A 114,560-nucleotide genomic window follows, 5' to 3' on the forward strand; every position below is an offset into this window, starting at 1 on the left:
TTTGATTAAAATTTAGCTAGGTCTGCGAAACCTTGTTAAAAGTAGACTAGTAAACCACGTCGTTGTATTTCACAGCAGCTCTTGCTTGCAATGGGCTACGTTCGCTGAATACAACTGTCTTTCCCGAGTTCCAAACCACTCTCCCACGGCAATTTCTATTTTTATGAGAACTCTTTATAAGCACTATTCCCGCGTCCCTGTGTCCAAGGAAAGACAGACACTTGCTAGTCTATGTTAAAAGTAAAATATTTCATTACAGTAGTTTACAATTTTCTATAAGAAATTTCATGTCAAAACTTTCAATCATAGGAATTCAGCAATAATTTCAGTAGAAAGTAATGGCGGCATCTAGGACACTCAAAGAACATTTATTCATAAGAAACAAAAATTTTGAATCAAATAACATTTATGGTTAATAAATCCTAATTCTATCGCATTCTAACTCATCTCCAAGTACTCTGAAGGTTCGCAACAACGGCAGAAGGTTCCTTACATGCTCCACTAGTGAAATGTCTGTAAAAAAAGATATTTCAAGCTTGGCAAGCATCTGAAAACTCCGATGAATACAGAGAAAAATTCTTATATCAAATATCAAGAAATTTTGTTATGAATATGAAACGTCAGAAAGTTGTTCAAAGTCAGGTGATAAAAACCAGGTCTTCTATTACTTCATTTTCTCACGAAAAGCTCACTGGATTTAAAAACCATCCGAAACAATATGGTTATTTGTCTCGGATTTAATTGTTTAGAAAACATCACGTGATGCGGAAAAAAAAGGAGAGGGAAAATTTTCGTGTTTTTCGTAAAAACATCTATTAATTTTACTTGGTTGTGCTTAGTAAAAAGTTGTTCAACGTTAAAAGTTTCTTCCGAAATCTTTTCATCGTGCAAGGTATACCCATGCGCGAATTTTGCGAGAACTGAGGTTTCCTATCTATAGTTACTTAGCTTAAAGTTTACTGGCTTATGGTCGAGGCCCATAAGCCAGTAAACTAAACAATACCTGTGACTGAGTCAAGATTAGGTCTTTTCTTTCAGGTCACTGTTGAATTCGGAGTTTTCTCGTATAAAAGCTTCAGGATTTTCAACACGGAATCTCATGAGAATCGGGGAAAATTACAGAAAAACGGGATGCTAGAATCGGAACCTTTATTGTACAAGGGTGCTTTAATAAGATGGAAACGCTTGGTAGTAAATTAGTAGAGCTCCTAACGAGTTACACGTTTTTTATAAGAACAAACTATATAAGAACATAAGGCTTCGATGGCCAAAATGTTAAGAAGAGGTTAAGAACATTTTAAGGCGTCGTGGACTCGAAATCAGCCAAATTCTTAGGAAAATGGGTAAAAATGGTCACAAAATGGTGAAATTAAAAACAATCTAAGAACATTTTTAGGCTTTAAACTAAAAAATTAAGAACATCCGAAGGCTTCAAAAATTTTGCATGTTCTTATAAAAAACGTATATTACGTAGAAAAAAGGAATTCTATTCCACAACATTTACTTCAAGTTTCATGCGAGAGTGAGAGAAAGAGATCTCATAGTGAACCCCATATAAACCAAATCAAAAAGACTGAGGCTTCAAAAAGAACATTTCAACATCTATATAATACTTTGTGTAGTTCTCTTAACCAAGACATTGGGTACTAGCTGTGCTTTTTCCCTTCACCCATCATTTGAAAACAATACTCTACAACTGCATAAGCTATATTAATCACATCAAAGATAAGCCGACGTGTATTTTACAGACCATCTCATTTTTTTGATAGAGAAAATTATAGAGAAACAATAATAAATGTTACATAGAAGAAATAAAACAATTAAGCCAAGCTCGTGGCGTATATAGGAAATAAGACGCCCATACGCCCCTGATATCCGACTTAAAAAAAAAAAAAAAAAATAGAAAAGAGGACCCCGAAAAAATACCGTCTCCGTGTTTTGCTTCCCGTAGTTTGCATGTAACGTCGAAACGACGTACATCTAAAGTCCGTAACGTTCATTTATAGAAGAGAAGATGAACTTTATGAAATACAATTTTTTTACAAGAACAAACTAAGAACAAAGGCTTTGATGGCTAAAATACTAAAAAACAATGTTCTTATAAAATAAATGTGTAAAGTTTTGTGCCAACTGTTGTCCTTTACAAAATAGCTAATGTTGATACGCTGAGCAGATAGATAACAGCCATAGGTTTGACATCTACCCGATTGAAGCACTTCTATGGAGGCTATAATGAGATGCTTTGGGGAAGGGTTGGCGATTCCACTCTAGCCCTTTTAGACAAACCTAAATGTTTATCCACAAATCAGAATCTCTATAAAAAATCACCAATGCAAACTCAATAATCAAGTTTTCAAATCGAGATAAATTTGTAGTCCGTCTACCAGAGAAGAAATTTTGGCGAATGAACCCATTCGCCATCAATCGCCAATCTTGGTGCAATTTGGCGGAATTTATTTTGGCGTTCTAATAAAATTTCTAAATCTGGCGAGAATTAATTTGGCGAACGACCCATATTTGTTCAATCAACGATGTAAAAAGAGGAAAAAAGGGGTTTTTAGGACAAATAGAGACTAAATCGAAAGAAAAGTAAATTTTGGCGAGAATTTATTTTGGCGAATGACCTATAAATTTAAATTTGGCGGAAAGAAAATTTGGGCAAATATGGAGAAATTTTTAGGCAATTTGCCAAAATTTCTTACATTAAGGTAGTTTTATTCCAGGATCATTGTTAATTACTTTTAAGAACATGCCTCAACCTCATTTCCCGCCTATCATTAGCTTCTGGTGACGCTTACTGATAACGCCAATATTCCATGGTGTGCATCAATAACGTAAATAAAGAGTTGTCAAGGTCATAATATTTGAGAAAAAAGGAAAATTCACCGGGAAGTTTTGAAACCACAATCGATTTATAAGCGCTCTAAATTAGGTTCGAAAGGTAGAGTTTTAACGCAAGACTTAACACTTAGGACCTTACGATCTGAGGATCAAAAAGTTCAAAAATAGTCCAACAAGGCTCGCAGAATATAGCCTGGAAGTCTGCCAACACCTCCTAAATATTCGATTAAATTAAAGAGATAGCCCAAAATCGATTTCTCGCCGGGACTTTGAATCTTGAAAAACGTTAAAAAATAAATGAAATTCTCAATATATTTCAACTATGATTGTACCCTAAATAAAGCCTACAATACACGGGTACAAGGTTGAACAAACTCTTCTTTTCATTAAGCAATGCAAATAAAATGATTGTAAAACGGCATCACCCTAATGAAACTGGAAGGACCAACAAACCTCCTTAGAATCTTAGAATCCGCTTCAACCACCGCCACTACTGGATAGATGTCAACTTGAAAATGTCAAGAATTACTTAAAAAGATTATCTGTATATGCCCAATACAGAACAATGGAATTCGACTATCCCCCGTATTTACAAGAAAATGCGATGAAAAGAGAATATTTAAGCGAATAGGTTTCTTCAATGTTGAAATTTGCCCCCACACAGAGTTTATCTTTTATAAGATTTTTTAACTTTTTCCGGTAGAAAATTTCTTCGCTGGTTTCTTATAATAAAAGTTCGGTGCTAGATTGTTCCATATGATTGTTCTGATGTCAGAATCGGATTCAAAGAAATTGTTAAAAGACATTTTTTAGTCCAAGAATACTCAATATTCTTTTGTTTAACGTTTAATGGCAATTGCCGAGTGGCCAAAGGCGTTATCGCCACACTCTTAGGGGCTCCCGGGTTGAATTCCCGCTCTATCCAATGCTCCGTCCAGTTCATAGATAACAGAGCCGGCTGACCTTTGACTCCATGAAAACAATTGAGTGACTCTCTTTAAAGTCTAAGATTACTGGTCTATCCATGTAAAATATCAGCTCTTGAAATTCGATTGGAATGAAATTGTGAGCCAATATTTACTCACCAGGCACAAAAAATCCAAGCAACGCTTATGTAATGTCTCTATAATGTCCAAAAAATGTTAGACAATGGATGGTGAAAAGCTTAGCGAGGTAATGACCAAAATTTTCAATCACTGAATTACATAGCTATCTTATTTAGTTTTTTTGAAAAAGCAACCTTATGTCAAATCGATTCTTACAAAAGAAATGCGGCAATCTTTGATAGCTCAAAAGCGATTAGACTGAAATTACAATCTTGAATGTTACTGCTAGACTAGATTTAATTTGGCTTGCTTGTAACTTTAGTTAGAGTATTTGTATATTAGGCGTCCTCTCCTACCTTCGGGTAGACAGCTAGGGAACCTTCAAGTCACCCTCGACTGCAGCTGCAAACTTACTTACTTAGCTTAGATGAGAAGATATTCGAGAAACATAACTGTACCCCGCTGTGTATAGCAAATAATTCTGCATAAAAAGAAACTCCGTGACACGTTTGCATTGGCTGTGGCCCCAGTGAGGGGAAAGTCTCAGTAAGTTTGACCACAATACCTCGACTGCTCTGCAAAATTTACAGTAGGTGGGCTAATGAAGTAGAATCTCATTGGTTGATTACCTTCAGCAGATTCAGAATAGAAAAAAAACTTTTTTGTCGGTATATGGAGAAATTTGAATTATCGGATTTCATTTATGTAAAAAAATTGAATTCTGAAAAAAATCATATTCGGCAAAAAACTCAAGAGAATTAGTCTGAAGAATTTCGTATGCTAAGTAGTAGATAGGACGCATAGTAAAACTTTAAAGGGAGCTAAGAAGGACTATGTTTCTGTGTGAATACTCTATGTGCCCCAGTAGAGAATAAAGCGCGCGAAAAAGGGAAATTTAGAAATGATGAATTTTTCACAAGAATAAAACCTAGATTAAAAATTTCGCAATAATCAAAGAAACTTAGAAATTTCATTTCTTGACTGTGGAAAGCTCAGACCAGCTTCAGGGTTCTTGCAAAAGTGTGTAAACAAATAGACTTGAATATGACAAGCTAGGGCTGAAAATATTCCGAGGCTCGGATACGTTAAAAGAAAATACGTGATGTTTGAGAGATTGAAATAAGAAAGTTCAAAAGAAGACCGGCGGACCATTATAAGAACATCAGTTTATAAGAATATTGAAGGGACATCTAAAGCATTGAAAGTGTAGATTGAAAGTAATAGCTCGCATTTTAACTTTTTTTCATGTCGTTTGCTATTCTTATTACAGTTCTTAGAAAGAAGATTTGAAATTACAAACTACTGACAAAGAAAAATTGATACCTTCAACTCTTAAAAAAGAACTATTGAACTTTATGCAGATCAAAATAAACTACTGCAGTCCCAGCTGCCACACAACGTTGTTTCAACGTTCATCTAACGTTATATGGACGTTGTGAACGTTAAATAAACGTTGAAACAACGTTGTGTGCCAGCTGGGGTTCTACCTTTATCAAAGCAGACTGACAATATGACCAACCAATCACCTATGAACGCAAAATTGTTTTATTATTCTGTACTGACTTGTCATTTTTGCACTAACTGACGAGGGGTTAAGATAGCCTAGTTAACTAAGCCCGTATTCACAAGGCTAGGACACACGGCTAAAGACAATATAGCGTTTTCGACGCCTTAAAGATTTTGGAATACTGTTATAGCTATTCAGTCACAAATTACCATCAGATTTATCCTAGTGACTGAATCAAACTAGCTTAGATTTCTAGGCTAGGGTCAAGAGGGTTAAGGGGCCATAGACGTAGTAGTTAAGATTGATAGACCTCCTCTGGTCATGAAGCCTATTACAATCTTTACTCGGAAGGGAAGGGGGTGTATAGAAGACCAAACACTCGGGTAAATTAATGCGTGTCCAAATTTTCGTTAATTATTCGGACACATCATCACCCCTCCTTGGACCAAAGTTGCATATCAGTAATAAAAACATTTTTGCATAATCATTTTTTCCAAATTTTGCTGACGTCAGCAGAAATCAGCAAAATACGAAAATTTGCAATAAAGTGCAGACATCGGCAAAATTTGGAAACATTTTTTTTTCAAAATGATCCTTTTAATAATGTGCAACTTTCGTCCAAATTTCATGTTCATATCATTAGCCAAACTGGAGTTATTTAAAAAACAAGTTTTGCTGACGTCAGCATTTTTTGGTTTTTGCGGTTTTTCGCAAAATTGGCAAAACCTAAATTTAAGTAACACTGATTTTCATGTTCTACATCGTAATGCGCTTCTTTAAAGGTATAATTTATTATGCTAGGAGGGGTGATGATGGGTCCGAAGAATTAACGAAAATTTGGACACACATTAATTTACCCGAGCACCCTTTATATCCGACACTGGCTAATCTGATTAAATCAATAAAGGAGACATCTTCAAAATCTGAAAGACATTTTATCAAAATCAAAAACAGTCGGTTTAATAATCAAATTTAGAGTTTCTAAAACAGTATCTTTTTAAAAGTATAATTTTTTCGGATAGATTTTCTATATAAAAATACATCAACAACATTATTACTGTCAAAGGGGGTATGGATCAAGTATTGAGAGGGTTCTGGGTAATTAGCCTTGATTGAAAACGAAGCTGGGATAATAGAAATCATATCAAAATCAAGATTCCAAAAAATAAATCTTCTTGCTTTAAAAATAAAATCTAACTGAACGAAAAATAGCAAATAGAATTGTGCAAACTTGATATTTTAATTTGGTTCGAAATAAAATCCACATCTTGGCTCATGCTGGCTCATGCAACAATAGACCTATTTGAGAACGTTAGTCAAGGTTTAATATAAATATATCTTTGTCTACTTTTAATAATACTCAAGTATAAATTATTTCATTTCATTTCAATCAATTTTTTGTTGTTTGGGTGTAAGATGGGGTAGAATCAAATTACTGAAACCTTCCTGCCAAGTGGTATAGTAGTGAAAACTCTAGGCTTCTGCTCATCCTCAAGCGAAAAAAGTTTCTTAAAAGTTTTTTTCTATATAAGAAGTATATCTATAGAGATCTACGATTAAAACTATGAAAACTCAGCTCGGAAAACTTCTCAAAGCCAATCCCAGGCTTAATAATTTTGGTAAACATTATATAGTTGATTTGACATTAATTTAGGGGGCACTAGTTATGGAGTCTTTTTACCAATTTTTACCACAAAATCGAATTTTCACTAAAATACCACTCGATGGATTTCTACTGTGCGTCTTACACACATCCTACATTCCACATAACCAATCAAATTCGTGCAAAGTCAAGTGACCAGTCCATTTCATCCAATCAGATCAGCATATACCATCTACCATCATTGAGAAAGGTGGACTCAATAAAGGTCAGTTACTTTGTTTTCGAAAAAAGTTCACAATATCTTTCTCTCGCATTCCAAACAATCAAACAAAACTTAGCCAATCAGTGATGAGTATTTGGAGCAGTTAACCAATCAGATGAGAGGACTTCATCGTACACGCATGCGCATTATAACAACATGGTGATAGGGTTTTCCAGGAATGAGCGGAACACTGTGAGCCATTGCGCACCAACAGCGCCATCCACAACTCGATGGTCACAACTCAATGTTACACTCATCACTTTGGCTGCAGCAAATCTAAACGAGAGTTAAAAAGCTCTTTGTCAAATGTGAAGTCTCGAACTTGAAACCAGTCCCATTGTGTGCTTTTTATAATTCTGATAGCACTCACGTAAAGATGCTCACGATTGTATCACGTCCATCAGTAAAATCAAAAAGAGGTGAAAGTGGCTCTGGGTACGAGTTAGGCGAAGTCTTTACTAACTGACATCCTCCCGTCTCTGCTTCGAATTTTCTTATGAAAATTCTCTTTCAAAAAGTAGAAAAGAAACATATCAAAGCTCTTTAAACTACACAATATCAGCTCTTTGTAGCTTGACAGTACTCTCAATATGCGACTCCTGGATAGTTAGACATTCGAAAAAGCTTTCAAATGACTCACCAACAAATAATGGATTCTGAAAATCATTGACTCGCAAACTTCTACTTTTAAACAAGTTTTTAATTTTATATAAAGATTCGACAACTAACTAGGCAAAGACTCTTTATCTCTAATGATAACCCTATCGGTGATGTTGAAATTTATAGAGGAACCCTTTTGCTATTTACCAATTATAAACATATCGTATTAAGTGTTGGGGACTAAGGCGCTTAAAGAAGTTACTTAAAATGAATATCTTAAAAAACTGGTATATAAAACAACTAATAATAATATGGACATTCTTCCCGGTAGCTCAACTAAGTGGACCAAACGTCGGTATGATAAGCTACTTTATCATAAATCCTTGTTTTTACTATCTCGTTCTCCCTTTCTCCTTTTCCCTTTTTCTCCAGTGGCCCCTGGTGGAAACAATCTCAATACTGCCCAACTAAGTGGACCAACGTCCGTATGGTTCCTTGTTTAGTTTATTTTACCCTTCTCTTTTCTCCAGTGACCCTGGCGGAAACAATCTCAATACTGCCTAAAATTGATGAAGTATCCTGGGCCGGTCACTCAAAACATAACACATTCTTTTTTATCACTATTAGCCCCTTATATTTAAGGGGAAAGAGAAAATGATTCGGAAATTGTCTTACCCGGCCTCATTATTAGCAGGAATGATACGGTCCTCGGTTCCTCCAACGGCCAAAATACAACTCTGAGAAAAATAAAGAAGTTAAAAAATTAATTCATTGGAGCATTACTACATCACTGGTGACAAGTGGAATGTAGATTGAGGGGACGAGATGGAGTTTTTACAAGCTCTTATTTAATTTGGTTGGTCATTAAACCAGAAATAAAACCATTTTATTACTTTTTCTAAAGAACGCGTCATTTCTATTACTTCAAATGACCAATTATTAAAGTATCTTATAAAAATTCCATCTCTGGGTGAAGTGTGACAAAAAGCTATGGGTGCGCTATGTAACTTTAGCATTAATTCTTTTAATGCAGAAAAACATTCGATTCATTTTTGAGATATATAACTCGCTATACTTTGGGTTGGGTTGGGAAAGAATTTGCAGGGTCAATTTGCAGGGACTTGCATGGTTAACCTTTTCTTTATAACGGGGTGGAGAAATACACAGGTTTGTATCAAAACATCTCCCGAACTAAATTGTTTTAACTTCCGGAGCGACTGTGGTCGGAAAGAACACGAAATCTTGATTTAGCTCAAGCCTCGTTTGAATGCCACCCCATCAACCCTATGCGTACGTGAGAGAAACAAGTGCACTTTCGGTAAGGTAGAGCTTCCACATAGTTACACCGTCAAAAGATGAAAAAGGAAGCGACAATCCAGAGAAGGCTATTAATACGTCTTCGTTGTAATGTCAAGAAAAGATCGATCAGAGAAATTTCAATCGATATAAAGTATTGATTAAAGAAAAATCGAATCTCGAAAAAAATGAAATATTCTCTCTGTGAAGTAAAGAAGAAAGAAAGACCTACAAAGTAATCTTCATTTTGATCACAAACAAAACATAGAAACATTTCGGTATCAAAGGGAAGTTCAGGGCGTATTACTAAAAGATGATATGATGAAAGTTTTGACAAAGAGGGGGTCCTGTCTGCACAAGTGGGCTAAGTATCCGTTTGCTTGTTTATAAAGTTGGGGCATATGGGAAAAAGTTTTCATATATAAAAATATTAAAGGAAAAAGGAAAATGGAAATTAGCATTACGTTACAAGTCGATCTTAATAACCCTTACCGGATGATAACCCTTACGCCACAGCCTAATTTTGGGCTTACGCCAATTAGCCATTTGTAAAAATGGCTACTTATGCTTCAAATTAGTAAATACTGACTAAAATTTACATTAAAATGTCATTTTTCAGTAGTCAACTGTTGAAAATTCCATCGAAAATCACTGATTTTTGCGAAGTTTTAGATATGGAATAAAACAATGGAAAATTTTTGTCTTCGAATCATACCTAAAATCCTTTAAATTGAGAAATAGTGATAAAAAATTAACGCCACTTTTAGGTTAAAATTGCAGAATCTTGGCCCTTTTTACGCCAGCCCTTATAACGCCACGAGCCCAAAAATAACGCCAATAAGGGCCGGTGTAAAAAGGGCCGATAAGGTAGCATGTTTCGTAAATTGCAAAGTCCTTCTGCAGCCTAGCCCAATAAGATATAGCCCAAGGGCAGAGTTAATCTCCTTGGAAGAATTTAGAGCCACTTATTTCTTACATAAGTTGTGCGGCCGACAAAGTTTCGATCAGACAGAATCAGAACATTATCGCCAGAAATCGTAAAATGTAAAAGGCAAAAAAAAGAGAAAAGATTATGATGCTAAAAGCTACAATCAGTGCCATAACATATTAGCACTTTTCGCTAATTTACCATTTTTCGAAAATTGAAGTTCGAGCGAGAATGTCAATTTCAGGCCTTCAACTTGATTTCATCGATTATTTCGATCTGGGAGGGATTTATTGGTTTCTAGGCTATATTTCAAGCCCTACAAGTCTAGCGTTAAAACTCAGAGTTAAAACTCTACCCTTCGAACCTACTTTAGAGCACTTGCAAATCGATTGTGGTTTCAAAACACCCCGGTGAATTTCCCTTTTGTGCCAAGTTTTTCGTCACTGATTGTAGATTCAATCCGTCATCTGGAACACAGCGCACATTTCAAGGCACCATTTTTGCTTGACTAGGAAAAGTTGATGATTCCTCTTAAGCCTTAGGGTATATATCATTGGCTTAGACTAGAATTTACTTCAAACAAATGGTATTTTGAAACTAAGACGTCAAAAAAGTATTTCAAGCTGCTCTAATCAGGAAACAGGAAAAGGAGCTTTTATCTTGAACGCATGGGTATGGAAGTATGATTATTGCACAAGTTTCAATATTGAAAAAAAAGGAAAGAAAATATCGTCTTAAAAAAAGAACCAACTGTGAGACCTTTGAGCTTTTGTACTAAAAAAGAAAGCTAAACTTCTTACGAGACAATATGTAAATTGCATAAAGCAGGATTCAAACAGAATATTGAAATATAGCTTTAAGACATTCTCCTCTCAAATGAGTAGTGGTAGGTTTGAAAATTTGAGATAAAATGTTAAAATAAATACACCAAAAATACACTAAAAATACGCCTTTTCGACCGTAGTCGCGCCCGGTCAGGTGCGTGCCACTTTAGTATTCAAGTATCCCTCTAAACTCGATCCAATCCTTTTTTTACACTTTTTTCTACCTTTTTCTATTGTCTATAAGTGCGAAAAAAGACTGGGAAGGTTTTAGGGAGGTAAAACAGATAAAAAACTACCCGCGCGGTAATTGGCGGCTACGGTCGAAAAGGTGTATTCCCCTAGAAATTAAAATTTTATTTAGAATCATTTGATAGATCTTCCACTTAGTTAAAAAAAAGTCCGACCTCTGGATATCTTGATTATAATGTAACGACAAAACTAAAAGGGGTTAGGTTATCTGTACTTAACAGGCTCGTGATATTGCATTGAGTCACTTTATGATACACGTTTTTTTTTATTAGAACAAATTTTTGAAGCTTTCGGATGTTCTTAACTTTTTGAGTTTCAAGCCTAGAAATGTTCTTAGCATGTTCTTATTTTCCCCTTTTTTATGTATTTTTGTCCAATTTCCTAAGAAATTGGCTGTTCTAGAGTCTGCGAAGCCTTAAAATATTTTTACCATTTTTGCCATCGAAGCCTTATGTTCTTATATAGTTTGTTCTTATAAAAACGTGTACCTTTCAAAATTAGAACCTAATTACTTGATTAACACAAACCATCCAAAAAGGAAGAAATGACGTCAAAATAAAACCGCTAGAATTTATACCGTGCCTAAACCTCAACATTGAGGGCTGGTATTTCCTTGAGAAACCAATTAACATTCAACATATAAACGTAATGCACTCATTGTTGGAGGTAAAATTTTAATGATGGGGGAGGTCCATGGCAAACCTACCAAGACGTCATAAAGTGAGATATAAGGACGGAAAATGATATTATGATATTGGAATACTCTACCGTTATACACTATTACTGGACGGAACGAGTCTAGTTTTGCAACCACAGTCTGAGGCGATTGAAAGGCTTTCTTTTTAATAGCTACACACATGAGGGAAGAAGAGCGGGCGACACTGTTCTTTCTTGATTTCTCTAAAGTATCAAAGTGAAGACCTGGCTGAGAATTCAACTAATCAGCAAATCCTCTAAATTAAAAAATATATATTATTCCTCCTCGAAATGCACTTGTTTATAGTGCAATAAGAAATCGAATCCAGTCATTTTGTTCGTTTTTTATGCTTTTGATAAGACTCACGAAAGGATCATACCACGTCCATCAGTAAAATCAAAAAGTTGCTCTAGGCCAATGAAAAAGTCAATTTAAAATACCGGGCGGGCGAATGGATAAGCATCACAGCAACTTTTCATAACATGATTATTAAAAGTGCTAGAACGAGTCTGGGGAGTAGACTTTTGACAGAAAAGAAACAAAATGCATGCCTAAAACATGTCCAAGTTTCGGTAAAAGATAAAAGATTCATTGACGTAAGAAAGTGGAGGAAAGAAAATAACTTTCTCATGAATCATCCTGTACAGTAATCCGATTTGAAAAATGGGATTTTACCACCCGATCGGGTTTCAATAACAAAATTCATTTTTCTTCAACATCTATCTCGGGTTAAAGTGAACTTTTCCTGAGGGTTGGAAGAACACTTGTGTTGAACATAATCTTAGCAGACAGATTTCTCCCCAAAGTTAGTCGTTAGTACCAAACATCTCTCGCTGAATCTATTAAGCTAAGGATGTCTTAAAGTATTGAGCGTGAAAAGAAAGATAAGAAGCTAGAAAATTTTTTTTAACCCCTGTTATTACCAGAGCATGATCTTGTACAAAGGCTTTAGGAGCAAATTCCTCATACAATAGAAAAGGTATCTAGGCTTAGAATGATCCAAAAAACGAACAACTTAGGAGAACGGCGTGAGCGAGATTCGATACTTAGTTGGAATGTTAGAACAAAATGCTAGGCTACTGTTGAGAAACTAGAGATTCTTAAAAGCATGGTAAACTTCTTCTAAATAAGGTAAAATATGTCGGTAAATAGGATATACACATAAAGAAATTTTTTTTTCGATATATAAAGGGGTACTCAGAGAGAAAGCCGAAATGTGTCAAAAAACGGTGCGCTAAAAAGAAAAAGTAAAAGAAAACTGAACCGACATTGAGATGTGAGTTAGAAAAAGGTCGGCGTTTAGAAGATTTTGTTTTTTTCAACAAAAAACCTTTCGTTATTCGACTCTCAAATGGACGTCAATCAAGCTTTCCTTTTGAAAAGTGAAAAGAAACGAGCGATAAATCTCATATACCGCCTTTGTTTCACTTGTTTATATCTTCTTCATATCATTTTAAAGATGTTTTTTAAAATTTGTGAAATATTCTTTTATAGGTTTTAAATTTTATGGACCTTTTTTTTTACACAAAAGCATTTAAAACACCAGAAACAGAACAAACATGAATCTTTTGCCAGCCGATATTTTACAAGCAAACAAAGACCACGTTACTTAAAAGAACGTTTGAAAAGGGACTCTTTTGAAGTCTGGCGACATGGATGGTTTGAAGTTATCTATCCTACAAAACACACGTTTTTACATAAGAACATACTATATAAGAACATAAGGCTTCGATAACTAAAATATCAAGAACAAGTTAAGAACATTTTATGGCTTTAAAGACTCTGAAACACACAAGTTCTTGGGAAATTACCCAAAAATACTTATAAAATGTTGAAATTTTGACATTAAAAACGTTTTTATTAGCGTTCTTAGAATCAATTCACTTAAAAATACAGAATTCCATTTGGCTATAAATATTGGCCCTTTTAAGTCTTATCTAAGGTTAGGAAATAAATCACTATACTGCAATTGCGAAACTTTCTTTCGAATTCAGATAATTTTGAGCAAATTCGTTTAATCTCTTCACTTCTCAGGCTGGCCATGTTCTTACGATGTTCTTATCCCCCCAAAAATTTATGCTTAAATGTTCTTATAAACTGGGTTCTAATAAAAAAAGGTACATCGAGACTAGAATTAATATCATGCCGCTGGTATCATAGGAGATCGCTCAATTTTTTCAGTCCTGTACCGGTAGGTCCGCCAAGAAGCGTCGCAACCTATGGTCGCCATGTTTAGATTGGCGTGTATGCATATTTGAAATTAAAAAATATTTGAAAATTTTGAAGAGTAGCTAACTTTTAGTTTAGCTCTTAAAATATCGGGGCCAAAGAAACAAACCAATCAAAAATCCCCATAAATGAATTAACTATTTCAAAATATACCATTTCACCAAGCCAAAATATCCGACAGCTATCAGAATTTTGACATGTACATATTTCCCCCAGCAATCATAAGACTTAATCAGATTTCCGAAACACATACAGCTGGTTGTGGCATTTCATTAAAAAATTAAAGGAATTAATAAAAGAGGAATTTTTTACTACAAAATCGATTGCAAAGTGTCACATAGCCTTATGTCAGGTATTATTTTCATATAAGTATTTAGCGAATGATTTAAGGCCGAGATGCACCCCTTTATAGGATTTCGATGGCTAGACCTTGAGATACTAGAGTTTAAAATTTTGCTGTTTTTGTCCCTTTTCTGCTGAGTCAGCAGAATTTCAAACTCAAATATCTCAAGATCTACGTAGCCAACATGGAAACTTAATAAACTAAACATCTAACCGAGGTCGAGAAGCATCTGCTGAAAGTAATTTTCTTCATCAAAAGCTTTGTCAAAAATGCTGATGCCAGCATAAAAATTTGCATTTTTGAAAACGTATCCTCCAATTCTGGGAAACTTGTTCGACCAAATGAGACAAAATAAAGATGACGCAGGATTGCGGTTGTTTCTCTCTAATTCGATCTTCGAGGGACCAAGAGTTTATTTCGGATTAGAGAAAGATTCGAATTACAGAAAGTATTTTAAACGGCTTTTTGGCTGGGGGGACTAATATTTTAGTTCGAATTAAAGAGAGATTCGAATAGTAGAGGTTCGAATTAGAGGGAGTCGACTGTATGCTATTGCGGGAATGCGAGACTGTATCTTTCTCATACGGAATTTTGGGGTTGGGTGGTTTCTTGGGTGGTATACATGTTTCTTATAATCAACAAGATAGGAAATCAAATTCATTGTTAAAGAACAATATCATATTACGAAATTGAGCAAGCTAATCCCATATTCTTAGCGATTATTCTTATCAATTTTTCGTCCTTTTATTCCGAGCATGCTTTTTTTATAGAAAGGTCAAAGCATGTAAGAATTTAAGGCATCAGGCTGAAAATTAGGAGAACCTTATAAGACTTCGGCTAGGTTTTGCTTTCTTACAGGGGTTTAATTTAGACCCGGCGAACGGCGAATTTCGCCGGTTCAAAGTACGAAAGAAATTACAATTCGCTGGTCTAAAAATTCATTTCGCCGGTCTGAAAATTATTTCGCCGCATTACTAACATTACAAAGATTTTCGACAGTGGATATGTTCTTATAGAAAACTTCACAAGCTTGAAGCATACAAATAAAGATCTTAATCATGTTAATTGAATAATTGGGAAATGGACGATTGCTTAATCAAATGAAGATGATGAATAATGAAGTTGGACGAGAGAGATGTCATTTATAATTATATATCCGAAAGGAAAAGACAATTACTATTTTAAGAACACAGTGAAGTGAAGTCATTCGTATGAAAATCGCTTTTAATTATATAAGAACACGAGGCTGTATCTTGGTCAAAATCTGAGAACAAATTAATTACAAACAATATTTCATGATCAATTTTAGCCCTCTTTTCGAGTAAGAAGAAAGAAACAAAGTGTACAGTATTTACAGAATATCACGAGAACAAGCCAAAATGTTAAGATCATTTTAAGAGACTGGACCCAAAGTTATGACATATTAGTACTTTTATAAAAAGAGTTAACTATGATTGGTTCTATATACACGTGCTCTGTTATGGAGGTCTTTATCGCTGAATGCCAAAAGTGCAAACAAAGAGGTGGTCTCAAAAATACATACGGCTTTTTAGCCTCTTTTGACCAACCAGCCTAAGTCTTCCATCAGAATTCATGATATGCACCACTGCAATGACTTCACGAAATTATGCAACTTTTCTGTTTTTGTTCCACCCAATACGTCACTTTTTCTATTGTTTAAGTGACGTATTGGGTGGAAAATTTTAAAAATTCTCAGAAGACTCTCCAGTGGTGCATATCAAGAATAAATCGAATTGATTCCGGCCGAGGGTCGGAAAAATTAACAAAAAAGTGAGGCATTTTTGGTGTTATAATCAGTTATAATGCTTGTTGGTCGAAATGTCTTCAGAGATAAAGCCGAGCAAGAAAAAAAGTTGACCACTTTTTCCAACGGTACAAGGAATGATTAGTATTTAAGAAAAAGGTTTGATTTTTGGCCCCTGTGAATCGATTGAAATAGGTCGATGGTGTTAATTTAGGCTATTTCATACACAATCATTGTACAACTACTTAACAGAAGGTAAAATTCTGAGCCCCTCAAAGATAAAAAATGTTTTTCGCTCTTAGCCATTTTAAGAAGGCACTGACTAAATGGGTCACGCGGTGGAAGCCTAACCGCTTCGGTATCCTGTTAATCTTCAGGTCCCCCAAAACGCCCCGTTGACCTTCTTCTTCCGCCTTTTCTTTAATGAATCCGCCCTTTTGAAGAATCGTCAAGAGTAATCAATTCACTGCATCCTCTATTATAACTTGACAATTAAATAATGATTCCCTTCAGCGAACATACAAATAAAGAAACATTTATCATATATTTGAAATTATACCTAATTTTTGCACTTTCTCCCCTCTCCCCACACTTAACATAAAATTTATTTAAATCTCCCAATTGCTTAGTCCCCCATCAAGATAAAAATATTCGATTCCCCCTCCTAGGTAAAGGATTCTCCTAACAAATTCTCTCCAACAAAAGTTGACCCCCATCCTTCTTCAGCCCTCTCCTTCCCCGGCGAGGACCCCATGATCACCTGAACGTAGCATCCATGGCGTAGACAAGATAGATACCTGAGGTGGGTTGATGACGGCAGAGAAGTTGGTAACACCAAACATACCAAGGTTGGAGATAGTGAACGTACCACCCTAAAGAAGAAGAAGGGATAAAATGTTAATGAACGGTTGAAGCAGGTAAGACGTTAAAGCGGATATTTTTTTTCAACGTCTTCAGAAGAGAAAGTCCAAATGTCCATGACATCCTCATACTCTCCTATTATCTCTCCCGTTTGTCAATTGAATTATTTCATCCCTTGTAGTCCAGAGTGAGGAAAACCAGTGTTGGCCAACAAAACCGATGTTTTGGAAAGTTAAGAGCAAACAATGCCAAAAACTCTACAATGCAATGTCTTCAAAAGCATTTCAGAACGGACTGTTCCTACTAAGACGTAACAGGACCTATTGTGATCGTATTAATGATCATCATGGGCCCCGGTAAGTCGTTGTAAGTGTGGTTGGCCAAAATATTGGACCTTTTTGCACCTTTTATTTCATTGCCCCCAACCCCTGGCATCCCGTTAAAGGAACCTATCATCATATTAGGGCCAGAGATGATTAAAACCTATGGAATTCTAAATACGTGACTTTAATTGAATTTTAACTTTAATCTTTGTTTGGCAAGCCTTGGAAAAAATCAAGTGCTTATTTTTGCAAAGTGTTCCTGTCAATAAGTAGTCTGAAATGCTTAATTAAAAACAACTTTCTGACATCTACAGTAGGTAAACATCCGGGCGGCGTGCTTTTTATTGTGGTTTCTTTTCAAGAAAAGATAACATGAAATTCTTTTTTGGAGATTTTGTTACCAACCTAACGTAAACAAACAATGAAATAAACTGTCAAGTATTTTAAAAAGAATTTGAGATTAGTCTTTAATTGGAAATAACAAACATAAATTGGTCCCAGGAGGAGCATTTCTAAAAACAAAAACAATAAAAACACCTTATTTACAGTCAATTTTTTAAGTCAAACTCTCTAGAATTGCGTTACCTTTTTTGGAGGATTTAACTAATTCTAAATCTTAACCATTATTAACATAATAATTTATTAAAGTTTTTCATGTCATTGCTGATTTATGTGCTGACTTCCGCCATTATGGAAGCAAACGTTCGATTTGAGTAAGGAGTCGTCTGCTTCTACAGATTCGAATGTTTGCTTCAAAAACGGCGGAAATTACCTAAAACCTTCATTTAGGGGTTTTATTTGTGGAAAATCCAAAACCAATGTAAGAACAAACTAACCTGAAATTCGTGAGGCTGCAATTTATTTTCTCGTGCTTTACCAGCCAATGAGACGACATCATTGTTGATATTTTGCAGACCCTTCTTGTCAGCATCGAAAACGATGGGTGTGATCAAGCCTCCTTCAGTACTCACTGCTACGCTGATGTCAACTGTGTGGAACCTAAAGACGAAGCACAGGAATATTCATAATAAGGTAAGTAACGCCTAAATATTTGTTCCACTTTGCCAGAGTATACTTGAAACACGTTCGACGAACAGTTACGAGAGGAGTTGAGATCAAAACAGAAACTGTAAAGAAAAGAAAACAGAAAAGTCTGTTGTTTGTAAAACTTCACTTTGGATGATTCTGGAGACTACAATCAAGGTCATAATATTTAAGAAAAAATGGAAATTTCCCACGAAATCTTATAACCACAAAGCACTCTAAATTAGTTTGGAAGGGTAGAGTTTTAACTCTCAATTTTAACGCTAGATAGATCTGAGGATCCAAAAGTTCATGAATGGTCCAATAGGACGATGGAAGTCTATAAACCCCTCCCGAATTGAAATACTCGAATAAACTTATCAATTGGCCCAAAAGCGACTTTCTCGCCCGAACTTTAAATTGCTAAAAGAGGAATTAACCAAAATTCGTAATTTGGTATATTTTGACCGAGGTTGTAAAGACCACAGATATAAAAAACAACAACATTTAAAATTAGCAAAAGCTTTTCGGTCTTTCCAACATCTTTTAGCTTTTGCTAATTTTAAATGTTGTTGTTTTTTATTTTTTATCAATATTGCAAACATTGATCATAAACCACAGATATGATATTCTTTTACACACTAGATAGGCTAACTGCTCACATATTTTCCGTGGAAGTGTGTCCGGTTTTGGAGTCGACTAGTCCGCCATCTTGTTTTCCAATTCACCTTATATTTTCGAACGTTCGAATTTCAAAACATTCGAATCGCACTGTTGATGACCAGAATTGAAAACAAGATGGCCGACTAGTCAGCTCTAAATCTGGACACACTTCCTATATACGGGTAACCCGATCCAGTCAGGTAGGTAGAGATCAGAGGAAAAGCACAAAGCACATGAATATTCAGTAGATAAGTTACGCTTATCGATCGTAACACTTGTTGTCTATACTATCTTTTTGTAAGCACGCATTGACGCAATGTTTGACATGAACATTCCGGTCCCAGCTCCATCTCTTGGCGTTTTTATTGCCACTAACTTCGAACCCAAAACCGTTTCGAGATTTTTACGTCACTAAAGCCCTTGCAAGGAGGTTTCTTATACAATAATAAAAAAATTATAGAGACCAATTCTGTCATAAAAGTGCTGGGAATCTACAAATCTCATAGGCCAAATCAAGTATCGAGATATACCTTCTTTATATAAGAAAATATCAATTAAAAGCCTCATATTCTTATAAAATAATTTCCCATTAAAACTTGTCTATTGAAAATTTCTCTTAAAGGAGGGGCGTTTATTCCAGATGGCGTTTAATTAAAAGGAGGTGTTTTTTCGAAATAAATCAGTATTGTTTTTCATTTATTTAACTTACTCTCTGATGAAATCAGTCATCCATTGTGAATTGCATTCTGGGACCTTCTTCAGTGCCAAGGCTGATGCTTTCAAAATGAAATCGTTAACAGATAACTTGTATTCACCGTTGCTTTCACTGTTCAGTTGCTGTCTCAGTCTAAAGAATGAAAAATGATTGTGAAATAGGCATAAAAAGCAACGTTTTTGTGGATATAACCAAAGGTCTGGACCACAACTAGAACAAGCCCTTCAAAGGACGTGCTAACTGTTCAGCCTAAGGAATGAACAAATGTTGAATGCTGGACCAAATATTTTGATGTCATAAGTAAGAGGCGACCAGTTCAAAGTTTTTCGGAGGTTTTGATACTTATTGATAAGTGAATAAAACAAACGAAGATAAATCGAACTTGGATACACAATGAATGAAGTAATATGGGAATAAAACCTGACCCAAATCCCCTGATCCAAAAAGAGAATGCAAATCGAACTTTAGCAACTTATAGCAAACCTACTTAAGTTTTAAAACCCAATGAACAGTCTTTGAAATCTATGGAACATTATGTGAGATAAAGTGTTAGAGGGAAAAGAACATTTGATGATAATACAAGTGTAAAAATTCAACTTACTCTAACACTTTGTCCATGTTGACATCGACTGATAGATAGTAGTGTGGAACGGTTTGTTTCGATTCAGTCAAACGTTTAGCAATAATTTTCCTCATGTTGGATAACTGGAGGTCCGTGAATGAAGCCGTAGCGGGTGGTGGTGGTGGTGGCGTGGGTGTGGCCATCACTGGTGGGGCGGCAGCTACTGGAGTAGGCTGGGCGCTGACAGCAGCTGGTTGTTTGTGGGCTTCAACATCCTCGACAGTGATTCGGCCTCTGGGACCAGTCCCATTGACTTGCTGTAATGTGAAAGAAGAAGAAATGTGAGCATATGTGTTTATTGCTGAGGATGCAGAAAAGGATGATATGGATTTGATAATGTTGACGAACTATCAAGAAACCAATAGAAAATTCGAGATAGCAGATTTTCAAAGTGAGATAAGGAGAGTGTGTCATCTAGAATCAATGCTGGAGACTATTATTTAGAATAGCTTCCTTCGGTGTTAGAACTTGTGAAAAAAATTGAAATCAAACGAAGATTATTTAGGAATGTTCTAGGTAAATTTAGTCTGGTAGTCACCAGGACCAAGAAAAGTTCCAAAAAGTAAAAATTTATGATTATTCAAGACAGCAGGCATCGGATGTAATAATATCAATAATGTTTTAGAATACGTTTGCATATGAACTTTGATTTAGTAAGACTAAATTTGTTGAAAAGCTTACATTAATGTCAACTCCTCGTTCCAAGGCAACGCGTTTGGCAAGTGGACTTGCAAATACCCGAGCTGTAGGAGATGCATGTGGAACTGGTGGAGGTGGTGGTGGGGGAGCGGCTGCAGCAGGCGTTGGAGCAGCGGGTGGTGGTGGTGGTGTTGATTCCACTGGCGCTGCAGGTTCTGCTGCCTCCTTTGGGTTAAAAGAAAAGTCAAGGAAATATTTATCTTTCATAAAGATTAAAGAAACGGTATATTTCTTCTCCATTCTCCATCAATTGATTAGAATTAGAATTTCTTTCAAGATTCGTGTAAAACCCTCGACTGGAGATCCAGATTCAGATAACACAGATAACAGATACCAAAATTTGTTAAAATTTACAGACTTATATCATACGTTGGTATATCAACTTAAAAAAAATATCTAAAATATTCTATTATCAATTATTTTTAATAAGAAACTTACAGCTGGCGCTCCAGACGCAGCTTCATCAGGATTGTAATTTGCAAATGCTGCAATATCTTCTTCCTCACTTACAATGATGGCGATGGGCTGAGAACAAAAAATATACATATTAAAATATGAACATTCATTAAAAGTCATCCGCTTAGGAGCAAGGGTATACAATTGTTTCTTGGTGAGTTGTAAAACTTTGACAATTTCCGCAAAAATACAGCCTTTTTAAATCATTTTACCACACATATATAAAGTATTTCCAGAAAATTGAGCCCCCAAAAATTGAGTTCGCTGCATGCTTGCCTGTAGATTTAGAATGCCATGTTTTAACATCATTTCTATCTTTTACTACTGTTGAGCTCAGAACATAGGCTAGCACCCTAGTAGTTTGGTACAATTTCAAAGGGCTCAATAGTCAATACTTTCAAAATAGTCACTAATAAGTAGAATAAGTAGACCTCACTGTGCTGAAATAAGTCAGTCTAATATTGGCTATTATCTATATCTATGAGCCTAATAATAAATTATCATTATATTAGCCTGTAACAATACCTGATTGACAGGTACATCTTTTGAACCAGCTGGCAGGAATATTTTCGCAACATATCCTTCTTCTGGTGTTTCCATTTCCATGGTGGATTTATCAGTTTCGATAATTGCCAGAACTTCTCCTTCCTCAATACGTTCTCCTTCTTGTTTTTCCCATGCTACGATGGTTCCTGCTTCCATAGTGGGTGACAGATTTGGTAATTTGACCATTTCATGTGTAGGATAAGCTGAAGAATTGAATCATGGTTAAAATAATTGGCAAATCGTTGGTAAATATTGTGGTCAAATTTTGAGAAAGACGTAAACAAAATACTAGAGCATTGGAAGATTCAGCGTTAAATGTGTTAAGCATTTTAAAGTGTGGTTAGAAGAAAATTATCCATTTTTACAGCCAGTTACAGCCCTAAATTTAAAACATAAAAATACATCATTCCTCAATACAATTGAGAGCAATTTGCAAGCTAACTCATGACATGTGATGCAGAATTTAGTTTGTATTGAGATGGTTTTGACTGCCCTAATAGACCTTATCGGAGTTTTCAATTTTTCTAAAAAAGTGATGCATTGTGGGATTGTTTTGAGTGTATTACAATAGAAATCTCTTAGGAATTCCTCGAGGGAATTCTATTGTAATACACTCGAAACAATCCCACAATGCATCGCTTTTTTAGAAAAATTAAAAACTTTGATAAGGTCTATTGGAATAAGTTTAAAACTGGAGAGTGACAGAAAACGTAAAGTGCAACAGTCCATCGTAAAAGGGTAGATAAGGTTTCATAATAAAACCATCAAATACTTACAAGAGTACATTCTTCTTTGTAACCTTTGACTCTTTCCATTTCGACTTGTTCGTTTGACAGATCTAAAATTGAAGAAGAAAAGATGTAAAGCAAATTTGTATCAAATTATTCATTCAGGTTGAATTTATAGCTTGAATTTCGCCAAGAAAATCCCCCTGAGCTCAAGAAGTGCTTTGAAGGCCTAATATATTAAGTTGATGTTACTCTTGCCAACATGATATACCTAACCAAGATTGAAACAGAGATCGTGTCCTCTATCAAACCACCATTCTACAAACGCTATGTTGATGATATTATTACAAGAAGAAAAATCAGAGAACCAGATCATCTTTTCCATGCCATGAACAATTACCACCAAAATATTTATTTCACAATTGAAATACAACCTTCAAAATTCTTAGACAGTAACATCACTCTAATTGATTGGAATTCAGTGACGTCTGTACATAGAAAACCAAATAAATTTCACAAACACCAAACTATTAGTGAAAATAAGCGTTCGTCCAGAAGAAAACGATACCTCATTCGAAAAGCAGGATCCACCTCGTAATTCGTCTTACAATATTTTAAATTTTCATCCAATGTGCCCAACAGATATAAGCATAATGCGATAAATGGAGATTTGAACTGATCCTATTGTATTGGGGACAACTTTACAAATGAGAAGAAATTCAGGTCTTTCACTGCGTTTGTTTCACTGAAAGTGTGATTAAGAACTTTGAGACTAACTTGAACGATCGTTTGATACCTAAATTTATGTTCAAAGATAAAAAGAAGTTTGTCCTCATTAAATTTCCTTTCTGTAAAATGAAAGGCTATCAATTTAATTTATACATAAACTAATATACTATTGTCGAATGAAGTTAATGAGTTTTATTTCAAAACTAATAGTTTCACGCCGTGGAGACGATCATCAGTTGAAAATAAAATTTAAAAAAACTAAAGTTCGTTTTGCCAAACCACTCATCCAACAAAAAAATTTTCGACTTAGCCAAGAAACCTTACGAGAAAGCACTAAAGAACAGCGGTTACACCGTCACGCTTACTTACAATCCAACCAACATGAATGCAAAAACCGCCCCAAAAAACGAAAGCGAAAGATCACTTGGTTCAATCCATACAATCAAAATGTCGAAACCAAAATCGCCGGTAAATTCCTGCAGCTCATCGACAAGCATTTTCCTAAACACCATAAATTTAACAAGATCTTTAATCGCAACACCGTCAAAGTGAGTTACAGCTGTACCAGAAACATCAAATCAATAATCCAAAGTCACAACAAAAACATTCTCAAACGCGACAACGGTGAAGATGACGCACGGACATGTAACTGTAGGGATAAGCATTCATGTCCCCTCAATGGCTCCTGCTTGGTCGAGCGATCAGTGTATCAAGCGACAGTGACCTGTGACGATGAACCGGAATATGGTGAAAGATTTTATATTGAACTGGCTGAACCCAAATTTAAGAAACGCTTCGCAAACCACAAGTCTTCATTCGCAAATGAGAAGTACGAAAAGGAGACAGAACTTTCTAAGGAAATTTGGAGGTTGAAACGTAAAAACCGACACCCAAAGATTACTTGGAAAACAATCCGTCGTTGTCCGCCCTCCAACCGTGCCTCGGTAAAATGTTCACTTTGTCTCAGTGAAAAGTTTGAAATTGCAACATTCAACCAGCCCGACAAGCTGTTGAAATTTTATTTTCAACTGATGATCGTCTCCACGGCGTGAAACTATTAGTTTTGAAATAAAACTCATTAACTTCATTCGACAATAGTATATATATGCTTCCGATTCCGATCGGTCAAGCACTCTTTTGATGAATGAGAGTTCAACACTCAACAAGAAGTTACATAAGCTAATACATAAATTAAAATCTTTTACTGATGATAAGATTTATTTCACAGTTAAATAGTCAACAAAGAAAGTGAAGCAATTATTTAGTCCCAAGGACAAACATCCACACCCAGCATACAAAATATATGAAGGTGTTTGTTCGTGTGGTATGAACTACATTGGCAAAACAAACCAGAATGCAGAAATCAGATGGTCAGAGCATAACAATGTCGAACACAACCATGCTTCATTACCATCGTCTCTATATTGTCAGATGAATAGAAAGTTTAGCTCTAAAGCTCTAAAAGATCATCTAGTAACATGAAAACCAGAATAGCAATCTTCAACAGGAATCAAAACTATAAAGTGCACTCACAAACATCGATTTGTTGGATAGAACAAAATCAACAATGACACTGTCATCATTCGCAAAGCAAAAAAAAAAAAAGATTTTCTGTCAAGAATCTTGTAAGCAATCAAACTCCAATCTAAGCTATCTGCCATAACTAAGTGCCAAGTCTATTGATTAAGTCACTAGGATAAATCTAATGATAATAAATCTAAGTTGTGACCGAATAACTAGCTTAAGGAAAGTAAACTCCATAGCTTAAATCAACTGACAACAACGACAGATCAAATTTTATTACGCCATAAACTCACATAATTAGGATAATTATCTGCCCTTTGAATTGACTGCTGTCTTGCTACAACCCTCCATGTTGAAGAAGTAAGATCTTATTAAGTTTTATTGTTTGAATTATATGTTGAGACTCATTCCATTTCATAACTGCCTTGCCCAGATTTTGTAATTTAATTGTTTCTTTGGGGTTTTAATTGATTATGTTTTCCCTGTTCAAGAAGAACAGCTCCTTCCCCTTCACAGACCCATTGGGACCCTTTTCCACTGGAAAAATTGGCCAAAATATCGTTCCCAGTGGAAATTATACTCTAATTTTTGTCCCAACTGAAAATAACGAGATACGCAAATATCTTCCTGCAAAATATTGTGCCTTTCCCCTGTTTTCCCTCTTATCATACTTGATCTCTTTTGGATAAAGAAAAAGTCAAATATCTAAATACATCCCCTCCCCACCAAAGCAATTTGCGAGTCAGGAGGTCATAGGAGATACAGAGTACATTGAATGTTTTTGTGAAAATAAACAAAATAACAAAATCCCTCTGAAAATATTTTAATAATTTGAAAATAACGTTTGCTTATCCCTTTGTGACCTTCCAGCACAACCACTGGATTGAAATCAAATGGTTTAGCCAAGATCTTAGAGTCCCAATTTGGATTTACCAAAAGCTGTCAACTCTCCCGCATTGAGCAGGAGACTCCTGCCTGCTAAAAGAGACTCCCCCTGCCAACAATTTCTCCCGCTTGAAAAAAATTCAGCCAAATCTCATTTGCAGGATTTTCTCCCGGGTCTTCCCTTTTTGCAAAACATTTTCAATTTCTTGAAAAACTGGATTATTGGGCATTTAGTCACACTAGGAAAAAACCTTTCAGAAAAAACAGCATCAGTTATCTACAGGATGTATTTGCAACAACCCCCCCTCTTTTTTGCTTTCCCCCAGCTATTTGTTGATTTTGAGCTTCATAAAAAAACATAAAAATACCTTAAATCAAGTTTTTAACTTAAGTTTTGGAGGATTTTGGTTTTCCCTTTTTTATTTTTCCCCCATACCTCAAAAAATGGGGTAAAATCAGAATCCCCACTAAGGGGGCAGGACAGCTATGCATTCAATTCCCGAGACAGTGCTTCATTTGCTAGGCCTTAACTACGCGCCAAAGAAAAAATTTGATTCTGTACATGTAAATAAATGGGTCAGTGTTTGCTGTCTGGAAAAATTTCTGGGAAATAGTGATCTAAGTCGGTTCAGTCTCCCCCATAGATCTTTTTCTTGGGAAGTTTTTCTTCAAATTAGTTTTCAAGGTTGGCTTGGTTCAAATTTTTTCATCTATGTCTCAAAATTTTGTTAATTCTTCATACTATAGTTTTTGAAAATGAATTTCATTAAAAAGCGCCAAATTATTTTTTCATGAATTGCTTTAGAAGTTTTGCGGCGCATTTTTTTACTTGCGAGTCAAGCAAACGATATAGCGCTTTAGCAGCAATAACCTTTGATACCCATTTAAGTAGGATGCTAGTGTGACTAACTGTCGGCCAGTTTGCAGAGTATGGCAAGGCTGCACTCAAGGAAAAATTCGGAAATACCTAATTCCGCACTTATCAGAAGCGCATCTGATAAATTTTGGTCCGGACAAGGTGCACCTATACCTTGGAAATTGGCCCAAAAAGGCAAACAATTGCTAAAATTAATTAGCTGCACTTGAGGAGAAAATAGCGGAACTCTACACTTGGGATTTAAAAACCGTCTATGTGACACTCTTTAAACTAGTCTGTAGAGGAAAATTTTCTAACTTGGAGCTCTCCCACATTTTGGTGAGGCAAAGTTGACAACTCTATGGTTTGCCTGGCCACAAATTTTGTCACTGGGTTCACCCGGTTGACCTGGATTCAGAGCTGGGTTCACACGGTTCATCTTGGTTCACCCTGGTCCACCTATTGGTTCTTCCGGTTCAAGTTTTTCTAATTACGTGCCATGGATGGATTTGGATAAAAATCTGACAATTTTGCAATTTTCCAACTCAAAAGGTCATGGCTTCTTCATAAAGACGAACGACAGATCTGGACTTATTTCGTACTTTCCAGTCTCTTGTTCATAGTTTTTCTGACCTTCTGGTTCTTTGTGAGTTATTTTCTACGTTTTCTAACTTACTGAATGACTTACTGACAGACCGCCACCGGTGGGATTCAAACCCACTAAATGCAAACTTCCGATGTCTTGAAACCCAATGCCTTATCCACTGCGCCACGGATTCATGCTAGAAAAGTGTTTCTGACAGCTATTAATATTGTACAAATTGCAGACCAGACTGTATTAAAAGAAAATCACAAAAGAGTGCTTGTTTCGAGCTCCAACCCTAACCCTAACTGATAATAACCCAATTCCTAGCCAATCTGATATGTAACCACACCCAAACCACACCCATACCCAACCCTACCAGGTCGTCTGCAGGTCCTGACACTATTCCTGCAGGTCCTGACACTATTCCCACATGCGGATCCGAAAAATAGATACATGTCTTTCGTCTTTATGAAGAAGCCTTCACCAACTCAAAAGACTCAGAAAAGTAAGAACAAATATCAGTTGGTCGAACGACGCGAACACAAGATACTACTTTTGATCCTAGCCTCATTCTTAATCTCTGAAGAAGGGTGTTGAAATTAGAAGAGGGATAAATGAGGACCCAGAGTGAGGACCCAGAGTAAACCCCCAGAACATACCCCACAGCCACACAAACATTTTTGGGTTATGTTTATTTTTTGGCTAAAATAGAACATTTTGACCTGCCGACATTTAATGACATTTTGACATTGATTGATGTTTGGGCCACAAGATTTTGGCCTTTGAAAACCTGGCCCTAACAATCCCCCAACATTCACGACCCTGGACACCGCCGTACATTGTACGGTGTTGTACGGTGGGGCTTGATTTAAATGTCCGGTGGGAATTAAAGGTTAACTATGAAAACACCGTACATTTTCCCACCGTACATTAAATTTCCCACCGTACAATAGTACGGTGGGAATAAGATCGCGAAAGACAAGTTCCGTGGTCAAACTTAATGTACCAAAGAAAGTTTTTCCGACTTAAAGTTTTTCAGTAAGTCCGACCACGGTTGAATATCTAAAACTTTGCATGCTTTCTGAAACTGAAATCAATTTGGTACGGTGGTGAAATAGGTTAACTCAAAATCCACCGTACACCCCACCGTACCCACCGTACATCCACCGTACAACACCGTACAATGTACGGCGGTGTCCAGGGTCGTCAACATTCTCTTACCAGTTCAGGATAATGTTTGAGATGTTTTCAATTTTAAAGTCGAAAAAAATGAGAATTAGACCAACAAAGTGGAAAAACATTAATAAAATAAAAAATAATAAATACTTACTCTGTACCAATTATAGATGTTGCTGATAGCTGGGTAAATTTCCTATTTTGAGGTCTACTGAGAGGAGAAAAAGCAATTTTATTTGCTGATGTGATTGTTTTTAATCCAGTTTCTTTGACTTGAACATTGATGCAGGAGCGAGCTTGGAGCACTGCAGAACGAGACAGCTTTGATAATCTTGCACATGAGGACATTTTGATGGAATCCAACAAGTAAAAAAGATTGTATTTTCAGAAGATTTCTACAAGAAAAAAAGTTTTTGGAGTACCTTTCGCTGCAAAGCGTTCGTTCGTCGCTGCCGCTGCGCTGCGCTGTTTTACGAGATGTACAAATTTGATGGGGTGCTGAACCTCACAAATTCTAGTGCCGATTCAATATTTATTTTAATAATAATGAGGTGTAGCCTAGGCTTTAAATGAAAACAACATCATGTGCACAAGGCTTAAGCGAATTGTTTTTATCGTGTAAGATCCTACTCGGAAGAGAATAGACGATATAGATTGTACTCAGAAGGTTAGGTAGATTGGACTCGTCAATTGCGCGGGAAAGTGTGATCAAAACAGAACATCGACATCGAGCTTCGAGGTTGTCAGTTGGGTGTTTAAGATAAAAACTGCAATTATTGCTCTTTTCGGAAATTATTGCCGAAAACGGCAATTTTTTTAACAATGAAATGCTGAATCAGCAGAAAAATAAAAAAGTAAATAAATGAAAATTGCCGTTTTCGGCAATTATTGCCGTTTTTGCAAATAAAAGTTGATTTTATTATTGAACACGTGGTATTTGACACCCTCGCGATAAGTAGGCCCACTGTGCCTCGTTTAGTTTTGTTTTCAACTGGTTTTTGTTGGAAATGCAGATAGCAAAATCGAGTCATATGTAAACAAATTTACAACGGGGGTTTTGTTATCTCTTTCTGGCTGTGTTTCGGCATCGATGCAGGATCTTTTAACTTATTATTTTAGAACTTTTCATGTTATTGAGCAACGAAAAATTGAAAAAATCACTTTTAAAAATCCGAAAAACCTTTTTCTCGATGTAATTTTACTATTTTCAAACACCTCTGACATCTTTGCCCTTAAAAGGACAACACATTTTGCTGATTCAGCATTTCATCGTTAAAAAAATTGCCGTTTTCGGCAATAATTTCCGAAAAGAGCAATAATTGCAGTTTTTATCTTAAACACCCGACTGGTTGTTGAGCTAGTTAAAAAAGCTTGTGCGAATTTCTCACTTATTCTTACACTTTTTCTTGTAATTTGTGTCTTTTAACGTCAAAAATGGACACCACAACACAAGACGATCAACAACTCAGAGATATTCAGAGACAGTATCTTGACTTTCTCGATGATGATGTAAGTTATCATGTTTTTTTAGAGCATTTTATAAAGTTTTATAAAGGGACACTGTAAGAAGCCTCTTTACTAATTAAAGTAAATGAGACAAGATAAGATAGAACCTTAAAACACGCGTGTTCCAAAAGGCAAAACAATGGAAATGCGTCAATCCGTTCAGCTAATCAAAATGACACAGAAATGACAAAATGTCTTGACATTTTAATATCTTTTTGTTTGGTAGGGTGCGCACTCGTCGGGATTTTTTGCGCGGAACGAGGAAGAATTTACAAAAATGAACTTCAAGGCATTAGTACTTACCTTTAAATCATCCAAATGTGTTCATTCTTTTTTTTAAATCAATCAGGAATTATCAGGGAAACAAGTAAAAAAAACTGCATCAAGGTATCTATTTTCTTTCCAAAGATATTCATGTTTTTCGACGTCAAGGTGAAAACGCGATTTAGCGCTGACCACGGCACCGGAAAATTCTCGACCCACATTGAAACAAATGGCTGTCGCTATTGAGCTGGTTCATCTTTTCAATCGCGGTTTTTTTAGTAAACCCAGGGTAAGATTAGGCTACAATCTATCACAACCTGCTTTATTTGAAAATCTACAGGCCGTCTGGAATTTCGAAAAATAAGAAGAAATAGCGATTTTTTAACAAGATTGCGGATTTTTTCATTTAAGCACCATACACCATCTGAAAGCTGAGGATTTCAGCTTTCTAGTGGTGAAATTTGTTTTTAGCTATCATTTCCAGCTCATTAGCGATAAGCTGAAGTTTAACAGTCATCGGGCCGATTTTCAGACCGCACCGGCAAAACTCCCCACACCCCGCCACACGGAAGACTAGATTTCATCCGCCATTTTTGGCGCGATTTTGGTGCTTCCGAAAATTATTTCTTGCTGGCGTGGTGTAAGGAGGCGATTCTTTGAAAAGGTGATTTTTTTGTGTTTTGAAAATGGAATAACTTTGGGAATACTTAACCAATTTTAATAAATGACCCCTCATTTTTCTCACAAAGGTAAGGACTTTCAAATAAAATTAGTTTGGTTTTTTAAAATTGAGGGGAAAATTTTGTCCTGTCCACCCTATGTTTGGTGAAGCAATCAATCTCAAATAAAAGGTATCTTGACAAGGAATAAATAAGCTTTTCATATAGCCAAACAGAATTACCAGAGCTTTTACCAAAAAAATTATATCAAAGGTCCAATTTCAGCCATTTTCAGCCAAATCCAACTTTTGTTCTTTTGTTTTGCAACATTTTGAAAATTGTTTGCCGACGGGAGAAAAAAAATGTGCAACTATCGATGAACAAATGTTTCTGGAAACGGAGGAAAATGTATTTGAAGGCTGAAACTTTGTATGTTTATCAGAAAAAGGGTGAGGAATTCAAAAATCACATTCGCTAATTTTAGTTCTTTCATTTTCATGTAGTTTTTTTCACTGTTTTGCTTCTTTTGCATGGGAAAGTCCCAAAAAAAAGTTTTTATTTCTGCCGATATGGATTTTCTTTTCATTTGGGGTTTCTCCTTTCAGAAAAACTTATTCTTTATTCATAAGTTTTTGTTCCTCCATTTCCAGAGGCCCCTTGAAAATGGGTCCTACCACCTTTTTTTGACTCATTTCAACCTTTTCCAAGCTAATTTTCTTTAAAAAAAAACAAAAATAAAACAATGCAATGTCTTCTTTTTTCAAAAAAAGATATATATCTTTCATTATTTTGATAAATATACTAACTATTTTACAAATACTTTTATATAATAATATTCTAACACCATCAAAGAATTCTCCCTCCGAATTTCAGGTCTCTAGCTACACTAGAAAAAGAGATATGCAAAATTGAAGAAGCATGACTGGAAAATTTCTTTTTTTTCTTTTTTTTCTTTTTTTACACATTTTTTGAATTTTTCCAAGCTATTTTCCTAACCTTTTTTTTGACATTTTTAGTCAAATTTTTGACACTTAAATTTGAATATCTTTACAACCACTTATCCTCTGGAGGCCTATGACCCCTCATTTTCTTTCTTTTTCAAAGCTCTACAAGATGATAGGTTTTGGAAAAAAATTAAAATTTGAAAAATCTTCTGGAGTTGCTAGCGTAGGGTAAAATGGCGAAATGCGAAAATTGATTTTGGCAAATTTTTTTTGAAAAATGACTCTACAAGATTTGACTATATCTTTTTATTCCATGAAGAGATTACTGTCAAATAAAAAATATATTGACAATGAATGGGTAAGCTTTCTAGAAATCCAAACATAAATTGCATAGCTTCTACCAAAAAATAGCACTTTAGGATCAGAAACAGTCAAAAACCAGCTTTTTCCAATTTTCTTCGAGTTACAGGTGTTTGTTTTGATCTGAAATTTCCAGTAGGGGTGGCCAACATGGTTCCCTTGCTCATACCAGGGGGGGCCGAGACGGGGATAAGTGAATTAAAGTTTCTAAGTAAAATCTTAATTATCACCCAAAAAAAGTGCCTTTTTTTTGTCCATATCTTTTAAATAGATAGTCCCAGCCTTATCCCTCCTTCAGTAAAGCTTCCTATACCTTTTGCCCTTCAAGAAAATCAAAAATATTGGCCTTAATTGCTTGCTTTCAATTTCTGTAGCCAGTAGTGTGACCCCCTGTATTTCTATTTTAATTCGCGCGGGTTTTTAATAGAGATGTCACATGACTCAAATCTCGCAGTCTTATTGGACTAGAGAAAGTGAAAGTGAAATCGTGCGATCTGATTGGATGAAAAAAAGACCGCGGGAGCTGGAAACGAATGGAATTCTCTAGAATTCTCATTCAAAAACAAGATGGCGGCGAGAAAAGCACGTCTTTTGCTTTGGACAAAATGTTGTAAATTCTGGTTGATTTTAAGGTTTTATCTTATCTTATCTCATTTACTTTAATTAGTAGAGGCTTCTTCAATGTTTGGGGAAGGTAAGTCTGTAAAAGTTATTTGTTTTTCGGTGGATAAAGTGTTTAAAAAAGCATTTTTTGTGCTCAAGGTTTATTTTTCTTCGCAAAATAAGATCGAGTGACGCTACGAAAATCTATCGATTTTTGAGGCCCAAGAGATGTTAAACTTACCAGAAAACTATAATAGACCTTTTCGCCTTTCTATCCGCCATATTGAATTGTATGCAAAAATTATGGTGTCCGAACTGCCGTGGTGAAATTCCCTTAGAAAGTATGCAAAACATATGCAAAAAGAAAGTATTGATATAAAACTTACATGCATAATTGGCATTATATTAAAGTGTAATCTTGTAGAAGAAAGATTAAATTTGCTTCTTTTGAAAACTAGAAATAATCAAATTCGCTCATCTCTTAGAACAAGCACTTCAAAAAACCATAACATTAGACATAAACTCAAGCTGAAAAATTAAGGCCTATATCTAAAGAATTAGTAAACCTTTTTAAGATCTGTAAAAAGCTCTCTACTCCCAAATAGTTCTAGAGTAAACCCTAAAAAACCCAAGATAATTGATCAAATATCCAATTTTAAATTAAAGATTGAAGATGAAAATTTACGAAGAAAAAACAAACCTTAAGCAAAGAAATTGCCTTTATAGCTCATTTTTCCATGAAAAATAGAATTTTTTTTTGATATTTGAATTCCCCAACATTTTAAAATCTTTTAGTACACAAGAAATAATTAAAACCTTTAAACCGACTGAATTCTTTCCATAATCCATATACATCGAAAAAATGTCCTTTTGCCATTTTATTTATTTTTAATGTGAAGTCGGAACTTCTTGTCACGTGACAAATAAATTTTCAACATCCAATGAAAATGCACTATTTGTATCACGCGGTAGAAAAAAGTCATGTGACAGCAATTTCTGTAGAATGGCCATTCCGTTGGATTTACAGGATAAGAATACAAATATTATTAGCTTGGGATGGCACCCCTTACTTAGTAGCTATGTGATTTAAATCAAAATCAGATTTTATTTCACGCCCGTATGGTTTAGAAATGCAAACTACTGATGTCTAAACTTTTCAATATATCTCCAGAAGTAACAGTCTTTTTGAAATTCTGTAAAAAAGTTCAAACTCTCAAAAAGTTTTAATATGTTCTGTGAAAAATCATGGCCATTTATGAAATACTCTTTCATCTAGTTGGTTGTCTTTGTGTCATTTTTGCCCCTACAGATTAACAGTTGGTCGGTAGGTTGATTAGCACTGTCACCATGGTGTCAAAAAACTAATATAGATTTATTTTTAAAAGTTTTTAGTAATACTGTTTCTATTGTTTCTTCACTAATACTAGTTTAACTGAAAAAGCTATACTTATTTTTATAGGCTGATCAAGGTTTTTATCATGCTAAAGTCCGAGACATGATTGAGCGAAATGAATACAGACTTGTTATTAACATCAACGATCTTCGAAAGAAAAACCCTGAAAGAGCAATGAAGTAAGGTGTTTTTTTATTCCTAAATCAAGATGAATAGCATAAACAATTTATTCATTTGCAAGCTCTAAAGAGGGTTTATGTTATGGGTCCAAATTAGAGTTTTTAGTCATCTGGTAGGTACAATCTACTCTCAGTTCCTATAAAGCACTGCCGAGAAGTTCTAAGACTCAATTTAATCATTTATCTTTAAACCTTAGGCTTCTGAATGATTCTCAAGAGGAAATGATTGGTGCTCAAAATGCTTTGAAAGAATTTGTAGGATATGCTGACACTACTTATGCCAAAAAGGTTGAAGAATTCTACATTGGCTTTGAAGGAAGGTAAGCTTTCAAATGAAATCTAGTTTTTCAAAATAAGTCTGAAAAAATCACTTTCTAAAATTTGAACAAATTTTGCTTGAATTTGTAAAGAATTGATACAAGAGTATTTTAGCCTTTAATATCAACTAGATTGAGCCAATGTTTTTGTATAATTTTTTTTAAAGTGTATATTTCCTCCTTTTAGTTTTGGATCAAAGCATGTATCCCCTCGTTCCTTGTCTGCTAGAAATCTTGGAAATTTGGTTTGTTGTGAAGGAATCGTCACAAAATGTAGGTATCAATTTTACAACATGCTGGAAAGTAATGTGTAATTGTCATTTAAAACATGAAGCTCGTTGCATACTTTCAATATGACCATAATGATTTAAATCATAATTTATACTGCAGTTAGTTCAACATCATAAATAAACAAACAAAAAAACAAGCTGGATATATTCTTTCTTTTTTCTCCTTTTAGGCTCTTTGGTATCACCTAAAGTAGTCAAGAGTGTACATTATTGTCCAAAGACTGCAAAAACAATGGAACGACGCTACACTGACTTGACATCTTTGAACCCTTTCCCATCATCTACGGCTTATCCAACAAAAGATGAAGATGGGAACTTGCTGGAAACAGAGTATGGTCTTTCCGTTTATAAAGATCATCAAACTTTCACAATCCAGGTATGTGAATCTATTGTAAATATTGTAAATATTATTTTATTGATTTATCGAACTTGTATCCTATCAAGGATACATTTTGAGTTTCTGTGCATGAGAATTCTTTTCTTATCTAAGAAAACAATAAAAATTTTCTGTGGTTAGCTCTCATAATACTAAAACTTATGTCATTTTTTTTAGGAAATGCCAGAAAAAGCACCAGCTGGTCAACTTCCGCGATCTGTTGACATTGTTTCAGATAATGATTTAGCTGATAAATGCAAGGTATAAGAAATATTGGTTCTTTTGTCATCTAAACATTAATTCTAATCATCTAACCTTGACCAATCTGTAACTGTTAGAGTGTGTGACAACTTAAACCTAGACATGTTTAACTGAAATATTCTGAATGATTTGTCCTGATTTGTCAGTAATGTTTATCAACTTTTATTGGAAAACTTACAATTTTTCCTTTTTCTTTCAAGCCTGGAGACAGAATTCAAGTCATAGGAATTTACCGTTGTTTACCTTCCAAGAGACAGGGTTTCACTCCTGGAACTTTCCGAACCATTCTGATTGCCAATAATATCAAAGTAATGAGCAAAGAAGTCCAACCTAACTTTTCACCAGAAGATTTAACAAAAATCAAAAAGTTCTCAAGAAGTAAAAGTGTAAGTTGTTTTTACTTTTGTGGTCCTTCAGGTATAAATAAAACGTTTTAATCATTTTTAGTCTCTTATAAAAAGATGTTGATGCTATAAACGAATATATCAAAATTAATAATACTTACGCCAATCTGCTATTTGTTAGTTGAAGGCTATTGTTAAATGATTTACAGGCCAAGTTTTCCTTTAATGTAAAAACACTGAGCAAAAAAATTAACATATATTAATGATGTACATTAATCATTCTTAGGAGGATGTCTTTGAGCTTTTGGCCAAATCTCTAGCACCATCCATCCATGGACACAATTACATCAAGAAAGCTATTCTTTGTTTACTTCTTGGCGGAACTGAAAAAGTTTTGGATAACGGAACAAGACTCAGAGGGTAAGAATTAACATCCACGTTCATTTTATATAAAAATGAGAAAAATATAAAATGAAAATTTAAAGGGAACGACACATGGTATATTTATGAAATGCTGATCTAGCATTGGCACAAACATCCATACGGAGGAGTATTTAGGATTGCTGGATCATATCAAAAACCAAAAGTGACTTTATTCCAAAAAATATATTCAAAAAAGTGAATATAATTTACTAAATGTTCAACAACAACACAAAAAGACTTACATAAAACTGAAAGAAAAAAAGAATGTCCGAGTGTTTCTATTTTTAAATGAAGACATTCTATTGAATTTATTGGAAAACTTCTTTGCAATCTTTTTGTTTACATTTTGTCTTCATTCACTTTCGTTTACTGTTGAAAACATAACAAAGTTTTAGCTATATTATTAAACCGCGTATAACTGTCGGTTAAGCCAATCAGCTTTCGGGCTGACATCAGCATGTATTTCAGAGTATACCATGGAAGTGCCACCAAATCCGACCCCTACTATAAGTATAGCGCTATAGCCTTTAATAGCAAAATAACATTTGACCTTTAATGTTTTTATATTATTTCTGATCGTTGTTTCAACGTATTGAAACAATTATAATTACCACTCATTTTCTTCCTTCAGTGATATCAACATCATGATGGTTGGTGATCCTTCCACTGCCAAATCACAACTTCTGAGGTTAGTTTTTTAATCTACATGGTTATTACAACATTTAAACTTTGATTATATATTTTCTTTCACTGAAGATTGCTGCCTGAGCACCATGAGTATTGAGTTTGAAACATGGATATTGTTTCAACTCTTTATCATAAACTTTGATTATCTAATTATTTGACTTCTTCGATTTATTCATGCCTATAATTTATATCCGTGGTACTAATTAATGTGGGTATTAAGTGGAGAATTTTCCAAATGCACTAGTCTAGGATTACGTCATTTGTTGTATCCAAAATACCCAAAAATCTTGGAATTTGACCCCTGTTTGGCTATTATAAACAAACAGGGGTCAATATTGTGACTGCTTTAGATTTTTTAATATTGAAAATGACGTACTCTAACCTACGCGTATTCATGATATGCATCATTGCAATGTCTTCCACGGACCCAACAGCTGATTGGTTGAAAGTGATGTATTGACTGATTTTACGTCACTTGTAACCAATCAGCTATTGGTTCCACGATACAATGTCAGAAGACATTACAGTGGTGCATATCATGAACAAAAAATAAGGTTTGCTTCCAAGGTTTGATCTGGAAGGCAGATTTTCATTATCTCAAAATATGAGAATTGAAGACATAACCAAATCTAGCTAAGCTCTTTATGGTATTTCTTGGTTTTGTGATAGCTACTTTTTGTAAACCAATTTTGTTACTGAAAAATCATGACATTGATTTTATAGATATGTGTTACATACAGCACCACGAGCCATCCCAACAACAGGTCGAGGATCCTCAGGTGTTGGTTTGACAGCTGCTGTCACCACAGATCAAGAAACTGGTAAAGCAATGAAACTAATCTTGTCCCCATGGAAAGTGTAGTAAAGAAGAAGGGGAGAACTAAAATTGACGCCGAAATATTTGGCACAAAAGGGAAATTCCCTCAAAACTTTAAAACTGCAAGTGATTTTTAGGTGCTTTAAAGTACGGTTGGAAAGTAGAATTTTAACTCACTTAGGACCTTAAGATTTCAGGATCTAAAAGCTCAAAAATGTCCCAATAAGGCTGAGAATATAGCCTGGAAGCCACCTAACCCCTTCTCAAATCGGAAAATCCCAATGAAACAAAGTGGAAGTACTGAATCTGCAATTCTCGCCCGAGATTTAAATTCTGAAAAAAAAACCGAAAATACCCGAAATTGCCCTTATTTCGGCGCTGATTGTAGTTTTTCGATCAGATCAGATTTTGATAATGATTCTATGATGTAAAGTGAAACATCCAAATCTCTCTCTCTAAGCTATTTTTCTGAAGTTGAGATGTGAGAGTTGCTAATTTAAAAAATGACATTCATTCTTTGTTAGGTGAAAGACGCCTAGAAGCTGGTGCTATGGTGTTAGCTGACCGTGGTGTTGTCTGCATTGATGAATTTGATAAGATGTCTGATATTGATAGAACAGCTATTCATGAAGTCATGGAACAGGGTCGTGTTACCATTGCTAAAGCAGGTTTGTACTAGAAAGCCGACATTATCTTCTATTCATGATATGCAACACTGAAGAGTCTTCCAAGAATTTTCAAAAAGTTCAACCCAATACGTCACTTTTTCTATTGTTTAGGTGACGTATTGGGTTGAACTTTTTGAAAATTCTCAGAAGACTCTCCAGTGGTGCATATCATGTATTTAGCGAGATTATGTATCGGAGATATTCTACGGCTACGGTTGCGGGGCTGCCCGTACGGGATGTCACCAAAGGCGACATGTCGTTGTCTACTTTGCTTTGTACGGGGAAAACACCAAAACACCGTAGAAGTAAAGTCGACATAATGCCGTCCGTCAAATATCGAACTTGCTTTCACCCGCCATTACTTGCCTTACTCGCCATTACCCTCGCCACTTCAACCGTAGCTGTAGAGAATTCCAAATACATAATCTCGCTTTTGTGTCAAACGTGGGCCGAAGACTAACTGACGTCATTTCTTTGACTCTGCAATATTATCTTTTCGTAAAAGCAATGGGATTTTAGTCAAACATTTTTTTAATTGTAACTGGTAATCGTCTTAAGAATATAATTAAAGTAGGTCTATGGTCGTAGTTAGAGGCAACCCGAAGCTCCTCTTTTCTAACCAAAGGAGTAGACCGTGAAACTACCAGTATTATTTTTATCCAAATAGGTATCCATGCCAAGCTGAACGCCAGATGCAGCGTCTTGGCAGCTGCAAACCCTGTCTACGGACGTTATGATCCATTCAAAACACCTATGGATAATATTGGTATGCAGGATTCTTTGTTGTCCAGATTTGATCTACTTTTCATCGTTTTGGACAAGGTAAAGTTTAGTAGAATAGTTTCTTTATTTCTGACCATTCTTTTACCTATAGTAATACTATTACGCTTTTGTGGCAATGCTTGTGATCTTCGTATTGTTTATCTTGTAAGTATCGCAGAATCCTTTATGCAATAATAGTCTGCGCTGAAAACACACCACGAGATCATTTTTATCTAAAGTACACTGATTTTTAATACCACCATTAGAAATTCAGCCAGTTTAGTAATTCGTGCTCTTTATAGAGTCTTCGCAGGAAATTTTGAATACAAAACGCCTTTTTCTCTCTTATTTAACAGATGGATCCAGACAGTGACAAGAAGATCAGTGAACACGTACTACGCATGCACAGATATCGTAACCCTGGGGAACAAGATGGCGATCGTAAGATTTATTTTTTTAAACTCGTCTTTAGGAGAAAAAAAATTCAAAATAATTTTGAAGAGGATGAGATAACTTTTTGAAAAACTTATGATTTATGATTTATGTGTTATCATATCAAGGACTTGTGCTGTGCCTAACAATACTCAGTAATTGAAGAGAAGGGTCTGAACCAATGAAAAAGTTCAAGGAAAGGAGTGGCCCCTTCTTCTATCTTAAGATATTTAGCAATTGGGAAAATGAATATTCGACTTGTGGATGCAGACTTTCCTTTTTATTCACTTCAATGCTCTTTGAACGTGTATTTATTTTATCATTTTCCAGCATTACCGTTTGGAGGTACCAACGATCTTTTGGCAACTTATGCCAATGAAGAAACTGAAGAAGAGGATGGAGGGACTCGTGTTTATGCCAAAAAGGATTCACAACTTTATGGAGATAATAGACAAGAGAAATTTGTGTCTGCTCAATTTATGAAGAAATACATCCACGTCGCCAGAAATATTAAGGTAGGTGGTTCATTCACTCCATTTTCTTTCTTTTTAATGTACACGCTGTTAAGGCCGGTCTCCACTTGCGCGCGCTGCGATGGCACTTTTTGGCTTCAATCCTTCTTGCTTGGAAATTAGATTACGTCATAAAAGTGTAGCGTGCGTTCAAAAAAAAAGTTAAACATATTTCAACTTTTTTCAACCGTTACGTCAGATCGCGCCAATGGAGTTGCTTCATTTTTCTTTTGACCAATAGCGTGGAAGCTTTGCTCGAAAAAGTGCCATTTAAGTGCGCGCAAGTGGAGACCGGCCTTTATGGACACTGATTATTTTGTGTTTGTTTGATCCACTAAGAAACGTGTATCCATATTATCAGAAATCTGAAGATTGTGTGAGTTCAAAATATAACGAGATCTCCAACTTATCTTTTCTAGCCGATGTTATCACAAAAAGCAGCAGACTTGATTTCAGAACGTTATGCAGATCTTCGAGATCAAGACCAACAAGACTCAGGTGTATCAAAGGTAGAAAAATTAAGATTGTCTTTATAAATGTTTTTCCTTGTATTACCCCATTTTGTTTCCTTGACTTGATTAGCGGGTGCTAATTTGAACGGACGAAAGATCTGGTCTGACTCGTACCATCTCAATTTGAGAATTTTTTATGATTGTTCGTTTTATTTAACCTCTAGCTAAAACAATTTAACGGTTGTTACAACGTAAATAAAATCGTTTTGTAAATTTATAGTTGTTTTCTTCCTTCTTAGACAGCACCGATCACAGCGCGTACACTTGAGACTATGATCCGCCTCTCTACCGCTCACGCCAAAGCGCGAATGAGTAAAACCATTGATAAGGTAACAATTATTATCTTGAGGCTGGTTAGCACCAAATAGTTTAAAGTCCTACATATTTCCCATCCAAAACTACTATTTAAAAGTGAAGTCTGTCGCCAGATTTCGAAAAAATGTACACCTCCAAAACAAAGAAATCACTAGATTCAAATCTTAAAGGGCTTTCGGACTGTAAACTCGATGTTCGATACTCACTCACCTGTTAAGCCAAAAATGATATGGAAATTCCAATAGCAATTTTCACCTATTTCTGTCTCAAATTTGGTTCTGAGATTTAGAAATGATACATTCAAAAAATTGTTTTCGTTTAAAAGTTCAATGTAAAAGTACGATGTTATTTAAAATTGATAAGCTGTAATCCGACGCCTTTTCTTATTCGAAAAAAACTCCTGGTGCTAGAATGTAACATTTTTGCACCACAACTTTATTTTTCAGGTTGATGCGGAGTCAGCAATAAATATGGTTGAATTTGCATACTTCCATAAGGTTTGTTCTCATTCTATGTCACAAAAATATTAATTAGCTTAAAAAAACGATGATCATTTCACTTTGTAAGGAACAACAGCAATGTCTTTTATTTGAAAGCTGAAAGTCTTTTTTTTAAACACCGCCAGATCTGCACAAAAAGGCGTATGGAGTGGACGATTGTTATTGTTACCGGATATAGCTTGAGAGGCTTTTCTTAAAAAAATTTTCACACACACATTTTCACAGGTTGAACAAAAGAACAAGAAAACTGCTGACGAGGAAGAAGAAGCAGAAGAATCTGAAGAAGAAAACGAGGCCCAGAACGAAAACGAGGCTGAACAATCAAGTCAACAAACATCTAGTCAAAAACGCAAGAAGAAATCTTCAACTTCGACAGATGATGCTAGTAAAACACTGAAGATGAAAAAACGTAAATTGGGACCTGAGGATGAAGGATACGATCCTTATGATTTTGATCAAAATGAAGCTGCTGAGAAAGACCAAGGTTTGTTTCCCCGAATTGATCCGATATTTTCCCCGATGTTTCCCCGATTCAATCCGATATTTTTCCCGATTTAAACTCGTTCGTTTCTTTTTAGTACATAAGAAAGTGTTGTGGTATGATTTAAGATTCTGTCCAAAATAGATTTGCTAAATTGTGATATCCACTGTCGATATCATCACAAATTATGATTGGATTCATAGCCCGTATTATCGTTTATCTTTAAATACCTAAGGAAATCACTGAGCCTTGACACTTAAATCAATTTACTTGAAACACTAAATTATTTTTGTTAGATGAATCACGACGTCGCTCTAAAAAGAAGAAGTCAGTGTCTGATGATACGGCAGCCGAAAGTATGGAAGTTGAACAACAGAAACCGACAATCACTGATGCCAGGTAAGTTTTGTTCCTTTAAACGAATCCTGTAATCAAGGTTCTCTAATATTTTCAATTTGCATCATGGCATTATGAATCTATAAGCCGAAGAAGACTTTTCGGTCCTAGAACGCATTTGCAAGGTAGAAATTTAGCTAAAAATTTAAATTCCTTTAGCTTTCTTGGTACTTGGGGTTGAAACGATTTCTTCAATCATCGTATTTAGGTAATTCTATTTCAAAACAATCATAACCTTCTTTTGTTCACGTTTAGATTCCAAAGCTTTAGGTCATCACTCCAATCCTCATTCAGTAGTGCGCATGTTCAAACGTTACCATTGACAACGATCGTTGAAAACCTAAACAAGAGTTATGCGGACGCTAAATTCAGCCAATCAGAGATCGATGCAGCTGTTGAAAGGATGACTGAGGATAACCATATCATGGTATCCGATGGAAATGTCTTCCTCGTGTAAAGAAGGCCTAAAGATAAGTTTTTAGTGTAAACTAAGCTTTTAAACTGGCTCCAACAAGAAATGCCATTTTCATATGGTATTTGTGGCCAAAAGAAGATTCGGTGCTTCGTTTAATAAAAGGGACACTTATTAAGAAATCCAAGAGACTCCGCAAAGCCGATGGGTACGAGAGTGACCTGATATATCGGATAGATGATGGTAATTAACCCGAACAGGGTTCCAAGAGAATATTTATACATTTTTAACAAAAACTGGGGGAATCTCAAACCTCCAAAAAAGGTAATTTTTCACATTTATAGCTTTCATAAAACACAATTTTCAATGTTTGTAAAAAAAATTCAATATTATATCTAATACTAGTAACTATTTAAACAGAAAAACTTAAAAAATTGAAACTTAAGTTTGGTGCGCTGAGTCTGCATTTCGTACTGGGGCTATTTTTTCCCAATTGTCGGTTGTCATGGCAGCAAACGAAATTTGTCAACGTAGTCTCTTATTTGCAATGCTGATTTTCAACATAAAAGATCTTAAGTATTTTACTCTAGTATGCAAAGCTTAAGTTAAAAGGCTAGATTGGATTAATAATGGAAAGTGTAAAGGCCATCTGTTAAAATCACAGTGGTCGTATTCAAAATAATATCTTGTTTCAGGTCGTAAAAGTTTAATTGAAATTTTGAATTCAAACAATACATAAAATCAATGGTTCTATACAGTATTCCATATTAGTCATTCATAAATCAAAAATGTAAAAAGACAACTTTCTTTAATTTTTAAAAGCTGATTTTTCAATTCAATAGTTAAAGTTAAAATATATTCTCCCTTGACGACCAAAAGTGACAACAAAAATGGTATCCTCTTGTTACTATGTATGAATGTTTACTTGGGGTTGGTTTCGAAACATTTTTAAATAAATAGTTTGAAAAGGAAAAACTCTCATTTTGACTTTCAAACATTTGGTGTAAGCGGTCCTTGAAAATTTTACAATCAGCATTTTTTGAAGAAGTGTGAATGTTAATTTTGTATCAGTGATATTTGGAAGAATTTACAAATTAGGTAAATACGATATCTCTCAAAACATATTTTGAAGATTCTTGAAAATTCAAGCCATTTAAGATACTCAAACAAAAAACTCACGATGAATCATCGAAGATTGCGTCAAATCTTGGATCAAAACATTATTAGCCTGGTGCATCATGATCAAAATGTATCAGTTAGCCTGGAAGAACTAGTCATCGATATTATGGATGATTCAGCCGCAATGATGAAACAGGTTGTCCCTCATCGATATTGTGCTGATATGGTGTACGCTTTATTCAATATCATGAACGAAAATACTCCAAGATTTCCAAGGTTTGTAGATACACAATTTTATAAGCAAAACAAATTTTTCAAGCTGGAGTTTTTACAAGCTCTTATTTGATTTGGTTTGTAAATCTGTAATAAAACAATTCAATTACTTTTTCTAAAGAACGCGTCATCTCTATTACTTTAGATGGTCAATCAGTGAAGTGTGTTAAAAAAACTCCAACTCATCCCAAATTTTCGGGTCAGGGCTGGGTCGCTTAGTATTCTATATGCATAAGCATTTGTATGACCAACCTTGGTATTATACCATATTTATGCTTATTGATTGGGCCAAGCTTTACCAACCTGATTGCTTATAGAGAAGAAAACGCGTAATGGCTTTGAATTCCCATCCCAACATGTAGGTCCATAAAGATATGTGTCCAGTTGAACCCTATGTATAAGTAGGATAACTATAGTAGAATATGAGACCTAAAATTTAGCCAGAACCAAGAACTAATTTTTTAAGAAAAAATTGAAAATCAGAGTTCAGAAACTTTTTAGAAAGAAAAAATTTTTTAAGTTGTCAAATTTATCAAGCATAAAGATTTGAGAACAACCCACCGAGCATCAACCAAAATTTGCTGGTTCTTATTCATGATATACACCATTGCAATGTCTTCCACGGACCCAACAGTTGATTGGTTGAAATTAACGTATTGACTGATTTTACGTCACTTACAACCAATCAGCTGTTGGGTCTGTGATGTAATGTCAGAAGACATTGCAATGGTGCATATCATGAATATGCCTACATCGTTGGATGATTGATTGAGTGTTTTTCACTTGCCAATTTTTTCTTTCTTTTCCAGAGTTGCTGGCAATGCAGCATTCATCCTTGGCTCCCTCCTTGAGGACGAGAACGGTCGTCGGAAGGTTCAACAACTTCTTCTTGAAGAGAAACACCAAGACGATACAAGCTACCTCTTACCAAGCCTCACTGCTCTCATCCAAACACAAGATCAAGAAGCAATGACCAACGCCTCAGGAACACTCTCGCTACTGGTAAGTGGGGTTCCCAGAAATTTTAATATATTTCAAATTCTTGAAGGTTTTGTTTTTAAATAAGAGTGATATTGTTTGCTTACTCATCAATTTTAATTATAAGCTTCTTTACATGGAATTGACACGGATGTGGAGCAATTTGCTTGTTTATATCAACACAATATAACAATAGGGAGACACTGTCCTGGTATGAAATATGTGTCTGATATGAAACGGAAACACTTATGTAAAAACAAAACCTTTAACCCATTAATTAAAAAGTTTCTTTCTTTGGGTCAAAAACAAGAAATAAAACATTAATCGCCTCGTTCATCTTTTTGATTCCAGTTACGGACAATATCAACAGAGTCAAAAAAATCTTCTTTGGAATAAGTGTACCGCTTCATAATGTTCAGAACATTTTCAAATCTCCAATCTTGCTGATGAAGTGACAATGGAATCACTTCTTTTGCAAATTATACTCTTTTATTTTAGCTTGAGAGTACATAAGGGCCTGAGTGGGCGTGGTTTATGATATCATTTATTTTACTAACTCCTCTTTTCTTTCAGCTCGAGAGTGAAGAGGGGCCCGAGTGGGCGTTTATGATATCCTTTATTTTACGAATTGCTCTTTTCTTTTAGCTTGAGAGTGCAGAAGGGCGTGGGTGGGCGTTCATAATATCACTTCTTTTACAAATTTCTCTTTTCTTTCAGCTTGAGAGTGCAGAAGGGCGTGAGTGGGTGTTTATGATATCCTTTATTTTGCGAATTGCTCTTTTCTTTTAGCTTGAGAGTGCAAAAGGGCGTGAGTGAGTGTTCATAATATAACTTCTTTTACAAAATTGCTCTTTTCTTTCAGCTTGAGAGTGCAGAAGGCGTAGGTGGGCGTTCATAATATAACTTATTTTTACAAATTGCTCTTTTCTTTTAGCTCGAGAGTGCAGAAGGGCGGGAGTGGGCGTTGAATCAACCGTCAATGGAATGGATGGTCTTCATTCTCTCTGAATGCTTATTACAAGACTATCGTGATTTATGTGTAGCCAGTAATTGTGCGTTAAGTTTAGCAAGGTAAATTTTCACATTCTGCACCCGAATTCTTAATATTAATGACGTAATCTTTTATACGGAAACACCCGAAAAACATCGGGCGTTTGCAACCAGTTTTGAATTTAAACAATCAAAATGGTGGCAAACGCTTGCTGTTTTTCGTGTACTTCCCTATAAAAGATTACGTCGTGAAAATCCAAAATTCTTATTTTCTTTGGTACAGTTGTTGACTCTCTCTCTAATTCGATCTTCGAGGAACCAGGGATTTTCTTTGAATTAAAGATTCAAATTACATAAAGTATTTTAAACTACTTTTCAGCTGAGAATATTCTAGTTCAAATTATAGAAAGATTAGAATAGTAGAGGTTCGAATTAGAGAGAGTTCACTTTACTTTAATATGCAGTTGATGTTCTCTAATTCGATGTTCTACTATTCGATACGGTCCCTTATTCGATAATATTGAAAATCACCGTCAACAAGAAACTCTCGTAAACGACGCTCTTCTATTCGAAATCCCATTCCCCTTAAAAATCGAACAAGAGAGCGTTAACTTCAATGGTTATCTGGGTTAATTATAGTGAATTTCAAATTTTTGGGGTTTACTGGCTCGAGATTTTCATCAAAATACAGTTTATTTTGGCCAATAAACAATATCTAGTTACTTAGCGATCATTTTCTATTATGTTAACTTTTACCTTGGTTGGAAAAACTAATTTCCCTTAAAACAGAAACACAAGGGAACCGTCCCCATGGGGCCCAGACTGAAAACAAATCAGTTGTCCACATGGAAAGTAGTTTCAATGTGTCAAGGCTTAGGGTATTAGTCGAGACATGATCATTAACTATATCTAGTTATTTAGCGATCATTTTCTATCATGTTAGCTTTTATCTGTTTTAGGGTATGTATGTCCCCGAAAGGACAGGAATTGGTTTTACAACATAAAGATAGCGAACATATTTTGAAACGATTGATGGAATCCTGTACTATTGATCGTGAAGGTATCCATAAATAACGTATTTGAGATTTAGGGGCTGTTCATTTGAAGGCGGGCTGGCCCGTATCTCCTTCGGTTATAGTTTACCCGCAATCTTCAATTGAAGTTTTTAGAAATTTGACACTCTTATTAGCCAGTACCTCACCCAAACCCGGGATTTTTCATTCCCTTTCTTGGTGAGTTCCACTTTGGTGATTTTCTGAAAAAGAAGCCTTTCAAGTGTTCTGGACGCGAATTAGATTTTTTGCTACTGCAGGAGAGTCAGAAAATCGAACGTTTGGAGCTCGAAAACCTGGGCTCCAAGAATTCGAAAAAGTCGCAAAGTGGAATAAACGTTGCTGCATAGAAAAAGCGGTGACGTCTAGTATAGGCTGCACCCTTATGCATTATTTTATATTTTCTTTCTCACAGGACGTGGGATGAACGCAGCTTTTGCATTAGCATATCTCTGCGAATCAGAAGAAGGAACCAAAACCATTACTGACTTCAAAGAATGTATTGATCTGGTATGATTCCTATTTTTACGTCCACAGTTCTTGATATTATATTGTCTCCTCTCTGAAACACCAAAAAAGCCGGAAAACTGACGTATCAACCTTTACGCTTATCACTCCCTCAAACCCGGTGTTACGGCGGAGACGGCGGACCAAATGAGATTTGTGAACTAATTACTAAAATTTTCTTCTTGTGATTCTTGCTCAAATACCTTATTATTTTCGGAAAAGCTCGCAAAATATAATCATTGCATAAATTAATCCACTTAGGTAAGTATTCATCTGTTCGCCTTAAACCTAATATTCCTGATGGTAATTTCATATTTCTCCCTCTAGCAATTAGCCATGATTAACATGCTCCGAAGTGTGGACGACGGGTGCCGAAAGAACGCCGTCTTCTGTCTCAAGAACATCTCTAACTGGAAGAATGGACAAGATAGTTTGAATCAAGATCTGGATATTGAACAAATGTTATCTGCTTTGTGTAACTTGTTATCTTGTGGTGACGAGAGTCTTGGTAGAATGGCAGCTGTGTAAGTTTTCTATAGCAAAACCTTCAAATTTGTTTTGGATGAGCGAGACAAACTTTTTAAATTGTCATCAGTAAGTTTTCTATAGAAAAACTTTTAAATTTGTTTTGGATGAGTGAGACAAGCTTTTTAGATTTTTCTTCGAAATTTATCAATCAGTTAGTTTTCTATAGAAAAACTTTCAAATTTGTTTTGGATGAGTGAAACAAGCTTTTTAGATTTTTCTTCGAAATTTATCAATCAGTTAGTTTTCTATAGAAAAACCTTCAAATTTGTTTTGGATGAGCGAGACAAACTTTTTAAATTGTCATCAGTAAGTTTTCTATTGAAAAACTTTCAAATTTGTTTTGAATGAGCGATACAAACTTTTTAAATTTTGCTTCGAAATCCATCAATATTGGTTGAGTAATCGAGACTAGTATTACGTACTCCTTATTTTACGGTGATGTAATAATCATTTGGAAAATGAAACGTCTGCTGTAGAAATACCTTGAAATTCATCGATTCGAATTTCTTTATTTTGTCTGTACAACGGATCGGGTCAATAGTTGTTACTATCCATATTACATTGCTCTTCTTTATCCTGGACTAGGTCTTAGAGCTAATCTATTGGTTCTGTCTACCTCTACTCATGACAGAGTTACCAATACATCTATCAACCCTTAACGATGCAGTCGGCCTTTGAGGGGACTGATAATCAATTTACAAGGAAATGGCGTCAAAAGAGAATGCCAAGTTTAGACATTTTGACGTCATTTCCCCTGGTTAATCTCGAATTCTGTCTCCTCGCACTTTAAAGTATGATAAGTGTTTTCAATAGGCCATTTCACACTCGAAATGAATCATTGGGTAATCAGGACTAGTTGCGTTCTAGTAACGACTTCCGGTTGGCTATACGCAAAAATCTTCGAAATTTTTCAAAACTTTGGACCAATAGTAAATCGTTATTAGCGCGCAGTTGTCCTGATACCCATTACGCTTTGCGACTGTGAAATAGCCTTTATATTCAATTATACTACTTTTTTGATTTTTAGGACTTTGACAAATCTAGCCTCTCGGCGTGAAGGATACATGTTGCAAAAAGATCGTTCAAAGGCTAAAGTTGTCCTTCAGGTACGTAATAAATTCTTGACTAATTTGGTAAAGGATTTCAGCTTATCCCTCCTCTTAATAGACCTTATCGAAGTTTTTGATTTTCCTAAAAAAGCGATGCATTGTGGAATTGTTTCGGGGGTATTACAATAGAAATTTCTTAGGAATTCCTCGATTGTAAAAACTCCGATAAGGTCTATAGTGCCAATCTTAAAATGTATGTATGTATGTATGTAATAGTTTATTTCAAGTTGACGAACAGGTAGCAACAAAGGCTAATAAAAGGCTAATAAAAAGCTCGGTACTTTTTGTATTGACCTCCGAAACAGTTAATATTGTGTAAGTATAAACTACAATCTGTTCCTTCCATTATTTTTTGCAAATTTTCTATCTAATTTGTCTGAATTAGTCGTATAGCATGCTTGACTATTTCAGAAGGAACCAGTTACTCAAAGAACTTGCCAAATTGTCATACTTGTTTCTCTTTTATGTAGCATGTGCTATCACAGATGGTGATTTCAGACGCATACAGACAAGACGCCTTTACAGCAATGAAAGCTTTGATGATCCCTAAACCAGACGCACCTACACTCAAAGGTACATGTTATTTTTTCTTTAAGCATAACGTTTATAAGCATATGCAGGCTCAGTTTTTGGTACCTATAAACAATGGCTCTATTGTTTGAGAACAATAGAATACTAAGCATAATGCGAGCCTAATATAGGGGCAGACACCTGCTTTTCCCCTTTTCAACCATGCGACCAGGGGACAAGGGAATCATTACTCCCGCACTTTTTTGCAAAGAAAAAGTGATCACGAAGTCTTTTCTATGTCCGGCCACTAACCTTTATATATCCCGGAGCCGGCCTTTTTTGGAAAATTTAGAGGTCGGTCTTGATAGGCTTACTCGACATTTTTCTTACACGATGTTTTGTATTTTGAGAAAAACAAATGGAAAAGATACAAAGTATTTTGGCTTTTAAATGATAAATATATTCTTCAAAACAATTTAATAGAAAGACATATAAACGTAGAAAAAGAGGATAATTTACTGAAAAACAAATACAAACATTTTTATCATACCAAAGGGAGGAGATCTACCAAGAGGGGCCCTCCCACTTGGAGATTCTTTCTTGTTCTTGTGGAGAAGAACACGTATGAAGTTCATCTTCTTCTTCTTCTTCGAAATGAACGTGATGGTGAGGTCTACTGAAACCCACATTGGCATTCAAAAAACTTTCTGGTACTGAAACAGAAAAATAATGACACAGTTGACTGACTCTAATTCAATCATCAAGGGACTAAGAATTTTCTTCGAATTAGAGAGCTGAGGACCAATGTTTAAAGTACGAATTAAATAACAATACAGTTGACTCTCTCTAATTCGATCTTCAAGGGACCAAAAATTTTCTTCGAATTAGAGAATAATTTGAATTACAGAAAGTATTTAATACTAATTTCTTGCTGAGGGGAATAATATTTTGATTCGAATTATAAAAAGCTTAGTAGAGGCTCGAAATAGAGAGCGTTGACTGTAGTTTGATCAAGATGTTCTCGTGAATTCAGATATGCTCAACTTTTTGGACTCTTTTTTTGAGAATTACATAAAAATTGATATTTTCTTTGTGTAATTTCCTAAATCATGTACCTTAGGCGTACAAACTTTTGCGAGCAGAAACTTTCGCGATTTTCGCGAATTTTGGCCTTTTTCGCAAAAGTAAATGTCTTTGAAAATTCTTAACAAGCCAATTCGCGAAAGTTTATGCTCGCGACAAAATTCTCAAAAAAAGTGGAAATCTATAAAACCTCGAAATCTTAATAAATATCAAAAGAGAAACCGTCTTTATCAGATTTTAAGGAATATTTTTCATTTTTATAAGGCAATCTTCATTCGAAAATTCTCATTTTTATCCAACGATTCGCGAAAGTAAATGTTGGGAATTTCGCGATTTTTCGTCCTCGCGAAAGTTTGTACGCCTCAAGTATTTAAAATTGACGGCTCACTATATTGAGGAAGAGATTCGTATTCAAAAGTTTTACTGTCTATCAGCGAAACTATGTAGTGAAAAAGATATTTAAATACTTTCTTCAAGAATAAGAACTCCCTAAAAGATGTCATTCTTTAACTCTGCTGATGGAACTTTCAAATTTTATAAAAAAAGCCTCTCCTTATATTTTGCCAATAGGCGATTTCACAGTCGAAATGGATCATGGCTAATCAGGACTGATTGCGCCCCGATAACGGTTTCCCGGTGATTAGACGCAGAAATCGTCAAAATTTCTCAAAACATTGGACCAATAGTTAGTCGTTGTTAGCGCACAATGGTCCTGATTACCCATTACGCTTTGCGACAATGAAATGGCCAATTTCACTTACCTACACCGACCGCGATTGAATTTCTACCATGATTGCACCCATATCGAGTTGTGGAGCTATTCAACCGTTTACTCTTTGAATCTACAGGTTGGTAATCCACTCGTTTGGTTGTATTCACTGTGTATGGGGTTTCTTTTGGTTTCGGAATAAAATTTCGGATATTAGCTGCATTAGCTGATTTATCGGATTTTTCGGAATTATGATGATAATCCATCTTTAAAAAATAAGAGAATGAACATTAAGCCTTATGGTTTTATAAAATTGTTCTTAAATAAAGAAGCGCTTAATCTTGATTTTCGTCATTTGTTTTTCTACTTGGCAGAAATTTAGTTGTATATATCCAGAGATATGACTTCTTTTGAACCATGCTTTAAAATCTTAAAATATACATATGTTAGATTTATGTTAAATTTAAATTTCGAAAATTCTAAATTATTCACTAAAAATAGTTGTAGAAATTGAATAAGAACAAGAAATATTTGTTCATAAAATCATTATTTTCTTACCTGATAGGTAGACCGGACTTTATCTCTGCATAATTTTTCTAACAAGCTTAATTTCACACTCTCATCCTGTTCAGTGAAAGGCCTGTTAGCAAATTTCCACTCTAAAAACTCCACGCTTGGGTGAGGATTGCTAAAATAAAAAAACAATAAAATATACCTGCCAAAGCTCTAGTCTGAATCGCAGACCTCTGTAGATCCGAAAACTCTTTTCGCTAGAGGATGAGCAGAAGCCTACCAAAGCTTTAGGATGTAATTCACTCGAAATTTGTGAAAAATGGTGAAATAAACATAAAGGCCAAAAAAGTAAACTGGGACTAGCCTTGAAATCTAAGCTAATTTGATTCTTCACTCGGATAAATCTGATGGCTAGCTGTGACTGAATAATTAGTGTTATAACAGTATTTAAAAATTCGTAAATATAACAAAATTTTTAAAGCACTGGAAACACTATATTGTCGTAAGCCATGTGTCTAAGGCCTGTGAGTACGTGCTTATTGACGAGGCTAAACTGGAATGGCGCAACATTTGCGTAGAGCTAGAAGATGCTACTAGACTACTATTTAAACATGTAGTATTCTTGATATGCGTAAGTCAAGATGACGTCATATTTTTAACGGAAGCACTCGAAAAAAGCCGGATTTTGACCTAGTAACAGAGTAACAGAGAGGGTCAAATCCCGGATTTTTTCGGGTGTTTCTGTTAGAAAAATGACTTACGCATATCAAGAATCTGACTTACTTTTTACGTTGTCCGGATGCAGTTCCGTTTCTTTTCTGTTTTGGTCGATCTTCGGGGCTCAATTCTTTCCAACAATAATCTGTGGAGTATCCGGCTTTCTCCGTTGGTGTTTCTATGGTAACAAGACACATGGAAGATAAGTTATGACTCTATAGCTTTAAACGTTCAGATAGATAGAGTCGATATTTTACGTGGATAGCCCAGTAATCTAGGACTTTTAGACAGTCTTTCGATTATTTTCACGGGGTCCACGGCCAGCCGGCTCGACTATCTATGAACTGAACGGAACATTGGAAGGAGCAGGGATTCGAACCACGAATCCCTGGTTTGAAACGATGACGCCTTTGACCACTTGGCCATCGCTCCTTAAATCATTCAGATTTAATAAAATGTGCACATAACGCAACTAAATTTTTGTGGTGCTTTAGACGGAAATCAAAACAAGGGAATACATAAGAATGCATATAATACATGCAAAAGCGACACACAATACACGTTATTTTATAAAAACATCCTAAATTTTTGAAGACTTCGGATGTTCTTAACTAAAAATGTTCTTAATATGTTCTTATTTTCGGCATTTTTTGAGAATTTTTGTCCATATTCCTTTGAAATCGGTTGTTTCACAGTCCACAAAGCCTTAAACTGTTCTTAACTTGTTCTTAACATTTTGGTCATCGAAGCCTTATGTTCTTATAAAAAACGTGTATAAAACATCAGGTTACGCATTTCCCAACAATATTTCTTTACGTGCACTTTATTGAACTTATTTTTTTCAACCAAGCCTTACTAACTACAAGAACCTCCGCAACCCCGACCGAAAGTGACTGTACAACAGATTCATTCCTCTTTGTCTATCACGGGAATTAACTACATGTGGTTTAAAAGGACGATAAATTACGCATGCGTGTTACAATGCAGGATTCTTTAAAGGAACAGACTGTATTATGTATACACTTACTCAAATAGAAATTGGAAGTATTTGGTCGTGCACTGGGTGCAGGTTTTCCAGGTGTTCCTTGATAATCACGTTGATTGGTCGTCTCATAACAAGTATTTAGTTCATTCTGTTTATCCATTTGGTCTTCAGATATTAAAAGGTTGTCTGGTGTATCGTACACTGACATATTGTGAAACAAAGAAAAGAGAATTGAAATGACACAGAAAACTGTTGTACCTGTCTTGAGGTAGAAGAATGTTTTAATGCCTTTTTATTGGTGTTGTTTTGGCTTGTTTTTATTTTTATTTTATTTTTTGACGTCAAATATACCTGTGTTGTTTAATTGACGTCAATTTATGGATAATTTGCAGAATAATAGCTGAATTTTGCCGAACTCGATAAGAATTAGGACTCATTAGGCTAAAAAGAGTCAAATTAGGATGCCATTTGATGAATTTTTTTTTTATGGTGAGATGTATTCTGACCGACTTGCCAAGCGATTTATAAAATATCTTATTCCACAAGTTAACTATGTAGTTAATCTATAAAATAGAGAAACTCTATAAACGTCATGTTTAGATTTTTGCGTAAATTTCAAAAAAGCCTTATCCCCTATATCCAAAAAGGGGTAAACATATAAATACATTCTCCCGAAAATTTCCCTGTTAAAACCAAACACCATTACATACACCATTTTCTATTGTCAAGGGTTACAAAATGTAACAAATTGTTATTTCATATACAGTATTTCATGACACGTTAGGGTGTCCAGTTTACAACACGATATAATATCATTTTTCATACATCGAAACATATCACAGTTTGTCTGACCAATGTTTGCTTACCCTCTCTAAAGGATTTTCTCTTTTATCTTCTTCCAAAAAATTATTCGAGAATAGTTTCCCAGTTGCGTTTTTATCCTGTTTTCTTTATTCACTCTGAGAACTTCGTGTTCTTGGTCACCGCCAACTCAGCGAATGAGTAGCTAAGATTGGGTAATCTGATCTGGACGTAAGTAACTGGAAGTTGAGAGTAGGTGTGGCGCATGTCTCCAGGTCTAGCGCCCACTCACTCACTCACTCCCATTTCCGCCGACATCCACCAGATACTTAGCTCTAGTTTAGACGGCCCTCTTTTCGGCCTGTCTACTTAATAGTATATTAAAATGGGCTTAAAGTGGGCTGTCTAAAGTCAATGCATTACCGCCCTCTTTTGACGTCAATGCAATGTCTTTTTTCAATCTTTTTCAAGCGAAGATTTTAACTGCCAACTTTGTGCCCACTTTCTGCCTACTCTAACAATTAGAATAGGCAGGGCAAAAAGTCGGCCGTCTAAACTAGAGCTTACTTGATTAGATTTTGAATTGACCGCTCTACTACCCATAACCGGGAGTTAATTGTCCTCCGTAGTCCATACTCATAAAATGATGTCGTTCAATTCGTACAATTATCTTTTTGGCTTGAATAGGGTAAATTAAACTAAAAAAATTTTCTTTCTTCATTCTTAGTACTGGACGCACACTGTGTATCAGCGGAATGGGAACCAGTTGACGCTAAAAGTGAATGTCAAGTGTTCTATGAACTTTATTGTGGTAAGTGTGTCCACGAATCTTTAATCTTTTGGTGTTCTGTAATAGATTCATGAAATCTTTTAAGACATAATCAAAAATTTGTACTTCCTTACCCTGGAAATTATAACAGGGGTATATTCGAGAGTGTATGTCTATCCCTGTAAGGAATTTCTTCGGAATTTTAAGAATATTGGAAATTGGTAATGCTTTGTGAGTGATTTATTCAACAATCTACATCGTGGAAGTAATAGACCTTTTCATAAATTACGTCACGAACATCACTTGCCTCGTTTTCAAACAATTTCACTTGACACATTGAATGATTTTTTTAATGAATAGAAAGTAGTTTCAATTAAATCCACTGGGAGTTAATCACCATGGCAATAATTTCTAAATGAGGCGAGTGATGTTCGTAACGTAATTTATGAAAAGGTCTATAGCAAAAGACATGAGTAAAAAATCTTTTGAAAATGAAGCTTAAGACGTATTATTTATTATCATATTTTTTCAATACAGACGACAAAGTGGTATACACAGGCAACGAATGCGCTTTTACGACGCGCCATCTGAAGGAAAAGACTGAATACGAGTTTCGTTTACGCGCCTTCACTGAGGATGATGAAGAAAGTTTCGTCAGTGAATCGGTTACCGTACAAACGTTCAGAGCAAGTTAGTACCCAATTCCCTTTACATTACTTAGGCTCTTAAAATAAGTTAGTACCCAACGTCTCACTGAAGATGATGAAGAAAATTTCGTCAGTGAATCGGTTACCGTAGAAACGTTCAGAGCAAGTTAGTAGTCCCCCTTAGTACCCAACTGCTTTTACTAAGCTTAGATCGTGAGTTATTACTCCAACTTTTGCATCTTACTAAGACACTTTGAGTATTACCAATCATAACCAGGTGTCAAACAAGTGCCCAATCTCTTTACCGCATTAAGAGATTATTCAGAACCAGTTAGTTAAGATCCTCTAAACCTTGAGACTCCTAAAGCAAACCTCTGACAGAATTTATATTTCTAGTCTCGACAAGTCTCGATCCGAAATCTGAATAAGTACCTTAGATCTTTTCTCATGTAGTTCCTGGTTGTTACTTAGTAACTTTTTTTTTAGTTTCCAGCCCTCCAAGGAACGTTCGAGCGGTGTCAGTGACTGCCAATAAAGTGAAGATTGTTTGGGAAAAACCAAATAAGATTTGTGGAAATTTGAAAGGCTACTATATCCAAGAAGTTCGTAAGTAAAATGAAAATCTCTCTTTCAAAGCAGTTCATATTAGCGAGCATAAGTCTCGGTGTTTTTCTGCGACGGAGACGTTTAGCTTCTGATTTGTCTAGATCCTGATTTACTGAGGACGACGGTAAATCAACACTATTGCCGTCCTCAATTTTGTGGGTCAAACTGCGGTCTATCACTTCAGTCACTTTACCATTCTCAAAAGTGCAAATAAATTCGAAATTGTCTTTAAGAAATGGGGAAATGAAAAAAACTTTCACGGAAAATGATTTTTTTTCAGTTTTCCGCAGAATCTTGCTTCCACAACTGAGATTCCATTTATTTCTAGAACACAACATCAATTACAAACCAACCGATATGTTTTTCATCGCATCTAACCTGGAAGCAGACAAAGAATACCATTTCGAAGTGTGCGCTGTCACGCAACGCGGCCGTGGAGAGGTCGCTGACCTGCACGTACGCACTTTACGTCAAGGTATACTTCTGTTATTTCTTAACTTCTGTTGATTGATTCCTAGATTCCGTGCCAATTTGTTATTCTTAAATAAAATCTTTAAATCAGCGTTCAAAGCTCTTGGTCTCAAAATTCTGCAAATTTGAAAAATGTCGTGAAATCAAGATAAAACTTAATCAGAAAATTGATTTTGTCATGATATGGTCGAAGTTTCTTGTAAAATCTCCATCTTAAATGATAACTCGGAGACGATGTCATTTTTTTACAGATTTCTTTGCTCCTTCCAAACCGAAGATTAAGATGTTGAGTAATCGGGAAATCGTGGTCTCTTGGAAACCACCGAGTGCACCGGCTGGTCGAATCAATGGTTATGAACTTCTACAAAATGGAAAGGTGGGTCAGTGACCCAGTGGGGGCACTTTTCACCCTTTTGCTTTTTCTTCAAACTCTATTACATGCCCAAAACATGGAGGGTTTGTCAATACTAAAATCTTCTTCTTTCTGTCAGTTTTTAGAAGTTTTCTTATCCACTAGTTTAACATATTCGTTTTTGGGGTCGGTGTTTGTTAATGGGAAATTTTATAATATTCTTATGACTTTTTTCTTTCAGTCGGTTTATTTTGGAATGAAGCGTTATCACATCTGTAACGTCCAACCGGATTCCAAGTACAAATTCTCCGTAAGTTTCTTACAATAAATCTTATTGGAGTTTTTTATTTTTCTAAAAAAGCGATGCATTGTGGGATTGTTTTGGGAGTATTACAATAGAAATCTCTTAAGAATTCCTCGAGGGAATTCTATTTTAATACTCCCGAAACAATCCCACAATGCATCACTTTCTTAGAAAAATAAAAAACTCCGATAAGGTCTATTTGTTTGTTAGTTAATATAGCCCTTAGCCTGAATAACTTAGTTTCCGGAAATGGACCGTGTAATGTCCACAGATATCTTATATAAAACACTAGATAGAGCTACTCTGTATTTCCCAAGCAACGGGCAAGTGAAGCAAAATAATCCGCCATCTTTGATGAAAGTACACCACAGTAGAAACTTATGGTTTTCACTGTTGAAGTTTTTTCACACTGCATCTTTACGGGTACCACTTTCAAAGAAACTCTGATCAAAAATAGCAGATTCAGTATTGTGTAGGTCAGTGAACTCGTCAAGAAATGAAAAAATTTGTCAGTTTTGGTGAGGTACTCGCTAAGGATAGACCGACAATATTGTCGTGTTAAGAACAAGTCTTAACTTCATGGAACTAGTCTACACCATAGACAGCTCCATGCTTTTAGACCTTACCTTACCTTAGAGTAGGACTTTTTCGATCGAAACGAGGGAAAATATGACTTAGTCTATATGGATCACAATCCTAAGTCTGCGACCGCAGTCGGAAGCGACCCGAAGCCTCCTCTTTTGATAGCTATCTACTCGAAGGTAGGGGAGGGCGCCCCTCTTTCTCCCTGGATGGATTGCTCCACAATCACGTTCACAATCACAATCCTAACTTATTGAGACAAGCTGGAGTTTTTACAAGCTCTTATTTGATTTGGTTGATCGTTAACCAGTAATAAAACAATTTTGTTACTTTTTCTAAAGAACGCGTCATCTCTATCACTTCAAATGACCAATTAGTGAAGTATCTTATAAAAACTCCAGCTCATCCCAACTTATTCAACTTAATCAATTTATTTTTCTGTTTCAGGTGGTTGTGTGGACGAACGAAGGACGCAACGAAAGTGTACCATGCCAAAAGAAGATTCCCAAAAGACAGTTGAAAGAGACAAAGAAACAACAGAAATTTGACAAAGAAGAAGATTTCGTCAACTGGATCGAAGCTGATGGAGACGATGCAGATGAAGGAGGTATGGAAACTAGTTTCAAGGCTTTTTGTGATCAAGCCTATTTCACTAATTTTACCTGTCTATTTACCTTTGCTACTCTTTTTTCAGCGAATTTAATTCGAACAAATAAGATTCCCTGTTCGAGTTCGAATTAGCGAGAGTCAATTATAATTCCAAAAATTTAGCTTAAATTAACTCAGCTGAAAAACTATTTATTTATGTTACTGTTTATGTAAACATTCCCTTGCATCGGGAATTGATTTTTTTCATCTCCAACTAGCGGTTTGTTTGATTACTTTTCTGCCATATGTAGTTTCTCAAGAATTCACAAGATCTTGATATTCTTTCAGATGAGCCCGTTTCAAGTCGTTCAATCGAGAACGGTGACCACGGCAACAAAGACGATGCATTAGAAGCAGGGGAACCTGATGATGAACCGTTAGAACCCGAATCGGGAAATCTGGGAAACGATGAGCAACAACAAAAGAATGATTATTTTTTTGCATCACAAGGCAGTCGTGATCACACTCACGGGGACGAAGTTGAGGAGGAAGAAGAGGAAGAAGAAGAAGAGTGAATTTGACCACGGATATTTATTTGATTGACAGATTTGAAAACACTATTTTATACACATGATAAACAAAGGACTACTCTGTTGCTTGGAATAAGTCAATTTTTGCCGGTTTTGCAGATTTTTTTAGCTTATCATGTAAGAATAAATCTTCCGTGCACGAACAGAGTTGGTTCTGGAGCTGTTTTGCCGTTCTACGATTCGAATTTGCCGAAAATCTGCAAGGTTTTCCATAATATTTGATCATCTTTCCAATCATTCTTATACAACTTCCAGCATTCAAGGCGATTGGACCAATCAGGGTATAACAGACTTGCCAAAACTTTGTCACCCTTATGAAACTTTTCTAGACGTATTTCAATTGTAAATATCTTTGCTTTTGTGTAAATAGTTAATAAAAAACGTAATGTGCATTTTGTTGTTTTTGAACGCGGAAAACACGAAAAAGTTTTGCGTTTTGCGTTTTTTCAACTTCTTTGTGCCCACGCCTGAGGTTTTTCTTGACATTTACAGGGATTGTGAATATGTTGAAATCTTGAAGAAAACTGAATTTGGAAAAAAGTTCAACAAATTTTCAAGCACATAATAAAGGTCGAGAGAGATCTGCTGTATGTACTGAGTATAGAAAAATGGCTTGTAAATAAATATTATGGTAATTAATTTAAAAGTCATTTCATTTCTGATGAAAGAAGCAAATGTATTGAAACGATTTGAACCCGACAGGTTGAGTCGTTAAGGCTGAGCCTGATGTTCATGGCATCAAAAATCTAAGGAAAGTTTCGCTTTATTTTACAAAGAAACTTTAATGACACTATCAGGATCATAAAAAAGCAAACTAAACTAGGCTCCAGTTCAGGTTCAGTTCAGTACCTCTAAGCCTGCCCGGTACTTGGGCAAAATGGGTTTCGGGGATATGTGCGAAACTTAAGGGTCCCTTTTTAAACCCTCGAAAGTCTCTGAAAGGGGCACAAAAAACGATTAATTAGCAACTGAGTCTCTAAAAGGGTCCCAAAAATATGAGATATCAAAAATCAACTTCCTTAAAGCAGTGAGCTGTTATCAGATAGAATGATATCTCACTTTGGCTACTTCATCATCTATTCAGATTCCCTTTGTGATTATTGGTCGTAAAAACAGTTTCTCAAAATCTGATGCGTGGATAGGAATCTCTTTATAAGGGTATTTTTGCACGGTATTTTTTCTCAGTTACGAAATTTATAGTTTTGGAAAACGATTGATATTAACAAATCTATTTTAGCTTACAACCTGGAATTTTAGGAGCTAAAATTTAGTGATTCCATCGATTATAACTCCTAAAATTAAAAAATCAATTTTAGTCTATACGGAAAGAATAACTAATTTAGGTCAAAACTTGACACCCAAATTTCTTTTCTTAGAAGTGGCGTTTTCAAATAGTTTTCAACACTGGTGAATCTATAAAATGAGCTGATTTCAAATATGTAATTCTTATTTGCATTGAGGAGGCCCCCCCAGCGGACCCAAATTTCACGCATTCACGCAAAAAATTTTCGCAATTCACGCATTCACGCAAGTTTTTCTCGAAATTCACGCAAACCCAATTTTTTGGGAAATCGGGGAAATTTTCAGAACAAATCGGGGAAAATGTCAAAAATAGAGGTCTTGCACATTTCGCTAAGTTACGTAATTTCCTCCATTATAGAGTAAAACGTTCGATTTGCATAAAAAAGTATGACAAGGCTGTACTCGAGATATTATTCGACCGGATCTGGTCATGCACTTGAGAAAAACAGTCTAAACTCAGTAGTGATTTTTTCCTGTAGACCTGACTATAAAACACCGTGTTTGGTAGCGTCATAAGAAGCCCCCAAATAGAAAGCGTTACATAATTTTTCAACTATAATCGCATGCCATCACGCAAAATATTTGATTCTTCTAACTTGTCACGATCGTTTGGAAAAGGTGAAGCTTCTGCAGTTAACGTATCGCGATAGTAATAATAATAATAATAATGGTATATTTCAATCTCCAAAATTTACATTTGGCTCTTCGGCTGAAAATATTATATAGCATATGTGTGCAAAGTCTAGAAAAAAATATTTATATTTATAAAATTATTATGTATACTAATGAGATGCTCTGACCGGCTACGCTAGCAAAGTAGAGTGTTAGTAATTGTATGCAGAAGATTAACTCAGAATTGGGACGATATCTAGTCCCGCGACCAGAAGTAAAATTCGAATGCAGCCAAACGAAGATAAAACCGGTATAGCAAGGCCTGTTTGTCATTTTCAATATTTTAAGGTGAACATAAAATAAATAACTAACTTTACCTAAAAAAACAAAAAAAACATAATACTGGTAGACCACCAATGAAATAGATGATGAAATATGAAATTGAGTTAGACTATACAAAATTGGATGGGAGATAGGAATTGTAAATACTAATTGAGCTAATTGAGACTATGTAGAAAAGTGAGCGAAGAACTGAATAGACATATGGAATAGATACTAAATACGAGTGCGAAGGGGTCTGTACCAGTGCCTATGAACATAATCATACTGTGTATAAAAATAAATTTCAAGTAACATATTTGGTTTAAAATTTTAATGAAATTAAGAAACATGATTGCTTACTGACGTAATAATATGGCTTGTGCTAGAGAAGAGATTATGGTTCACCGAGATTATAATGGTATCTAGAATTGTGACTTGTTTTTTTGAATTGTGAAAAGATATGCGCCTCAGGCGAATTTTTGTACAAAACATAGGTTAAGGTGGTAGTCTACCCAAAAATAAAAAATCATCGAAAAAATTGTCGAATTTTGGTTTTTGGAAGTTTCGAGATCCTTAGGCCTTTCTGAACATCTCCTGAAAATTTCAGAGCGATATCTTTATCATTCAGGCCGCAGTGAGCATTTTTATCCTGCTGGGTGCTTGAAAAATCGCCCTAGCAACAGAAAAAATCCCGTTGCTAAGGACTTATTTCTTCAATCTTGGCCGGAACATAGCAATGTGATACGCCAAAAGAAAGCTCTTTTTACGCCCTTTTCGAGCGTCAAAATATTATTTTCCGTGGCATTACGTAATCCTTAAAATTAAAAATGGTAGCTGCAGTAGTGTAACACATCAAAACCAGCTGAAGAGCAAGCTGTAAGCATGATTCTGCAGATTTCTTGGCAAGTTTTAGATCAAAACTTAATCTCTTTGATTGAAATGATTTATTTAAATGAAGAATGGACTCTACAGAATCTATAAAGTTGCTCTACATTGGTTGTGTTGCTGGATTTCTGCAAAAAACATTTAAGTTGTCGGCATTTTGTTTTGAGCAAGTTTGAGCATAGACAGTGTGCTTTTGGTGGCTCACATAATGTTTTGTAGTGGATTTAAATGTAACTGAGATATTTCCAAGCACAACATGATGTAACAGAGATAGAAATGTGCATTATAATGAACTGGACCTAACTTCTGGAGACACACATTCTCATCTGACACCAGCCATTCATAACCGCCTAGGCGGTAACCGAAGCGAAGGCGCCGCCTTCGATCAAGCCAGCTCATTGTCAATTCAAGTCTATGTGAATAAAAATGTGCACTAGAAAAGTTTCCATGTCTACAGAGAGTCATGCTGGAATTTCAATGAACATTTTGTCACACTTATGTGGCTGTTTTCACCCAAATTGATGTTATCGCAAGATTACCTACCGCAAAGTTTGCTATATTGGCGTACTTTAGCGCAACATGTTTTTGGTTGATTTTTGGATAATTTATCAATTTTTGTGAAATGTTTTACTTTAACTTATGAAACCTGACTGGTTTGATGAGTATTCAGTGAAGAAATTTTTTGAAAAGAGCTTTCCAGCTTAAAATGATACCCATTTTGTCTTTTTCTTTGATTTTCTCAAAAACGCGTTTCCGGGGGTTCGCAAACACCTTGTCAGAAATATCTTAGGATTGAGAGTAGCTACAGACTTGAAATTTTCAGGGAAGTTTCCTTACATGATTGTGCATGAATGAATGGATTAAAAAGTTTTAAAATTGGTTTCCTGATTTTTAATCTCAAAAAAAGCGTTTTTTTCAGTTCTTTCTTACCCTGGCAAAAAATTTAATTTTTTTTTTTCACTCATTCCAGACCTTTTCTAAATATTAGTCATTAAAAAAAACAACCAACTTCATAGGTCAAGCCGACTATTCAGAAAACCTGACACAAGCAAAATAAAGTATTTTACCCCCTGGCTGATTTTACCCCCGTCTTTGGTTATTTTTAGAATTTTTTTTTATTTTTAGAAATGTTAATAGTTGATATACATTTCCTGAAAATTTCATTACGAAATGTAAAGAAGTTCTTGAGTTATTGCAAAAAATGTGATTTTTTGACTTTTGAAATCTGGCGGTAGACTACCACCTTAAACATCATCAAAAATAGGTCAACAAACTCGAGTATGACACCATGATGCTTAGCTCAGGGGTAAGGAGGCGTAACCATGGTTTACGCAGAGAGGAAATTTTTGCATTTCTGTCACTCGCGTTCGGCTAAAAATGCTCTCTTTAACACCATTGAAAAAGAATGTAGTCTAAATTCGTTAGAGGCAAGGTACGATCGCTTGATAGCTTGTAAAATGAGGTAAAAGAATGAACATTTGTTGCGAGCAAAGTGATCAAAGAAAAATTAAAAAGAAAGCTTTTAATCAGGGCTCGCGAATTAATTTCCTAACGTGGAGGGGCCGAAAACATCGTGACTAAGGAGGCGCTACCATGTTTTGCGCCGACAGGAGAAAATTTCTATTCTAACCCTCTGATGTGCTTAAATACGACTTCATTTCAGATTAATTTTGCCAAGAAATCAGGTTATCGAAAGTCTACATCATGGGTAAAAATCTCTTTGAAATAAGTTTCTTGTTATTTGCAAAAACGTGGTGAAGTCATAGCCGCCTCCTGCCCCCAGTGACTTTGGCCCTGGCCCTGGTCCTGGATCACTCATCAGGCATAACCATGGTTTTATCTGAAAAACACGGGGGAAATTAGAGTTATTTAAGATTCGAGGGCCAATACCAATGTTTGGCCCGAGCGAAAAAATATGGAAATTTAAGGTGTCTAGATTGCTAGAAGCGCATCTAAATCATGAATCGTTTTTAGAAAATAGAGAATTTGAAAGTTGCTGATTTTTTGTGTACCCTCCCTGGCATCCCTTGAATTTGGAATAGGTGCGCACCTTGGGTTTTCTACAAACTGTGAAAAGGAAAAAATTCACGGTTCACGCAAAAAACAGGGCAGATTCACGCATTCACGCAATATGGATTTTTCCACGTTCACGCAAGTTTTTTCATTCACGCATTCACGCAATTTTTTTTTCGATTTTAACGCATTCACGCAACCAAAAAAGCTATTCACGCATTCACGCAAACCGCGGGGGGCCATTGAGGGACCAAGTGCCCGAATTTCCAGTTGAAAATAATCAAATTAGTGCATAATTTTGAGATTCAAAAGAATCCAATCAAGCATGAGAAAATATGCAATTAAATACGATAAGAACAAAGAAATGACATCGTTGCACACGTGCAATTGAAATTCCATTGCAACTAAGGGACCCCTTACAGACACGCTTCATTTTAAGGAAAAAAGCACGAATTCATTCTATCTGATACAGGCACGACGCAACGGGTACGCAGGTACGCGGCCGCCGTACCAGATTTTCACAAAATACCCGAAGTTTTCCTCTTCGTCGGTCAAATTGCTATAAATCGCTTAAATTTCCTCATTCCGCCGTACCAGATATAAAAAGCTTCCGTCGTGCCTGTGATAATAGTTCTATGCTTAAAGTGTCATAAAATCTGGCAATTTTTGCTGAGCTAAAATTGATACCAGTATCGTTGATACATTTGTCGTAACTACTACTAACTCTGTGTCTCCTGTGACTGTAAGTCAGTTTGCAGAGTATGGCAATAAGGCTACACTAGGAAAAAAAGTTCCGCACTGGGGGAAAACGCACCTGATAAATTCTGGTCCGGAAAAGGTGCACTTGTACCCGTCGGAATTAGCAAAAAAGGCAAAAAATGCTAAAATTACCTGCACTTGAGCAAAAAATAGCTGAACTCTGCACTTGAGAGGTCAAAAAACCGTCTTAACTTGCCTAAAAGTTCGATGGCAACGTAAATTTAAAGGGGGCACAAAATTCTGAGCTGAATATGAATGACGTGCGTCATAGAAAAGGAAAAAAATACGTCAATCTTTTAAAACATGACATCATCATAACTCGGTTTGTAACTCTGTAAAAAAACTCGGGATCCGGGGCGGGCCTCTTAAAAATTTGGAGAATCGATCGGGAAATCGGGGAAATAGAGGCAAGATGGTAGACAAAGAAGCGAGTGCAGTGACTAAACAATTTTGTACGAGAAGAATTTAGTGAAGAATTCCATGTACTTTGAGGGAATCTAGTGCTAAATACGTTGGTAAATTTCCTTCTGTTAAACCTTTTACGGTAATGTTTCCATTTTTGTAGTTCTACTTGATTGGGCCATTGCAGAAAATTTTTGTTACCCCCCGTCGGATGACGTGCATTTTTAAATTTTCTAGCCTTGGAAATAACTTTTCTTTCCAGTGGTGGTCGGAAATTCCGATAAAAATCCATGTACTTTTGCAAAATGCATCGGAAATTCCACTCTTTTTTGCCTTTTCTAATTCAATTGCCTTAGAAATTCATACATTTTCTTCTGACTTCTCTCGCCTCGGAAATTTCGAATTTTGATGAAAACAGGGACCCTGCCCTGGTAGCCATTCCAGGGTCAAATTGAAACTATTCTGGTGGCAATCAAACCTAGTTCATCTTGTAGAGCTTCCAAAAAGAAAAAAAATGAGGGGTCATACACCTCCTAATGATAAGCGGTTCCGGAGATATTGAGATTTTGGTTCCGCTAAAATAGCACCTTTTTAGACATTTGAGGTTGACAATTTAGCCCAGAAATGACATAACCTGCGGCACCAAAATATGCTGCAAAAATTGAAAATTCAAGTTTTGTATTGAGTCAAGATATTCCAGATATCTTCATTTTGACTGCAGACTTTTATCAAATTCTTTTTGTAATGGCTTGCTAACACACTTCAAGGAAGAAATGAAAAGACATTTTTTTGAAAAAGAAGACATTGCATTGCAAAAAACAATAAAAACGTTATAAAGCGGAAGTTAAAATTGCTGAACCTACCTATGTTTGTAATCAAAGCGCTGTGGAGAAAAAATTCCCCATGGTATATAAATAACTGTTTTAGGCTAAAAAAGGGTCAAATTTTTCAGTGATACCAGTCTCTATAATTCTAGTCCTCATTTTTAGGCTGAAAATGATTGCCAAAGTATGAAAAGTCAAAAATAATAACTTTAATGAAAGAATTAATTTCAGAGAGTAGCATTATTGGCTTTCTCAGGTATTTTCTGATAAATATGGAAAGTTTCACTGTCTGAACATTTTCCTCCGCAGCGCTTTGAAATCAAAGATGAGTTATGAAATTTTTTGTGTCCCGCAGATCTAATTTTTCTAAAAATGGCCTTAGTTGGAACGCATTTTTAGATAAAAGTGTAGAGTATTACACCTGCATATTATATATGGTTGGAAAGCTAAAAAAAAGCTCTAAATTACTCAAAAAGAATTAATTTTATAGCTCAACTACACAAAGAATAATTGCTTGTCAAAATTGGACCTAAAATTGAAGATTTTCATAAGCGTCAAATAAAAAACAAGCATACCCGGAATGGCTAGCCCTGGCCTGCCGATGGTGATGCACCGGATTGTCCAGTGTATTTGTCCGGTGGCAAAAAGTATCCTTTCGCTACACCCGACGCAATAAGTCCGGTGTCAGTCCGGTGTTGCATACAGGGAATTTTGGACACCGGACATTTATGTTAAACAAAAAATTAAAAATTAATAAACACCGGACGCACTGAACTGGTCATGTCCAGTGTTTTGATTGTCTGGTGGGAAAAATATCCTTCTCCGACACCGGACATCCGACTTCCTTAAGTCCGGCGTAGAAATTGTCCGGTGGTAAAAAAAATTCTCATTTTACACCGGACTTTCACGTGTCCGGTGGTGTTCGTTAAGTCTAGTGCGTCAGCAGGGTCTGTGAAAACCTTTGCCCTCGAAAATCCTGTGTCGTCCGCCCCCTGTTATAGACAAATTGTGGAATGGTCCATTCCGTTTGGCTCTGCCTCTTCATATCACTGCTGTTTTATTTAGGACTTACGTGTAAGGCGGCAATCACAAATATCTTCGTTTCGCGTCGCCCGACCGACTCTCGAAAATTGAGTAGAATTGAGTCGGTGAGTCGGTAAATTTGTCGGACTTTTTCTGTCAATGACCTTTCCTTCGTTCAAAAATTTTATTATTTATTGCCGATATTTTGCAAGCGATTTCTAGCGCATTCGCAGCATTTTGACTTTCTTTATCATTACATGCGCCATTTTGGGGTCGGAGGTCACAGTGTTCAAAGGTCATAATTTCAAACCACCCATTACATGCGTTTTTTTGGCTGCTGGCTGGCTGGCAGTTTCCTCCAAGAATGCACTCCAAAAATGGATGGAAAATGGAAACCCCGAAAATTTTTATGACCGACCGACCGACCGACTCACTTTTTAGACCCAACGAGGACGCGAAATGAAGATATTTGTGATTGCCGCCTAAGGATATAGATATAATTGCAGGTTTTTATTAAAGTTTAGTTTTTAGGCTTTTAGCCTTAGACCTCTAATAATCTAAGCTGACCCAGGAAATTGTATGCTCCACTGTTGTGTATAGAATTGTAAGAGGGAGGTAAAAATGTGATTTTGTCTGGCCAGGCCAGGGACGGTTTAGAGGGTTTAATTAAAAGGGTCAGTATTATTATTGTGCGCACAGGGCTCACACAGCCAGACAGACGACAGGCTAGCTCTAAAAATAAACAGCAACAGCAGCAAGTAATAGAGCTGTCAGTCAAAATTTCAAACTTGTTTTTCAAATTCACTATGGTATTTGAAAGCTGTACTTTAATGTAGGGCGGTCGGAAGTCGACAAAGGACGCGGCAAGGGAAAATGTATAAAAATAAAATTCAGAATTTAATATCTGAATGTTAAAGTAACATATCTACATGTTTTTTTTCTTCTAAGTAGAAAAGAATTTATTTATATACCTTTGTTGCATTGCAAAAAACTATAAGTCTTTCATGTTCTTCGTTCATTTGCAATCTTTGATTTTCAGAGCTAGGGTAGCCCTGATTGTTGTGAACAAGATCCAAATTTAGGAAAACCATGGTTACTTTTGTTAAGATTACAATGGAGCAAATCGATCCCATAACAAACGGTTTTTTGAGCTTGAAAGATGGTAGATCAAGCTTCTCCTTGAAATCTTGCAATCAGGGGGGTTCCCACGTTGTCGTTGAGCAAATTTGAATCAAAGAAGTAAATGCAAAAAATATATAATCCGTTGACTTTTTATGTGGAGCAAGGTAACAGCAAAGAGCTTAGACCGTCCTCTTTCCTGCAGGTTTGTAGAAAAAAATTGTACATCTATTCTAATTGGTTGCTGGGATTTCAAACTTCATGAAGAAACTTTTTGTTAATTTAATCCATCTCCCGGATGTCCCAAACCTCCCGAAGCTAAAAAGTCATTAGAGAAGTGTACAGAGAAGTTTTGATCTTTGCACACTTCTCTATTGACTTTTTACCTATGGGAGGTTTGGGAGGTCCGGGAGATGGATTCCTTTGATCTCTGTACACTTCTCTAATGACTTTTTAGCTTTGGGAGGCTTATGAGGTTCGGGAGATGGATTCCTAATATCTCTGTACACTTCTCCAGTGGCTTTTTAGCTGAGGGGGTTTTTGGGAGGTTCGGGAGATGGCTTCTTTTGATTTCTGTACACTTCTCCAATGACTTTTAGCTGTGGGAGGTCCGGGAGATGGATTCCTTTGATCTCTGTACACTTCTCTAATGACTTTTTTAGCTGTGGGAAGTTTGGGAGGTTCGGGAGATGGATTCCTTTGATCTCTGTACACTTGTCTAATGACTTTTAGCTGTGGGAGGTTTAGGAGGTTCGGGAGATGGATTCCTTTGATCTCTGTACACTTCTCTAATGACTTTTAGCTGTGGGAGGTTAGGGAGGTTAAGCTGTGAATTTTAGAAACCATGAGTGCGAAAGGAGTACATTGCATCGAATCATCAATACATTTTTCAATTGTCGACGTTACCGCATCAGTGAGCATTGTGTACATACATGTACTATCTATGATACAAACTTGTTTATCATGCTTGTTTGTCTTGTGACAAATGACACCACATCTCTACAATGTTCTTCTACCAGACCCCATTCATGCTGTGCAATTATCTTTGGTGTATCTATATCTGCTCCATTGTCAGGGAAGTGAACCCCGTCTCTATGGCTGGCACTACGGAAAAACACTCTTGCCCCAAACTTCCTGCGCAGATTTTTTTGTAAAACACTTTCGATTTCGCAGGGACTTAATTTTGCAGGTGGCACTATTGGGTGGCAGAATTTTCACAATTTTGTATCTTTATACTATCAAATCATGTATATTGGTTGTTGAAATACACATTATTTGCGCTTTTATGATGCAAGTAACCATTCAAAAACTGCTCTACTTGGGACGATTGGTCGAAACATGGGACTGGTTGTTATGTTATCTGGTCTGTATTTTCAGTTACTGTTCAATCTCTTTGACAAAAAATTTGTTTCAATAACTCCAGCAAGTTTATCAATCATACTTTGGTTATCAAAGTTGTCAAAGTTATCGAAAGAAATCAAAGTACTCGAACAGTTATCAAGTCTTCAAAGGGTTGTTAAGAAAGTGATCGAATTTTTTTGAAATTTTGGTACTCAACATTCGATTGTAGCAAGTTTGGATTTTGCTCATCCAAATCTCTGCAATGTAGCTTTTGGCTTTCAAAAACATCCCTGAACATCCACGCGTTTAGTTAATAACCTTTAAAGTTTTAAAGAAAATCTGAAAATAAAACTAAAATGTCTCTTTTGACCCGAATCCAGAAGAAAGCCCAAGAAAAGTATTGATTGGGAAAAAGCAGGAATCACATGGCGAAAGCATGGTGAAAAAATCATGCCGGTGATAGATATCATTCGTAATTGTTATTTATGTAAAGGTACCTAGAAAATTTTTCGGTGCCGTTTTTGCAGAGACTGAATAGTAGACCGTGCAGTGGGTTTTCCTTAATATTTTAGAAACAAAGAAAGATATGAGAATCCGGATTTTTTTGGAAGAACACAATCAACACAACCAAACCTTCTGTCTTGCGTTTACTCTTTCCTTCCCAACAACTTTCTTTTCATTTGGTACGCTTTTTATCCACGTGGTGAACCGGTTTCCCCGATTTCTCGATAGTAAAAAATTGGAACTTTTCCGTGGGCTCGATTGGGCGTACTGCCATCAGGAAATATTTTTTGTGAAAATTTACTATGTTCTAACGCTAATATAATCTAGATAGGAAACAAATATTAAATTTGACTCTTTTTTGCTCGTATTTCTAAATTTCACGATAAAAAGAACTGTTTACAAATTATTTTCGATATTGACATATTTAATGATGTCATAATCAATGCCGTGCATATTTTGTCAGCGCCGTGCATATTTTGTCAACATCCTTTTCATTGGATAAATACTACTAAAATATACAAGATAAGTAAACATAAATTTATTGCCCGCGAGCACAACTTAGCTAAGTGCACCTCTCTCATTCATTATCTAAGAATTGAACCGGGCAAAGATTACCGAGTGGGCTGATAGTGGACAAAGGTTATTTGAAGATATTTTCAGTTATAATCCAAGGTAGAACAAACTAAACATGGAAAGGGGGTATTGTTTAGTGCTTTATACGATGATCGGTATTTTTTTGAATTCTATGTTTAGATCTTTCTACCCAGCCCAGTTGCTATGTATGCACGTCCTGTTGCTAAGACCTTTGCTTGAAATTGAAAGTGAAACCAAAATAATTTAGTGCACACTGCAGTTCGCGTAATATAATATCGATAAAGTGAAAGGAAGTCCTGAAAATTTCACAAAAATTCATCAGGAAAAAAAGTTATGATAAAATCTCACCCCTCATATATTTGTTTCAATCCTTGATCCTAAGGCTTAGGTTTTTTCTCATCTTCAAATTTCTGAAGAAAGCGGGAATTTGATGCGAGAGTTAGATTGTCAACAAAGTGCCATAAAAAATTATTGAATAAAAGAAGAAAGAACTTTAAATCTTTAATATTTTTTTTTCATTTTGAAGAATTGGTGCAAAAAAGTGAAACATCGAGAAGTTTCATTTTTTATTGGTTCAATCGATAAAGGGGATTTGGAACAGGGGGGGGCACGCAGTTACTACAAGACAGTATGACACTTACTACCGTGGTGGTACTGTATTCAGAAGTTATGAAAACAGTTACTACACAGTGTAGTAACTGCTGTTTGGGGGTGGTGCCAAACACTAAAGCTAGCACTTTTGGTGTAGTAAGTGCTTATATTTTAATTCTTTTTAAAGAACTTTCAAAATTTTTCACAAAAAATGAATTTTTTTGTGAAAAAATTCTTTGTCAAAAAAAAATTTTTTGTTATAAATGGACGAAAAAAATTTGAAATTTTTCTCAGACCCAACTTGGAAATTATGCTTTCCCTAATTATCATTAAAATGTTCTCAACAGCTGTTAACCAAGTAAATTAAAAGAAAATCTAGCACAAAAATGGCTTTAGGTTGAAAAATAATCGCAATTTAGGGTAATTTCGAGGATGTTTTTGATGATATCACTCAAAAACAGGGGTGGTACCTGGAAATCTTTTCTGAAAACAGTTACTACCAAGGTGTAGTAACTGCAAAGGGTGGTGGTCCTGAAAAAAAGTGTTGAAAAAGCACTTACTACACATTGCATGTCTTGTAGTAACTGCGTGCCCCCCCCCCCTGTTTGGAAAACTTTCTATGTTTGTTTTTTTGCATAAAAAACCTGCCCGTCAACTCAGAATTTAGGCGCAATTCTCCTTTGCTAATCAAGATAAGCAAAGAAAACGTGAAATGAGTGAATCCAAATCTGAATGTTACCACCAAGCTTTTAAAACCTTTAGTTTTGCATATTTTCTAGATAAATTTGCAAGGCCTGAAAATGTTTGGCCAGACTTGGTTTGGTTGGTTTGGTTATGGATTTTAATATTTTTTATTTTAAAATTTCAGTTAAAAATACAATAATTAATATATCATGGATCGAATTCTTAGATTAGGTGGTGTTGGTGGTGTAGGCCAGGTGAGTAAGCCTTATTTTTCTTACCAGTCTCCAGTATTTCTTAGATCATTAATCAGTTTCCCATAGGAACCAATTTTTAAGGGGTACCATCCTAATTTTACTCAATTTCTAATCTTGGTGGAGAATTTTGGTGTAAATCTATGAAAATCTATATCTTCATTGAAATAATTGCTTTTCCTAAATTTTGAGTATTTTTTTTCCAATCTGTCTGAATTTTATATAATTTTTGCCGAAAAAATGACCCGGACCCCATAACTCTGATCTTGGATGATGCTGTCCTTTTATTTAGCGTAGCTGCTTAGCAAAAAAGCAAATTAACTTGGTTAGCTTTACTGTTTCATATTTTATTTCAGGGTGCCGCAAATCCAGATGCAGCAATGGTTGATACTGCCGAACAAGTTTATATTTCTTCACTTGCCCTTCTCAAGGTTGGTTATCAAACTTTTACTTTATATTTTTGAACAGTTTTGAAGGGTATTCATTTTACTGATGATTGTACCCTTAATAATATCCATATCTATATCTATTTACTTAAGTCATAGACAAGCTTCTTTATGAAATCTCTTTTTCATAGTAGACATAATAATTTCGATTTTTGATAAGACCCCTTGCTCGACCCACTACCATTAGAAGCTATGAAATTTGAAAGTTATTATGTTAGTTAAACAGTTTGAAAGTTTTTATTTTGTTTTTATTTTTCTAGATGCTGAAACATGGTAAGAAATTTTCAATTGTTCGTTGAGAATATCCTTTATCTCCTCATTTTATTGGTTTTACCACTTATTTTCTTCTAAGAAGAACGGTGAATATCAACTGGAACTAAGAACCACTTGAAATTTGTGGAAATTCTAAAAGTAGTATTTCAGGACTTGTAAGTCTCATGTGTCTTCACACATGGTGAAACATGTTTAGTCCCCTGAAAAAAAATTTTAGTCCACATTCACCAGCATTCGCATTGTTGCGGGATGATTTTGAAAAGTAAAATGTAAACAGGGTCTTAAATATTTAGACATTTTCTTATTTTTATTTATACAGGAAGAGCTGGAGTACCTATGGAGGTTATGGGTTTGATGTTGGGAGAATTTGTTGATGATTATACCGTCAGAGTCATTGATGTGTTTGCTATGCCCCAATCTGGAACTGTAAGTTTTTAAAGGAAGAGGAAGTAATTCTTAGTTTAGTCAAAATAAGAGTGCATTTTTTATACCCTGTTATATTAACCATAACCGTAAAGCATAAGAAGAACAGGATATAGTTGAACGGGAAGAATTACCCTCAAATATCTGAATTATTTTTGATTTGACACGTTTTCTCACATATGTCATTCGTAAAAAGAAAAGAATTGCGTCGTTTATTTTAGATGGTACTGTTGTACTTATGCTAGAGTAGTAGAAACTGTAGTTTACCTGATTCTAAATTTTGTGATATTCGCTTAAATATTCTTAAATTTATTTGTGTTTAGGGTGTTAGTGTAGAAGCAGTTGATCCTGTCTTTCAAGCGAAAATGTTGGACATGTTAAAACAGACTGGCAGGTAAGATACTTAATAATGATAAAATGTTGCTCAAAATAAGAAAAAAAAACTTTGGAAGGTTTATAACGTTTTGAGGCCGAACAAAATGTCTGAAAGTGTTTTTGGCAGTTCTAATATATGGAAAATAGATTACATCCCAGATTTTTTGTAGGTCATCCTGTACGGTACCATCATGCAATTCTTTTTGCTTGGGGTAATTTTCAAAGTTTTGTCTGGGCCTGAATGGAATTGAGAAGGTTTCATTTTTTGAAATCAATATTGAGAATCAAGAAATAGGTAAAGTTTCATAATACATTTTTCTTCCTATAATTTTTACACCATGTATTTGTTTTCTTTACGATTTAGACCAGAAATGGTAGTTGGATGGTATCATTCCCATCCGGGATTCGGATGTTGGTTATCAGGTGTTGATATCAATACACAGCAGAGCTTTGAAGCCCTCTCTGAACGCGCTGTAGCTGTCGTTGTAGATCCTATCCAATCAGTCAAAGGAAAAGTAAGTAAACATTGGTTCTTTTTTCTGTTTTCTTAGTTTGAGCTTCCAGAGTTTTTGCCATTGCAATAGGTAACAACAGCTTTGAATCCATTTTAACATCAAACGCCATTTTTAACTCAGTTAAGCCAGTCTGACCAATACTTTCTTTCTGTATGTCACAGATAAAGATAGTATGGCTAAGTTCTTCCGTTTCAGCGAAGTATATAAAGAGCTTTTTCCGTCTCAAAATTCTGTATAGTTTATCAAAATTTTAACAATAAGTGTTATAATTTGCTGTGTAAAATCTTAGACGAAAAATCTTGCTTTTTAAAGCCTGCTGTTAGAAATATTATTGTATTTTCTAATAGGTTGTTATCGATGCTTTCCGTCTCATCAACCCTAATTCAATGGTATTGAGTCCTGAACCAAGACAAACCACTTCAAATCTCGGACACTTACAAAAGCCCTCTATACAGGTAAGAATGAACAACTACAATGAAGTTTATAATATTTGATAAAATGGGGAATTCCTTGCAAAAACACCACAAATGTTTTGAAGTGCTCTAATTTATCTAGTCTTATCTCAGATCTTTTCAAAATCGAAATATCCAATGAAATGAAGTGGAACTGTTGAAATCGCGATTCTCACCTGAACTTTTGAATTCTGAAAAACGTTAAAATATCCATAATAATTATCAATATATTTCGAACTTCACTATAGCGACATTGACTTATTGCTATACAACTTTCATCATCAGGTTGTCCATTCAGCATCTAGCTCGTTTTCTTTACTTTTAAATTTTGAAGTTCCTGAAGAACAACCCATATAGGGATATTTTAGATCTAAGTGGTGAGAAATTGCTGAAAAAATAATAGACAATTTTTTTGGTGTCAATTAAGAAGCATATGTGGGATTCTTTTTTAGTCATGATTTTTACCACTATTTCACTACTATTTGAACCCAACCCAATTTGTTTCATTTTCTTTTATTTCAGGCACTTATTCACGGCTTAAACAGACACTATTACTCAATCTCAATAAACTACAGGAAAAACGAACTCGAACAAAAGGTATTATAGCCTTAATCTTAACTTAAAGTCTATTTCAAATTAGCTGGCAGTGTTTTTTCAAACCTCAATAAATTTTGATAGAATTTGAATTAGTTAGCGGTTTTGTGCTCGTTAAAAAGCCGGAGTGGAATATTATCAAAAAAGAAAAAAATTCAAAAAATGGAAAAACGAAGATGAAAAATGAAGAAGAAGAAAATCAACTTGTTGTAGAATAATGCTATGATCTTCATTTTTGAATCAGAAACTCTTCAATCTTAGAACGTCATAAATGTAAAAAAATATTTAAAAAATATTTATTCAATCAAAAAATACAGCTTAAAGCTTTGCCCTGGTTGACTTAAAAAAGGACTCTTTTTTGATGATTTTTGAAGTCAATCATTGTTAAACTTTGGACTATATCTTTCGATGGAATAAACTTTTTTGAAATTTTTTTTCACATTAATGATGTTCTAAGATCAAAGAATCACTCGTATGATAATCTATACTTGTAGCACAATTATTGAAGAAGTTGATTTTCTTCTTCTTCATTTTCAATCTTCATTTTCCGATCTTTTGTTATTTTTTTCTTTATGACAATACCCCACTCCTGTTTGTCTTTTCAACGAGCACAAAATCGCTACTTAATTTAAATTCTATCAAAAGTTATTGAGGTTTGAAAAAACACTACTAGCTAATTTGAATTTGCTGGAATTTGAAATACTTTAATTCTATGGTCCTTCTGGAAAACATTCACATTGCTAAAGACAAATTCTTGTTTTTGGAACACCTCATAATACGCTTTTAAATGTTTTTTGTTAGATGTTGTTAAACTTACACAAGAAATCATGGATGGAAGGATTGAACCTAAAAGATTATAATGAACATTGTCAAGGCAACGAAGAAACAGTTAAAACTATGTTAGATTTGGTCAAGAATTATCACAAGGTAATAGCCATTATCACTCTCTATTACTTTTTCCCCAAATTTCTCATGCAAAATAAGTTTATAATAATGTATCAATTTTAAGTTTTCTTTCTTATGAAAGTAATTTTACATTCATTGAATAAAATGTATTTGCTTAAGAGATAGATGAAATAGTTGAAGTCTAAAATATTCCTCCAATGCAATGTGAAATAGTAAATCGTTGCTCTGACCATATTTCCATATTCCCTATTTCCATAATTTTCAATTTTTAATTCTTGTACTTTTTCATCTTTAGGCGCTCGAAGACGAAGATTCGATGACGCCGGAACAACTCGCCATCAAAAACGTCGGGAAACAGGTAAGGAAATTTCACTTTCATAAGGTATTGCATCACTGAGCTCTAAAGTAAGTATTGGAATAGACCTCATATTTAACAAGAAAGCCTAAGCGGCGTAAAGGTCCAGCAGTGTTGGCATTGTCAGCATATTTTTCCGCTGCAGAATCGCCATAAAACAGGAGCGAATTTTTTCAATGTATAGACTCGAGTCGGGCGAGAAATAAAGATTTAATTACTTTAAGATTTGACCATATAAGTTGGAGGTATTAATTATATGTGTTTTTTTCTTACGCACGCTCACAATAGAAAGTCAGGTAGTTCGATTTCAGCCTGGAATCGTCGATTGATAATTGCGCGCATAGGGCCCGACAAAGTCAAATTTTTTCGACCGGTTGTGTTTTAAAGGCCCATTGCGCTGCGCGCTGGGCCAATAATAGCAGCCTGCTTCAAAAATTATATGCGGATGTTCATTCCAGTTTCCCTTTTAGATATTTTTTCTCCTCCAAAACTTTCGTTCGATGGTTTCGTTCTATGAGAGCCTTAAATTGGTGATGGTGTTTTAGAATATTTAAACTTTCCGAATATTAGAAGAATTCTTTTTTTGAAGTAGCTTGCTTGGTTTGCTGTTAAAGTTTGATGTTAAGACGCGAGTCTAATGCTTTAAGATTGGGGTTAGTTACCATGGTCACTGCCTGACAGTGTTGATTTACAATCAAATGCATTTGGTGAAAATTCTAAATTATTTCCTTTTTGTTTCCTTTCAGGATCCAAAGAGACATTTAGAAGAGAAAGTTGATGACGTCATGAATACAAATATCGTTCAATGCTTAGGTGCCATGTTGGATTCCATATCGTTCTAAACGAATATGTGCCAGAACTTTTTATCATAACTAGGGAATGTTAAATAAATACGTATTTTTACGAATTTCATCTAATGGCTCTGTGTTAGAGAGATAAAGATACTGTGTGGCAGTTGAGTCGACATCATATTCCACTGAGTTTCATGGCGGTGTGATAAAGCTAAGTAAACCGTTACGATTTTTCAACCAACTTAGATCACATCTAGAATATTTATGATTTGGGCTAGTAGAATCCTGAATTAGCACAGGCTTTTAGTGATAAGTGATGTTGGCAAGAAGTTAAAATACGAAATTAAACTTGTCGTACTTTAATTAATAGTCTTTGGGTTTGCGATCTTCATAGATGCGTGCGTTTTATATCTGTTCTTAAGCGATAGATGGTTGAACTTATTCTAAATTCTGCTTTATGACTTTATGATATTTATTACGTTAGATTGTTGGAATTTAAGATTTTTTTCATTCAATAGTTTTTTATCGTTTGAGATTAGAAGATAACTCAAGAAACATTTTATATTTTGGTTTACTTAGTGTTTATGTCTACTTTCTCTAAGTTTTCGGATTGGTCGCGATACACGTTTTTTTAAGAACAAATTATATGAGAACATCAGGCATCGATGGCCGAAATATTAGGAACATTTTAAGGCTTCTTGGGCTATAAAAAAGGGCCTAAAACACTCAATTTCTTCGGTAAATGGACAGAAATTCCCCAAAAATGGTGCAAATAAGAATATGTTAAGAACATTTTTAGGTTTTAAACTCAAAAAGTTAAGAACGTCTGAACTATTCAAAACTTTTTGGATGTTCTTATAAAAAAACATGTAATACAATGGAGTCTTCATTATTCAAAAAATATTATTTCACTAATAGGCTTGTTTGTGCTATTTCGAGTAGTAGAGATTAGAGTTTTCGAGATTGATGGTATTTTGAGATTCAGAGTCGATTTTGATTTTCATGGGTCAATCAACATTACAATCAAACTTGATCAAATAATGACGAATGTGATTATAATAGAGTAAACTTGAGTTTGAGCTAAAAAAACTCCTTGATACGTAAAAAATTACCAAGAATTATATTCCATGGGTGACCTTGAAGCACCACCTTTGGGGTGTTTCGAAATACCTTTTTATGTTTTCATGTTGTTAAATGTTTTTAAACAGTGTTTGAAAAAGTTTAACATTGCGAAATTTATTTATGTTGCAGGGTTAGCTGTTTGAGGTGCTTTGTGCACGGTTTCTAAATCTTGTTTTGCGTTTTGCGTGTTTACAAAACATTTGAAATGTTTTTAAATTGCAGTTTTTCTTTGACTTTGAATAAAGATTAATCGCCATTTCACTTTTGATTAGATTTCTTGAACTAACGCCTTTTTATAATCGAATTTGATCATGTGACATTTTTCACACCTTCAAAATCACACGGAAAAAGTTTATTCCTTATTTTGTTTGATCCTTTTATTGATGAAAATGAGGGCAGGAACTTGTGAAATTAAAGAGGCAAACATTTTTGATAGGTTTTGTTTAGGAATGCACAATGCTTTTCTGTTCATGATGCGTATAGATTTAAGTATTGTTTCGTTTATCTTTTCTGTATGGATACCTGTGCTCACTTGCCTCAATCCTTCTCGCAGCTATCTCACCGAGCTGTGCAGCAGCCCGGCTTTAAAGCCTTAGTGCGCATGCGTTCAAAATAAAAACATTTCTATGGTCGCACGCAAAATGCGAGAAAATATAGAAATTTTTCACATAAAGATCGACCGTAAATTGGCCAGTGAAAGGCTCTTTCTAAAATTCTATTTAGGAACATGGCTGCCTAAGAGGTCAGAAAAAAAGGCGAATGAAGATCTGATTTTTACTTTTTCAAAATAATGGGTAATTAGTGCAATTTGTTTTTAGTTAATTATGTAATCTGATTTTACAACACACTGGTTATTTGGACGTTATTTCTACCCCATGAAAAGGCTCTGAGTGGCCTCTCCAAGTCCGAAAAGGACAATTTGGGGAAATCCTGAAAAAAATAATTATAAATATCAAATTGACAACAATAACTGACAACACACACACCCAGCACAATGTATTATTCAGTGCAGATTGGAGATACAATCTTCACTGTTCTGAATCGATACCAAAATCTTCATCCCATTGGTTCTGGTGCTCAAGGAATGGTCTGGTAAGATATGATTTTTTGTTTATTTTTTGACAGCTCAATCCAATCACAACAGTATAAAACCCACACATCCCTTTGAAAAGAATGACAAATATCAATTCTGTTTAAAAAATGACATTAAATCATTGAGATTTGGTGCAAAGTGTGCTGCTTCTCGCGTTACAACATAATAGACCTTTTTGCCGCCTTTCAGAGATATATGTCGCCTTTCCATCCATCCGCCATATTGAATTGTATGCAAAAATTATGGTGGCCGAATTGCCGTGGTGAAATTCCCTTGGAAAGTATGCAAAACATATGCAAAAAGAAAGTATTAATATAAAACTTATATACATGCATCATAATTGGCATTATATTAAAGTGTGATCTTGTAGAAGAAAGATTAAATTTGCTTCTCTTGAAAACTAAAAATAATTATATTCGCTCATCTCTTAGGACAAGCACTTCAAAAATCAATAACATTAGACTTAAATTCGAGCTGAAAAATCATCAGCAAAGGTAGAAAATAATCCTTATTCGGCTGACGGTAAATTATTCTCCTGGGAATAGAGCCGCCAAATGATCAAATCAAAACATTGATAATGTGTAACGTCATAATTACTGCTTTTCAGTTTGCGTGTTTTGAAAGTTTGATGTGTGTACTCCGTCTTCGTGGAATTTCTTAATGGCATGAAAACAGAATATGCTATGTCTTTAAGAACAAATTTCTAAAAGGCTTTTGTTGTTCTGTGAATATTTCTTTTTGGATTGAGAAATTCCATCTTTTATTGTTCTAATGATTATAATATTTATTTATGAGATGCTTTGTTGTCTTTTTAATTTTTGTGTAAACTTGCATATGTTTTGCATACTTTCCAACTAAATCCAACCACGGCTTTTTCGTTCCTCTATTTTTGCATACAATTCAAGATGGCGGATGGAAAGGCGAAAAGGTCTATCGAAGCAATACACACCTTTCATGTAATTCGCAAAACAAGATGTGTGTGCATTATTTTGATGCTCTCCGCCGTTTGGTCACTTTAACTTTTCTTAAGTTCAATCGATCAAATTCCCCTCAAATTTTATTATGTTCTTTCTATAGCTACATGATATATTCTAACACCCTGAAATTTTTTTGCCAAAAAAAATATCCCTATCAAAAGTAAGAAGCTGAAAACCCACTTTTCCTAACCCTTGCAGGCAAAAACGTGATACACAATGGTGGAGCGCACATTTTTTTCTGGGAAGTTTGAATTATGGGAAAGATGTAATTGAACAACAAATCCTGGGTAATATTCGATAACAATTCGATTGCATTCGGCAATGGAATAACAATTATTTCGATTGACACTATCTGGATACAGGGCGAATGTCTGGGGGAACAAAACAAATATTTCCCGGACAAGCAAACCGCGTGGCCGAATAAGTGAACCCATGGTCACGAGTTAACGGGCAAATGATGCATGGTCGACTAAGTTTGTGTGAAAGCGGGTGGAGTAGGGATGGCCAAATTGACGCAAATGGGAGCACCTGATCTTTCAGGGTGTTAGTCTCAAAAAGATATGTTTAAATCCTGGATATGCAACTGGCAACCAAGAAAATCCCAGGTGTCCGAGGGCATCATCAGGGTTGTATTGAAATGGTCAGGATAAAAGAGGTTTTTGGGTTGGTTGGCAAACTATATCATCCACCAGGATGCATCCTCTCTTATTTTCCCCCTATTTTCTGATCTTCTATCCTGATTTTCTGACTTTCTCAAGTGTTTCTGACTGTTTTCTAAGTATTTTTCTGAAATTTGCCCGTATCGGTGAAATGGGTCTCCGACCCCGGCTCGAACCACCAAATGCAAGCAACCTTGGTTTTCAAACCCAATGCCTAACCGCTTGCGTCAACAAGACACGGCAGAAAGCTGTCATTTACAAATACTTATACTATAGCGTGTAATTTACAGACCTTTATTAAGCTCCCAACCCTACTGGTGCCCCTACAAGGATCCCTACGGGATCCTAAGTTAGGTCTCAGGGTACGAATGCCCCTAAGAAGGCCTTCTGCCTTATATTGTGACTCTCGAGCTCCAACCCTAACCCTAACTGATAAGAACCGAACCTGACCAAACCCCTGTCTTGGTCCACAGATTGAAAAATTTCACTTGCATCCTGGTGGATGATATCGTCTGCCAACCTTTTGGGTTAAGAGTGATTTATTTTCACTCTAAATTTTTAGCTTTGAAAACAAAGCTAGCAGGGAAAATTATATAGGTTATTCAAACTGATTGAACAGCAGTGGTACTGTAGTGGTCTGAAGGGGCTCTTCCAGAGATGGGTCTCCAATTGACAATCTTGATATTGAAAAAGTCACAGACAACTGCCCCGCCCATGTTTAGGGCTTGTATGGGCCAAGTTTTTAGAGGCGAAAAACCAAAGTTTTGTGGCCTGAACATTAAATGTTTGAGCTAAATAATGATTTGCTATTTTGGCCCAAACATGACCTGAAAAAGTTCAAAGTATGTTCTATCCATACCGTGCGTGGATATTTATTCTGCCACAGCAAACATCATTCCACATTTGACGTTAGGGATTTTGCCACTTGACATTCAAACCAAAAACACCCGAGAGATTTGACTGAAATGAATATCAAAAAAGAATTCTTTAGAAATACCAACAGTCTGGTACATCCTTAGAAATTGCACAAGGTTTTCCTTACCCTGTATAAATGCAATATGATGTCTCAAGCATAACATGCTAATAAGTCTGGAAATTACGCAAAGCTTATGCCAAATTATAAACTGCATTCAGATGGCAATACAAAAGACAGTGTTCCAACTCATACTGAATATATTCTGCATATACTGTAGTGTGCACCATTTCCAGACTGGCATGCTAATGTGACCTTTAAATCAAAATTGGCAAAAAAGGAATCGAAAAAACAGCTCCAACGTAAAAGTAGTGTAATCGTATTAAAGGAAAATAATCTTGAAATGTGCAAGCAAAAAATGACCCATATAATTAGATATATCCAATTTTCTGCAAATACAAGAAGAACCCCATGCAATTGAAAGGATGTTCCTAACTGTCCAATGGGAAGAAAGGGCAATCACAGTACGTTGAATAAGAAATTAAAATAAAAAATTCAATCCATCATACTCTACTTTTTCCATTCTAAAATTTGGACAGTTATGTAGCAGTTTAATAAGGGCGGGCATTTTCAAAAAGTTAGCTTAAAAAGGGCAGATAAGGTAACTGCTTCGTTGTAACTAAAATTTTCTATTATTTAGTGCTGCTTATGATAGTGTCACCAAAGAGAAGGTTGCAATCAAAAAGTTGTCAAGACCATTCCAAAATGTAACACATGCAAAGAGAGCCTTCAGAGAACTAAAACTAATGAAGATCACAAATCACAAAAATGTAAGAAAATTTTTAACAGAACAGTGCTTTTAATAGTTCTTTTGTTGCAAATAAATTTGTGATAAAACTGTGCTTTTTCCTGAATTGGCGATATTATGACCAAATTTGCCTTAAAAGGGTACATTTGTGTACTTTGAAGAAACAATTTTTATGGTAATATAAGAGATCACTTGTTTAATAAGTTTTTATTCCTTTTCAGATAATAGGACTTTTAAATGTATTCACTCCAGATAAATCACTAGAAGAATTTCAAGATTTGTAAGTTATTAAATGTATTTTGTTTAATAATTAAGTCAAACTGTAGTAGATTTTTATGCTTCTTTTTCATCTGTTTTATAACACACTTTCTGAAATAAATTTTATCTACCTTAATCCTTATTGATAATTCTTCGACAATGTTTACTTAATTGAATGTCTTTATCCCTCTAATTTTAGGTATTTTTCATTTTTGCGCTTCTATAATTTGTGTTTTTTGATGAAAAGTATAGGTTAAGAGGGCATATAGAGGATTTATTTCTTATGGACAGCTCAAAGATGAGAATTCTACACATTTTTAATAATTTCTAACTTGTGCTTCTTTTAATATTTGTGCATCTTTCTGCGCAAAAAATGAAAGGTACACAAAAATTAATGAGATTAAGGTACTTCAATATCTTCTAAAGTGCTACTTTGCCTAAAAAATAGCAAAATAACAAAACGTATTAGGGACAATCCTCAAGACTTTTGTACAATTTTTCAAAGTCTATGCCACTTCACTTTTTAAGATATCTGGTCATGGAACTCATGGACGCAAGTTTATGTCAAGTTGTTCAAATGGATCTAGATCATGAACGTTTATCATATTTATTATATCAGATGTTATGTGGTATAAAGGTAAAGCCTTAATAAAACAATATTGGTGTCAACTTAACTGAAACAGTAGCCTAGCTTATTTCATAAAACTTGTCCGAAATGACTTTAGTATAGCTTGAGACCAGAGTGTTATGGGATGACAACAATATGAAGAAAATTCTTCAGATTTTAAATTTACCTTTTTCTTTTTCTTAGCATTTGCATTCTGCTGGCATCATTCACAGGGTAATTCAAGAAAATGATAACTTTAATTTTGAACATATATGAGTCATTACAAGCAATTTGAAATACAAGTGAAATGGAACAGTCGTGAGATGTTCTAAAAAAATGTTCAATTCAGGCAAATTTTGAATTTTTAGTATTTGCTTGAAATTCCTTTCTTGGCGTATACAAATATCCTCAATTTTTTTTCAGGATTTGAAACCAAGTAATATTGTTGTAAAATCAGATTGTAGTTTAAAAGTAAGTACAGCTTCCTTTTTCAAATATTTAAGGTGTTACCCAATATTCCATGCTATGTACTTTGACTTTTGGAACTAGTGTCAAATATTCTTTAGCCTAATTAAAACAAAAGAAAATAAATGAAAAGTGAAATTCTCTTTGAATGATTTCCTTTGACTGAACTTTTCTCCTGTATTCTTCTCTTAGATTTTGGACTTTGGATTAGCAAGGACTGCAGGCTCAGCCTTTACTATGACACCTTATGTTGTGACGAGATATTATCGTGCACCTGAAATCATCTTGGGTATGGGATATTCAGAGAACGTAGATGTATGGTCTATAGGTTGTATATTTGGAGAAATGATCCGTGGTTCTGTCATGTTTCCTGGTACCGACCATATTGATCAATGGAACAAAGTTACAGAATTATTATCGACACCTCCACAAGCTTTTTTTGACCGGTTACAACCCTCTGTAAGCTTATCCTGTATTTGAATTTATATCTGTTTTCTTTTTTTTGAATTCATGCATTAAAGTTATAATATAAGAAACAACAATTTTTCTGTGACATTCTATAATTTTGATTGAACCATAGTAAAAAAGTTGACGAAATCTTGAATGTCTTCATTTTGAAAAATGTTTCCCACATCAACCTTGCATCAATATTCATCTTTTTTTCAAAGGAATTTTCTCTGTACAAAAAAAAAGTTAATCTTCCTACTTACATTATGATTTCGTTTTGTAATCTTACCAGGTTCGAATGTACTGTGCAAATCGTCCAAGGCAGAAAGGTTATAATACAGAAGAACTTTTCCCTGAAGAGCTCTTCCCCTCTGGAAACAGACAAAAAGGTACAACTTTTCCTTTAGCCTATGTTAATATAATTGTATGCTATCAAGATAATGAGTTGTTGAACGGTGAAAAAGAATTTTGATTTTTCCCGACATGTTTCGGACTCGGTCCGTTCTCAAGGGAATCAAGATAATGAGATACAAAAAATTTCATTTCCAAACAACTATGCTTGAAAGTCAGTGAGTGTCCCTCAAGGCAACATTCCCAATTTTAAAGATCTATAGAGTTGGTGAAAATTAATAATTGAAAAATTTAGTTGGTTTATTTCTATTTTTCTGTTATTTTCTGCAGGGAATTCAGAGGGAATTGCATATTTGGTTACGATTTAGATAAACGCCATCATAGATAAACTCATGAGATCATAGTTTGATTTCTTACTAATGAAATATATTTGAATTTTAGTAATACAAGCACGAGATTTACTGACGAAGATGTTAGTGATTGACCCGTTAAAACGTATCACGATAACACAGGCGTTGAGCCATCCTTATGTCCATGTCTGGTATGATAAAGATGAAGTTGAAGCTGTAAGATTTCTTTTTTTTTTCTAAAGGACTTCAGTCTCCGAATGGTTCTGGAATGATTTTTTGTCTCGAATTTCTGTGCAAATCAAAAAAATCTTGGACAGACTTGGCATATTTTTTGTACAAGCTCGATTTTTAGTCTAAAATAAAAAATCCAACCTAATCACTTTTATTGTATTGTTTCAGCCTGCACCAGCACAATACGATCAAACCATTGATGAATCGGACCATACTGTAGAAGAATGGAAAGGTACCAACCATTTATGACTCCTAAAAAAGATTTCGCCTTTTTGCTTGAACAAACACAAAAATTATGTTATAATCTCTGATGTAGCACCTAAAGTCTGTCTCAAAATAATTTGCAGCTGAGACAAAGATGGCTGTTGTAACTCTTGATAGAATTTAGACTTTAGAAACCTCTAATTGGACAGTAAGACCACGTCACTGTGTTCAAAGGCTACACATCTCAGTCTCAAGAATCGGCATAATTTGAAGGCTTTGTTTGGAAAATTTGCTTTTTCCAATCTATTTTTTGTCTGATACTTTAAAATAAATTAATTATTTTTCCAATACTCAACGTTTCGTTATTCAAGCATTCATCAATTACAAACAACACTCTTAATATCTAGCTTCAAATTAGTTTTTGTTTTGTCCGAAATGAAGATTCTACTTTTAACATTAATTCTTATTTGATTGCAGGAATGATTTACGATGAAGTTTTATCATATCAACTCGATCAGCAGATGAAGGAAAAAGCTAATGCCAAATAAGCTGTATAAGGTAATACTTCTGCAGCTGGCACACAACGTTTTTTCGACGTTTATCTAACGTTCACAACGTCCATATAACGTTAGAAGAACGTTGAAACAACGTTGTGTGCCAGCTGGGTCTGCTTCTGAAGATTTCCCAAGCATGATGGTCATCGACTTTGCCTCATTGAAAAAGTGTCATGACTAGATCGTATCAATCATCTATCCTATTCGATCTTCAAGGAAGAATTTCCTAGTTGAGGCGGGATAGTTCCAATCATGGAGAGATTGGAATATTGAGGTTGAGAATAAATAGAGAATCTTTGTATATGTATATCCCGGAGGGGGGATTTTAAAAACGACCGTACGTTCGGCCAAAAATCAGGTCTCTAAAATCGGACCGTTACAGTGCAGGAAAGATTTCTTGAAATTTCTCAAATTTTATCTAAATCCTTTGGTATTTTCTCAAATTTTACTACGCCCTTACAGTGCACTTTTTCCCACTTGCTCACAAATCAACCCTTACAGTGCACTTTCCAAAGTCCAAAAAACCTACCCTTAAGGGCCACACGTCCGGTAGGTCACTTACCTGGAGTGCCCCCCCCCCCCAGGATGTATATATTGAAAATTAAATATATTTTGGCGTTTTTTGCTTTAGATTTTGGTAACAATTGTTAATCAATATATGTGATCAATATTTCTCCTTTCTTTCTTAGGTGAAGTTGAGCCGCTTGGTTATGCAATATGAAAAGGATAACTTGGCGTAGCCTTATCTCACACATTTTCAACCTCCTGTCAATTAGAGACTAAACCGACAACACTGCAAATGAACATTTCGTTTTGTTAAAAAAAGACATTCTATGCTTCACGTGAGTTTAACTAAAACGTTATTTGTGAGCGGAATTGAATAAATGACTCTCAACAGAGCTTTAAATGAATGGATTGATGCATTGCGTTGAAAATACAAAAGACAGTTTTAGGGAATATATGTCGCTGCACATTTTCTTTCCAGAAACAAAAATCAAAATACAAAAATTTTTTAAACAATTAATCTGCCTACTAAAAATTTTACATGGGTTGGCATATCTTAGTCAAAGTACGGTTTGTGCTTAACATAAAGTAGCATTTTTATATTATATTTTATTAAATAGTCCAATAAGGCTCTGAGCCTGCTCGTGGAAACAATTCAAGTGTTATGTTGGAAAAGCAGTGAGCACTTGGATATGTAACCCTTTCTTCATCCCGTTAATTTCATTCCTTTTAAACGAAGTCAAAAAATTATAACCTTTTTCTTTCAACTCCTTGTTATGAGTTTTTTATTTAATCTATTGTCACGCTCAACTATTAATTATTTTACAAATTTTATTACATTCAAACATTACACATACACCTACTTTAATCATTTTAGCAGATTGAAAATAACATTATTTTATTTGCTGTAGCGTAGGGTTTTTTTATTCGTGATACTGGATGATGTACGAAAACACGTCCGGAAAGCCGGTTCTTTGCCACTGATTCTGAATTACGAACAACAAACCATACTTACGGCTATTTTTCTAAAAGTTCGCTGAAAATTCAAATCATTTTTCTGATCTTTGATTAGCACAATCGCATCATAATTTCGAGATTTGACCAGCCAGATTGATTTGGATGTTAAGCGATCTTTTGAAAAGATAGCAATAAATACGGAAGCTAGTAACAATCGACCGACTTTTGAGGGCACTTTCCTATATCTAGACTTTTGTTTCGCGAATGTTTTGAGAGCCCCTTTCTTGCACATGTGGGTTTTCCGCAATTAAAAAAAACAATATATATTTTAAAAGAATTATGCTTTTTTATTTCAATCGATTTTAGTTTGTGATAATAATAAGATTTTATTTTTGTTTTGTTTTAACGTAATGTAAATGTAGTTTTATCGTTGATTCGACTTTTTGCTTTAGATGTCTTTGTCTATCAACTCTTTCAGAAGAGTGATCGATTAGTAGATTTCCTGGTGTAGTAGATTTCTGCTGGAGAAAGTTTTCTGAAATTATTAAATCGAGGTAATCTTTTAAAACAGTTTTTCTAAAACATCGATGCATTTTGGGATTGTTTCGGGGGTATTTCAATAGAATTCCCTCAAAAAATTCCTAAGAAATTTCTATTGTAATACCCTCGAAACAATCCCACAATACATCGCTTTTTTAGAAAAATCAAAAACTCCGATAAGATCTTTTGGCAGCTCTTTTGACTTTGATTTATGTTTCTGTGTGTATTATATATATATCTTTGTCAAAATTATTATTTGTCTTGCAACTTTTATTTTGAATGTAAAAGATGAATTTGTTTTTTGAAATAGCGAAAAAAACTCTAAAAAAGAATTAAAAGATGAAAACTTAAACAAAATTTTACTATTTCCTTCTTTTTTATTCCTTGGCTTGTAAATCAAAAGTTTTTGTCTCTGCTGACATTTTATGCAAAAGTTTAATGATAGAAGGGGTCAAGTCGAATATTCCTCCTACATAAACTCATATTGCCCCAAATAGATAAAACTTCTCCATTGTCTTGTATGAAGATTTGGTTTGCCGTTATCCCGACCCTGGTTTGGAGGTCGGTCCGTCGGTTGGAGAAAAATATTATTTTTACAATTTATGAAAGTTTAGTTTACATTTGGGTAATCTTGAATTGATAGTCAGGTAGAAGTCAGGTAGTCAGGGGGTGGGGCTTTTTTTTTGGTGATTCCTGACATGTTCCTGGTCCTTTGTGCAAAATTTCATCTCTATACCATTTTTGTCTGGGTAGTTATGCAATTCTACCTGACTACTATCCAGGGCCTCCTCAGTTCGATTACGTTTCCCACCAGCACAAAAAAATCAAAATAGAATAGAAATATTGTGATACATCCAAGGAGAATAATTCAATGGGAAATGAAGAAAAGAACCAGAGTTGAGATTTTTTCGTCTGTTTTTTAGGTCTAAAGTTACAGTTTCATTTTGGCTCAAATCGAGACTTTTTTCCTAGTACTCACAGGACCGCAACTTTTTGCCAGGGTTTGATTTTACCTAACAACATTTGAGAACAACCCGTGGGGGGTTACTTAGGCAAAATGGCTACTGGGTTTGTGCGAGCCAAGGGTTCCTTTTTTCACACCCTCAAAGGGGTACAAAAAGCAAGCGTGTTTCTCGGCGATCGAAGAAAGACGGGAAACGAGTTTCTCAACGGTTTCGCACGCAAAGCTGCTTGATGATCTTTGCGCAGATTGGGACAAGCTGCGCGCATGCGTCAGAAATGCGTGTTTAAATGTCTCGTGTTTTCATTTCAAAATCCTCGCTCTTGCAAAAAGTTGTAGTTAAGTTAAGCTAATCATTTCTAATTCTATTTTTGCTTTCATGTGAAAACGACATGAATCGACATCAGCATTGGAGAAGATAATGGGGTTCAACGAGATTGTTCGATACGGTTCATGCATGGCTATCCTCATTACAAGCAGCGAAATTGGCCACTTTTATGGTTACACGCGATCTTTAATGATGACTGAACAATGAATGCAGATTATGGAACAACCCTGTTTTTAACGTATTTTGTGTATTTGCTTGTTATTTACAAAGGGAGGACCTTTAAACTCCGGAGGTCGGGGTGACTGATGCACTCGGTTCGGAGATAATGTTTCCTCCAGAAACAGCCAATGGGGGTTTTGCGCTACCTGCTCAGTCACCGTTAGTACTATACCCTTTTTTATTGTAATAATGAATAATATTCTATTTATCGATACTTTTTATTCTGACCGGTCGTGCGGAACTATTCATATGTAACCTATTCAATTTTATCGTCTGATAATTGTTTTTTTTACATTGCTTATTGGCACGATTGTGGAAGGACCGATGACATTTATCCTGTTATTCTGCTAACATTTTGCATGCTTATTGGAAATCATGTACATTCAATAATTTGTATATTTCAATTCGTTCTAGTTATATAATTATGGTGCGTGATGTTAAAAAAGATACAACAAATTTTTTTTATTTTATAACCTAAACTCTGCAAATTTATAAGAATATCTCAACTATATGTTTTCCATTGCAAGATGTATCCAATAAACAAACAAATTCATGTTTTTTATTATTCTCAGGCAAATTAAGGCACGTCCAAATTTTCCGTAATTTTTTTTCACCAGTTCCACCTGTCAAACCATATCACTTCATACATCAAAAGAAGCGTATTAAAGTGCAGATCACCAGACTTGCTGTTTTAAAATTAATTTTTACACCAAAAAAAAGATATTAGGAAAAAAGCAAAAAATGCTGATGTCAGCAAAACTTGTTTCTTGAATAACTCCAGTTTGGCTGATGGTATAAACATGAAATTTGGACCAAAGCTGCAAATCGTTAAAATGATAATTTTAAATCAAATTTTTTTTTCAAATATTGCTGATGTCAGCAGAAATCAGCAATATACAAAATATTGCAATTAAATGCTGACGTCAGCAAAATTTCAAATTATTTTTTTTTCAAAATAATCTTTTTAATGTTGTGCAACTTTGGTCCAAATTTCATGTTTACACCATCAGCCAAACTGGAGTTATTTAAGAAACAAGTTTTGCTGACGTCATCATTTTTTGCTTTTTTCCTGATATCTTTTTTTTGGTGTAAAAATTAATTTTCAAACAGCAAGTCCAGTGATCTTCACTTCAATACGCTTCTTTTGATGTATGAAGTGATATGGTTTGACAAGTGGAACTGGTGAAAAAAAATCAAGGTATATTTGAAAGATTCGGACATGCCTTAAGTTGCCTGAGTTTCTACTTTCTATGTATTATTCTTAAGCTTTGAGGAGAAATAGTGGAGAATTGAGTATCTGTAAGGGTTCTTGTAATTTGGACTAAGATTTAAAAATTTTGAGAACAAACACTGGGCGAAATAAGAGATTTCCAATCCTGGAAATATCTTGAAAATATGATATTTCCATATACTTTTGTAAATATGACTTTTCTATATTTCCAAAGTTGTGGAAATACCATTTTCATGATATTTCCAAATCTGAAACATCATATTTTCAAAATATTTCCAACTTTTGGAAATATCTTGAAAATTTGAATGTATTTTCTTTTATGAATACACTAGGGAATAGACTATGCTATAGTCTAAGACGAATTCGAATAATAAAGAATAACCTCAAACACGCAAATTAGCAGTCGGGCGGAAATTTTATCCGCGCGGGCGGGTAAAAACTCGGAAGGGCCCTCTATCCGCCGCGAAACATATTACGTTTTATAATATACAAACTATGTTATATCATAATAACATATTATACGGACGATAGCATCGTCTAACTAGGGAATAGTTACAAACATTTTAGCTAATTCTCTCTAACATTACTCCCGTATGAATAGAAGCTTTATGGCTAACAGATAATAATATTCTCCAAGGAACCTTAATAACTATATGATCTCACGATTTCTCAATACAGTAGTCCCATATGGATATAAGTTATATTGATTTATAGATATATATATAATTCCCAGAGGTACCTTAACAGCCATTTTTCATCGTATCAAATCAGTGAACCGTATCCTCATACAAGATAAATGACCAACAAAAATTAGATTATCAGTGCGTGTATTAGTTCACTGACACACCCTAATCTCTAGTCTTAAACGAAAGTAGCTTCTGATAATCAGCAAAATATTTAACATGTTATATTTTTCTTCAGTTGAAACACTTGTACTATTTGAATAGGAATATTTAACAGGGCGTTAGCAAACTTACGGTTTTCCCATGTCAAAATAGCTCAAAATGAGAACTCCTACTTTCGCCTACGTGGAGAGACAGGTTTTTCATCCGGGGTGAAGACGGTCTATTAGCAAAAAGATCTATTCAGCTAACGACGCATGTAGGATTGTAAAATTTTACAGACATTTGATTTCTCTTTATATCAGGAAAGGTTTTGCTTCCAATATACTAGTTATTTGTATACTCTATTATTTCTAGTCACTTATAATTACTCGTGTTCAGTGCTTTCGAAATACACGGCAATCCATATTGAATACTTAGATTCCCTAGTTTGTTCAAAAAGAAAATAAGCTATATCCGTTTGAGCGAAGCGAATTAGGATATAATGTTTCAATGAATTTCAGAATTGAAATATCATAAAATATGATATTTCCTAATTTCCACAACTTTGGAAATATAGAAAAGCCATATTTCCATATTCACAAAAGTATATGGAAATATCGTATATATTTTCAAGATATTTCCAGGATTGGAAATCTCTTATTTCGCCCAGTGAAAGGGTGGCAAAAACGTCGAATACAGGACAACATTTTTAAAATTCAGTGTTTATAAGGGTCGATTTTCGAACACACAACGACATGCACGTCTACGTCTAGTACCTCCAGGAGAGCAATAAACTCTAACATAAGTTTTATTAGTTTATTTGATCAATAGGGCCGTGATAGAGAGTAGAGACCTCATAAATTATCGAATTCGGCTGATATTAGGTGCTCTGCTTCGGTTTTTGAGTGAATATCTAGAGTTGTTTTTATATCGAGATCAGATAACGGGTTTTTGTCAAGACTATAAAATTTGGGATTAAAAACAGACAAATTTTTGAGCTGATATGCTTCTATTAACGATAGCATTATACAGAATATTTGTGATACAAAATAAAAAGTAAAAAACAAACAAAAAAAAATGTGTGAAAATTAAGAGTATTATATACAACAAAAAAATGTCATCTCTTTAAAATTTACAATTTACAAAAATTCCCAATATATTCATTTTACTAATTTAATGTCAAGAGCCGAGATTTCATGAGTTGAAGCTGTTTTGTGCAAATCTATTTGAAGCCTTTAATATAATTGAAATCAATGTAAAAAATTTTTGAAAAAATTAATTGACATTAATAGGCTCTTTAACTTCACTTTAAGCAAAATCTAGCATTTTCATTCCAGGGGCAATAAAATTTTGGAATGGCTAGAAATCTAGAGAGCGTCTTGCCTGAAAAACGTAACCCCCCATCGTCAAAAAGTCGTTGTTTTGTATATAGAAGCTCCACTTTTGCGGTCAACTTTCTTCTCAAAAGACAAGAAAAACAGAAAGTTGACCTTCCAGAATATACGATGTAAAGCAACTCAAAATAAGAATTCTGCTCAGTCCCAGTTTCTTTTAAATACCCACGTGTTCTTGTTCTCTTAGCTCTAGTTTAGACGGCCGACTTTCTGCCCTGCCTATTCTAATTGTTAGAGTAGGCAGAAAGAGGGCACAAAGTTGGTTGTTAAAATCTTTGCTTGGAAAGGTTTGAAAGAAGACATTGCATTGACGTCAAAAGAGGGCTATGCATCACTTTAGACAGCCCACTTTATGCCCTCTTTAATTCACAATTAGAATAGGTAGGGCAAAAAGTGGGCCGTCTAAACTAGAGCTTAGCCGCGTCATCAGTTGAGATCCTGTAGGTGGTTTGTCTGGGATGATGAACCGTCCCTAGTGTTAGACACATGGTTAAAAAAAATTCCATAACATCCAAACAAATCACCTGCTCTCATTTCTTCTTCTCAGATTGTTGTGATATCGAAGAAAAATATTGATTGAAAAGCCGTTCGACCAGCGAGCGGCCGCGTACGAAAGCGCCTTCTACGAATCCAATATGGCCACCATAGTCCGTCAAAATAATCGCCATATTTGGGTTCTTCTTGATACTATCAAGTGGGATAGCTGTAAGGAAAAAGACTAGTCTGTTTAAAGATATTTTAACGATATGGAGTCACACCTCATTTGATGACGAAGCTTTTTTAATTAACAGAATTAACAAAATTAATATTAGAACTTCTCAAAATTTATGCTCGCGCAGTAGGGCGAGAATATTTTTCTTCCTTTTTCTTAAAAGTTGATCTGCAATCAAATGGTAGGGGGATACGTTAATTCATGACCTTTAATAAAGATGAACAAAAAAGTGACTTATTGGTCGAAATTTTGGTTGTTGAAAACAAACAGGATTTCAGTTCGGACACAATCTTACTTGCACATAACAAAAGAACTGGAGTTGTTGAAAATCAAGGGGATAGTAATACGGGAACATTTAAAATTTTTCACCGTAGATTATTGGAAAAAGCTTTTCGCCGCTAATCCACCAAATATGTTGTAAGTAATCCTTTTAACTTTTATTTAATAAATTCTCTCGTTGAAATAACAGGTATAGACTGGCACGCAAGGTTAAGAATATTTGTATGCAGAAGGCTATAACAGGAAAAAATGATACTCACATTCAATAGGAGCGAAAGGATCATCACGCGCGTTCAAATACAACATTGGGATTTTGATGTGTTCTAACGGTTTCAATACCAGCGAAGATTCTGTGTAGTATTCCTTGTGTGAAGCGAAACCAAATGTTTTGGCGGTGAATGCTTCGTCGAACTCACGAATACTGGACGCTTTAAGAACGTCGTTGATATCGTAAGGTAGTGTAGTGTGTTCTTCGAACACTTGCATGTTTCTATGAGAAGAAATGTAGAGTTAAAATTTGGGACATAAACTAAGGTCTCTACTTTTACCTTTGTAAAAACCTTTTTCATAAAACAACCCTGTCTCACAGCTACGTTGGAAGTTTTTTCTTCAGTGGAGATAAAAAGTCCTATAGAAATCCGAATGGGGATAGCAATTATTTTGTTCCACGGTTAAAAATATAATGGGGATGGTTTTGGAGTGCAATTTTTAAACATTGAATTTCGAGTGGGGATGAAATCAAAGTCAATTCCCCAGTGGGGCTTAAATTCCAGTGTACAGTCGATGCTCTCTAATTCGATCTTCAAGGGGAATCGGATTTTCATCGAATAAGAGAGCTTATCGAATAAGGGAGCGTCGTTTATGAGAGTTTTTTGTTGACGGGGACTTTAAATTTCATCGAATAAGGGAGCCTATCGAATAGTAGAACGTCGAATTAGAGAGCGTAAACTGTATTTTCCCACCGGAGACAAAATCTTTCCAAAATGTTTCATTGGGGCTACAAGGATGTTTATCAAAGTATTGCTATGGTAATCGATTCGCAGAGGGGTTCATAAGTTACTAAGCAACACTTTGACAAGACTCAAGGGATTTAATCACTTTGCAAATGGTTTTAAAACGAGGCAGTCGTTGCCCTTAAAATAATTTATAAAAAGGTCTATCTATGAATTTCATACACACAACACCTCAAAAGATTGATTTCATCAAATTGGTGAATATGAGAGGACATTTTTCATCCTTTTCTAATGAATATAGATAGAGAGGCTTCCAAAAAATCTTCTTTTTCAAAACGTTTCAAAATTCAACAGACTTAAGGATTTTGGATATGATACGATATCTACGAAACTATACTTTATTGAGTAAAACACTACAAAACGGGACATTATGGACGTAAGATAGACGTTATTTGGGCGTCTTCAGACTTACTCGGTGATCAATTCTTTGAGCCTTTTCACCAGGAAACGGTTATATAATAACCAGTTGAAAGGTTGTTCTAAAGAGATCGTCGATTGGAATGTATCCCAGGGCGCTGAAACAATCAAGGCTGCTTTTATGTTGGCCCTGGGTTCTCCTGCTTTTGCAATGTAATTTGAAAAGATCATCCTGGCAGCCACGAGTTAAAAGTGAAGAAAAAGAAATAAGTTAAAAGTAAGCGAATGTTAGCCAGCGAAGATGATTTGACTGTTGCTTTTTAGTATATCGAGTATAAACGTAGGCTTTACAACTAAACCACTCCATCGTGCACCATTTCATTTTCACGTTTATCGTATGGCAATTACTCTATAGTAAAATGTCGTAGCCTCTATGGCAATGAATTTGAAGTTTCTATAGATATCGGGTCTGGTACAGATAAAGCAGACACCGAGTATCAAACTACATTTGTACCAAATAATAATAATGAGAAACAACAGTCACATCATGATCACTGGTTACATTGAATAAGGGTTGGTTTCTACTTACGATTTGACGAGACCTTTTAATTTATTGACAATCCAACGATTATATAGAAACCAGTTTACAGGTTCTTCGAGCGAATCTGTTGTACGAAAACTGCACCATGGCGCAGAAACAATAAGCGCTGCCTTGATGTTGGTTTTAAAGTCTTTGTCTTCGGATGAGCGACGCGATAAGTAGTTGGTTAGAATCACACTGGCAATCAAAAAAAGGGAGAAAAGAAATTCATTAGTCGTTTGAATGTTTGTTAAGGAGTACACGTTTTTTTTTTAATAAGGAACACGTTTATAAGGAACTCGAGGCAGAAAATGGTAAAAAAAATAAGGAATTGTTAAGGAACTGCTCAGGCTGAGAATAAGAAAACTAGTTTTAAGAAATCCAATTTTTGCGAATCCAAACTTAGCAGCTATGTAAATAAGGAACTAGATAAGAAACTTTGAGGCTGAAATTCTCTGTAAAAAAAAGGAACTCCAGGCTCAGAGCAAAGTTAAGGTTCCTTATAAAAAAAAAAACGTGTAGTCAAAGCAAGGTTTTTCGTCTGTGATGGGATTTGATTTTACACAGCAGATTTAAGCATATTTTTGAAATTTTGGCGGATTATGCAGAAGTTTGAGACAAAATGCCTCTTTAACTCTTCGACACAGTCCTAAATTGGTACTAAGTTTAAGCTCTAATCTGGTTGTATAACCAGAAGCAGCTCAAAAATTCAAAAAGTTATCAAAAAATTATTCGTTGTTAGTGCTTTTATAACAGTTGTGCAGTTGAGTCGTCGGTTATTTATGTTAACATGCGTGCAGTTTTCGTGCAACAGAAAGCAACTATCATATTCGTCAATGGGAAAAAACAAAACATATGTGAAGTATGGAGACACTGTAGCAAAATAGCAAGGAAAATAGCAAGGAAAATAGATTTAAACATTTTAGAAAAGTGCGTCTAAAAAGTCGTATAAAAACAATGTTTCAACGTTCATCCAACGTTAGAAAGAAGTTATGAACGATGTTTGGAATTCGTTCGAATGCTAGCGGGTTTGATGCTCGTAAAACTTACCCTCCAAGGGAGACTGCGAAGATATAGATAGGAGATTTCGGGAAGCGTTGAGACGTATGATCAAGGACTTGTTCTAAGTCTTCCACGTTGCAAGCGCAAAATGTTCGTGGTGTCTGGAAACACAAACATTTATTTTGATCAGGTAGAGTTTGAATAACAGCGAATGTGAATAGACGATATCGGCTTAACGTGAAAACTCAGATTTGATCCCTAATTTCACCGTGAACTTTTTTCCGCGCAAAGCATTGTGGGAAATATTCGGGGATCAAATCTGAGTTTTCACGTTAAGCCGATATCGTCTATTGGTTTATAAAGTGACTTATCCCTTGGAGCTCTGACCGAACGGTTAGGGCCTTAAGGTTTTGGTTGCACTCTAAAGGTATTTAGTTTTCTCAAGATAGTTTTACTACACTTTAAATATGTTTGCGAAAATTTAGTAAAAGTGACCCGTTTAGGTAGCGAGAGAACAAGAACTTTGTATGTCCAAAGTAGATTTTAAAATTATGCGATAAATATATTTTGAACAATAAAGTCACCCGGATTCATTAATTCTTCTTGAATTGAGAGGAGAATAGCGGATATTCCCTTTACCTTAAGTTCTGTTCGACCCAGTCCACGGTTGTTGAAAACTAACGACCTGAAATGAAAGAAAAAATTGAGTTAAATAGCATACCGTCGCGAATCTAAAAATAGACATTGATTTTTATGTTTGACTGAAATTCAATCCCATCACCCTTTGCGTTTATTACGCTTGCACGCAAATTACACTCAATTGCAAAGAAAAAGTAATAACTTTCACGACTTTTGAATTAAGACGAAAAGGATTGTGGGATTGAATTTCGGTCAAATGAGAGAAGTACTAATCATGACGTTTGCACGACGAAGCGCTATTACGAACAAGAATTGTATGACAAGTAGCCTTAAAAATTGTCTCACAAAAATGAAAAGTCAACTTTTTTGGATATAAAATGTATAAGGTTTCTAACTAACCATAAAAACATGGTCAAAGTAAAAGACATACTTCAAAGATATAAGATCACAAAACAGGTGGGTATAAAGAACAACACAATGAAATGCAGTTCTTTCTTACCGGTAGCCGAGATCTTTTGCTTCTTTAACAATATGACGTACATAACTTGCATCGTAACAACCTGTGGAAGGAAAAAAAAACTCAAGTATGAAACGTATCATGATGAAGATGGGAGAGGCGCCGAGTTAAGAGGTGTACGGGCATTTTCACCAGTGTCTTTTGTCTCGGATCTTCGGCTAAAGTCAGGCTAAAGGTCACAAAATTTCTTCCCGAAGGATAGAAACAAACTTGAGAAATAACTTATCAAAGCCAACCTGTGATTCCTGGCAACACGATGACGGTTGGCCTCGTTTCCATGCTATGGTATAATTTGTTATCATCATCATTGTATACCCAATCGAGGCTGATCTGTCCATTGTCTTTGGTCTTCAATGTCTCTCTGGAAATCAAAGGAGTTTGAATTCTAAATCGTCTTATTCAGACGGATATGTGGCAATTTTATCGAATTTTTCCTCGACGAGGACGAAAATTAACTTGGTATTTTGGAAAATTTCCGAAATTCTGGTGAAAACTTACATTTTGTAAACAGAAAAGGGAAAGATACCATCTAAATATAATGATCTGAACAAATCTGTATCCTTTAATAACAAACACGCAAATGAGGTTATTACTGATGAAAGAACGCGGAATTTAAGAGTTTAATCGATTACAAGGTAAGCCGTAAAACTGCAAAAAGAAATTTCATTTTCACGAGAATAACGTGGACCAACAAAATGATCCGTCAAAAAAGTAAAATAACTAGACGTTTTCACTTTCCATAGACAAGTCAATTGACTGTGCAACGTACAGTGTTATTGATTTCAACTTAAACGCAACCATTTTACTTGTGGTGCAAAAATATGTCCACAGGAAATTTCCCCGAAAATGTATATAGATTTTTACGAGTCATAGAGACAGGGGAGTGAATACTAAAATGAGTGAATATCAAAACTTGTGCTGTCTATATTTTTTCGAGGTTTTTTTTAAGCTTAATGATGTTTTTACTTGCTCACTTTCTTATAATTTGAAGAGTTTTAAAGAAAAGAAACTTGGGAATTCCTTCCCAAAAGGAGATAGGGCCAGTGGCGAGACGGGTTAATAAAGCAGTGAAATAAATTCATTACCTAACGTATGGTAAAACTGGTTTTGACTTGAAAACAACTCGACATATAGTCTGATGGTGTTTATTGAACGCCCAAAAAGTGGGCCAAAAGTGTTCTTTAAGCACTGTTAATTGATCGTGTAACATTTTCTTGTAAGGACCTTCCGCTGCAACCAACGCTGGCCTGTGGACCACTTTGTAGAAATAATATAAGAAGTATGAACACGTCACTGCAGAGGCTACATGCGTGTAATCCCAGTTCGTAAAACTATTGTAAATGTACCCCAGCATATTTGCTTTGTCACTGAATTTTCTGAGTAGTAGATGTTGTAGGTTTGTCTGTTGGTTTCGATATTTTAGTTTAGATAGTAGTGAAATCTTCTGATTGCATACGAATGATTGATATTTTTTTTTCCTTGAATAGCTTATGGTTAGGTTAGCAGTAGGTACAACTCACTAAGCCAATATATCAAGGGTGATGAAATTTATTCGATATTTTTTTGGTGTAAGGGACTTTTCCTTGGGTAGTTGTGCGATAATATTTTCGTTTTTTTCCAGTTTAGTTCTTGGCTTTTATGAATATCTACGACTTTATCAATGTTCGTTAAGCTTGACTTCGTTGTAACAGCTAATCAATTTGGTGACAGTTTTCTCAAGATTTAGAAGTAGGTAAGCAATAAAAATTTCTTTGGTGGTTTTACAGTGGTTTGTATTGAATGATGTGTTTCGTCTTGTTTCTGCATTTGTATTTTGTTGTATTTGTTTCTATCTTGTTTTAAACCTACATCTAAAATCTAAAGGAAAAAGGAACAATTTCATAAGTCGGCTGTACAACAAGGTCGTATAGTAACTTAGTCTAGCAAGACGACTAATTCAGACATAGTAGAAATAAAGCAAAAAGTAATGGAGGGAACAATTTTATACAAACTAAATCCCGTAACAATAATCGTATTATCATATAACGCCTATACTACTGTATTACACGCATTATAAACGACTCCAGTCTAATAGTGACCCAACTGATGCGCAACGCTGTTTTGACACTCATTAAAGACGTTAAGAACGTTCGATGGATGTTGAAAAAACCTCGCGTGAGTTGGAAAAGGTGCAGGCAATTCTTTCAGTGTTCTTTCAATTCTTTATATATTTTTTATACTTTTATATACTATATTTTAATCATTTATTTTCAAAGATCCACAGACTCCCTCCAAACATCCAAATACCTGCATAGTTTCTTCTAAATAAAAAACTGTTTTGTTTTCCAAAGCAAACACATCAATAATGTTCTACTTAATACTGTGCTTCAAACATGAATAAATCGAACGATTTTCTTTAATTTCACAACACACGAACAAATACAGGAACAAGGGACTCTCCTAAGAATTTCATGTTTTGAAGTGAAGTAAACATTAAAAAACACCATGACAATACAACAAAAGCCAATTAAAAACATCTCATACTAATTACTATTCATGACTTTCTTTTTGCTTTTGAAATTAAGAACACTTGTAGTTGCTTCTTCAGGCCAATCAAATACATATTCCAATACATATGAATGTCTATTATGGCTAAAAATTTTATTTTGGGATCCTTGAACAATTTATATAAAAAGTTAAGTTGATTCTCCAAGAAAAATGAAGTTTGTTCTCTTGACTTTTTTGATGACAACTCCTATACTATACTTTAATTCAACCAAAATGGTCTTTTCACAGGAAAAACTCAAATCTAAAATTCATAAATCATTCAAATATTTTTGGGTGACATTAATTCTTCCAATAAAATAATCAAACATTTCCAAACTTTCGATTAAAGTCACTGAAAAACGTATGGGAAACATTAAACCAGAAAGTTATGATGGTTGAAAGAATGCGACGTTAAAATATTATTGTTTGACTTAAAATGATATCCCAATTTTCCACCAACATAATAAAATGAGCTCCCTAGCTTCTCTTTTAAGTTATTCATTTCATCTCTTTGGAAACAAGTTGAAATATGAATCATTGAGAGGTGAAGGTTAAGAAAGATGGTACGACATGATTTTTATAATCTGTTGTGTATAAAAAGATTACTTAAATGGAACTGTTTCTTAAATCCAGATCAACCCACTTTATAAAATCTCTTTCTCTATATAACCATATAAAAAATTCTCCCGAAGTGATGTAAGAAAGAAAGATGAAGTGTTGTATTTGAATGTAAATTTCTTTGAAAAGTCTACAGTAGTTTTATCAAAAGTTCAAAACGTTAGACAAATTTTTCTTAAATGTTTCTCAGAAAAACATATGCTTTCAAAATAAAATTTTGTTTCACAACTTTCCTAAATATTTCTATCTTAAGAATATATCAGAATATAAACAAAGAACAACTACTATGGTAAGATGTAAATAATTTCAAATCCCTCAAAGTTTATGACTGAACAGGATTAGGTACAGTTGGAATTTCATATCTATTCTGAAATCTTCAACATAATCTTTATCTAAGCTTTTCTACTATTACATAACACGTTCTTATGAAAAAATGTTCAGATCAATTCTTAACATTTTTGTAAGAGGACTTGCATTTACAAAAAGTGAACCTCAATCAGTAAAGTGGTCTGAGATATTGATCGTAACATGAGTGTATAAGATAATACTACTGACAGAATTTTGTGGTAGAATTGCAATATTGCACAACATGAAATTTGAACTGTAAGGAGGCTAAGTTTAGGAGAATGCAGGAAAACTACTACCAAGGTTACTACTTTGATGACGAGAATTAACTCTTGCAAAATTAACCAAAAGTAGTTCTGCCCAAAATAAAAATAGCAATAGTAAATTTCCAAAATATTATCACTATTTATTTTACCAGTCACTATTAATTATGGCTAAGCATATATTTTCTAAGGATTTGCTATTTGCTGAAATGGTACGTCCCTGACCAGAATTCATCTTCACAAAAACACAATTCACATGTGAGAAGGTAGCTTTTCACTCCTAACCATTTCTTGTTCTTTAAATTCTCAAAATATTCCATCTGCTTTCTATTTTTCAAAAAGACCTCTTTCAAAACAACAGGTCTTGAAAAACAAAGACTACAAAAGTGTTATCATACAACCAAAACTTATCTTGTTTTCAGAAAATAGAATGAAAACCAACAAAAATATAGAGAGGAAAAACACATATCCACACACACGAAAGTGGAACATGCTTAAGAGATAGAGAACCCATGAAAAATGGGATTTCTCTTTTTCAGAAATTTAAAGAGAAGTGAAAAATCACACTAATCAAAGTTTAATGAGGAGAGACAGCTTTCAATTCTGAATACTATTCAGAGTTATTTGTTCACATTATATACTCTCTTATTTCCTCATAAAATATTCAGAGCTCAATTGGTATTATATTATGCATAATTTAATTCATGAAAATGTATGACAAAAAAGGAGGAAACAAACTCATTTTACTTTTCACTGAAATGGTATTCATAGTACGTAAATATTTTGCCAGACAAAAAAGGAGGAAACAAACTCATTTTACTTTTCACTGAAATGGTATTCATAGTACGCAAATATTTTGCCAGACAAAAAAGGAGGAAACAAACTCATCTTACTTTTCACTGAAATGGTATTCATAGTACGCAAATATTTTGCCAGACACTTTGTAAAGTTCTGCCACTGCCAAAAGGACCTTTGTATCCAAACTGGTGAAAAGAGAATCAACTCCATTGAAATATTGTTACACTTCATATATTCCAATAGGTGAAAAACTGCGATTTTACCCGTATGCTCTCTCATAGCTCACACAAATCTACTCTTACAAATTGTCTTACTTATACAAAATCTACAAGTTTTTACATACATTTTGAGTCCCAAAGGAAAAGCTAACAAACTAAAAAGGTGCAATTACAGAACACAAAAGTGATAAAATACAATAAAAGGATGAATTCACAAATGACGTATAAAATAAATAACAAATTAATTACTGTCCAGCGGCAATAACACATTTTAAAATCAGCATATTATTTCCAGCTTGACTGAAATTCTATCTTTTTTTAATTTTTTTCGAATCACTTTGATCAAATTTCCAAAAACTTCATGCATTATTTTTAAATGAGGTCTCTTTTGATTTATCTTTTAAAAGAAGGTAAATACCTTCATCAAAACATTGCCACCTAGTGATGGTATAATTTTAGAGCTTTATTGACTATGTAACTTCATTCTTTTCAAATTGATTCTGATTCAAGATAACCAGCAGATACCTTAGTTCAAAATATACACTGCTAGCTTCTTGGGATTACTACCTGTAACTGACCAACCATGAAATCCAAAAGCAACAAAAGCTGAAATAGCACCTAATGTTTTAAAAGGGACAGAATTTTCTCTAAAATTTTCAGTTTTAAAATTGAGCAAAATTTGGGAAAAAGGGACCAAGATTAAGACTGAAATACTCCAAATTTTCAACTTTTTTGTCCTAAATTTGGCTAAAAAGCTACCCTTAGTGAAAGTTAAAGATTTTTATTGTTTGTAATCCATGAATCCAAGAGTTACCTAATAAAACATAAGATGTGAAAGGTCAGCAAGAGAATGCACAGACCTTTAATTATATCAGCCATTCTGGTAGGGAATTATCAAATCCTACATAAATTCTGTAAGTAATTGAGAAAACATTTTAACATTACAGCAATTCTTTTTAGCATGTTTTATGGGAAAATCTTAGCTTTGTATTTCTTGGTGAAGAACACAAACAAAAATGCAATAGAACTTTTTATTGATCAAATTTTTAAAAAGATTAAAGTTGAAAACTGTACTGAAGCAAAATTTTGAAAAAAAATCAAAATTTCAATCTCTGGAAACACTTGTAATTTGACCCTGAAATTTTGGTACTGGTTATAAATGAATAAACAATGAGAAAAATTTGCTGATACCTATATTTTGGCCACAGATTTTGGAAATTTGTTGTACCCTTACGCTTTAGGGACTGCAGTTGACTAGTTTGAAACTCAGGTCACAGGTCACAGGTCACAGTCATTGACCAGAAAACAGTAAGGCATTTATAATATATAATTCATAGCATGTTTCTTAAAATATTATATGCAATGGAAATGTTGTATTTATAAGATTTCAAGGACAAATCATCCACTCCAAAGAGACCCCAAGTTCTAGTTCTAGTTCTATCTAGTTCTAGATCTATTAAGTGATCACATAATACGCTAACGTACATTATCATGATATTGAAAATAAAAAGTTATAAAAAATACCTAATAAAATGAAAACAACTAAAGCTAAAAGTGGCTGTAAGAAGAAGTAGTAAGATAGCGAAGTAGCGAGATATGACTGAAGCTGAAAGACACCACCACAAGGATTTAGAATAGTATGTAGTAAACGGGAGGCTAAGATGTGATAATGTAGACCTGAAAGACTTGTGATTTGATGAAGTTAATAAGATATAAAATATACATTTTAAATTTTTATATAATATCTAAATCATGATTACTTAAATTAAATATTATGATTCAGTATTATGTTTAATATAGGCTAAAAAAGAAAGCAGAAACATTAATAGTAAATAAATAACTTTTGCCTTGAATGCACGACCTAGCTGCTGAGCTGAATAGAAAAGAATAGAATTAGTGAGAGTTTGAGATTAGAGGATGATGACTAGATTGAGACTAGATACTAAGGCACAGCAGGAATAGAGCTAAAATAAAAAGCTTGAAATCAGGAGGAGTTATGAGCAAGTGAAGGCAAAATGTAAACAATTAAAATGATACATACAAGTTAAGTATAGTGCTCATTGACACCTTTACAAAAAGAATCATAATTTAACTCAGATATGAGATTCACGGGTAATTCATTCCACAGGCGGATGGTTGACGGGAAGTAACTGAATTCATATGTTTGAATCCTTGCATTGATTGGAATAAGTTTGAGCCACTGTCTGTAAGAATCAGACAGGGTGAGGAAGTGAATTTTTTTTAAATGGCTCATTTTGATATATTTTGTTCTAACTAATGGACTGAGCATCCTGTGAAAATTTTAGGGTCTAACTCAAAGCGGTTCAGATTTTATGGCCGGTTGAAATTTCAAATTTGAGCTGTCTCCGCCAACAAAAAATCTCAAATTTGGCTAAATAGGGATTTTGACCTCAAATTGTGCTTGAATGATAACAGAAACAATATTCTCAATTTGATAATCTGAAAATATGTACAACTTTTTAACAGAAAAAATGTAAAAATCATAACATACAGATAACCCGTTGTCTAAAAAACATGGCTCAAAACCAGGTTTTTGAACGCGCGACAAGTTTGAGCCATTTTCTAGGGCAAAAATCTCAAAATGGAGAAAATTATAGCTGGAAAGCTTTTTATTTTCCCAAAAGTATTCTCAGTGTACTGCTGGGAAAAACAAAAATGGGAACAATCAACCTCTCTGATTTTTTCAAAATGGCAGCCCGGAGTTGGACTTTTGGAGTTTTTTGCCATAAATGTTGCATTTTTGCCGCCATTTTAAAAAAAGATGCAAAAATTTCAGGGGGTCAATTTAAACTTTTTTGGTACATTTCTGGGAGTACTTTCAGGAACTGAACTCAGAAAAAAGGGGTTTTTTGATATTTTTGAGAATTTTAATCTCAAAATTTTTTTAAACTTTGTCGCTTTTTTAGTCTTTTTCAGCACCGTAGGCCACTACTGGGTCATATTATACTCTGAAAAATCCTTGGTTAAGATAGCTTAAATACCTTCTTTTGTTTTTTCCTCATTTGGTGTTTAAATAACCACTAGAAAATGAGTTAAGAACTTAATTTTCCAATTTTGAACCCCAAAAAAGGCGCAAAAACTGAAATAAATGTCAAAAAATGCTATGTTTGTGCAATTACTCTCGGGTACCTAATAGCCAGGGGGGTTGGAATAAGCAGGGGGGTTGGAAAAAATCTCAAAATTTAATAAGCGGGGGGGTTGGAATAAAAATGTCCTGGGTGGAAAATGTTTGAAAAGGAGGCTAATACAGCAGAATTAAGAAAAAAAAGGGAACTTTCAAAAACATTTTCCCAAAAATTAATAAGCGGGGGGGTTGGAATAAGAATGTCCTGGGGGAAAATTTTCGAAAAATTAATTAGCGGGGGGGGGGACGGCTATTAGGTACCCGAGAGTATTCAGGTAAAAAAAGTTGTCAATTTTTTTAGAAAGAATAACTATCAAGCAATAACAGTCTATGTCATCTTTTTGGGGGTAATTTATCTTCCTAGCTCACTTTTAGCCCAATATGGTATTTGCAGGTTCAAGTGTCCCATTTCAAAATCTACCATCAATTGACATCAAAGAAGCCCTTCAATATGGCAGAGGCATGAAAAATACAAAGATTGGTGTGATGGAAATCGACAATTCGAAAGCAAAAATCACAGGCGGAAAAATTCTGAATATCAGCTCATACCATTCCATTGAATTCAAGGAAGACCATATGGTGCTTTGGAGGTACTTCAACATTGGAACTGGTGTCATTCAAAAGTATACAGATGTATTGTTCAACAACGGGATTGAAGAAGTTTCATCTTACGAATCAACTCAGCACACAGATAATATCATACAAAAGAAGAAAGAGTCAAAACCAAGGGAATCAAGAAGTCTCTGCAAGCTTTTGTTCTGCCCAGAATTCAATTGCTGCAAATCATTTACTAATGTCACAGATCTTGAGGATCATATTGATTCTGGTAATCACTCAACTGTGAATGCTGACTCCTCAATGGACAAAGTGAAAACTGGTTTTGTGAGGAGGATGAAAGGTTCCATGGCTAGCCATAGCCTGCATACAATGGGACAAAGTAATAACAGTAGCTCATTATTGAGAATAAAGTTTAATTTTTGAAATGGGACACTTGAACCTGCAAATACCATATTGGGCTAAAAGTGAGCTAGGAAGATAAATTACCCCCAAAAAGATGACATAGACTGTTATTGCTTGATACTTTAACCGGATTAATTTTCGCGAGATTAAATTTCGCGAGCTCAAAAATTCGCGAAATTTTTTGGATTTATTTTCGCGAATGAGCCCTTTGAAAAATTTCGCGTGGATTTAATTTCGCGAATGAGCCTTTTCAAAAATTTCGCGTGGATTTAATTTTGCGAAGGGAAGAAATTAAAAAAAAATTACTTCGGTCATCTTTACGATTTTCTTGAAACTTGACAATTTTGCTAAAAACAACTATGGTACAAAAATTACAATTCTTTCTCATCATCAAAATTTTCAAAAATGTCAAATGCAGAGCGTGCGTCTCTGGCAAACCCACGCGTCCTCGTCGTCATCTTCGCCGTTATCTTCTCAAGAGAAAAAGTCCCAAAATGTGGAAAATGAGGAAAGTGATGTAGTCACAATAGATTAGATATTGGCAATTTTAAAGATGTATTATTCATATCATTGTGTCATAAAAGGAAAAAAAAAGTGAACTAAGAAAAGCAAAATTTAAAAAAAAACCTAGGTGGATTTATTTTCGCGAATGACCCCTTTGAAAAATTTCGCGCGGATTTAATTTCGCGAACGAGCTATCCCAAACGATTTCGCGAGTTTTATTTTCGCGAAAATGGCGAAAATTCGCGAAACCGCGAAATTTAATCTCGCGAAAATTAATCCGGTTAAAGTAGTTATTCTTTCTAAAAAAATTGACAACTTTTTTTACCTGAATAATTGCACAAACATAGCATTTTTTGACATTTATTTCAGTTTTTGCGCCTTTTTGGGGCTAAAACTAGTAAAATTAAGCTCTTAACTCATTTTCTAGTGGTTATTTAAACACCAAATGAGGAAAAAACAAAAGAAGGTATTTAAGCTATCTTAACCAAGGATTTTTTCAGAGTATAATATGACCCAGTAGTGGCCTACGGTGCTGAAAAAGACTAAAAGCGACAAAGTTTAAAAAAATTTTGAGATTAAAATTCTCAAAAATATCAAAAAACCCCTTTTTTCTGAGTTCAGTTCCTGAAAGTACTCCCAGAAAGGTACCACAAAATATATAATTGACCCCCTGAAATTTTTGCGTCTTTTTTTAAAATGGCGGCAAAAATGCAACATTTACGGCAAAAAACTCCAAAAGTCCAACTCCGGGCTGCCATTTTGAAAAATCAGAGAGGTTGATGGTTCCCATTTTTTGTTTTCCAGCAGTACACTGAGAATACTTTTGGGAAATAAAAAGCTTTCCAGCTATAATTTTCTCCATTTTGAGATTTTTGCCCTAGAAAATGGCTCAAACTTTGTCGCGCGGTTCAGGGATTTTTCTAAGCACTTTTTTACTACCGTATACCGGCAAAAATACTCAATCCAAGATTGAGTTATGAAACTCAATCCGAAATATAAAAAAAATTTTACAAGAAAAAAGTTTCAAAGGAGTTTTTTCAGAAACGCCAATTGTTTGTTTTTAATCAGTATAGAGTAAAGACAACACAACTGGGACCGTTCGATTCGGACACACGAACACTTTTCCATTCGTGACGAACGGGTTAACCGCTCGCAACGAATGGAATGCTTTTGCATCTTTCGCGAACACCCTACAAAAAAGTTTTATTGAAACCGTTCGCAACGCTTTTTAACCCGTTTGTGACGAACGGCTTAAAAAGAAAACCGTTTGTGAAGAAACGCTTACGAAAACTTGAGATATGAAACCGTACGCGAAGAATGCTTTTCCGTTTGCCGCGAATGCTTTTAAAGAATCATTCAAAAAACCGTTCGTCACAAACGGTTTAACATACGCAACAAATGGATTTTAATGGGAAAAGATTTCTAAGAAAATTTATTTCGCATTTACTTGGATTTTTGGAGTGAGGAATGAATTCACTTGGGTACCCAATTCACTTATTGAGTTACTTCTTTCATTAAAGTTTTTTTCGAAAGGATAACTTTATAGAAGAAGGGGTCAAAATTGAAATAAAAGTCATTACATATTTACAGCAAAATTGCTTTAAAAAACTATTCGGGGTCGATGAGGTATAAGGAAACTTTAGGAACTTTTCTTTTCAAATCAAATCTTCATTCTGTCTAGAAAGTCAAAACATTTGAAAAAATAATCAGACTATTTAAAGTTAAAAGAAAAACTTTGAAGATACCCCTGTCCTATCATGAATAATCTTTTAAAGAAAACCTGTATTAGAATACCCTAACAAAGAATGAAGTTTGGCCCCTGTCCCACTCATTGAAATTCTTTATTATTATTATTTTCGACAATGCAGGACTGCAATTGGACATTATGTCCGACTGAAATCAAATCCAGTCGATAAAACTTAAAATCCTCTCGGTCATTCGTCAGAATTTTTCAACTAGCAGAATATATTTTCTAACCTCGTTAAGAAGCTAGCTTTTGAAAGTTACACGTAAAGCTATAGATAAGAGTGACCTTGGGACAATACTCGCTACAGTAATAGAGAAAGTGTTTAGTTTGGTAAAAGTGAACTTAGAAACACTCTTAAAAGTTACAACAATAAAGCGATTTGATGAAAGTGATCTTTGAAACACTCATAAAAGTTCCAAAAAAGCGATTTGATAAGATCGATCTTAGAAACACTCTTAAAAGTTACGAAGAAGCGATTTGATAAAAGTGATCTTAGAAACACTCTTAAAAGTGATCTTAGAAACACTCTTAAAAGTTACGAAGAAGCGATTTGATAAAAGTGATCTTAGAAACACTCTTTAAAAGTTTCGAAAAAGGCGATTTGATAAAATCGATTTTAGAAACACTCTTAAAAGTTTCGAAAAAAGCGAAAAAAGAAAGCGAAGAAGCAAAGAAAGCGATTTGATAAAAGTGATCTTAGAAACAATCTTAAAAGTTTCGAAATAAGCGCTTTGATAAAAGTGATCTTACATAGAAACACTCTTAAAAGTTTCGAAAAAAGCGATTCGATAAAAGTGATCTTTGAAACACTCTTAAAAGTTACGAAGAAAGCGATTTGATAAAAGTGATCTTAGAAACACTCTTAAAAGTTTCAAAGAACGCGATTTGATAAAAGTGATCTTTGAAACACTCTTAAAAGTTACGAAGAAAGCGATTTGATAAAAGTGATCTTAGAAACACTCTTAAAAGTTTCAAAGAACGCGATTTGATAAAAGTGATCTTTGAAACACGCATAATTCGATAAAGAATAGAGTAAGATACAGGGGTGTATGTGAGATTTGTTCTTGTTGAAATGAATTTTTAAGAGAATCCTCATTTTTACTTGTAAATTCTTTTGTAGATTTTTTCATTAAAAAAAACAGATTTGTTGTTATTCCTTCTTTCGCTTTTGCCACAACTCTTTCTATTTACCTAATCAGCCCTTTTTACGCCGGTCCTTATTGGCGTTATTTTTGGGCTCGTGTGTGGCGTGATTAAGGGCCGGCATTAAAAGGACCGGCGTAAAATGGCCCAAAATCTTTCTATTTTTACTTAAACGGCGTTAACGTATTCACGTTTTGTTCTTGTTTAAAGCAATCCAGGGCCAAATTTGGAGTAAAAAATTTTCTTAGGGGGGCTCCGCCCCCTAGAACCCCCACTCTAAATAGCGCTCGCTTCGCTCGCGTTTTGTCACGCATCTGAAACTCAATCTAATTATAAAAAAACGGTAGTAGCTCAAAGTGCTTGAAAAAATCCCTGGCGGTTCAAAAACCTGGTTTTGAGCCATGTTTTTTAGACAACGGGTTATCTGTATGTTATGATTTTTACATTTTTCTGTTAAAAGTTGTACATATTTTCAGATTATCAAATTGAGAATATTGTTTCTGTTATCATTCAAGCACAATTTGAGGTCAAAATCCCTATTTAGCCAAATTTGAGATTTTTTGTTAGCGGAGACAGCTCAAATTTGAAATTTCAACCGGCCATAAAATCTGAACCGCTTTGAGTTAGACCCTAAAATTTTCACAGGATGCTCAGTCCATTAGTTAGAACAAAATATATCAAAATGAGCCATTTTTAAAAAATTCACTTCCTCAGTTTGCTTATATATATTGTCTGATTCTTACAGACAGTGGCTCTTAAGATGAGTGTTACGTGCACGAGGTGCAAGAGCGGATAAAGATTCAACTTTGCCATGAAGAATTTTATGCATGAATTTAACTTTATTTGCTGTTCTCCTGGTTTGAAGGGTTTTAAGTTCAAGATTACGAAGCATCAATGAGGGACTACTCATTTGCCGCCAGTCATTCGAGATGAAGCGTGCAGCTTTCCTCTGAACCATTTCCAGCTTATAGATGTTGGAGGCTGAGTGAGGGTCCCATACGACTGATGCATATTCCAGGATGGGTCGGACATAGGTTTTGTAGCATTGAAGCTTTGTATTTGGGTGACATGATCTGAGATTCCTTTGTATGAAACATCGAGTTTGGTTGGCTTTCTTAACAGTATAGTCGTTATGGACATTCCAGGAGAGCTTTTTGTGGATATACACACCTAGATATTTCGCTGAGTCAACAACTTCGAGTACTTGGTTGTGCATTGAATATGGTTGAATGATAGTATTACGCTTGTTGGTGTGATTCGTAAAACTTTACATTTGTCCGGGTTGAACTCCATTGACCATTCATGTTCCCAATTCATGAGTTGGTTTAAGTCTTCCTGAAGGCTTATGGCATCATTAATTGAGTCAATGACTCTGTAAATGAGTGCATCATCAGCAAACAATCTTATTTTACATTTAACCAATTCAGGAAGATCGTTTATGTAAACTAAGAACAAAAGAGGGCCGAGGACTGTGCCTTGAGGAACTCCAGAGATAACATTAGCTTTTTCAGATGACTTGCCGTTAACGATAACAGTTTGAGTGCGATCGGAGAGGTAGTTGGTGATCCATTCAAGAGTTTTACCCCTTACGCCATAATGATGAAGTTTTAGACAAAGTTTTTTGTGGTCAACTTTATCAAAAGCCTTTGAAAAGTCAAGTAGAATTGAGTCTATTTGCTTAGCTTCGTTCAGGGACTTAGCAAGGTCTTGGATGGTTGTTACAAGTTGTGATTCACATGACCGATGTTTCCTGAAACCATGCTGGCTATCTGTCAGAATGTTGGTGTTGTCAAGGTGGGCCATAATGTTGCTGTGTAAAAAATATGCTCCAAAATTTTACAGGATATGGAGGTAAGACTGATAGGCCTGTAGTTACAGGCTTTGGATTTGTCGGATTTACCAGGTTTGAACACAGGGGCAACCAGGGCATGCCTCCAGTCATCTGGGATGGAAGACTGTTTGAGTGAAGCTTGCATCACTAAGGTAAGACCAGGAGATATTTGGTCAGCAAACTCTTTGAGAAATCTTGATGAGACACCGTCTGGACCAGCAGCTTTGTTAGGGTTGATATCGTTGAGGAGTTTCCGAACACCAGGTTCTGTAATTTGACATGAAAAAATTGACATGACTTAAAAATTGACATGACTTTGACTGTTTTTCAAACATTTTATTTTTTATTTTTCAGTAATTTAGGCTGACCTGTGTCAATGACCTGTGACCTGCGCTTTGAACTAGCTGGACTTAAATTTTGTTCTGGACATGTTTAGTGCCTTTACAACAAACTGTATAAAATTCAAACGATTTTGCTCTTTGGCACCAACATTCTGACCATTACAGTGAACACTGTTGCAATCAGCGATTCAAACCTTATTCATATCTCTAAAAAAAAGTGGGGTGACAAAATTTGACGGGGTTGTTAAAGTGAGACCAAATTTTCTAAACCCTTGTGAAGTCTTTCAAAGGGGTACAAAGAATGACCCTGAAACTGTCTCAAAATTAAGAATTATCAAAAATGAACTCCCTCAAAGGTTCGTATAAAATCTGGTAATTTTTAGCTAAAATTGGAAAAATAGTCCTTCAAAAGGACTACCGTGAGATTGGGTAACTTGCATCAGTGAAGGCTAACATGCATAGCCCTCAAATGAATGACTTGTCTGGTCATTAAAATACAAAGTTAAATCAAAACAAAAGTGGTAGAGTAGAGCTGCGAGCAGAGCTGCGTAGTTGTATTTTAATGACCAGACAGGTCATTCATTTGGAGGGCTACGCATGTTAGCCTCCACTGATGCAAGTAGTTGCCCAATCTCACGGCAGTTACATCAAAATGCCTCGAAAATGTCAATATGAAAATTGCGTAATCAGAGAACGTATGTCTCGCTCATTATAAAAAGGCCGAGACAAACTTTCAATAATTGGATTGTAACATCGAGTTAAGTCTCTTTTGCTAAGTCACCAGGGGGTAAATAAAACAGACCTTGATACATTTATCGTTCGTTTCAACTTAACCATTTGTTTAAAACTCAGCCTCCTAAATATTTGGGGTAGGTAAAATACGTACAAAGAA

The 114,560-nt window shown here is 35.0% G+C and overlaps 7 protein-coding genes across 10 annotated transcripts; 4 read left to right on the forward strand and 3 right to left on the reverse strand.

Annotated features, from left to right (window-relative positions):
* Positions 1-6,550: 6,550 nt before the first annotated feature.
* LOC136799244 (dihydrolipoyllysine-residue acetyltransferase component of pyruvate dehydrogenase complex-like) lies at positions 6,551-29,046 on the reverse strand. Its single transcript, XM_067055933.1, has 11 exons — positions 28,737-29,046; positions 22,875-22,936; positions 22,078-22,301; positions 21,535-21,621; positions 21,079-21,261; positions 20,377-20,654; positions 19,770-19,907; positions 18,211-18,373; positions 16,988-17,062; positions 8,535-8,596; positions 6,551-7,535 (listed from the first exon to the last, which is right to left on the reverse strand). The coding sequence occupies exons 1-11, from the start codon at positions 28,928-28,930 to the stop codon at positions 7,406-7,408; spliced, it is 1,596 nt and encodes a 531-aa protein (XP_066912034.1). The 5' UTR covers positions 28,931-29,046; the 3' UTR covers positions 6,551-7,405.
* A 240-nt stretch (positions 29,047-29,286) lies between these two features.
* Positions 29,287-43,440, forward strand: LOC136799246 (zygotic DNA replication licensing factor mcm3-like). Its single transcript, XM_067055935.1, has 21 exons — positions 29,287-29,333; positions 29,944-30,091; positions 34,378-34,490; positions 34,688-34,810; positions 34,995-35,080; positions 35,268-35,473; positions 35,651-35,734; positions 35,935-36,120; positions 36,365-36,498; positions 37,133-37,189; positions 37,912-38,009; positions 38,530-38,673; positions 39,341-39,495; positions 39,792-39,876; positions 40,198-40,382; positions 40,799-40,888; positions 41,131-41,220; positions 41,653-41,703; positions 41,932-42,190; positions 42,484-42,586; positions 42,839-43,440. The coding sequence occupies exons 2-21, from the start codon at positions 30,017-30,019 to the stop codon at positions 43,038-43,040; spliced, it is 2,526 nt and encodes an 841-aa protein (XP_066912036.1). The 5' UTR covers positions 29,287-29,333; positions 29,944-30,016; the 3' UTR covers positions 43,041-43,440.
* Positions 43,441-43,918: 478 nt separating this feature from the next.
* On the forward strand, positions 43,919-60,187 carry LOC136799247 (fibronectin type-III domain-containing protein 3A-like). Its single transcript, XM_067055936.1, has 16 exons — positions 43,919-44,390; positions 45,197-45,389; positions 46,300-46,436; positions 47,315-47,415; positions 47,823-47,917; positions 48,242-48,438; positions 49,470-49,548; positions 50,022-50,124; positions 55,597-55,680; positions 56,176-56,328; positions 56,772-56,891; positions 57,220-57,366; positions 57,614-57,738; positions 57,956-58,024; positions 59,048-59,207; positions 59,537-60,187. Exons 1-16 carry the CDS (start codon positions 44,176-44,178, stop codon positions 59,761-59,763), a joined length of 2,205 nt encoding a protein of 734 aa, XP_066912037.1. The 5' UTR covers positions 43,919-44,175; the 3' UTR covers positions 59,764-60,187.
* LOC136799245 (uncharacterized) lies at positions 50,567-54,356 on the reverse strand. Its single transcript, XM_067055934.1, has 5 exons — positions 54,111-54,356; positions 53,150-53,261; positions 52,412-52,541; positions 51,906-52,119; positions 50,567-50,774 (listed from the first exon to the last, which is right to left on the reverse strand). The coding sequence occupies exons 1-5, from the start codon at positions 54,274-54,276 to the stop codon at positions 50,626-50,628; spliced, it is 771 nt and encodes a 256-aa protein (XP_066912035.1). The 5' UTR covers positions 54,277-54,356; the 3' UTR covers positions 50,567-50,625.
* Positions 60,188-72,930: 12,743 nt separating the features above from the next.
* On the forward strand, positions 72,931-78,695 carry LOC136799248 (26S proteasome non-ATPase regulatory subunit 14). Its single transcript, XM_067055937.1, has 11 exons — positions 72,931-73,006; positions 73,360-73,434; positions 73,710-73,722; positions 74,042-74,148; positions 74,469-74,539; positions 74,885-75,035; positions 75,383-75,490; positions 76,010-76,084; positions 76,883-77,008; positions 77,283-77,345; positions 78,089-78,695. The coding sequence occupies exons 1-11, from the start codon at positions 72,962-72,964 to the stop codon at positions 78,182-78,184; spliced, it is 930 nt and encodes a 309-aa protein (XP_066912038.1). The 5' UTR covers positions 72,931-72,961; the 3' UTR covers positions 78,185-78,695.
* A 1,376-nt stretch (positions 78,696-80,071) lies between these two features.
* On the forward strand, positions 80,072-88,555 carry LOC136799250 (stress-activated protein kinase JNK-like). The gene is made up of 12 exons (XM_067055939.1): positions 80,072-80,347; positions 83,598-83,727; positions 83,927-83,985; positions 84,492-84,600; positions 84,775-84,804; positions 84,994-85,041; positions 85,228-85,494; positions 85,775-85,871; positions 86,275-86,399; positions 86,583-86,646; positions 87,096-87,176; positions 87,862-88,555. The coding sequence occupies exons 1-11, from the start codon at positions 80,250-80,252 to the stop codon at positions 87,164-87,166; spliced, it is 1,098 nt and encodes a 365-aa protein (XP_066912040.1). The 5' UTR covers positions 80,072-80,249; the 3' UTR covers positions 87,167-87,176; positions 87,862-88,555.
* Positions 88,556-94,543: 5,988 nt separating this feature from the next.
* LOC136799257 (phospholipase ABHD3-like) lies at positions 94,544-101,106 on the reverse strand. Of its 4 annotated transcripts, XM_067055948.1 has the most exons (9): positions 100,315-100,623; positions 99,466-99,590; positions 99,212-99,272; positions 98,713-98,758; positions 98,122-98,234; positions 97,081-97,269; positions 96,547-96,723; positions 95,382-95,611; positions 94,544-94,833 (listed from the first exon to the last, which is right to left on the reverse strand). In XM_067055948.1, the coding sequence occupies exons 1-9, from the start codon at positions 100,581-100,583 to the stop codon at positions 94,661-94,663; spliced, it is 1,383 nt and encodes a 460-aa protein (XP_066912049.1). In that variant the 5' UTR covers positions 100,584-100,623; the 3' UTR covers positions 94,544-94,660. The 4 variants fall into 4 exon arrangements, with proteins under 4 accessions (XP_066912049.1, XP_066912050.1, XP_066912051.1 ...); XM_067055949.1 differs by lacking the exon at positions 96,547-96,723 and having other exon boundaries at positions 100,315-101,106; XM_067055950.1 differs by lacking the exon at positions 97,081-97,269.
* Between the last annotated feature and the right edge of the window lie 13,454 nt (positions 101,107-114,560).

This window comes from Clytia hemisphaerica, unplaced genomic scaffold, assembly GCF_902728285.1.
Source record: "Clytia hemisphaerica strain Z4C2 unplaced genomic scaffold, Clytia hemisphaerica genome assembly, whole genome shotgun sequence".
Classification (NCBI taxonomy): domain Eukaryota; kingdom Metazoa; phylum Cnidaria; class Hydrozoa; order Leptothecata; family Clytiidae; genus Clytia; species Clytia hemisphaerica.

Coding starts and splice junctions, on each gene's coding strand:
- LOC136799244 (XM_067055933.1), bottom strand. CDS start 28,930: ATGTCCTCATGTGCAAGATTATCAAAGCTGTCTCGTTCTGCAGTGCTC. Junction 22,302..22,874: donor ACAAAGAAGAATGTACTCTT/GTAAGTATTTGA, acceptor TCAATTCTTCAG/CTTATCCTACACATGAAATG. Junction 7,536..8,534: donor CCTGCTAATAATGAGGCCGG/GTAAGACAATTT, acceptor ACTCTCGTTTAG/ATTTGCTGCAGCCAAAGTGA.
- LOC136799246 (XM_067055935.1), top strand. CDS start 30,017: ATGGACACCACAACACAAGACGATCAACAACTCAGAGATATTCAGAGA. Junction 34,811..34,994: donor TACATTGGCTTTGAAGGAAG/GTAAGCTTTCAA, acceptor TCCTCCTTTTAG/TTTTGGATCAAAGCATGTAT. Junction 38,674..39,340: donor TGTTACCATTGCTAAAGCAG/GTTTGTACTAGA, acceptor TTATCCAAATAG/GTATCCATGCCAAGCTGAAC.
- LOC136799247 (XM_067055936.1), top strand. CDS start 44,176: ATGAATCATCGAAGATTGCGTCAAATCTTGGATCAAAACATTATTAGC. Junction 47,416..47,822: donor CTGTACTATTGATCGTGAAG/GTATCCATAAAT, acceptor TCTTTCTCACAG/GACGTGGGATGAACGCAGCT. Junction 48,439..49,469: donor CTTGGTAGAATGGCAGCTGT/GTAAGTTTTCTA, acceptor TTTGATTTTTAG/GACTTTGACAAATCTAGCCT.
- LOC136799245 (XM_067055934.1), bottom strand. CDS start 54,276: ATGTCAGTGTACGATACACCAGACAACCTTTTAATATCTGAAGACCAA. Junction 52,542..53,149: donor GCATCCGGACAACGTAAAAA/GTAAGTCAGATT, acceptor TTTTTATTTTAG/CAATCCTCACCCAAGCGTGG. Junction 52,120..52,411: donor AAGTCCGGTCTACCTATCAG/GTAAGAAAATAA, acceptor TATTTTTTAAAG/ATGGATTATCATCATAATTC.
- LOC136799248 (XM_067055937.1), top strand. CDS start 72,962: ATGGATCGAATTCTTAGATTAGGTGGTGTTGGTGGTGTAGGCCAG. Junction 75,036..75,382: donor TCCAATCAGTCAAAGGAAAA/GTAAGTAAACAT, acceptor ATTTTCTAATAG/GTTGTTATCGATGCTTTCCG. Junction 75,491..76,009: donor TACAAAAGCCCTCTATACAG/GTAAGAATGAAC, acceptor CTTTTATTTCAG/GCACTTATTCACGGCTTAAA.
- LOC136799250 (XM_067055939.1), top strand. CDS start 80,250: ATGTATTATTCAGTGCAGATTGGAGATACAATCTTCACTGTTCTGAAT. Junction 80,348..83,597: donor GGTGCTCAAGGAATGGTCTG/GTAAGATATGAT, acceptor TCTATTATTTAG/TGCTGCTTATGATAGTGTCA. Junction 83,986..84,491: donor CTAGAAGAATTTCAAGATTT/GTAAGTTATTAA, acceptor TCACTTTTTAAG/ATATCTGGTCATGGAACTCA.
- LOC136799257 (XM_067055948.1), bottom strand. CDS start 100,583: ATGCTGGGGTACATTTACAATAGTTTTACGAACTGGGATTACACGCAT. Junction 99,591..100,314: donor CCAGTTTTACCATACGTTAG/GTAATGAATTTA, acceptor TTTGATTTCCAG/AGAGACATTGAAGACCAAAG. Junction 95,612..96,546: donor CTCAAAGAATTGATCACCGA/GTAAGTCTGAAG, acceptor TTCTTCTCATAG/AAACATGCAAGTGTTCGAAG.